Source organism: Mauremys mutica, chromosome 5 (genome assembly GCF_020497125.1).
Source record: "Mauremys mutica isolate MM-2020 ecotype Southern chromosome 5, ASM2049712v1, whole genome shotgun sequence".
NCBI classification, from domain to species: Eukaryota; Metazoa; Chordata; order Testudines; family Geoemydidae; genus Mauremys; species Mauremys mutica.
In genome coordinates, this window is record NC_059076.1 from 5,077,999 (window position 1) to 5,216,489 (window position 138,491).

A 138,491-nucleotide genomic window follows, 5' to 3' on the forward strand; every position below is an offset into this window, starting at 1 on the left:
CCTAATCATTTTTGTTGCATTTCGCTACACCTTTTCAGCTTCTAATGTATTTTTTTTTAGATGGGGCAACCAGAACTGCACATAGTATTCAAAGTGTGGGTGTACCATGGATTTATATAGTAGCTGTATGATATTTTCTGTTTTATTACCGTATTGTTCCGAGTATAGGCCGCTCCTGATTATAATCCGCACCCTTAAAGTTTGGTGCTATTTTAAAAAAATTAAATTTTTAACTTAAAATATGTGGCGGGAGCCGGACGCCCAGAGCCAGGTAGCTGGCCGGCCAGAGTAGGGCAGCCGGGAAGGGATGCGGGGCCGGGGCCGGAGCCGGGCGGCGGGGGACGGGCGATGCGGCGCCGGGCGGTGGGGGACGCGCGGCCAGGGCCGGCGCCGGGTGGCGCGAGGCCAGGCAGGGCCGCCCAGAGAATTCCGGGGGCCCGGGATCTTCGGCGGGGGGGGGCCCTTCCAATCTGGGACCTGCCGCCGAAGTGTCCCGAAGACCTGCCGCGGGGCGCCCCCGCCGCCAAATTACCGCCGAAGCGGGACCCGCCACTGAAGTGCAGCCCGGTCTTCAGCGGTAATTCGGCGGCGAGAGGCCCCGCCGCGGGTCTTCTGGGCAATTCGGTGGCGGGTCCTGGAATGGAAGGGCCCCCCGCCGCCAAATTACCGCCGAAGACTGGGCTGAACTTCGGCAGCGGGTCCTGCTTGGGCGGTAACTCGCCAGTGGGGGGTCCGTCCGCCCCCGCGCGGGCGGACCCCCCCCCCGCAGGTGAAGACCAGGAGCAGAAGAAGCTCCTGCGCCCGGCCCCGCAAGAGTTTTCCGGGCCCCCCGGAACGAGTGAAGGACACCGCTCCGGGGGCCCCAAAAAACTCTCGTGGGGGCCCCTGCTGGGCCCCGGGGGCAAATTGCCCCCTTTGCTCCCCCCCCCCCCCCCGCGGCCCTGAGGCCGGGGCCCGCGGAGGCGGGTACACGGGGCTGGAGCCGGGCGGCGGGGGAGGCGGGGACGCAGCCGGGGTGGAGCCGGGCGGCAGGGGAGGCGGGGACGTGGCCGGCGGAGGCAGGTACGTGGGCCTGGGGCCGGAGCGGGGCGGGGACGCGCCCGGGGCTGGAGCCGGGCGGCGCGAGGCCAGGGCCGGTGGAGGCGAGTACGCGGGGCCGGGGCCAGGTGAGGCGGGGACACTGCTAGGGCAGCCCAGAGCGCTCTGATTCCCAGCCACGGCTGGGATTGAAAGCGCTCTGGGCTCCCCGCCGCGACGAGCAGCCCAGAGCGCTCTGATTCCCCGCCGCGGCTGGGAGTGAAAGCGCTCTGGGCTCCCCGCCGTGGCGGGCAGCCCAGAGCGCTCTGATTCCCAGCCACGGCTGGGATTTGAAGTATTTTTATTGTTTTTTTTTTCAAGTTCCTGATTATAGGCCGCACCCGAAAAAAGTGCGGCCTATACTCAGGACAATACGGTATTTATCCCTTTCCTATAGTCGCTTTTTGGACTGCCGCTGCACATTGAGCAACGGTTTACAGAGAACTAGCTACTGACTCCAAGATCTTTCTTGAGTGGTAACAACTAATTTACACCCCATCATTTTGTATGTACAGTTGAGATTATGTTTCCCAATGTGCATTACTTTGAATTTATCAACACTGAATTTCATCTGCCATTCTGTCACCCAGTGCCTCAGTTTTGTGAGACTCCTTTGTAACTCTTCACAGTCTGTTTTGGACTTAACTATCATGAGTAATTCTCTATCATCTGCAAACTTGGCCACTTCACTTTTCATCTCCTTTTCCGGATCATTTATAGCACAGGTCCCAGGATAGATCCTTGGAGAACCCCATTATTGCTTTCTCTTTCCATTGTGAAAACTGATAATTTATTCCTACCTTTTGTTTCCTAGCTTTTAATCAGTTACTGATCCAAGAGAGGACCTTCTCTCTTATCCCATGAGAGCAGTGGTGAGCTGGAGCCGGTTCCCACAGGTTCTCAAGAACCGGTTGCTAAAATTAGACCTCTGTGGAGAACCGGTTGTTAAAGGGCCAGGGGGTGGGCAAAGAACTCCAGCCCGCAGGCCGAATCATCCTGTTGCTCCCAGGATTCCCAGCTGTGGAGGCTGAGGCTCCCGGGCCCCTCCCCTGCTTCCCCCCAGCTGCAGCATGGCCAGCCATCGGCACCAGCTGGGCAGCTCAGCTGAGCTTGGGAGTTGTGCTGCTGCTGCTGCTGCTGCTGCTGCTGCTTTTTTGAGTGGCCCGGCAAGCTTCTACCTGTACTTTATCAGCTTCTTTCCTATCCTCTTTATTAGTACCCCATTTAATAACTGCATTGCTAAGGGGTGCTAGTATCAATGGCTATTTGCCAGGATGGGCAGGGATGGGGTCCCTAGTCACTGTTTGCCAGAAGATGGGAACAGGTGACAGGGGATGGATCACTTGATGATTATCTGTTCTGTTCATTCCCATTGGGGCACCTGGCATTGGCCACTGTCGGAGGACAGGATACTGGGCTAGATGGACCTTCAGTCTGACCCGGTATGGCCATTCTTATGTTCCCTAAATATGTGCGCCTCCCCACCTATTGGCATTCCATATGGGATTTTGAGTCCATAAAGCAAAGAACAGATTACACTTGAGCATATACACATTGTCACGAACTCACAGAACGTGCCCGCTCATGGCCCTGTGCGGTCCGTGGAGGGGTGTCCCTTCCAGTGCAACAGCCCTTCTCGGGGGTCCACTCTCTCTTGGGGTCAGGCCCCTCCACCTCCTGGAGCCGCACCTCTCTGAGCATTAGCACGTCTGTCTCTCACCGTGGGCCCCCTCAGGGAGTCCACGCGCTCTGGACCCCCCGGGCCTCCTCACCCCCAAAGGGGTTGATGCCCCCTATTCTCTAGACCGGAGCAACTCTCAGCCAACGTAAAACAGGAGGGGTTATTGAGATTTGAACCCAGCACAGGAATCTCTCAGGGCCTCAGGCCTGGCCTCCCTCAGCCCAGCACATCCCAGTCCCCCTGCATCCAGGTGGGATCTGCCTGCTCCCCCTCTCCAGCTCCAAGCCCCCCTGCTTCCCAGCCGGGCCTCCGATATCCCCGGCCCCAAGCCCCGCCTCTGTCCATTGTCTTCTCTCCAGGGAAACAGGGTCGTAAACAGGAAGGCCTGGGTCTCCTCTCCTCTGGCCCCTCTGGCCCCTCTGGCTGGAACCAGCTGGTCAGGTCACCGGGGTCCTCTCTTCGCAGCCCATTGTCCTCCCACTGGCCAGAACCGGCTGTGACTCCTGAGCTGGATGTCCGGGTCCCCAGGTCACCGATCGCTGGGGTCTGCATCCTCCAGGCCATCGGCCGGGGTCCCAAGTTCCCTCTCCGGTCCTCTGTAACAACAAACTCCCTCGCCCCTCACCTCGTTAAACCTGTAACACCTGGGGACACTGAGTCCCCCTCCCTCTACATGCAACCCACTGGAAAACACAGAAAACCCAAGAAACCCCCCCCTCTTCATCACACCACATCCCTTTCATCTGTCACAGTAGCAATACATGAATAATATCCTTCATTTACAAAGTAATCCAAGTGTAAATCTATCCTAAGTATTATTTAACTGTTTCAGAAAAATATGAGAATAGAGCTGGTTGAATAACTGATTTTTTTCAGTTCAGTGGCCAAACTGAAAAAAACACAGAAAAATGTTTTGTTTTGGGTCAACCCAAAATGACAATTTTTCAATATTTCCTTACCCTAAAATAATTTTTTTTTGTTTTGGGTCAAACAAAACATTTAGTTCAACTCAAAATAGAAGATTTCATTTCATTTTGGGAGCTTTTTACACTTTGGGGGGAAATTAGCTAAATTTTTAAACAAATCATCATTTTGAAACAAAAAATCAAAATGTTTCACTTCAGCATTTTCTGATTATATTTTCCTTTTTTTCCAGTCAAAACTATTCACCGAGTTCGATCCAAATTTGCAAATAGTTTCAGTCAACCTGAAACTGCGTTTTTTGGTGAATAAACTATTTGCGAGAAAAAAATTCACCCCACTCTAACAGTGAATGGAAATCGCTTACGAAAAACATGAGCAAGGATTTCTGCATTGGACTGTAGGTGCCTCCTGGTGAGGCGAAAGGCATGTCTTTGCAGCCCATGGTGGTTCTGGGTCCACCCATGAAGATGAAACTAAAACATGTTATATAAGGGCAATGTGGCGTCTGATGAGCTACAGCACTCGTGGACGAACTCCTCCCACAGGGCGCCGCTCTGAAGCAAAGGAACTCAGGGCCTGGGGAGTGTGATCCAGCCCTAAGAGTGCAAAGAGATACTCTGAGGTTTTTTTTATTTTTGGACACATTTGTATTTGAGAACTTGGGTAGAGACACAGCGTATTTAAAAGCAGCCGCAGTTGAATCACTGCAGGGCTTTTGCCTGGATCGCCCACCTCTTCTTTATTCAAACTCCCCCAGATACAGTCTATCTACAACAGGGTCTCAAACTCCCGGCCCATGGCCATCTGCGGCCCGCGAGCCTCTCCAATGTGGCCTGCGGGGCTCCCAGCAGTTTTGGGGCCGGGTCTCTCCCTTGGCCCCACCTGCCGCCCCTGGGCGCTCCCCCCTCAGAGGCCTCAGCAGCGCAGTGGAGCTGAGAGGCCTCTGCCTGCTCGCTGCAGTGTCTGCCGGCCCCTCCCTGCGGCCCAGGGCCTGCACTCCCTTCCCCCTCCCCCCCCAGTCCCCAAACTCCCTCCCAGAGCCTGCACCTCATCCCCACCAGAGCCAGATTAACCTTTTGTGGGCCCCCCTGGGGGCAATGGCGCATGGTGCAGGGGGTTGGTCCCTGGCGTGAGCGGCTGGCCTGGGGCATAGCGTAGTGCCCAGTGTGAGGGCACTGTTTACAAACCCGCAGTTGCCAGACGCACAGTGGCCTGCCCAGCCCTTTGCTGCCACGCACAGACCCCCCCCCCCCCCGACCCCGACCCAACACTGGAAGAGCCCTCCAATTCCCTATGGCCAGAGCTTCCTCGGACCCACTGTGCCCAGCGCCCCTGCCCCCCAGACCCTGCCACAAATACACAGCGCCCTGCATAACACCACCCCTGTCAGCACCCCCACAACTGCACCGCACCCCACACAGAACCCCACTCCCTAGTACCCCAGCACACACAGATCCCCCCTCAGCCCAGCACCCCCACCCCAGTCCCTCCAGACACACCCTCTCCCATGCCCGGCCTCCCAGCAGCATTCACTGGCCCTGCTGGGAGTGCAGGTCCTGAGGCAGGGAATCGCTCCGGCCCCTCAGGAGTGGTGTGATCAGCCGGGACAGTGCCTGCCCCAGCCAGTCTCCCTCAGGACCCACTTGCCTGGAGGGGCCCAGCCAAGCCCCCCACACTGGTCCCCCCCAACTGGCTGAGACTGGCCAGGATTCTGCCCCGGTCCCAGGCAGCTCAGCCCCAGGGAGGCAGGTGGGACCCCGCAGGTGGTGGGAAGCAGAGACTGCCCGGAGCCGGAGGTTCCCTGGGATCTGGCCTGGGGGCAGAGAGAAGCCGGTGGGTGGGGCCAGGGGTGAAGAGGAGCCCTCGGCAGGCAGGGCAAGAGGAGCAAGTGGTGGGCAGGGTGGGGGGAGCCAGCAGGCTGGTGGGGTCTCGGGGCGCAGTGCAAGCAGAGCAGGCCGGGGCCCCTTCTGAGCCTGGGCCCAGCTCCATGGTGCTACTGGCACCATTGTAAACCTGGCTCTGATCCCCACACCCCCTCCCAGAGCCTGAGCCCCCACCCCCTCCCCACATACCCCTTCCTGCCCCCAAACTCCCTCCCAGAGCCTGTGCCCCATCCCCACACAACCTCTCAGCCCCCAAACTCCCTCCCAGAGCCTGAGCCCCATCCCCACACACCCTCTCAGCCCCCACACCCCCTCCCAGAGCCTGAGCCCCATCCCCACACATCCCCAGCCCTCAAACTCCCTCCAAGAGCCTGAGCCCCATCCCCACACACCCTCTCAGCCCCCAAACCCCCTCCCAGAGCCTGAGCCCCATCCCCACACAACCTCTCAGCCCCCACACCCCCTCCCAGAGCCTGAGCCCCATCCCCACACATCCCCAGCCCTCAAACTCCCTCCAAGAGCCTGAGCCACATCCCCACACACCCTCTCAGCCCCCAAACTCCCTCCCAGAGCCTGCACCCCCTTCCCACACACCCTCCTATCCCCACACATCCTCCCATCCCCACACCCCCTCCCAGAGCCTGAGCCCCATCCCCACACATCCCCAGCCCTCAAACTCCCTCCCAGAGCCTGAGCCCCATCCCCACACAACCTCTCAGCCCCCACACCCCCTCCCAGAGCCTGTGCCCCATCCCCACACAACCTCTCAGCCCCCACACCCCCTCCCAGAGCCTGTGCCCCATCCCCACACAACCTCTCAGCCCCCACACCCCCTCCCAGAGCCTGTGCCCCATCCCCACACAACCTCTCAGCCCCCACACCCCCTCCCAGAGCCTGTGCCCCATCCCCACACAACCTCTCAGCCCCCAAACCCCCTCCCAGAGCCTGCACCCTCTCCCCACACACTCGCAGCCCCCAAACTCTCTCCTAGAGCCTGCACTCCCTTCCTCTTCCCACCCCCAAACTCTCTCCCAGAGCCTGCGCCCCATTCCCACACACTCCCAGCCCCCAAACTCCCTCCCAGAGCCTGCACCAGTCCCCACTCACCCTCCTGCCCCAAATCCCCCCCCAGTGCCTGCACCCCCTTCCCACACACCCCCAGCCCCCAAACCCCCTCCCAGTGCCTGCACCCCCTTCCCACACACCGCCTCCCAGACCCCAAACTCCCTCCCAGAGCCTGCACCCTCTCCCCACACACCCTCCTGCCCCAAACCCCCCCCCAGTGCCTGCACCCCCTTCCCACACACCGCCTCCCAGACCCCAAACTCCCTCCCAGAGCCTGCACCCTCTCCCCACACACCCCCAGCCCCCAAACTCCCTCCCAGAGCCTGCACCCCATCCCCACTCTCCCCAGCTCCCAAACTCCCTCCCAGAGCCTTCACCCCTTTCCCACACCCTCCTGCCCCAAACCCCCTCCCAGTGCCTGCACCCCCTTCCCACACACAGCCTCCCAGACCCCAAACTCCCTCCCAGAGCCTGCACCCGGTCCCTAAACTCCCTCCCAGAGCCTGCACCCCATCCCCACTCTCCCCAGCTCCCAAACTCCCTCCCAGAGCCTTCACCCCTTTCCCACACACTCCCTGCCCCCAAACTCCATCCCAGAGCCTCCTCCTCCACCCAAACTCCCTCTCAGAGCCCAACCTCTCACCCCTTCTGCACTCAAACTCCCTCCCACAGCCTGTACCCCAATCCCCTACCCCAGACCTCCTCCCCCACCCAAACTCCGTCCCAGAGCCTTAGGCAGGTGGGAGGTGGAGTTTTGGGGGGGCGGGTTCTGGGTGGCATGGGTGACATTGGGCCATTGGGAGGATTTGAGGACGGGCACTGGACCTAATGTAAATTGAGTTTGAGACCCCGCTCTACAACATGTACCGGTAATCAAACACACTGGGGAGGGGGACAGCTGACAAGACAGCCATGAATTTTCTAAGGATTTAATGAACTTAAGAGCCAACAGGTTCAGCGCTCAATAGGGCATGCTAGTTTTTTAAGCCTGCTGGAGCAAACTGCCTTCTTAGCAGACTCCTTTACTAAAAAGGCATCTGGATCAAACTGAGCAAGGTTTGCAGTGAGCCTGAAACAGTGAAAACACAGAAGAAGAATGGGTTAGGAGTATGAATTGTGGCACAGTGATTTCTGAAGACTCCCTCAGTTTTAACAACTGGAGCCTAAGTTCTGAATCTACAGCTACTAACAATAAGAGCTTATGTTCTCAGGAGACCTTCAAACTGCACCCCTTACACTCTGCACAAATCACTGGTGACCTCTCCACCTCTCTCAGCCAAGATTTAATAGCAGGTGTCATTGAAAAGTCCCATAGTACTAAAATTTCATTATTTTTGCAAAATATATCACAGAACATTTTGTAATACGTGGTGATATATTGTCACAGATAATTAAGGTTGACACGCTGACAGGCCAGGTGCCAGCGCATGCCAGATTCTCAAGGCACCTTCCCTTGATTGTGAATATCAAAGATGTTGATTATATTGTTTTCATCTGTCTAAATCCCATATTTTGCTATTATGTTACTTCTACATTATGTATACCCTGTAATCAAAGGTGTGTTCATGTAAGATTGTAATCAGGTGTTAAAACTTCATAAAAACTAAATGTAGGATTTGTGATACAGCATGGCCAGAGGGCAGCAGGAGAGTGTTAGCAGGGAGCCTTATTCCCTGCAAGGGGAGGAAGGTTTGCTATAGGTTAACTAGAGCACCTGAAGCCAGTCACATGATATAAACCCCTGCTTCAGTCAGACAGTGTGGGTGTTGGAGCAAGAAGGTTTGGTTGGAACAGAGAGCGGTTTGAAGGAGTTGAAGCAGAGAACAGTTTTGAAGAGAGACAAAAGGAAAGTTTGGAGAAGTGCTGCGGTGGGCTGAGAAGTCCAAAAACCCTAGGTAAGGGGCACCTGGCTTGTGTAGAAGGAAGGCAAGAAGCCCCTCCACAAGCTGAAGGGCAGGAGAGGGAAGTAGCCCAGGGGAAGGAACCGCCAGTACAAGTGGTTCACCACTAACCTCAGGGCCCCTGGGTTGGGACCTGGAGAAGAGGGTGGGCCCAGGTCCCTCCCTCTCCACTCCTCATGGACACTAGTGGGGTGATTAAAATACCGGTTCAGAGGCAAGCAATGGCGCCCTGAACCTTCCCCAAAGAAGAGAAAGTGCAAGACCCAGCATAACAGTACTGGCAATTTGGCACAGATTGTTGTTTGCTATTATATTATCTTTTACATCGTGTATATCTCTGTGACTAAACTCATCAGACATAAATAGAACCTTGGAAATGCTGATGAAAGACTTAATGGCTATAACAGGAAATGCTCATTTCAAAGCCAGGGATCATGGAGGAATAAAGACAGATTACCTTTTGTGGGGGAAAGCTATAAATATGGGTTCATGGAATGATCCTGCATCTCTGGACTATCTGGATTCCAACAGGGTGGAAAAACTGAGCAAGTGGACAGAAAACCCCAGACTTCTCCTGTGTAACTAATTAATGATCTGGAGGATGGTGTGGACTGCACCCTAAGCAAGTTTGCAGATGACACTAAACTGGGAGGAGTGGTAGATACGCTGGAGGGTAGGGATAGGATACAGAGGGACCTAGACAAATTAGAGGATTGGGCCAAAAGAAATCTGATGAGGTTCAAAAAGGACAAATGCAGAGTCCTGCACTTAGGATGGAAGAATCCCATGCACTGCTAGAGACTAGGGACCAAATGGCTAGGAAGCAGTTCTGCAGAAAAGGACCTAGGGGTTACAATGGACAAGAAGCTGGATATGAGTCAACAGTGTGCCCTTGTTGCCAAGAAGGCTAACGGCATTTTGGGCTGTATAAGTAGGGGCATTGCCAGCAGATCGAGGGACATGATCATTCCCCTCTATTCGACATTGGTGAGGCCTCATCTGGAGTACTGTGTCCAGTTTTGGGCCCCACACTACAAGAAGGATGTGGAAAAATTGGAAAGAGTCCAGCGGAGGGCAACAAAAATGATTAGGGGGCTGGAGCACATGATTTATGAGGAGAGGCTGCAGGAACTGGGATTGTCTAATCTGTAGAAGAGAAGAATGAGGGATAGCTCAGTGGTTTGAGCATTGGCCTGCTAAACCCAGGGTTGGGAGTTCAATCCTTGAGGGGGCCACTTAGGGATCTGGGGCAAAAATTGGTCCTGCTAGTGAAGGCAGGGGGCTGGACTCGATGACCTTTCAAGGTCCCTTCCAGTTCTAGGAGATTGGTATATCTCCAATTATTACCTTACCTTTAATGAGGGAGGATTTGATAGCTGCTTTCAACTACCTGAAAGGGGGTTCCAAAGAGGATGGATCTAGACTGTTCTCAGTGGTACCAGATGACAGAACAAGGAGTGGGGGAGGTTTAGGTTGGATATTAGGAAAAACTTTTTCACTAGGAGGGTGGTGAAGCACTGGAATGGGTTACCTAGGGAGGTGGTGGAATCTCCTTCCTTAAAGTATGAAATTAATTCGAACTTATTCTATTCGAATTTTCAGAAGCTATTTGATACATTCGGTGTTGCGTGTCCCCAATAAAATGCATGAATTCGGCGGAATGCATCCACAGTACCGAGGGTAACATCGAATGTCAGAGCAGTGCACTGTGGGAAACTATCCCAGAATTCCCACTGTCTCCGCCACCCATTGGAATTGTGGGTTAAGCTCCCAGTGCATGATGGGGCAAAAACATTCTCACGGGTGTTTCTGGGTGTGTGCCGTCACTTCCTCCTCCCTCCGTGAAAGCTACGGTAGATGCTGTACTGCCAGCAGACGGTGCAGTATGGTGCACCACCACCGCCTGTCTCCTGGTACTATGAATCCACCTCGCATGTCCTCTCGTCTTTCTCCCACTCTTTTGTCTAACCATTTCCTGCCTTTTTTCGGCTACCGTGAACCGAGCAGCACAGCTTCCGCCGCAAACGCTGCTCACGCTTCCGCCGCAAACTCTGCTCTCCCGCTCTTGCAGCTCTAGCGAGCTTCCTGACTCCGTGAAAGCTACAGAAGACAACCATTTACCGCCTTTTATCGGCCATCTTGAACTGAACAGCTCTCCTACGTTTCGCACCCTTTTTCCAGGATTACCTGTGCAGGCGCCATAGCATGGAGCCCGCTCAGATCTTCACTGCAATTTTGACCATTGTAAATACCTCGCGTATTATCCAGACGTATGTGCAGTACCTGCAAAACCAGGTGAGGAAGCAACGACAGTGCGATTACTATACTGATGAGGACATGTACACAGACATTCCTGGAAGCACGGCATATGGCGATTGGGAGATCATGGTGGCATTGGGCCAGGTTCATGCTGTGGAACGCCGATTCTGGGCCCGGGAAACAAGCACAGACTGGTGGGACCACATAGTGTTGCACGTCTGGGATGATTCCCAGTGGCTGCAAAACTTTCGTATATGTATGGCCACTTTCATGGAACTTTGTGACTTGCTGTCCCCTGCCCTGATGCACAAAGACACCAAAATGAGAGCAGCCCTCACAGTAGAGAAGCGAGTGGCGATAGCCCTGTGGAAGCTTGCAACGCCAGACAGCTACCGGTCAGTCGGGAATCAGTTTGGAGTGGGAAAATCTACTGTGGGGGCTGCTGTGCTGCAAGAAGCCAGTGCAATCATTGACCAGCTGCTATCAAGGGTAGTGACTCTGGGAAATGTGCAGGCCATTGTGGTTGGCTGTAATGCGCTGGGGTTCCCTCACTGCGGTGGGGCGATAGACGGAACGCATGTCCCCATCTAGACCCCGGCACATCGTTGTGGCCACTACATAAACCCCAAGGGGTAATTTTCCATGGTGCTGCAAGCACGGGTAGATCACAAGGGAAGTTTCACCGACATCAACGTGGAATGGCCAGGAAAGGTGTATGACACTCGAATCTTCAGGACAAGCTGCAGGAAGGGACTTACTTCCCTGACCAGAAAATAACCATTGAGGATGTTGAAATGCCTATAGCTATCCTCGGGGATCCAGCCTACCCCTTAATGCCATGGCTCGTGAAGCTGTACACAGGCACCCTGGACAGTAGTAAAGAGCAGTTCAACTATAGGCTGAGCAAGTGAAGAATGGTGGTAGAATGTGCATTTGGACATTTGAAAGGGCGCTGGCGCAGTTTACTGACTCGGTTAGATCTCAGCACAACCAATATTCCAACTGTCATTGCTGCTTGCAGTGTGATCCACAATCTCTGTGAGAGTAAGGGAAAATGGATTCCCCACTTGCCGCCTGTGCCCTGTCCTCCTCCTCTTCATCCTCCAATGACTCTTCCTCCTCGCTCCGTGGCACTCCCCCCTTGCAGGTGTCCACGGACAGTGGTGGGGTAGTGGTGACGTCACCCCCCATAATTGCATGGAGCTCACGGTAGAAGGGGAATGTATGGGGCTGTGACCCACAGCGCCCGTTCACCTCCCTGGCTTTTTGGTACGCTAGCCTGAGCTCCTGGATTTTTGTACGACACTGCTCTGTGTCCCTGGAGTAGCCTCTTTCTGTCATGGCCCTGGAGACTTTTTAGCGTAGGTATTTCCGTTCCTTTTTTTGGAAAGTAGTTCTGCCATAACAGACTCATCTCCCCAGCATGCGATGAGATCCAGTACCTCCCGTTCGGACCATGCTGGGGCTCATCTGCGAATCCGGGACTACGTGATCTCCTGTGATGGTGGACTCTGCATGGTCACCTGTGATGGTGGACTGTGCTGATGGTCACCTGTGCTGATGGTGACCAAACAGGAAATGAAATTCAAAAGTTCCCGGGGCTTTTCCTGCCCACCTGGCTAGTGCATTGGAGTTGAGAGTGTTGTCCAGAGCGGTCACACGGGAGCATTCTGGGATAGCTCCTGGAGGCCAATAATGTTGTATTGCGTCCACAATACCTTTAACCCAGGATTGCGATCTCGATTTAAGCGCTCCTCCACTTGCCGAGGTGGAGTACAGAAATCAGATTAAAGAGCCCTTTAAATCAAAAAACCAGTTTGATCATGTGGACAGAATCATTTTTTTTTTCGAATTGGGGGTTGATCCTGCTTTGAGCAGGGGATTGGATTAGATACCTCCTGAGGTCCCTTTCAACCCTGATATTCTATGATGATTCTATGAACCCTGAAAGACTTTTGGAGATTGGCAGATTACTACATCTCTGCTAACATTTGGATTTACAAACTTTGACTCACCTGTTAATATGTTTTACCTACTTTAACCTCTCAATAACTCATTTATTTTTCTTAGCTAATAAACTTTTAGTTAATTTACTGGAGAACTGGCTACCAGGATTGTTTTTGGCATAAGATCCAGAGTACCACTTGGTTTGGGGTAAGTGACTTTGGGACAGGGGCGGCTCTAGACATTTGGCGTGCTGGGGTCTGGAGCCGCCCCTGCTTTGGGATTGGGAATAACCTAATGTGATGTGATGTTTGGTTTCTATAACTTTTTAATCACAACGTTAAGTTTGTCTGGGTGGCAAGACAGGCTCAAGGGTCTAAAGGGACTCCAGGTATAGTGATCCAGGCATGCAGCTTCTCATCCACTGTAACCCCCAGGTCCTTTTCTGCAGAACTGCTGCTTAGCCAGTCGGTCCCCAGCCTGTAACAGTGAATGGGATTCTTTCATCCTGCACTTGTCCTTCTTGAATCTCATCAGATTCCTTTTGGCCCAATCCTACAATTTGTTTAGGTCACTCTGGACTCTATCCCTACCCTTCAGCATATCTACCTCTCCCCACATCTTAGTGTCATCTGCAAACTTGCTGAGGGTGCAATTCATCCCATCATCCAGATCATTAATGAAGATGTTGAACAAAACCGGCCCCAGGACTGACCTCTGGGGCACTCTGCTTGATACCGGCTGACATTGAGCCGTTGATCATGAGCTGTTGAGCCTGACGATCTAGCCAGCTTTCTACCCACATTATAGTCCATTCATCCAGCCCACACTTCTTTAACTTGCTGGCAAGAATACTGTAGGAGACCGTATCAAAAGCTTTGCTAAAGTCATGACATATCACTGCCACTGCTTTCCCCACATCCACAGAGCCAGTTATCTCATCATAGAAGGCAATCAGATTGGTCAGGTTCTCCCACTGGTGTAGGTAATCCAGTTGCCTGAGAGGTAGTAGCTAGGTTGACAGAAGAAGTCTTTTGTTTACATAGCACGGTCTATGTGCAGACTTAAGTCTGCTGAGCTATGCTGCTCAGGGGTATGGATTGTCACACCCCAGAGGAAGTAGCTAGGTTGATCTCTCTAGAGTGACCAGCCCTTCGAGGGTAAGTTCTTTGAGGCAGGGACTGTCTCTCACTATGTGCTTGGGCAATGTTTAGCACAAGGAATGAACACTGCTCTCAAAGAAAACATACAGCACTGCTGAGAAGCAGAGAAGAATTCAACAGACTGAATCACAGAAGCCAGAGAAATCAAATGATCAGATAGGGAGTAGGGTGAGGGACTCCTATCTCCCTGCCAAACCAGGGAGTATATTTTGTAATGTATTGTCCAGACCAGCTATAAAATTCCCCTTGATGCTACTGACACATCTAATTCATCTCACGGTCATGGCATATCTCCTGATATTCCACCTATGTTTTATTTTCTCAGTTTCTTCCCATTACCCCAGCTATGTCCTGCACAGTCACACGCACAAATTCCTCTCCTTCCTTGGTGGTTACGCCCCTCAAATTTGCAAAGTATCACATCCTCACTTAGTCACTGCTTAGCCAAGTTAAGTATATTTAGCTCTTTTCTCACAAGTCAATCCTCCAGACTTGGATTCTATTTATTGCTGTTCTCTAAGCTCCCTTCAGCTTGCCAATGTCTTTCTGGTAACGCTTGGCCAGAATGGAGCAGGAATTTCCACCTACTGTCGCCTCAAACCCATCCCAGCTCTGTCACGATACTTTTGTCTGAGGCCTGAAATTGGATTGGCCTTTTTTGTACCATGGGCCACTGCCAACTCCTGTGAGGTGACAGACAGCATGTTACAGATCTTTCAGTATTGCTACTTACCAAGTGTCTCCTTCTGATTGAGCTGATGTTTCAGTTCATCTTTCTTAGCTATGTTAGCATGTGTGTGTGTGGGGGGGTGTTTCCAAGCTGAATTACACTTTATTTCTCTGCACATGCCATCTTTTCTCTAGTTTCCTGTCTTATTTCTCTGTCCTGGGTGGTGGTAGCAACTCCTCCTAACTCTTCAGTATCTGTTAATTTCATTAGTGTGTTTATTCCACCATCCAGATGATGATAGATTAGGATGTTAAATAAGATTAACCCTTGCAGATTCCTTCAGTAACCTGCCTTCCGCAACTAGCTACATTGCCCTTTACCATTATTCCTTCACATTTGTTACTGGCTTGGTAAAAATCGAATAATATAACACATCACCAGTTTGTGGTGTCTGCCCTTGTTTTCTGACTGTCTGCCCTGAGATAGGCACTCACAGTTGTGAGCCACTCCAGACAGCGTGACAAAAGCTACATGAATGAACAAAGACCATTGTATGATACATTAGCCTTATTTTTCTTATTGTATTTACTAACTAATGTGCTAAATTCAGTAATTCAGAGTGGTTTTCCCAGCTCTGGCATCTCAAAAAATTTAAAAGCACTTTTCAACTATATAAACAGTCCAATACACATTCACGAGTTGCTTCTTCCAATACTAACATGCAAACATCTCTGGGGTGGAATGGCAGCTGTTTAACAGCACAACTAGCTTTTGGGTTTCTACAAGAACTAATTATGCTTAATACATTTCCACGTTCTGTACGAAATGGCCATAGACCCAGCTGGTGAGACACAGGAACAATGACAAAGAAAAGTGCTCTCTGCACATCTGAGCAACCTCTCACCTCTCCTTTTAGCAAGCCCCTTTGGTGAGCACATACCTTTTGCATGGCTGGGACAGTTCCTCAATCCTAGGCGTAGTCACTGCATGCTTTGCTGCCTTTGTCACTGGCCGTTCAGTATCACAGGCAGGCAGATACTCAGGTGACACCACTTTTGCTTTAGCCAACTCTAGTGTCCGAACACTTGCTACTGCTTGCTGGGCAGACCTAGATACCTGTGAGAGGAACCACAGGAGGAGCTCCCCTTGAGGTCTGTCCTGAGAGTACAGCTGTTAGATTAAAGCCAAAGGAGCATTCTGCCGTGAAGTGCAGGGCTGAATGTTAGGAAGCCACTGGGCAGCCAGTGCCAATCTGCAGCCCAGTGCCATACTCTCCTGTCAGGAGACACCACTTCCCAAAGGGATTTAAGATGTACCCAGTGCAGCCCAGCATAGCAGCCTGGCATGGATCACAGTAGCAAAGTCCATGGCCAAGAGAAAAGGCTGGAGCCTCCTGCCCAGACACCGCCTGGCCACTGCTGTTATTTGATCCTAGGGAAGCAGCTGGGAGTCTACCAAGCCTACTGAGTTATACACCCAAGTGACAAATGCTACACCCACCCACAGTGTCTTTGCTAAACCCTGCAGCTGCTTCCCCCAGCCTGCCAGCATAGGCTCAGTCTCAGCAAGAATGCACCTCATGTCCAGCCCTGCCCAGACCTGGAGAGAAACACACCACCGGACTCTCTGGCCTGGGCTACGTGGCCCCGTTATCACGCTGGATGCATCAAGGCGACTCGTGGCAGGGACACAAAAGGGGGCACCAGCTAAAGGGAGGGCAGGTGAACTCCCCACGTGGCTCCTCCCCAGCCTAGGGCCCCTGCACACTCCCCATCCACCATTACCTGGGGCTCTATCCTCCCACTGTGCCAGCTCCCCCTGGCAGGTTCGACTGTTCTTGGCAGCCAGGATCCGGAGCCACTCCCAGACGCTGCCTGGGAGAGTGCCTGGCTGTGGCAGCAGCAGGCTCCCCCCTGCCCAGGTTCAGCTTCTGGGGACAGTGGCTGAGCGAGCCGGCGCGCCCCCAGGAGCTGAGCCAGGGCAAGGGGCAGCTGCTGCACTGCACGGAGCAGCATCCCAGGAAGGCAGCGTGTCTGGAGACAGTGCCATAGGTGTACATGGTGATGTGAGAAGAGAGGCCCCATTGGTCCAAAGAGCTACGTTAGATACCTCCAACAAGAGGAGCAGAGGGAGGGAAGGAGACAAGAGAAACGGAGGGAGGCAGCATTGTCCAGTGTCTAGGACCCAGGAGACACGGGATCTATTCCTGGAGCTGCTATTGACATGCTATGTGATCTTGGGCAAGTCACCTCCATTCTCTGTGCCTCAGTTTCTCCTCCCTCCCCTGACCACATAGACTAGTCTCATTGGAGAGGGGTCCTGAGTGCAGGATCTCAGCTAGCCAAGGTTTGCTAGAGACTGAAGTCTGAGTCTGTGGAATGGACCAGAACAAAGGGGCAGGGTCTGGAGTTGAGGGAATTCTTCTCCTTCATTTCCCTCTCACAGCTGGTTCTTTCTCATCACTAGCTCTGAAATCCGCCCTTTCCTCTCCATCCCAACCTCTAACACCCTGGCCCTGGACTTGATTCTCTTTTGCCCAAGCTCCTAGCCCCTTTGGTCTTATCTTTGGTATTATAGTGGTGCCCACAGCCATCAGGCCTTGCTGAGCAGGGCAAGGCCCACACACAGTGAGAGAACTTTTACAGTCTACATGGACAGGGGAGGGAGGAGAAACTGAGGCCAGAGAAGGCAGGTGACTTGTCAAAGATCACATATCACCCCGGCTTGTCAGGCTATCCTATGCCAAAGCACTTTCATTCCATGCATCACCTTCGCTGCCCTGCATGGTGCACTCTCCATCTTAACCACTGCATCTCCCTCTTCCCATAAACTGGACAAGCTTCAAATGGAGCTGTACTGCTGCAACATTTGCTCCTTTTTCTACTGGGGTAAGTCCAAAGTGCAGTGCCAGCCTGAGAACCACGTCAGGGGCCAGGCAAATGCATGGGTGGGAAAAAGAATCCTTGTCCCGGGCTACAGACTCGCTGCAGGACTGTTCTGCAGCAGCTACTTCAGCCTAATGGCTAGAGCAGCTTCTCTGGGCCCTTATGCATGGAGGAGAATGAGAGGATCGGTGCAGTGCTGGACCTTCCAGTCCCCGCTCTCCTCCAGCCTGTTCATCTCACCCACCTGCCATCTATCCGTCCGCCTCGTGTTCATGCCTTGCACATCTTCAGGGTGTCTGAGCACCATGTGCCAGGCATCCAGGATCCAGCCTGACCCATGGCACAGCCTGACCCGGGATTGCACCAGAACCATTGCCCAGAGGTTCTCTGCGGGCAGGGAGGAGGGTACTGGCTTGTGAAGCCCTAAGCTGTTTTTGATACACTGAATGCATAAGTATTGTCTGCTTAGTCATCTAAGGGAGACCAATGACAGCCCATCAATAGAGAGGAAGGCCCTCCACACCAAGGAGCTGCAGCCACATTGCCTTACTGGACAGATCATGGACTCGGGACTTCCCCGGTCGTAGCACAAAGTATTCTTCTGAATCTTCGGCTGGGCAAGACGCTGTGTTCTTGGAGGGGTGAGAGTCATCTTCGCAGTGTCTGTAATTTGTGTTTCAACCTACAGAGGGCAAATAAACCAGTACACAGGTCTGTTAGATGTTAGAGGCCAATATTATCACAGGCAGGTTTCTCACCTTAGGCACCTGTATAAGAGTTTGATTTTCAGAGGAGTTGAATATGTCCAGTTCCCACTGACATCAGTGGGAGCTGTCTGAAAATCAGGCCATTTTTAATGTGGGTGCCTAACCTGGGACGTAGGTCCCTAGCTTTAGGTGCCTAAGTTTGAAAAGTTTGATCTGTGACACATACCAGTAACCAAATCAGACTTAGACAGCAAGCCACAAAGCTTCATTGAAACATGGAGAACGAAACTTTTAAAAATCTCCTCTTAGGGTGGGAGTTTCAAAAGTGCCTAAGTGGTTGAGGAGCACCAATCCCATTGAACTCAAGGGGCCCTGGAAATGTCACCCTGGCTCCCCAAACCAACCCCTGCTGAATGTTGTTTGGAAGTTTGGGTGTTGGCCTTCTTTATGGGAGGAAACAACAGGTGTGCCAAGGATGTCATGGAACTGCTGCTACGCATCTGGTGGAGCCGCAGGCAATGGAAAGGAAGGACCTTAGATACTGTTTACAGTGGCGCGTTCACAATACTGTGCTCAAGGGTGGATAAACAGCAGCCATAGGAGGAGAATACAGGGATTATAAGTGAAGAGAGAAAAGAAGATGGCTTTCCAAAGTTTGTGTGTGTGAGTGTACCTGGCAGCCACCCAATGGAAAATCATCAGGGGTGCCCCAGGCACTCAAAGGCTAATCTATCAGAGGGGTAGCTGTGTTAGTCTGTATCCACAAAAACAACAAAGAGTCCGGTGGCACCTTAAAGACTAACAGATTTATTTGGACATAAGCTATTTTGGGCAAAGGCTGATCTGTAAGGCAAGAAAAGCAAGAGGCAGGAATAAAATGCCTCACACATATAGATGGCACAGAACTGCTTAGTCTCCAGGCCTGCAGCCAGGAGTTACTGGGCCTGGGAAAAATGCAGCAGCAGTCCCAATGGGCCCCAGGGGATCTCAGTACAGTAAAGCCATTTCTCACCAGATGTGCAAGGTACTTGTCCTGACATCAGCCCTTCCACTTGCCTCTCCACCACAATGTCAGGCTCTTTATGGTCCACCAACCACTGTACTGTATTACTTTCCCAGACCCTCACAGACTTCGATCGTGCTACTCTTCCCCCGGCTCCTACACTCGTCCTGAACTTCACTCTCAGCACCTAACCTTTCTGGCCATCTCTCCAGGCAGGTGCAGCAGGCTTCCTGCTCCTCTCCAGCTGTGAGCACTGCTCTGACCCCTCTTGCTGTGTGTGCAGCTTGGTCACATCCCTGCCAGCCCTGGGCCCTACAGTAAAGGACCTGGCAGTGTGGTGGAGGAGAGGATAGAAGGTCTGATGTCAGGCACCTACCTCGTACACCTGGTTTGAACCAAGGCCTATTGGACTTGAAGAGAGGGGGCTGACAGGACTCCCGGGAAGGTGAAGCCACCTGGCATTCACTGAGCTGTCACAGGCATACATGTGCTAGTATAACTGTAGACATTGATCCAGGGAGCTAGGACCGTGCTTCATTGACAATAAACCTGACCAAGTGCCTTCGCACCTGGATGGATCTTGTGGTCATTGAGTGGTTCACTCGAGGTCTGCTGTGCCAGCTACCTGCGCAGGGCTGGGATGGCATGTGGAGGAAACACATGCAGCCAAACATCTAACTACACTGGGGACCCCGACCGCTGATCTGTTAGGTAAACGAGCTGCCCTCTGTAGGAATCGCGATCTAACATGGCAGAACAATATGAGTTAGGGAACCCCCAATACCTACCCTGCAAATCCCCACAGAGCTTGATGAAATTTGGACCCGATGAATTGCCAGCAAGGGGGGACCCATATGAATTTTAAAAAAGAAAATGGGGAAATATGACAATAGGTGCTGGTGCACTTTTAACCATTACTGCTTCCAATTTGCCATTGCTTAATAACACTGTTTTCATCTTGATTCATTTTTTGCTGTTCTGCAGCTGGTTTTGCTGCAGCAGACCCTTGGGCAGTACCCAACCAGTGTTTAAGATTGTTTATCTAGATCGTTGTTGCCACTGCTTTTAGTTTCCCAATCTGGGGGGTATAGCAAGTTTTTCCAGACAGGCATGGGTCTTCCAAAGAGCACCTCAGAAAGGCTAAATCCTGTCATGCAATTTGGACGGCTCCAGATTCTCATATGAACCCATGGGAACACCATATCCCAATTTGTTCCCAGTTCATTGCACACTTTGGATAATTCAATTTTAAGAGACTTGTTCATACTTTCCACCTGCCCTCCAGCTTGAGGATGGTAGGGATGTGCAAGGGTAAGGGAATACCAGGCCATGTACCCATGTTCCGGAATACTTTCCCAATGAATGCAGGTCCATTATCAGAATCAGTACTGTGTGGTAGTCCTCATCTGGGGAATACTTCCATCATCAGCATTTTAGCAGCTGCAGGGCTATCTTCCTTCCTGGTGGGAAATGCCTCTACCCATTTACCGAAGGAATCCACCACAACAGATGAGCAATGGCCCCATAAAATCCACCTGCAAGCACAGCAGCCTGCAAGGAACTCTTTAAAGCCTGGTGTATTAGTTCTCCCCACCTTTTCATAGAATCATAGAATAGAATCATAGAATCTCAGGGTTAGAAGGGACCTCAGGAGGTCATCTAGTCCAACCCCCTGCTCAAAGCAGGACCAAACCCAACTAAATCATCCCAGCCAGGGCTTTGTCAAGCCTGACCTTAAAAACCTCAAAAAAAAAGGTTTCCTTCTAGCAGGGCTTATAGGGAATAATCATGTAATCCCTCATATATATCCATCTATACACTGGTACTACTCTATAAAGTATAAGCACAATACACAAATAATAGTGACCAAAGCCCTTCTCATCAATCACCAACTAAGTAGAAAGGCCTCCTCATGTCACCCAAAAGTTATCCCAAAACAACTCTAAACCCCACACATCAGTCATAGTCCCAGGCCTAACATTCCCAGGTCCACCATAAGGAACTAAAAACAATTAAAAAATAAAATCTGTCTATCAGTCGTACGAGGGAATGTGCAGATTACAGGACAGATGAGGCATGAATGTGTAAGGTGACTACGTAACACTTTTTAGTCCAATGGGTCATCTTCAGTTCATGCATTATGCTTTTCCAGGACAATGGGTGAACATCCTCTGCATAAAAAGACAAAAAGTGGAGGAATGTAGTAGAAAGAGAGCCTTGTATCAGAGGCCTGGAATAAGGCCTGAGGCCTGGGCTAAAGTAGTGATCAAAGTCAGGCTGTGAGCTAGGCAGGACCCGTTCACAGAATCTGGCAAGAACAGGGCTGATATTGCAAAAACACACATTCTGAAGAGTTGCTAGGCACAGAGCTCTCATGCAGACACATTCCAGTAGGGTGGTACCAGAATACCTCGATACCAGCGCATTCCCTAAAGAGAACAGAAACATGCTGACCCATACTAAAGATAAAGTCAGGACGACAGCATGATGGATAGAGATGTTTTGATCAAACCAACATGTAAAAGGTGATGGGTGGCACCTAACTACATCAGCGGGGCAATATGTAACTTGTTTGCATTGATATATAATGGAGTCTTGGAGGGAGTGTCTTTGGCCAGCAGAGAGGGGAATGGAAAGTCCCACCATTCACTGAACTGGTCCGTTGCCACAGGCATGCATGTGCTAGTGTATCTATAGACATTGATCTGGGGAGCTAGAACCGTGCTTCGTTGACAATAAACCCGACCAAATGCCTTTGCAGCTTGATAGATCTTGTGGTCATTGGGCAGTTCACTCGAGGTCTGCTGTGCCAGCTACCTGCGCAGAGCTAGGACGGCATACGGAGTAAACACACGCAGCCAAACACCTAACTACATTCATTACTCTACATTGCTGTAGCACCAAGGAGGCCCAGTCATGGACTAGGACCCCATTGTGCTAGGTACTGTACAAACACAGAACAAAAAGACTGAATCTAAGTGTAAGACAAGAGACAACAGATGGACACAGACAGACGGGGGAGTGCAAAGAAACAAAAAGACAATATGGGTCAGCGTGATGGACAGTGGGATAAGCATACCAGCAGCCTGACCGGTGTCAGGGGTTTTTTTGTATGCTTCTTGGAAAAGAAGGGTGGTGCAGGATGCCAGTGAGGTGGCTATTTAGGGAAGCTCCTCCCCAGGGGGAGGCACAAAGAAGCTTGTCTGACAATTTAGCAAGTGGAGTTTTGCAAGATCAGCTAGGGGACTGCAGTGCCTTTTGGGGACATGAGTATTGTACTCATCTTCTTTTGCTGGCCACATTGTATCTGAGATATAGAGAGAATCATAGAATATCAGGGTTGGAAAGGACTTCAGGAGGTCATCTAGTCCAACCCCCTGCTCAATGCAGGACCAATCCCCAATTTTTGCCCCAGATCCCTAAATGACCTCAAGGATTGAGCTCACAACCCTGGGTTTAGCAGGCCAATGCTCAAACCACTGAGCTATCCTCATATCCTGTCAGTTCAACCAAATGTTGTTCTTGGCATTCACAGCTGGCATGAAGTAGGCAAACACCTGCATCCAAAAATATAAACTGGCTATACATCATGTACCCTCCCGTACAGCCCTACTGTTACACAACAGAAGTCATTAAAGAGAGGGAGACGTTGCTTTCCTAGACTACATCTATTTTTCAGCTACACTGACAGGAAATACTGACCATAAACAGTCCAACTATTGCACAAAGCATCCAGAGAACAGTTACACAACGTCATTAGCATTACATATTTTTGTGGCTAATAGGATTCATGGTTATTATTGTTTTTTATTTTAGCCAGCTGATTGAAAGGAAATGAAATTACTGAACTACACCCAAATAGAATTCACAGAACAAGTTATATGAGCAAAATGCAGAAGCAGGTTTCTCCCTGTGTTGTAATAGTGCTGGATGTGGCAATGGCCTGCAATATCTCGGAAGACCTTACTGAATTAAGTTTCTTTGGGGTCCATTATATTAAATGCAAAGTTTAAGTATTATTGTGGGGCAGGATAGTATATAACCTCTCTGGGGGCGGGGCAGCTGTGATGTGAGGCGTGAATGATCAAAGGACTATACTGAACAATGTGCCAGACAAGAATGGACAATTGTGAAGGGGATTTCTGGGGAAATGCCCAGGGGGAGGTGAATATAAATTCCCTATCTCCAGTTATGCAATAACCAAGCTCTTTGAAGCTCCGCGCTGAGGAGTGAGCTTTTGTCTCTCTCATCTGTTACATGACGCCAAGATCAAAGGCCCAAGCTGTATACAGGAAAGACTGAGCTATTCATGATTGCTCTGGTTCTGTATCTGAGATGGTTATAAACTTGTAACCATGGCAATAACCCAGCAGTGGGTTTTAAAGGACTGACACCAACCAGAGCCTGAGGTTGGAGTGGGGGTAGCCTCTGGTAAGCTTTTGAGAAGGCATGTAGGTTCTTGTACTGTCATTAACACCTTTCTCTGTTATGCTTTCATCTTAAGAATAATTGTGCTTGCTTAGATAGAGCTGTGTGGTAATTACATTGTTCATAGCCTCCAGAGTGAAAGCAAAGTGCAGACACTGGCCTGTTAAGTAGACTGGCTTGCTGGAAATATCACAGTGTAGGCAGGAAACCATGCAGCCTGGAAAATCTCTGGGCAGGGGGGAGAAAGACAGGTCTCTGCCCAAGAGAGGTTATTGCTGAGGAGCTGTCAACCTAGAGTGGGTACCGTGGTAAGGATGGAGGGGGATACAGGTGCAGTTGCCCTGATCCATGACAATAATATTTCCCACAACAAAGCAATTTTCTAATCCTCCTTCCTGACAGTCATAACATTTATTTGTTAAATATAGATATTCATGTTCCATTAAAAAACACTTTAACAAAAAGGATGGTCTCTTAACTTGCAGCTTCAAAGGCGAGAGTAATTTATGTGCTGGAATGGGATTTTTAATTCTCTTTTTGCAATAGTCATAATTGGGGCCAGAAGAAACCACTATGATCACCTAGTCTGACCTCCTGCATACCACAGGTCACAGAACCTCACCCAGTGATTCCTGCAGTGTAAGCACTTCTGCTTCCCTACTATGTACATGAATGAATATGACTCATGTTATCTGAGATCCTGCCTGAACCTCTCACTCCATAATAGAGAGTGACCGACTGAGGAAGAGAGACTTCAGAGGTCACTCTCAATTTAGGTTTCCTGTACAATAGCATCAAAAAGGGGGGAGCTGCAGCTCCTGGCCCCTTCTTCTGTCCTTGTATGGGTGGGTAAGTATGTCTGATGTGAAGGTGGCTAATACATTCCAAATGTGGTTTGCATTATCTAGCAACAACAGGGGGTCAGAATTCTTAGCAGCCAATCAGCTCTTTCCATTTTCCCAACCCACTTTATCATGCACTATAGCCAAGAGTGTTATTTTGGCTTGTAGTTATTTTTGGCCACTTAGACTAGTCTGTTTTCAATCCCCCATCAGATGTCTTTTGGAATTGCTGTAACACATAAAGAGAACATGTAGATTCGTAGATTCTAATACCAGAAGGGACCACTGTGATCATCACAGGCCAGAGACTTTCCCTCAAATAATTCCTAGAGCAGGTCTTTATGAAAAGCATCCAATCTTCATTTAAAAATTGCCAGTGACGGAGAATCCACCATGACCGTTGGTAAATAGTTCCAATGGTTAATTACCCTCACTGTTAAAAATGTACAGCATACTTCCAGTCTGAATTTGTCTAGCTTCAACTTCCATCTGTTGGATTGCGTTAGACCTTTCTCTGCTAGACTGAAGAGCCCATTATTAAGTATCTGTTTCCCATATATGTACTTATAGACTGTAACCAAGTCACCCCTCATCCTTCCGTTGGTTAAGCTAAATAGCGTGAGCTCCTGGAGTCTATCACGAGGAGGCAGGTTTTCTAACCCTTTAATTGTTCTCGTGGCTCTTCTCTGAACCCTCTCCAATTTATCAACATCCATCTTAAATTGTGGGCACCGGAACTGGACACAGGATTCTAGCAGCAGTTGCTTCAGTGCCAGTTACAGAGGTGAAATAACCTCTCTGCTCCCAGCCAAGCTCCCCCTGTTTCTGCATCCCAGGATCACCGTATCTCTTTTGCCAATAGAGTCACACTGGGAGCTCATGTTCAGCTAATTATCCACCCCAACCCCCAAATCTTTTTTTGGAGTCACAGGTTCCCAGGATAGAGTCCCCCATCCTGCATTCTCTGTCCTCAGATGTATCCATTTACATTTACTATGAAAATGCTTGTGCCCAGTTTCCAAGCATTCTAGATCATTCTGTAACAGTGACCTGTTCTCTTCATTATTAACTACTCCCCCAATTTGTGTCTCATCTGCAAACTTGAACAGCGATAATTTTGTTTTCTTCCAGGTCATTGATAAAAATGTTAAACAGCATTGGGCCTAGAACCAATCCCTGCAAGACCCTGCTAGAAACAGACCCAATGACAGGTACAGTTAGACCTATCAGTTAGCCAGTTTTAATCCATTTAATGGGTGCCAGGTTAATTTTGTATCAGTCTCATTTTTTTAAAATCAAAATGTCATGCAGTACCAAGTCAAAACCCTTACAGAAGTTTAGGTGTATTCTGTCACCACTATTATCAACCAACCAAAGCAATAATAATAATTTTAAAAAAATCATGAAACGGGCTAACATTTAAGTCACCACTAAACTACAAGAAAAAAGACGATTTAAAAATGGCATCAGTTAGTGTGGCTGAGCAGCCATGGCAGGTCTGGCACAACTTTCTTAACCTAGTAATTAAAAAGCATATCAAGCAACTTGTGCCCCAACTCCTGAACTGGCAGAACCATCCAGCTGTTTCTGTAGTGCGAACAAGCCATTGTGTCTATTCCATGGCTAACCTCAGGCTGCAGCAACCAAAATGAAATTGTTGCTGAAAGCCAATACAGGGGGCAGCGACGGTTCCCCTTTCCCAGTTTGGTTGAACATCACCATCACCTTTCTGTCTAGCAGGAAGCCTGGATGCACGGATTTGGGACGTGCCAGTTCTAGAACCCGCTGGGAAGCCTCGCAGGTGAGTGCAGCTGTTGGCACGGGCCACTCTGGAGAACTACGAGGCCTAGAAAAAAACCACAAACATGCAGCATGGACACAGCTTCAGGGTGTTCCCAGAATAGGTTTGTTTATTTGTATAGCGAAGTTGTTGCAGAATTATTGTAGTTTGTCTACAAGGATTGTGGTGGTGATGCTGTAACAACCAGCCCTAAAAATGGTTTTCATTTAATGCCTGGTGTAACTAAAACCAAAGCCATAGAGATGGTGTAACTTAGGGAGTGCATGAAGTTATCTGGAGTAGGTGTGTGCTTGAGGGAGCCATCACCCTGCTAAGCAGTGAGCTGGGTGTGGAGTCCCCACTCCACATGGGCATGGGTCCAGTGTGAAAGGTCCAGTCCTACCCACCAGCCCTGATTGAACTGGGAGGCAGAGAGGGGAGCTGGCCCCAGAGCTCTGCTGGCTAAGGGATGGCTGGCTTGACTCCCTAAAGCCAGCATACCACCCCCCATTGGAGGAGGGGAATGCCACTCCGGAGCAGGAGCTCCGTCTGGCCCAAGGTGGGGCAAGTGATTGGCTGCAGCCCTGGAGGGCTCTGGGACGATCACCAGGCACAGGGGTGTGGCTGGAGAAGACTGTGGGGTTAGGTGGGGAGCACATGTTGCTGCGGGAGGGAGCAGGACCACATGCAGCCCGGATCTGCAGGCTAGGGGTCAGCCCAGGGAGCAGAATGGGGGCATGGGCATGGCAAGGTGGAAGGAGCAACCTGGACCCAGCGAGGAGCCCAGTGACACAGAGATGGATGCCAGGCAATGCAGCAGAGACCGGGATTCACCCTCCCAGCTCATACCCCACCCAGGCACCAGCCAGTGCTGCCAGGGGCAGGAGGTGCCGGTCCTGGGACTGGAGCTGGGGGTCGGATGGATTCTGATTTGGGCTAGTGAATGCGGGTGTGTATGTCTGGGCTCTGGGGACTCAGAACACCATGCTCTGGCTGGAGGGAGGATGTGAGACTCCCCATGGACCCACAAATGGTCTCTTGTGCCATTTGTGGGTTTGTCCAGCCCACATAAAGCCACTGGCCTGATAGCTGAGTGCAGCTTTTATTTCCTTGGTTAATTCCTGCCTCCCCGAGGGCTGTGGAGGGACCCAGAGGGGTGGGAGGCAAGCAGGGTTCTCGCAGGCATGAAGCTTGGGATCTGGGGTCCACATGATGAACCGGGGGTGCTCCACCCCGAGACTGAATTGCCCCAGATTATGGAACTGGGAAGCAAAGTGAGTTGTTGCTCTCTTTGTCACCTATGTTGCTAAACCCTCCATCACCGTGCGCCTCGCTATGATGCAAAACCATCAGCCCTGAACCAAAACATGGTCTAAGCCACTTTGTACATGAATATTTAGCTGCTCTGGTGCATAACTCCAGTGGTCAAATGAACAAAGGGAGCTAGGCGATTGTGTGAATGAGATCAAAAGAAAGAGCCAGGAAATTACGATGAGCTGCTTTGTGGCCGAGGGGAAATCCTGCCAGCTCACATCTCTCCCCATCACAAAGCAAGATAGAAAAACTGCCCGAGAAGATAGTGCCCATCCCCAAGCTCGTGTTTCAGATCAAAGACTGGGAACATTGTTTAACAAAATGGGGGAAGGGGAGCATTTTCACTTGGTGAAGAAGCAAAAGGCGGCAGCTGAAAATAAAGAATATGGGCATCCTAAGTAGATCTGCAGTGATGCCCAAATCCCATTGACTTTCACTAACTCCTCCAGTTCCCAGTTTAAAGGTGCACACAGTGCATGGCCTGGTGCTGCAAACTTGGGGATGGACAGTTGCTAGTTTTGATTGTCTGTTCCCCAAGCACATTCTGCCTCTGCTTCTCTTGGGAGACACCATAAACGGGGCCTTTCTTTTTCTACACTGCAAACAACTTGCCGCCTGGTTAGCCCATCTCTCTGGTGGAAAACAGATAAGCCATTCAGTACTGCACTTTGCAGGGGGAAGCTCTTAAGAATTCTATACCTGTCCCCTAGCTGCTACCCTAAATGGACCCAGAGCAGAGAATTCTTATGATCAGGTTCACCATTTCTGATGGTTTCTGTCTATCCAGAGCTTGATAGTGGGGCCATCACAGCAGAATCTGTCTCTCCCCAAGAGTTATAACCAAGCCCAGGGCTTAATTTGTTTCCCTACTTCCTCAGAGGAAGTCAGACAGTTTCCTTTCTTCTTTCCTTTTCATCTTTCTTCCTCCTCCTACCCACTCCACTATCTTTTCTCCCCTTAATCTCTTCACCTCATTTTCCTCCTCTTCCTCTTTGATGTTTTAGATGCAGCCGTGAGGACGTTATATTGAACAGGTGAGTTTCACATGTCCTTATGAAGGCAGCCAGATTAGTGGTCACTCATCTCCTCAGCCCTGCTCACACCCTGTCTCCCACTCTCACCAACATCACCCTGGAGCCTGACAGCTGCACAGATGCTGAGGAATGCAGCTGCTAAGGGAGGTTATGGTCACACAAGGTTTGTCTAGACCTGGAAAAGAGATGGACATTAGGCCGGGGAAGAGCTATTGGGGAAACAACCCCCTTTTTTCCCAATGCAAAGAACACTCATTTTCATCTAATTTTCCACAGAATAATCAGATTTTTTTTTGGCAGAAATTCAAATACCAAAAAATTTGTCCAAAACTGAAAAAATTCTATATGGAAATGTGGCCACGGTGCCTCATGGGAGTTGTAGTTCAGATGCCTCATGCTCCCTTTTCTCCTCTATAAATTGGGCTCCCTGGTTTCACCAAGTCTCCCCTTTTGGAGGTGGGAGGCAGTGTATCATGGAGTCCTTGGCAATAGTCCAACCGGAGAGCCTGGCAGATAGAGAAGAATGGAGACATGAGGGAACTGAACTACAACTCCCACAAGGCACCACTGCAACATTTCCAGATTGAAACACTTCTATTTCCACCATTCCACATTTGGCTAATCAAATTTTTCCATGGAAAGCAGAAGCTTTTTGCAAAAAAATTAATTTAGTCAAAAACCCATTTTCATGTCAAAAAAACATTTTGGACTGACTATTTTCAGCCAGCCCTACTCAGGGGCAGCTAATGTGTGTTAGCTAATCCAGACCCATCCTCACCATTTTTCCTAATCTAGCCAAACCCAGAGACAAAGGAACTCTCTCAGAGCCTATGGTCAATTCTATGGAGGGTTTGTTACATCCGGACTGCGCTCTGAATCTGATCCAGTGCTCCATTCTTTTCATCAGACGAATATGTGTTTATGGTAAATGTATCCTTCTCTCACATTTAAAGCCCTTGCCTATTCCAAGTATACCACCTGTTTTGCCCTTGAAGGGGTCCCTAACATAATGATGTGCTCTCTAGGATGGTTCTCAATCATTTTCATAGTGTGGAGTTTGTTGGCCACACAAATACAGAGCCTTTCAGCCCTCCCATTCACATTTATGCTGGCCACTTCTCTTCCTGTGCAGGGTATGGCAAGGTAAGAACTCCATGTATGATTATATGCTTAGCTTCTTTCAGCCCAGTGTGGCAGCTGGAATGAGGCGAGTCCACACAATGACAGCAGCCAGCTAGCTACAGATCATCAGCAAGTGCCACACAGAGCACAGCTACACAGCACCTCTGCTCTCCCCCCTTTTTCGGTCCTGTTCGGTTTGCTCCTACTCCAACCAGGCATACTGCTTTTGAATGCTAATTATGCTGAAAACTCACTTGAAACACCTGTAGCACAATACGAGCTGTGTCGTTTTTTACCTTTGTTTTAAGTACGCTGTTTGGTATTTTTTAGGTTCTGCCAACTTCAGTATTCGAGGAGATGGTAAAGCTAAATCCATCAATGGTGGGCGCTGCCAGATCTCTGACATCCGGCCACAGCTGTACAAGAAGAGGCACCTTTGGGAATGTCATGGAAGAAGTAATGAAGAGAGTCAGCCAGGACCATAATCTCATTAAAACAGTGACAAACAGGTATGCATGGCCAAACCAGGATAACTTAAATCCATACACAGACATTGCACATGCAAAAATCCACATTTCTGCACTCAAACTAGGTACACTGCCTAAACAAATGGGTATTACCCGACCTGGCCATGCAAATACCTGCTTGCTTGCATGAACAAAGGACTTTTTAAGCACAATGGGGGGCGTGTGTGGGGGGTGAAAATGTAGTCCTTTCTATTGGCAGTTTTGAGAAACTACTTTACAATATATATCCCACAATAGCTCTGTTGTTTATTTATGCAAATTAGAATCCTTCTAAGTATAACATTTAATCATATATTGCACTGTTATAGCTCCTTTCATGTCAGGGTCTCAGAAGCACAGAATTAACTTGGCTTCATAACAACCCCCTTGGCAGGTGGAGTCAGGATGATTATTCCCACTGTTATGGATGGGGAAAATGAAACACAGTGAGGTTTGTCCAAGGCCACACCGAATAAATCAGTGGTGGAGATGGGACTACAATGCGGTAGTCCAGATTCCCAACTGCTTCTCCCCGTCGCCTTGTTATCCTCACCCCACCTACAGTACCGACTTTACTGAACACTGGCATTTTGTTTTGTATATGTAAATCAATGTTTTGTATTAATTCTGAGTAGGACAGAGACAAGAAACTAGTGGCAATGGGAAGAGAGAAACAAATACAGTTGTACTGTCATGACATCCCCAATCCTTATTCTGGCTACTGAGCATCATATTCAACAGCACAAGAAATGCATAGACACATTCTCACAGGTGTTATGGCTCCTTAGGGGCTAGAAATCTGCTCTACACCCTGACAGAGCTCTGGCCTAGTCTCCTCACCAAAGCCACCCCCTCTCGTAATTATTTCAAAACAGGAATTGAGACTTATAAGCACTTAGCGAAACCTTCTGCTAAAAAATCTGCAGTTAGGCCCCTGGGGTCTACAAAGCATTGGGGACAGTGAACCTTTAGGAAGGGACTGGCGAATGATTTCCATGATTAGCACCTGATAAGCAAAAAATATTGTTTATTCTTTTGGGACTTTATTGAAACTGCTACCGGAGAACTGCAAACTTGGGCATTGTCCTCCTGGAACAACTTTGAACTACGTAGCCGTATGGCCAGTTTGTCCCCTGGCTTTGCCTTTTTCCAACAAATCTGTAAGTTATGAAAAACAATACTCATCTGAAGGAGGGGTAGCTCAGTGGTTTGAGCATTGGCCTGCTAAACCCAGGGTTGTGAGTTCAATCCTTGAGGGGACCATTTAGGGATCTGGGGCAAAATCAGTACTTGGTCCTGCTAGTGAAGGCAGCGGGCTGGACTCAATGACCCTTGAGGGTCCCTTCCAGCTCTAGGAGATATAGGTATATCTCCATATACACAGATTTTTATGATAAATACAATTGGCAGATGTTAATGAAACTGAAGATTCATTGCCACAATATAACCAATAGTGGTAATAATCATTCACCTATACCTCAAGATGGGCATTTTAAATATGAAAGAGGAACTAAATAACACTGCTCAGTAATAACACTGGTTAGGGCATGTTTTCTTCTTGAAAGCTGTTGGCAGTGGGTTGGTTAATTTGTTGCCTTACAGCCACATTCCTTGGACGATATTCTGCTCTCGTCTATATGCCCTCATTTGGTGTCCTGGCTCCTCTTCCATATCATCACAAGCAGGCTGGTAGGTTAACAAAATTCCATGCGACAAATTCAACCCTATTAATTCATATATCTTTCCATTCTCTTCATCAGCATGTGACACAGGGATGTTTGTTGAACACAGAGGGAATTTACACAATGTAGACCAGGGGTTGGCAACTTTTGAGAAGTGGTGTGCCAAGTCTTCATTTATTTACTGTAATTTAAGGTTTCGTGTGCCAGTCATACATTTTACTTTACAAGGGCCGGCGGGCAGAACCCCAGACTGGCAGCAGGCTGAGCTGCTCAGCCCACTGTCGGTCTGGGGTTCCATCAGCCAGCCCCTGCCAGCCAGGGTCCCGGCCACTGGCCCCGCTCAGCCCGCTGCTGGCCCGGGGTTCCGTCCATCCAGGCTGGCAGTGGGCTGAGCAGGGCTGGCAGCAGAGTGTCACTAAAAATCAGCTCACATGCCACCTTTGGCACATGTGCCTCAGGTTGCCGACCCCTGATGCAGACGATTTGCTGAAGGATGCATATCTTCTCTCCTTCTTCTCATGGAACAACAAGGTCATGAAGGAGAGAGGGCGACGGTCTGGGAGAGCACACAGGGCATTGCTCCCAAGGGTCTCAGCCCTGGGGCATCGGACAGTCTGTGCAAGACAGGACAGCTGTGGCTTGCTGAAGGCCTTTGGGTGCAGGGGCCTGCAGACCAGGGGAAATGGAGAGGTCAAAGACATCCCCAGCCCTGTGCAAGTTAGCAGATCACTGTAGAACCCTGTGCTCTTACAGTGGTGGGGAGGAGGGAGGTGGAGTGGACAGCAAGCCCAGAGCGTCTGACCAGGCAGTCTTCCCACCTGGCCCTGCACACCAGCTACCGAATTCTGGAGTGGGACTCTGCTCCTTCTACCCTCAAGCTGCTGGATCTTTATGCCTTTGAAGTGGCAGCACATGTGGGACAGGCAGTTGACTAAATGGGTGACCAGTGAAGGGGAGAGAGGTTGGGCAGGGGACAGTGCCACATAAATCCTGGTCTAATGCTGCATAGGACCCAGGGCTTTGCACCTGGGCCAGGGTATAACAATCCACACCCACACACATTACACAGACACAGACACCATCAGTCACGCGCCATACAACACCCAACGTTCCACTCCAAAGCCACACGCCACATGGAAACCAAGATCGAATGGGCACTAGGCTGAACCTGGTGTCACTGGAATTCTAATAAAACAAACTGTTGCTCCAGCAACAACAGCTTCCCATTATGCGAGTCATACCCTGCTCACAGCCCAGCAGCTGCTCCACCCTTCTACCTAATCCCTGTATTGCCTGCCAGGTTTTGGAGGAAGCCTGAATTAAAACTGAAGTACAACTTAACCTTTCCAATTTCCCTTTGAAAAATCAACCTGCTCCCACTTTTTTGGAACAAACATATATTTAGAAGGAGACTATATTATGAAGAACCAAGATTTTCTATTATGAAGAATTGGGATTTTCAAAAGTGACTAGTGATTTGCTGACTCAGTATTTGGGTGCTCAACCTGAGACACCTTAAAAGGACGGCTTGATTTTCAGAACGTGCTGAGTGCCTGCCCTCTGAAAAAATGAGACTCCTTCAAGTGTCTCAATTTAGCCACCTGAAAATGGCAGCACCCAGAATCATTAGTCCCATGTTGAAAATCTCAGCAACAACATTTACTGACCAAAACAACCACAAAGATGAATAGATGGGAAACACTGAAAAAACACTCTATTTAGAGACATTTATAATAAATGCTTTACACTTCTGCAGCCCCTTTTCATCCAGAAAATTGCAGAACTCAGCCAAACTTACAGGCACCTTAAGATGGCAAAACTGAACAATTGCCTTACTCGAAGAGAGCAGCTGTGCTGAGCTGATCTCAGAGGGAAGCTGTGCATGGTGGATTGGGCTACAGTGATGATGTGAAAGTGCAGAAACTTCTGCTTTCTTCTCCTTGCCCAATGGTCTGGATTCACCTCTGTACAGTTGTCATGCCTTTATTTGTATTAATTATTATCAATAAACCCTAAGCTGTTGCATTCATTAGTGAATGTTTTCCCACAGAAGGAAGAGTGCTCCTGAACACAACCAACCTGCGCTGAAGGTCACCATTGAAAATTTTCTTGGGTTTGGCCAGAAACATAATTCTTGGTGTTGGCCGAGCCGTCAAAGCACTCCGGGAGAGTGGCCAAATTGTCTCCTGATTTCCCCATTCTAACCTACTGTTAAAACAGGGAACAAAAGGGAAACAAAATTCCCGGTTAGATGATCACTAAACTAAGCTTGGCGCTGAGCCTCTGATGCTCTTCCAAACTTGCAAAACAACTGAGGAGCAACGTGCATGTTTATTGGTTGCAACCATTATTGTTGCACAATGTTAGCAGCCCTCTCAATGCCATTCCTGAGGAACAGCATGACCTGCTCCATCCCACCATCCCCAGGCATGTCCATTCTCAGGAGAGGCCATCTCCCAGCCTTTAAACACACTGGTAAGGGTGGGTGATAAGTCTCCCCCTTGCTCTCCTCCCAACTATCCAAAACGTGCAGGGGAACAAAAACTGGCCAGGCATGACAAGAACCGGCAAAATGCACAGCCACCCAAGTGGCAGGTGAAACTTGATGACTTCAGCAATTCTGACCACAACCAGTGCTAGATCAAGGTGTAAGCACTGCATGTTCATGTCTTAGCCTGACCCTGACCACAGCTTCTGTGGATGAATTTAGATTCTCTAGCACTGTAAATGAAAAGCCACATTCTCTTGTCTTTCCCAGATGTCAGATGGAGACAGCTCACCAGTGCAGGAGAAACGCTCCACCTTTTATTATCTGACTGTTGTCCACTGGGGCCCAAAGCCCATGCAGCATAAGCTTTGTATGTTTTCCACTCACCTACTATAGTTCTCCCAAGCTGCTTTAGGCTTCTTTGGCCTTGCTAGTTCCTGGATCCTAGTAAATGCAAATCAAGGTTACATGAGCAATTGAACGCAGAGACGGACAAAACAAGCATAGAGCAGGTGTTACAGTATTCTGAACCTTAAATAATTCTTGAGTCACTCAAAGACTTTCATCATGAAGCCAACGTGACAAAAGAACACTGATTCTTTTTTTAAGTAATGGGCCTGGCTAGTCATTGTCTCTATAACATTACCTATCTTTTGAGTACATCTATTGATGTAAGAATTCTCTCCCTCTCAGACCAGCTTCTCCTTTGCTCAGTTCTCTGATGAACTCATAATCCAGTTTTTTTTTCGGTTACAGTAGTCTACAGTAGTAGCCAGAATTGCATAGAAAAATTCAGGATTAAGACTTCATGGAGATGGGCCGATGTGGAAGCATTTTTTATTGTTTTAATAATGTGATATTAATACACAAGGACTAGGAGGTCAGAGATTCTCCCAGCCAACACAAAAATAAACAGAATAAGCACCACACAAAAGTGCATGCATCATTATCATCATCATGATTATTAAATAAAATCATTCACACAGTGCTTTACAAGTATAGATTAAGTCACATTCCCTGCACTAAACTGCTTACACTTAAGATCAATTTATTATATTACTATTATTATTAATGTTGTTTGCCTGTTTCCACTAGTACCCACAATGTGCAAGGCACTGCAGAAACACACAAAATGCACGGTCCATATCCCTAAAAGCTTCACTGTAAAGAAGGTAAGATGGTTACACTGAATGATCAAGAATTCCCAACAAAGTATTGCCTGTGTCTGTTTATACAGTGTCTGTGTCTGAAGCATGGGCAGGCACACTTGACTGGTGTTTACCCAGATGCAGTTGCAAGATTAAATATTCAGACTGCATATCCAATCAGGGAAGGGATACAAGCAATTGATTTAGCAGTTCAGTAGTATTTGCAAGGTCTTTGAATTAGAATCAGACTAAGTCCTCTGCCAACAACCTCTCTGCTTGCTGGAAGTTAGTGGCAAAAGAGTCCAATAAAATAGATGAAGTGCCATCAAATTCTTCCTCCTTCTCCATAAGTCCCATATTTCATATGTTGACATCCTTGGTGTCTATTCAACCCTTTCTCCAGGCAGGAAGAGGGCTGGTGGCTTCCCTTTACTTTGTGACGCTTCCCTTAGCAATTGAACAGAAGCAGGTGTACAAATTATGCACTATGGGCCTGATCCAATGCCCATTAAAGTCAATGGTGTCAGTAGGCTTTGGATCAGGTTCTCTATTAGCCTGGCAATGGGAACACAGCCTGGTGAGGGGGGGGCGGGGCTGGAGCAGTGTCAGAGATGTTGGTTAAGAATGCATGTACGATGTGATTATGCTATTGGGTTCTCTTAAGGGTATGGGGCCCGATTTGAAAGAGCTGAGAACTTGCAAGATGCTGAGCACAGTAAACTCTCCCTGAAGTCAGTGGGAATGGGGGAGATCAGCATCTCGCAGGAAGCTGGAAAGATGCCTGCAATAGCAGATTATCTTTTAGGCAGTCTATTGTTTACTTGATGCAAGAGGCAAGATAATGGACCATGCTCATTATACTTAAGCTCTACCATCCTCACATCATGTACAAACTCTGCTCTCAGAAAGATCAGCACAACTTTAGACAAGGGAAATGCGGTGGATCTAATATATCTTGATTTCAGTAAGGCGTTTGATACGGTACCGCATGAGGAATTACTGGTTAAATTGGAAAAGATGGGGATCGAAATGAAAATCCAGAGGTGGATAAGGAGCTGGTTAAAGGGGAGACTGCAGAGGGTTGTATTGAAGGGTGAACTGTCGGGTTGGAGGGGGGTTACCAGTGGAGTTCCTCAAGGTTCGGTTTTGGGTCCGATTTTATTTAATCTATTTATCGCTGACCTCGGAACCAAAAGTAGGAGTGGGCTGATAAAGTTTGCGGATGACACGAAGTTGGGAGGTATTGCAAATTCGGAAAAGGATCGGGATATCCTTCAGGGAGATTTGGATGACCTTGTAAACTGGAGTATTAGTAACAGGATGAAATTCAATAGTGAGAAGTGTAAGATTATGCATTTAGGGATGACTAACAAGAACTTTAGTTATAAGCTGGGGACGCACCAGTTGGAAGTAACGGAGGAGGAGAAGGACCTAGGAGTCCTGGTTGATCGTAGGATGACTATGAGTAGGCAATGTGATGTGGCCGTTAAAAAAGCTAATGCGGTCTTGGGATGCATTAGGCGAGGTATTTCTAGTAGAGATAAGGAGGTGCTAGGCCCGTTATATAAGGCGTTGGTGAGACCTCATTTGGAGTATTGTGTGCAGTTTTGGTCTCCCATGTTTAAGAAGGATGAACTCAAACTGGAATGGGTACAAAGAAGGGCCACTAGAATGATCCGAGGAATGGAAAGCCTGTCGTATGAAAGGAGACTTGAGGAGCTCGGTTTGTTTTCCTTAACCAAAAGAAGGATAAGAGGAGATATGATTGCACTCTTTAAATATATCAGAGGGATAAATACCAGGGAAGGAGAGGAATTATTTCAGCTCAGTGCTAATGTGGACACGAGGACAAACGGATACAAATTGTCAGTCAGGAAATTTAGGCTTGAAATTAGACAAAGGTTTCTAACCATCAGAGGAGTCCAATTCTGGAACGGCCTACGGAGGGATACAGTGGGGGCGAAGGACCTCCATGACTTTAAGATTAAGCTGGATACGTTTATGGAGGAGATGGTATGATAGGATAACGGGCTTAGTCAATAGGTCAAGTAAGTGCCACACTGGTAATTAGTACAATGGGTCAATGATAGGATATTGTTAGCCTTTTTCTAGAGGGTATAGCTGGAGAGTCTTGCCCGCATGCTCGGGGTTCAGCTGACCGCCATATTTGGGTTCGGGAAGGAATTTTCCTCCAGGGTAGATTGGCAGTGGCCCTGGAGGTTTTTCGCCTTCCTCCGAAGCATGGGGCAGGGGTCGCTTGCTTAAGGAGTGGGTGGATCGGCTTATGTGGCCTGCATCTTGCAGGAGGTCAGACAAGATGATCATAATGGTCCCTTCTGATCTTGAATTCTATGATTCTATGATTAGCTCCCATGAGCTTCAGAGGGATTTGCTCATGAAACTCTGGTCCTGTGCCTTCAGCTCATGGCAGAACATGTCCAGATATGGCCTTGTCATTTAAGGAGCCAAGCATCAGTTTCATTTTTTAACTCCAAGTCAAGTTGTTCTACAATGGTCTTCCCTGGAGAAGCAGCAACGGGCCAATTACAATTTCATCTAGAAGTATTTTTAGTTCCAGCCTTGTCACAGCATAAATTTAGCAATAGATAAACTAGTTTACTGAAAATGAGATTATTACTCAGCAGAAGAGGCTCATTAATATCTCTCTAACCTTTACTCAGCCACGTTGGCCTAGATTCGTTTTCTAACTATATCCAATGGATTAGAAGGAAAGTCTGACTGTAATGCTTTATGTTTTCCTAAGAATCAAACCACCTCACAAAATATGTTCTGTGCAACAGATTCCTCTCAAGAAGCACGAAAAACACCAAGACGACCTGCTGCTTGTATGCTGTTTTTTAAAAATGACAGGATGGCTGTAATTTACATCTCAAATGGAGACCTTCAGTTTGAAATGTTGTCACTTTACAGAAATAAGTTAAAAGTATTTTCATGTCCCACTCCTGCCCCTGAATTCCACCCACAATTTTTGTGTTTTTTTTAATCAATCACATTTTCCTGTTTTTAAAAAAATGTCATTCTCTCCTCTGCTGTCACGTGAAAGACTCCCACAAACAGGAGAAAACGACTCTCTGAGGTCCCAGCCCAGCAAATGATTTACATAACTCTGTAACTTCAAGCACGTGTGCAGTCCCATTGACAGGGGAAATGATGAAATTGTCTATACCGGTCTAGTATTTGGGGTTTTTTACAAATTAAAATAAATAAGCCCAAATCCTCTGCATACAATGAATGCATTTCTATTCTTTATGTGGGCAGTATAATCAAAACTAGCATGTCTCCAGTTTTGTATGCATGGGAATTTCTGGTGAGAGCTTCTTCTAGTTGGGACAGAATGGTCTTTTACATTAACCCACCTGCATTCACAGGCTGCTCTTTCACAAAGGCGGTCAGGATCAGCACCACACACCTGTACACTACTACAAACATCTAGATCATGGAATAGATTTTTTTTTTTGCAGGTGCTACATTGAAATAATGTGAATAATTCTTGTAATAACCAGTTGACACAGACCTCCAAAAGCACATCAGCATTGTAAGAAATGTAACTGATTTATTCATTCAAGTTCCCTCATCAGCAGGAGACATTGCCTCCTGATATTTATGACATTAGCCCCAGCCCGATGAATCCCCTTGGAGCCAGGCCTGCAGTCCACACTCAGGCAAAGCTCCCATTAAGTAAGCTGGGAGCTCTGTCTGAGTGTGGAAGAGGACTCTGAGCTATGCACTTGCATTTCCAGATGCCTGCTGGGTTGTTTTTTCTTACCTGTCACTTGAATATGAACAGAAGTAAGAAACTGTGAAGAAAACAAAAACAAAGTGGGTATTAAAAGGCTGGATAACACCTGGATTCTATGCTGGCATTCACTGTAAGTAGGTGACTATACTTTAATCTCTATAAAATAACTGGCAAGGGAAAAGAAGCGTGTCCAGCTACTTAAGCCTCAGTTATCTGACAGCTTTTTATATATTTTCCTAGTAGTTATCCTGAAGGTAACTACAGTGCAATGTACACATCATCTCTCACACGTCCCTGTGGTTAATGGTTGTAACAAAAAACGTTCAGGTCTCTCTTTGAACCATGTGAGTGTAAGCAGGGTCTGAATGAATGCTTTCCTGACAGCTAGCTGGGAGGAGGGGAGACTATGGGTGTATTTATGTAAATACAGTTTGCTCCTGCTCTGTTTACATATTCATCATTTACTGCGGTGTCAAAGGATCAACTTGGCTGGTGTTGGGTACAAATCACCTTAGTACTGAATGCAGGGGTAGTGAAATATGGTTCCCAATGATCGCTTCTTGGCTCTGTGAGCTAAGATGTGAAAAAATTATCTAAATTATTGTAGGAATACAGGAAAGCAGGCCTGTGCTTATCCCAGTGGTTCTCACACTTTTGTAGTGATGACCCCTTTCCCACAGCAAGCCTCTGAGAGCAACCCCCCTTATAAATTAAAAACACTTTTAAAAATATTTACCACTATTATAAATGCTGGAGGCAATGCGGGGTGGAGGCTGACAGCTCGCGACCCCCCAGGTAATAACCTTGCGACCCCCTGAGGGGTCACAACCCCGTTTGAGAACCCCTGGCTTAACCTGTCCCAAATGAGGGAGGGCACCCTCGGTTGAAAGAACCTCATTAAGCAGGGGCTCGAATGTCGGAGCCTTGTGAAAGTAAGAGGGGTGGGGACAACAACCCCACCCCCACTCTGGGTACTCTCTAGACTGGCTTAACCTGTTCTTCCCCACTGCTCAAAGAACAGAGCTAAATAAACTTCATTAGGAGCCTCTTTTGTTATTTTAAATGCTCAATTAGAGTTGAAACCAGCTGTGGTAGGACTGTGTTTCTGCCCTGCCTGCTAACAGCTGAAATCACTTGAGATGGGGCTAAGATCAACGTGTAGGGAAAGTATGCCCCCCGGCCAACATGGCGCCTGGGACCCCTGCAACGAGCGAGTGCTACGGACCTACGGGATTGGTCAATGCTACGCACAGCTCATGAGGCGCCTCATGGTCTCTGACACCATCCGATGGTGCAGGGACATCTACATCGAGCACATCACTGGCCACCGACAGTACCAGGAGGCATGAGCCAGAGTGACATCGTTCTTTGACTACGAGAAAGGGACCAAGACACTTTCTCTGTTGGATCATATGAACTGGAACCATAAACTCCCTGAACATTAAATCTCACCAATGAGGGTCAATCCATCCTCCTCATCATATCCACTCATTATACTCCACACCTGAACATAGCCACTTTATGAACTTCATACCCTCATATCTCAATGTCTGTACTTTGACCCATCAACCTTTTACCCCCAATTGGGGATATTACAGATTATATATTCCTTATGCCACCCGATCTTAAACCAAACTTTGCACCCTCGATAATGTGTATGTTATTCCCTGATAACCAGAAACTTCTATGTTTAAACTCTGTGCCATTCACTTTTTTAACATCTTAATAAAATTTTTAAATCTGTTCTTCTTATCTGTTCTTATCAGTTTAATATCTGCAAAAGAGCTGAAAATCACTGAGAGGCTGATGTGTAGAGGTCACAGCTGAGAGACAGAAGGCAGAAGCGAATGAGTGACCAGCAGGGTGGCGGCAGAGAGGCATCACAAGCGAACAGCAGGGTGGCGGCAGAGAGGCGTGATGACCGAACAGCAGGGTGGTGGCAGAGAGGCATCACAAGCGAACAGCAGGGTGGCGGCAGAGAGGTGTGATGACCGAACAGCAGGGTGGTGGCAGAGAGGCATCACAAGCGAACAGCAGGGTGGTGGCAGAGAGGCGTGATGACCGAACAGCAGGGTGGCGGCAGAGAGGCGTGATGACCGAACAGCAGGGTGGCGGCAGAGAGGCGTGATGACCGAACAGCAGGGTGGTGGCAGAGAGGCATCACAAGCGAACAGCAGGGTGGTGGCAGAGAGGCGTGATGACCGAACAGCAGAGTGGCGGCAGAGAGGCGTGATGACCGAACAGCAGGGTGGCGGCAGAGAGGCGTGATGACCGAACAGCAGGGTGGCGGCAGAGAGGTGTGATGACCGAACAGCAGGGTGGCGGCAGAGAGGCATCACAACCGAACAGCAGGGTGGCGGCACAGAGGCGTGATGACCGAACAGCAGGGTGGCGGCAGAGAGGCGTGATGACCGAACAGCAGGGTGGCGGCAGAGAGGCATCACAAGCGAACAGCAGGGTGGTGGCAGAGAGGCGTGATGACCGAACAGCAGGGTGGCGGCAGAGAGGCATCACAAGCGAACAGCAGGGTGGCGGCAGAGAGGCATCACAAGCGAACAGCAGGGTGGCGGCAGAGAGGCGTGATGACCGAACAGCAGGGTGGCGGCAGAGAGGCGTGACTAGCAGCCCGCAGGGGGCAGTGGAGAGGCATGATAAGTGGCCAGCAGGGTAGCTGGTGGAGGGGAGTGGTGAGCGGTGAGTAAGGTACCTCTTGTTGAACTCTGCAGATGACCGAACAGCAGGGTGGCGGCAGATAGGCGTGATGACCGAACAGCAGGGTGGCGGCAGATAGGCGTGATGACCGAACAGCAGGGTGGCGGCAGAGAGGCGTGATGACCGAACAGCAGGGTGGCGGCAGAGAGGCGTGATGACCGAACAGCAGGGTGGCGGCTGAGAGGCATCACAACCGAACAGCAGGGTGGCGGCAGAAAGGCGTGATGACCGAACAGCAGGGTGGCGACAGAGATGCGTGATGACCGAACAGCAGGGTGGCGGCAGAGAGGCATCACAAGCGAACAGCAGGGTGGTGGCGGAGAGGCGTGATGACCGAACAGCAGGGTGGCGGCGGAGAGGCGTGATGACCGAACAGCAGGGTGGCGGCAGAGAGGCGTGATGACCGAACAGCAGGGTGGCGGCAGAGAGGCGTGATGACCGAACAGCAGGGTGGCGGCAGAGAGGCGTGACTAGCAGCCCGCAGGGGGCAGTGGAGAGGCATGATAAGTGGCCAGCAGGGTAGCTGGTGGAGGGGTGTGGTGAGAGTGGTGAGCGGTGAGCGAAGCGAGTAAGGTACCTCTTTTTGAACTCTGCAGATGTACCTCTGAATTCTGGGTCTGCACTGACCAAGAACAGCAACTGTGAGTGGGGTGCAGAAAAGGGTTGGGCATGTGAAAGGGACTTTTGGATTGCTGGACTTAAGAACCTGAGGGGAAAATGGCACTGCCCAACCTACTTGGGGGTGGATCTTAGAATCATAGAATCTCAGGGTTGGAAGGGACCTCAGGAGGTATCTAGTCCAACCCCCTGCTCAAAGCAGGACCAATTCCCAACTAAATCATCCCAGCCAGGGCTTTGTCAAGCCTGACCGAGAGCTGGCTCCAGCTTTTTTGCCACCCCAAGCGGCGAAGCAAAAAGCAAAAAAACATAATAAGCCGATTGGCGGCAGCTCAATTGTGCGGCTTCGTCCCTCGCTCCCTCTCTTCCTCTTCGGCGGCACTTCAGCGGTAGCTCAAAGAGGAAGAGCAGGACTGAGGGACCCACTGCCGAATTGCCGCCAAAAACCCAGACGTGCCGCCCCTTTCCACTGGCCGCCCCAAGCACCTGCTTCCTTTGCTGGTGCCTGGAGCAGGCCTTGGCTGACCTTAAAAACCAATAAGGAAGGAGATTCCACCACCTCCCTAGGGAACCCATTCCAGTGCTTCACCACCCTACTAGTGAAAAAGTTTTTCCTAATATCCAACCTAAACCTCCCCCACTGCAACTTGAGACCATTACTCCTTGTTCTGTCATCTGCTCCCACAGAGAACAGTCTAGATCCATCCTCTTTGGAACCCCCTTTCAGGTAGCTGGAAACAGTTATCAAATCCCCCCTCATTCTTCTCTTCTGCAGACTAAACAATCCCAGTTCCCTCAGCCTCTCCTCATAAGTCATGTGCTCCAGTCCCCTAATCATTTTTGTTGCCCTCCGCTGGACTCTTTCCAATTTTTCCACTTTTTGTAGTGTGGGCCCCAAAACTGGACACAGAACTCCAGATGAGGCCTCACCAGTGTCGAATAGAGGGGAATGATCATGTCCCTTGATCTGCTGGCAATGCCCCTACTTATACAGCCCCAAATGCCGTTAGCCTTCTTGGCAACAAGGGCACATTGTGGACTCCTATCCAGCTTCTCGTCCACTGTAACCCCTAGGCTTTTTTCTGCAGAACTGCTGCCTAGCTATTCGGTCCCTAGTCTGTAGGGGTGCGTGGGATTCTTCCGTGCTAAGTGCAGGACTCTGCACTTGTCCTTGTTGAACCTCATCATATTTCTTTTGGCCCAATCCTCTAATTTATCTAGGTCCCTCTGTATCCTATCCCTACCCTCCAGCGTATCTACCACTCCTCCCAGTTTAGTGTCATCTGCAAACTTGCTGAGGGTGCAGTCCACACCATCCTCCAGATCATTAACGAAGATATTGAAAAAAACTGGCCCCAGGACCGACCCTTGGGGCACTCCGCTTGATACCTGCTGCCAACTAGACATGAAGCCATTGATTGCTATCTGTGGAGCCCGACGATCTAGCCAGCTTTCTATCCACCTAATAGTCCATTCATCCAGCCCATACTTCTTTAACTTGCTGGCAAGAATACTGTGGGAGACCATATCAAAAGCTTTGCTAAAGTCAAGGAATAACACATCCACTGCTTTCCCCTCATCCACAGACCCAGTTATCTCGTCATAGAAGACAATGCGGTTAGTCAGGCATGACTTGCCCTTGGTGAATCCATGCTGACTGTTCCTGATCACTTTCCTCTCCTCCAAGTGCTTCAGAATTGATTCCTTGAGGACCTGCTCCATGATTTTTCCAGGGACTGAGGTGAGGCTGACTGGCCTGTAGTTCCCCGGATCCTCCTCCTTCCCTTTTTAAAAGATGGGCACTATATTAGCCTTTTTCCAGTCATCCGGGACCTCCCCCTATTGCCATGTGTTTTCAAAGATAATGGCCAATGGCTCTGCAATCACATCCGCTGACTCCTTTAGCACCCTCGGATGCAGCGCATCCAGCCCCATGGACTTGTGCTTGTTCAGCTTTTCTAAATAGTCCTGGGCTACAGAGGGCTGGTCACCTCCTCCCCATACTGTGCTGCCCAGTGCAGTATTCTGGGAGCTGACCTTGTTCGTGAAGACAGAGGCAAAAAAAGCATTGAGTACATTAGCTTTTTCCACATTCTCTGTCACTAGGTTGCCTCTCCCATTCAATAAGGGGCCCACACTTTCCCTGACCTTCTTCTTGTTGTTAACATACCTGTAGAAACCCTTCTTGTTACTCTTAACATCCCTTGCTAGCTGCAACTCCAAGCGTGATTTGGCCTTCCTGATTTCACTCCTGCATGCCTGAGCAATATTTTTATACTCCTCTTTGGTCATTTGTCCAATCTTCCACTTCTTGTAAGCTTCTTTTTTGTGTTTAAGATCAGCAAGTATTTCACTAAAAGCAGCAAAGAATCCTGTGGCACCTTATAGACTAACAGACGTTTTGGAGCATGAGCTTTCGTGCCAACCTGAAGCATATTCTCACCAGTAACTGCACACCGCACCATAGTAACTCTAGCTCAGGAACCAATCCATGCAACAAACCTCGATGCCAACTCTGCCCACATATCTACACCAGCGACACCATCACAGGACCTAACCAGATCAGCCACACCATCACCGGTTCATTCACCTGCACATCCACCAATGTAATATATGCCATCATATGCCAGCAATGCCCCTCTGCTATGTACATCGGCTAAACTGGACAGTCTCTACACAAATCAGATTTTAGGAATGGCAATATACAAAAACCTGTAGGAGAACACTTCAACCTCCCTGGCCACACAATAGCAGATCTTAAGGTGGCCATCCTGCAGCAAAAAAACTTCAGGACCAGACTTCAAAGAGAAACTGCTGAGCTCCAGTTCATCTGCAAATTTGACACCATCAGTTCAGGATTAAACAAAGACTGTGAATGGCTTGCCCACTACAGAACCAGTTTCTCCTCCCTTGGTTTTCACACCTCAACTGCTAGAACAGGGTCTCATCCTTCCTGATTGAACTAACCTAGTTATCTCTAGCTTGCTTCTTGCTTGCATATATATACCTGCCCCTGGAAATTTCCACTACTTGCATCCAAAGGAGTGGGTATTCACTCACGAAAGCTCATGCTCCAAAACGTCTGTTAGTCACAGGATTCTTTGCTGCTTTTACAGATCCAGACTAACACGGCTACCCCTCAAGTATTTCACTGTTAAGCCAAGCTGGTCACCTGCCATATTTACTATTCTTTCTACACATCGGGATGGTTTGTTCCTGCAACCTCAATAAGGATTCTTTAAAATACAGCCAGCTCTCCTGGACTCCTTTCTCCCTCGTGTTATTCTCCCAGGGTATCCTGCCCATCAGTTCCCTGAGGGAGTCAGTCTGCTTTTCTGAAGTCCAGGGTCGGTATTCTGCTGCTCTCCTTTCTTCCTTGTGTCAGGATCCTGAACTCGACCATCTCATGGTCGCTGCCTCCCAGGTTCCCATCCACTTTTGCTTCCCCTACTAATTCTTCCCTGTTTGTGAGCAGCAGGTCAAGAAGAGCTTTGCCCCTAGTTGGTTCCTCCAGCACTTGCACCAGGAAATTGTCCCCTACACTTTCCAAAAATTTCCTGGATTGTCTGTGCACTGCTATATTGCTCTGCCAGCAGATATCGGGGTGATTAAAGTCCTGCTTGAGAACTAGGGCCTGTGATCTAGTAACTTCTGTTAGTTGCTGGAAGAAAGCCTCATCCACCTCATCCCCCTGGTCTGGTGGTCTATAGCAGACTCCCACCACGACATCACCCTTGTTGCTCACACGTCTAAATTTAATCCAGAGACTCTCAGGTTTTTCTGCAGTTTCATACCGGAGCTCTGAGCAGTCATACTGCTCTCTTACATACAATGCAACTCCCCCACCTTTTCTGCCCTGCCTGTCCTTCCTGAACAGTTTATATCCATCCATGCCAGTACTCCAGTCATGTGAGTTATCCCATCAAGTCTCTGTTATTCCAATCACATCTTAGTTCCTTGACTGTGCCAGGACTTCCAGTTCTCCCTGCTTGTTTCCCAGGCTTCTTGCATTTGTGTTTAGGCACTTAAGATAACTCGCTGATTGTCCTGCTTTCTCAGTATGAGGCAGGAGTCCTCCCCTCTTGCACTCTCCTGCTCATGCTTCCTCCCGGTATCCCATTTCCCCACTTACCTCAGGGCTTTGGTCTCCTTCCCCCAGTGAACTTAGTTTAAAGCCCTCCTCACTAGGTTAGCCAGCCTGGTTGCAAAGATTTGCAAGAGGGAAGTATTGCCTCTCAGAGGTGCCCAGGGGTGGTGTGTAAATTTCCCAGGTTACTGAGTGGGGGCTCAAGCCGGTTCTGTGTTGTATCAATGGAAAGGAACCCCGAGATATTGAACCCGGCCCTGGTTGCTGCTGGCTCCACCTGGCAGAAGGATGACATGAGCAAGAGTGGGAAATTACCATTGGTTGTAACAGGAATGTACAGGTCCCTCTTTGGCTAAGTCTAATAATCTATTATGTACTTTAACTGCAACTTCAAGGGAATTTTTCAGAGCCTTAGGTAAGTAGTATTATATAAACTGTACAAGACAAAGGAATAGTGCCATTTTTGGAACTGGGATGCTTGAGAAATAGGAAAAATCCAGGGGCAGTGATGTATGTTGTAAAGGCAGAAGTGAAGCAAATGATATCATACTTGTGTCATTATTGGGAAACAATGCACTATGAGGACCTCAACAAAAGCCAATCTGCAGATGGTGTGAGTTGTTATAATTAATTTCTTCAGACATTGTTATTTCAACACCACTACTTTATAGCCGAGGTTGTCATTTGTTCCACATCCTTTTAATCTGTTACCAAACACTACTTTTTACGGAGTGATAGAAATCAGCTTTAAATATTCATTCCGGGCAGTAGCCTGGCATGTAAGAGAGCAAAGCAGGAGAAAAGAGCAGTTATTGCAATGTGGGGATTTTTTTGCAATTCCTAGTTGATTTCTACATAATTTAAGTTGTACGTTAAAAGGAAGTTGCTAACCCTTTCTTGTGCAAAGACAACTTTCCGAATGCACTTTTGCACAATTAAGCCAGCCTTGCAGAAATCTGTGCCCAGCTAGACAATTGCAACAACAAAACATGTAAACTGTTCCCCCCCTTCACCCAAATGGGAGGTTTACTTAATTATTTTCCTGAGATCACTACAGTGCTGGAATCAGATTTTTTTTTAAACTTACCTTTCCTTTTGGGGACCAACAACCATGAATCACTGCTTGGGAGGCATGGGAGACAGAGTGCCATATCACTCTCCCTGCTCCTTCCATCTACACTTGTGAAATCGTATTATTCCCTGTAGCCCAGAGACTTGGAAAAGTGGTGCTTCGGTTATGACCACAGTATTAGCAGACTAGCTGGGGACAGAGTGTTGTGATGTCCAGTCTCACAGACTTGAGCTATGGCTACATTAGCGCTTCAAAGCGCTGCCGCGGCAGCGCTCCCGCGGCAGCGCTTTGAAGCGCTAAGTGTAGTCAAAGCGCCAGCGCTGGGAGAAAGCTCTCCCAGCGCTGTCCGTACTCCACCTCCCTGTGGGGAATAATGGACAGCGCTGGGAGCCGCGCTCCCAGCGCTGGGGCTTTGACTACACTGGCGCTTTGTAGCGCCGCAATTTGCAGCGCTGCAGAGGGTGTTTTTTCACACCCTGCTGCAGCACTGCAAATTTGCAAGTGTAGCCATACCCTTGGAGAGCAGAACTGTGTCAGGATTTCCTCCCACTTACATGAACAACGATGATTATTTCCATGGAGGTGGCACCTAAGGACCCCAGTTGATGATCAGGGCCCCGTTGTGCTAGGTGCTGTACAGGTGAATGACTGCATAAATGTTTCATGTGGCCCAAAGACAACTGATATGGACACAGCGGCAAAACGAGGACAGACACATGCATGGAATTAAATGGCAGGCTGTAACTTTTATTAAACAAGGGAGGGGCACTACCCACCCATCACCCACACTCTCCTATACCTGGCATTTAATTGGGGGTTACGATATAGCCCATAACGAGGGGTAGGCTCTCCTCAGCCCACTCCCGTGGACTCAGCTCTCTGAGCTGAGTCCTAGCACCCTCCCCTCCATGAGGGGGACAGATGGTGCAGCAGGATAGGGATCTTGGCCCATGAGGGTCACAAGCCCTGATCTCAGCCCACAAAGGCCACAAGGTCTCATCTTATCACATGAGCCAAGGCCCATTGCACAAGTCCCAGGTCTTTTACCTCTGGAAACCACACACTTTGTTCTCTTAATCGCACTGGAAACTAGTGGCAAGTTGCGATGAATAAACACCAGCACCTCTGTACTGCAGTTCGGTGCTAAGCGCGTTCCTACTCAGCCACTGTGGCTTGCAGGTGCTGCAAAGAAGGCCAAAAAATCCTCCCAGGTCCTCTGCCAATTGGCCTATGGGAGAAAAATTCATTCCAGACCTCCTAAACAGGCAATTGGCTACACCCGCAGCATCTGTCAGGCCGGGCTCCCCTCCTAGTTCGAGGGGTAGGGTGGGCTGCTGGAATGGAGCTCAAACAGGCGTCACATGGCCCCTGCACTGGGCTAAACCCCGGGAGTTGGGGAATACTGGCCCCTCTCCTCCAGCTGGCCAACAGACGCCAGAGACTCCTGGGGGATGAACTACCTATTGTCCCTTGGCCTTATCACGTCCCCCCACCCATTGCTGTGAGTGGTGGCATTTCAGACCATCACGGAAATCTCAAGTTCAGAGAGGAGACTCGTCCTTATTGCACCTTGTTATGCATACGTACATTGCAGAGGTCGTGACGTACGCATTATCCTAGGGAGACGGGGTGCCGAGACTTGCTTTTGTGGCATTCAGTAACACCCTTTAATGTGCCTTTTTAATTCATTTATATAAGCGGTTGAGCTTCCCTGCCTCGTGGTTGCTGAAGCAAGGTTCTGCTCTGGAACATGACCCTGCAGAAATGAGAGACTCGCTGTAGGGCTCACTCCCTGTTGATTATCTCTCTCTGATTTCCATAGCAATTGTCCTCAGTTTCTAGGTCAAACATATGGCTCTGGCTTCTCCCAGCTGCTCTGCAGAGAGGACAGGTTCTGGCTGGGAAGGGCTGTACGGGGATTCTCTGACGGGAGGGCTGAGGGAGGCAGAAGAACCGTTCCTGCACCAGCTGACCTTGTTAAGAACTTTACGCAAGGGCTGTAACACTCGAGCAAGCCCCAAGCGGCTACAGCTTCTGCTGGGGCTGGCTGGCACTGGGCTAAGATGCCACTCAGGCCCCATCCCCCCCGGCACCAAGCAAAGCTTATGGGCCGGGGGAGGGGAGAGAATCCCACCTATTGTTTTTCTAACAGCCAGCTCTGCACACTCCACTCGTATCTTAAAGCCAAAGTGGGCTCTTTCTGACTGCTGCGTGTCCTCAGTCAGCCTCTGTTGCAGGGAGCATGACCAGTGTGCAAGTAAAATCAGCCAGGTGCCCAATTCTGTGAGCAGGGTCATCCCTGGGGTCAGGGCCGGCTCCAGGCACCAGCCCAGCAAGCAGCTGCTTGGGGCGGCCAACGGTGAGGGGCGGCCGTCCGGGTCTTGGCGGCGCGTCCCTCACTCCCTCTTGGAGCAAAGGACCAGCCGCTGAATTGCCGCCGAAGACTGAAGTGGCGGCAGTAGAGCTGCAGATCGCGAGGGGTTTTTTTTGTTTGTTTGTTTGTTTGTTTTTTGCGCTGCTTGGAGCGGCAAAAACCCTGGAGCCGGCCCTGCCTGGGGTGGGGGTGAGGCTGGATGGTCCCGCATGGGTGGGGAATGAGTGGCAAGGTCACTTTGGACTGGGGAGTGTCCTGTGACTGAAGAGATGAGCATCGGTGACTGGAGTGGGTTGAGAGTCTGCGAATATGGAGGCTGAAAGAGGGGGCACGTGGCTCTCAGAGAGTGATCTGAGAACAGGGTCACATAATTGTGACCAGGCTAAGGCAGGTACTGGTGTGAAGACAGGCTTCCTCGTCACTGGAGGAGAGGGTTAGGAGTGGCTTTCTGGCTCTGACCAGCAATGAGCCAAGGCCCCTGCCCCTAAGCAGGAGCCAGCCCCTCTGGTGCCTGTTTTCACATGATGAGCACCCCAGTCCCACGTCTTTCAGGTACCCAGCTGAGACTGTAGCTTCCATGAGCTCTAGCCATCAACCTCCCAGAGCTCCCATCGTCCATCAGCCGAGTGTCTTAAGTTACACAAACCGTGGCTACGGCTCTCATGGAACCTGCAAACACTACAGCCGCTATACATATTACTCCGAATGGCCACAAGGCTGGATTCTCCTCATGCTTACACTGGTGTTACGCTGTCATAACTCCACTGACTGGACTGGGGTTCTCTTGACTTACACCCATGTGCAGGAAGAAAATTAGGCCCATAATCTCCACAGGGACCTTAGTACAAATCCCAGAAATAAAAAATGTGGGATTGCCTTGCATCTTGAGGAGTCCTTTACCCATGTGCAAAGTGTGTGTGCAAAGCACCACCAGTCTGAGCTGGGAGTACTTCACTCCAGTTCTGCACAGGAATAAATAACTCTGCAAGGTGAAACAATGGAGAGAATCAGACATTGATCTGTACTAGCTCTAACATTTTCAATGCAGCCTTAGTAAAAATAGCCCTAGGCTCGAAGTCTCAAAAGTACTAATAAATACATTGTTACATTTCAATCTTCTCTCAGTTATTATATTTTGTATCTATTAAGTAAACAAATGCATGCTGGAAGCGTTTACAAGAAAGGAAAGAACACTTTTTTAAAAAAATCCCTTACTGCAAAAATGATGAGCCTCCAGCTCCTCGGGTTAGAAACTGAACATGCAAAACGTGAGGAGGAAAGAAACATCTTTTGAAGAAGTTACACAGTTGTTTGCGTGCGCATGGAAAACTGGGCTTACAACCTTAGCTGTGGAGTAATGTAGCTCCACACCTCGGTGTCTAGTTACATGTGAAGTCAAAGCCTGCCCTCTGCTGGAACAAAAGACATAGTACAAAGAAACAGATTCATGCCAAGCTTGATCAAAAATCGTGATCAACGTAACATTGTACCGGACTTGTGATATAGGACAGAAATGAACACTGTTTACTGTCAAGGAGAAAAGGAGAGAGAGCCAAGACAACATTCAGGCTTTATGTCTTCCTCCATGTATGCTGCTCTCTCATCAAGCACTTCCTGTGTATCTCACCTAAAGGTTTACCATCCCCTGACGATAACCTAGGCAGGCCTAGTTTCTTCAGATACCCCAGCAAGTGCCTGGCCGCTAGCCTGGCTCCCAGCTCTCTTGAGAGACTGTTCCTTTTTAAACAGGTCAGGATCCTTTTGCTCTCCTGCATCCCTAGGCCATTCCCCATGCTGGCATTGTCTCCTGGCAACCCTCAAATGCTTGCTGAAAAGTGGCTTACTGTGAGCCATTCTTTTTCCTTCCTGACAACCCCTTAGTAAACTAAACCAGTATAGTCACACAGCAAACATCCCGCTACCCAGACCAAGACACAGCATCCATCGCTGCAGGCACCACCGATTTGGGAGACTTACCCTTTCTACACATAATACATCATTTGAAAGTTTATTATGTCTACTTTAACATGAGCTGTCAAGTGGTGCCATCACCACAGAAATGGGGATAAACAATCACACCATCAACATGTTAAAATATTTGCATTTGTTTTTGTTAGTTTAATGACTCTATGAATTATTTTCAAGAAATAAAATTAGATTTCTTTGTAACCTCAAAGCATCATAACAAGAAGGGTGAAACAAAATCTAATAATAAATGTGTACAGGGATCATTAAAATGTAATCACGCTTGTGACATTCCGCCCTGGTATACACTACGAGTTTAGGTCGAATTTAGCAGCGTTAGATTAGATCGATTTAACCCTGCACCTGTCCGCACAACGAAGCCATTTTTGTCGACTTAAAGGGCTCTTAAAATCGATTTCTGTACTCCTCCCTGATGAGGGGATTAGTGCTGAAATCGACATCGCTGGGTCGAATTTGGAGTAGTGTGAACGAAATTTGACGGTATTGGCCTCCAGGAGTTATCCCAGAGTGCTCCATTGTGACCGCTCTGGACAGCGCTCTCAACTCAGATGCACTGGCCAGGTAGACAGGAAAAATCCCCAGGAACTTTTGAATTTCATTTTCTGTTTGGCCAGTGTGGCGAGCTCATCAGCACAGGTGACCATGCAGTCCCAGAATTGCAAAAGAGCTCCAGCCTGGACCGAACGGGAGGTTCTGGATCTGATCGCTGTATGGGGAGAGGAATCCATGCTATCAGAACTCTGTTCCAAAAGATGAAATGCCAAAATATTTGAAAAAATCTCCAAGGGCATGATGGACAGAGGCTACAACAGGGACCCACAGCAGTGCTGTGTGAAAATTAAGGAGCTCAGGCAAGCCTACCAAAAAAACAAAGAGGCAAACGGCTGCTCCGGGTCAGAGCCCTGGACATGCTGCTTCTATGATGAGCTGCAGACAATTCTAGGGGCGGCCCTACCACTATCCCACCCCTGTGCGTGGACACAGGGATGAGGATTTTGGGGATAAGGAAGATGAGGAGATGGAGGAGGAGGAGGATAGCGCACAGCACGCAAGCGGAGAAACTGTTCTCCCCGACAGCCAGGAACTGTTTATCACCCTGGAAGCCAATACCCTCCCAACCCAGGCTCACAGACCATGAAGCTGGAGAAGGCCCCTCTGGTGAGTGTACCTTTGTAGCTATAATGCATGGTTTAAAAGCAGGCGTGTTTAATGATTAATTTGCCCTGAAGACTTGGGATGCATTCACGGCCAGGACAGCCCCTCCTTTTAAATGGCCAACCCAACAGGTGCTTGGTATGGGAAAGGAGGGTGCTGCTGTTGGAAACCATTCCCATGTGTTATGGAGGCTGAAGAAGCCGAAAGACTGTGGCTTACCATGGCTGCCTGCAAGCCGAATTCTGTTGCTCACCGGCCCTGCGTGTGTGATCTCTCACACCAAACCGGCAGGCCCTCAATATAAGAGGCAAAATGCGACCTTGTACTGAAAGCACATGTGCTATTTAATGTTAACAGCTTGGTTCACCATGAAAGAGTCTACCCATTGTTCTCTAAAATGTGTCTTTTTAAATACTACTCTCCCTTTTTTTCCTCCTGCAGCTGCAAATGTTTCAACGCTCCCTCTATGATGAAATGTTCTCTGAGCTCATGCAGTCCTCCTGCACTGAAAGAGCTCAGCAGAATGCGTGGAGGGAAACAATGTCAGAGTCCAGGAAAGCAGAAAATGAACACGAGGACAGGAGGGATGAACGAGATGAGAGGTGGCAGAAGCAAGATGAGAGATAGTGGCAGCACGATGAGTGGAGGCAGGATGCAATGCTGAGTCCACTGGGGGATCAAACTGATATGCCCCGGCGTCTGGTGGAGCTGCAGGAAAGGCAGCAGGAGCACAGACCGCTACTGCTGCCCCTGTGTAACCGCCAGCCCTCCTCCCCAAGTTCCATAGCCTCCTCACCCAGACGTCCAAGAACCCGGGGGGAGGGGGCTCTGGGCACCCAGCCACTCCACCCAGAGGGCTGCCCAAGCAGCAGAAGGCTGGCATTCAATACGTTTTGAAGTGCAGTGTGGCCTTGTCCTTCTCTCCTCCCACAGCGGAAGCGGTGGATGACGATGGATGCCACGAGAATAGATATTTATACTGAACGATGAGAGGACCTGCGAGGTGGATTCATGGCACCAAGAGAGCAGGAGAGCAGAGTTGCAGCAGAAGCGGTGGTTGGATGATGACGGTTAGCAGTCCTACTGCACTGTCTGCCGAAAGCAGTATGGCGTCTGCCCAGAAAAAAGGTGTGAAACGATTGTCTGCTTTTGCTTTCAAGGAGGGAGGGGTAGCTGATGACATGTACCCCCAGCCACCAGCGACGATGTTTTTGCCCCATCAGGCATTGGGAGCTCAACCCAGAATTCCAATGGGCAACGGAGACTGCGGGAACTGTGGGATAGCTACCCACAGTGCAATGCTCCGAAAGTTGATGCTAGCCGCGGTACTGTGGACGCACTCCGCCGACTTAATGAGCTTAGTGGGGACACACACTGTTGTATAAATTGTATAAAATTGCTTCCTAAAAATCAACTTCTATAAATTCGACCTAATTTTGTAGTGTAGACATACCCTTCCAGTCATCATCATGGTCTCCGTGGAGAGTGCATGGGACCTGAGAGTCTTCATTGCTTTGGCAGTGCACAGTTCTGTGAAGGGAAGATTGTGCTTGTACTGTAGTTAGAACAGATGATTGTGGAGCAACCTCTACTGGCAGAGGCACAAATAAGGTGCTGTAGAAGCTAAGCTGCCATTTAGCCCTTGAATACAGAAAGTAGTTCACTAGCCACATTTTCCCCATCCATGTTGCAAAGGTGTCCAAATCTTTGTTTGCCAACATGCTCTTTTGACTTGCTCTTCACAAGGTGGGAGTTTGGCCAGTGACCTGTCCTTTTTGATGGCTAGATTGAGGCACAAACAATGTAGGTCTCAGTCTCCTTTTTTTCCTTGCTCTGGTCTTACAGCACTGCTACCAACTTCCTTGCTGCAGAAATTGCAGCTTGTCTCTCACAATTTAACAAGATTCTGAAGCAGTAAGCTCCCTTTCTTTTGACAACATTAAACAGATTCCCCCCCCCCCCAATCAAACAGGGATGACACAAAGTCACAAGCTGTTAATGCATGTATAGCAGGAAATATGCTGCAGAAATCAAGAGTGAATGTGTCACAGATTGCATGCACAGGCATGAAGCAATGCTTGTCAGTTGTGCTGGTAATGGTGCCTGTTTCAATCCACACATTATCTCCGTGTTCCATTTTTTGAAAGACGTGAACAGCAATGACCAAAACATCTCTATCAGGTGACTTAATTACAATGGTTTCTTTGACAGCAAGAGACCCAAAAGACATATCGGTATCTATATGATGCAGAGGCAACCTTGTGTCCACTTCCTCTTGAGTACTGTACAAGTCTTGGGCTTCTTCAGCACCTCTCCTGGTGATGGACTTTGCTACTTTGCCACTGGAAAAGCCACCAGCAAGGAGGAGTGTTTGTGTTGGGGGGGCTCAGACACTCAGGTGTATTTTGAACCATACAGTCACAGGAATTTTACAAGTGACTGCTTGTTGGATGCCATGTTTAGAAATTTTTTCCAAGAAGATATAGGGCACCCACCAATCATCTGCTATTTCTTGCATCCAAACTTAGATCCTGTCTGGCATGGTCTTTCTGCAGTTTTCACAGAGTTACTTTTGTCACATCTGTCAAAGCCTTTGATTTCAGAATTAGCTTTGTCAAATCGTTTTAGGCCCTGCCTCAAGTATTCAGCAGTTAATTCATCAAATGTGTAGAATTTGTCTCCAGCCATCATTTGTGTGACAGACATGGCATCTCTGGTGTACACTGTAGTGTCTTCATGGCCTGCTCTTCGCTCATGGATTCTTTCAGCTTGAACTTCCAGCTGATTCCCTAATTCAGCTTTGTCTGATCTTCCCACTGTTCCATGGAAGAGTGACACAGGCACAGGTCCTACTGGGTGACTAAGAGCAGCTGCCATTGAAACATCATCTCTGCCTCCTGCTAAGGACAGGGCTCTGTGGAAAACTATTTCTGGACTAAAGCTGCTGTGATTGTCCCTCCCTTGCCAGACTTATATTTGGTCTTCTTGGCCATGTCAGCAAATGTTTTGATGTCAGGTCTCTTGACAGGGCTGAAGAAACTACATGTCCCATCAAAATCAAGTGCACCTCTCACAAAATCTCTTCATATTGTTACCTAGCAGCTCTGTGTTCGTGGGGAACCAGGGCGTAGTATCCAGCCTGTCTGACTCACAAAAGTCCTTCTCCTCCCCCACCCGCCGGCCCCCCAGCCTCTGCTTGAACCAATGGAGAACAGAGATTCCAAGGCAAGAACCGCATGGAACTCTGGGACCAGAAAAGCAGGGAAGCACAGCATCATTGGGGGTGGGCGAAATCTCTGCTCCAGATGTTAATGAATCCATGCCTGCACACACCCAGCTCAGTACTTATTAGACCAGTTCTAATAATAAATCCTTTATTGGTATCCAAAATAGTGAAGCTCCCTAACTGCATTGTGAGCTCCCTTCAAGGAACACCGCCCAAAGCCAGGAATGATCAGCTCCCGTGTTTAGCCTGAACAATACAACTTTGGTATACTCCCTGGAGCCATCAGTTTACATAGAAACAAATCTAGTGTTCTCCCTTGAACCACTGTTGTTCAACACCCATGGGTGTTTTTTGGTTTCCCCATTCGATCTGCAGCAACGCTTCCCGTACCTAAGCTAAAAGATCCCTGCAGCACCCCAAGATACTGTGGGGTTTGCTCATCAAGTGGGTTACTAGCAGAACAATTATGACATGAAAGTGGGGATAGGGACTGTGCGGGGAGACTTTGGCAAACCAGTAAAGTGCTTGAAACCACTCTGGCTTATTGTTAAAGGCGGCCTAGTCAGCAAGCTGTAAATTGGCCATTCAGCAGGCTCAGCTTGACCAAGGCAGGAGGGGAGGGGATTTGGGGTGCCACAGAAAGGGCAGCTTGACCCCTGTCCTTCCTGATAAGAATTGTGATGAAGTTGCTGATGCATTTTAAAAGAGCAGGATGTGCCCCAGGAATGTCTGTTGGGGTCTCAAGGCTGCAAACTCTGGAAAAACCCACACCTGGTTAATCAATAATCAGAAGGAGCCTCTTGCTTGCCCATTGGAACTGCTTGCTTAACAAGTTTTCTTTAAGGGACATGTCATCCTATTACTAATGTATAAATCAGGGAAAAGTTTGAGGTAGTTGGACTCTTTTTGGACTCTCCCTCTGGATACATCTTGCGATCCCCACCGGCACATGGAAGATTTGGCCACCGGAAGCCTGCCACTGTGTCACTCGAGAGCCACACTCAGCTTTGGTAATTATCAAGGGTTGGGGGTGTTTTATTAACCTGTTGTGGATGTGTGTAAGTGCTTGAGACTAAGTAAAGTTTATCTTTAAGTGAAAGCACTCTTGCGCTGTCCTGTCTGTGCCAGCCATCTACCAGTCGGCCGGCCGTGTCTCCCCTGATTTATTTCCTGACACCACCTCGCACAGAGTAAAAGTTACCCAGAGCTTTGGGTTGAAAGAACCCCGGGTAACAGGATGTGCTGAACCTGGGACATATGAGGGTGGCAGCTTGGAAGTGCTGCTCGACCCAGCCTGCTCAGGTGGGCTCTATTCCAGTGCAGTGCCCATGGCAGATGAGGGTGACAGCTTGGAGGTGCTGTTTGACCCAGCCTGCTGAGTCCAGGGACATGTAAGGGGTCAGCTTGGGAGTGCTGATTAACCCGGTCATCTCAGATGTGCTGTTAACGGGTGCGTGGGTGTGTGTGTGTGAGTGTGAGTGTGAGTGTGAGAGAGAGAGAGAGAGAGAGAGATTCTGGGGTTGGAAGAACCCAGCCCTGGGGAACCTAGCTCCTGCAGGATAGCTCCATTGGGAAGGAACTTGCAGCAAGGAGCAGTGGAGCTCTGTATGAGAACACAAGTGACACAAGCAGCACATTGACAGAATTACAGAACACCCCCCGCCCCTCAAAAAAAGGACATTCCTGCCATCCAGCAGCTGAGCGTGGATCGGATCTTCGCTTTGTACAACGACGAGGAACGGGTCCTGCGCTACGCCATCACCAACCAGATTGGCTCCAGAGAAGGTGAGCTCTGCCGAGTCATCCTCAACTCAGTCGGCCTGTTGAAACTAGGGGCCGAATTCCCTGCCGGTGCAACGCCCCTGCTTTCAATGTGGCCTAAAATAGCATGCGGCAAGGAGAGGGAAGATCAGTGTCAGTCTAATGTGACTACAGGCCTGGCTGTGAGTGGAGTGGTGAGCTGCACCACCAAGACTAGACCTGGGAGGCCTTGTGCCACTGAGTCACAACCCTCCCCTGCTTCCCATTGATCCCTGGGGGTTGCGATTTCCTGGCAGTATATTGCACCACCCCCTGCCGTGGCTCAGCTGGGCTGGGCAGGGGTCAAAGCTCTCCGTTCGTCTGCTCTAGGAGGGTGGTGAAGCACTGAAATGGGTTCCCTAGGGAGGTGGTGGAATCTCCATCCTTAGAGGTTTTTAAGGTCAGGCTTGACAAAGCCCTGGCTGGGATGATTAATTGGGGTTGGTCCTGCTTTGAGCAGGGGGTTGGACTAGATACCTCCTGAGGTCCCTTCCAACCCTGATATTCTATGATTCTATGAAATGAGCATACCCGAAAGTAACAGGCAAAGCTGGTAACAATATGTTCTCCACCAACATCTGTTATTTGCAACTGAGATTCTTGTACGTTGATGTTACATGCAGTCCAATAGACAAGTTGGTAAGCACCTCTGGATGTGATTGAGGGACAAATGAGTTTGTCATATTGTTGATGACATGGTTGGTAAGAGCTGCAACATGCTGGTCATCCCACTTCAGTGCAGAGGGAAGAACTTGTTTGTGGAGTTCTTCCTCATTGCTTCTTGCTAGGCCACTTTTCTCTTACAACTTTTCCATATTCACTCGGAATGTGTCTTGTGGGGGTCCCTCTGACAAGGGCTGGCTTCTTCCTTCTCAGTCCTATCAACCCCACTGCTGCCCTTTGAATCTTTGATGACAGTTTTCTCTGTTCCCATGTCACTCCACATTCCACTGAAAGAACCAGGAGTCTGACGCACAGCAAATTCCCCAGATTCAAAGGCACTGCTTACTTCTTCAGAGAGATTTAACATATCAGGAATGTAGATTGGTATCCACCTGGTATCGTTGGGCCTGTTTGCAATAAAATAGTATGGAAGCATGGCACACTGCATTTGTAGGTGAAATTTCCAATCACTCTCTTGCTCTTCATGGACATTTAGAAGTAATCTCTCCCAGAACTTGATGGGTATACCCCCATTTCAGAAATTCCTCCAGTACTTGTAGCACATGCTGAGTTATAGCATCATCACGCTCTTTCATGACATGTTGTAAGAACTCAATGTCTTCAGACTCAAACACCTGGAGTATCACCCAACATTTGCCAGAAAAATGCTGGAACTACATGGTTCCACTTCCCTGCTCACACCATTTAACAAATGAATAAAGTTTCAGAGCACTCAGAGTCAAGCCAGGTAGAGCCCGGCTGAAGTTGTTACCAGCAAGCATTTGATCTGCAGTACAAGCTACGTACACATCAGAATCAACAAGAAGATCTCACAATCCTGCATTTCCCCAGCATTTCCCAATACATGCAATAAACCAACACAGGGTGTGAAAACCTCCCAGGCAAATCATATTGGTACTAAGTTCATTTGGGAGAGTCCAGTTCACAAGCTGAGCAACAGCACACAGCTGCTGATCCACAGTTTGAATGGCATGCTGCTGTCCGAGAGCTGCTGACATTTCCTTACATTTCAGCATTGCAGTATAGACTGTGGCAGTGGCAGCTGGTTCGGCATCCACAGTAGGTCCCATATGCAACTGTTGTATAGGGGCTCTTCTTTGTTGCAAGCTTGTGGTTGAAACTAATCAAAAATGGAATTACCTGAGTGTGAAAATATCAACGTCATTTGGTATTGGTAGACCATCATGAGGTAGTCATCTTAAAAGACATCAGCAGAGATCTCAGACAGAATTAATTTTTAGGCAAACAGAGTTTATTTTCGCAAGTACTTTTTCCATAGCGATTCGGTTCAGGATGTGTTCTAGGTTTTCCAAATGCTGCACACTGCATAAGAAACTAACTGCCTATGGAGAGTAAGTGACTTTTTCCTTTCACACACTTTTAGTCCAGCATCAGAAGAAATATCACTATCAGCAGACTGCTCTTGAAATACCAATCTAGCCATTGAATGGAAGGTGTTCTTTCCATCAAGAGTCTCTATGCTGCATATCTATCTCAGCAGCAGCAGCAGCTCCTTCATGGATGAGATTTCTGCCAGCATTAAGTGATGAACTTAATTCATAGAATTCAATTCATCATAGAATTATGATGCCAGCTCATCATAATTAATGCAGAATCCAAGAAGATGTAGTATGTCAGTTAAGTTGTGAGACTGGGTCATTTGGTGTAGCTGTGCAGCAAGGTGTATGTGCAGTGATGTGATATTTAACAGTTCCAAAACTACTATATACTCCTCAAATGAGATGCACCTTCTATCACGCAGACTAGAAACTACATTGTAGATACAAAGCTTACAAATGGAGAAGCATTACATTAGGAATTCACAAAAATTTCTATCTACCCACTATGTAGTACAAACTATGGGCATGCAGCCTACTGCTACTGTTGCACGACCTTCATTGTGTTATCTTACAATGCTTAATTAACATCCCGACAGAGAGACAGGTGAACAAGCATCTTATGTCTGATAGAAAACCTTTTTCTCCACCTCTGTTGTGATGCAGATGCTATGAACACATTTCCAGTATATATACACATATGTAACCTCTTGCACAATAATTGCACATACATTTCACGCCAATATCAATGACCAGCATGCCCTTGGCTTTCATTTGAGACCTCACATGACATTCTTTTGTGAATGAGTCTGTACAGACCAAAATAAGGGTATTCTTGTATTCTGTTGGCATTAAGGGGTTCTTGGGTCACAACTCATTTATCCATTTTAGCTGTTTGAAGAGACTGTGGATAGGACAATGGGACCCCTCCCCAGCCGCTCCACCCAGCAACAATGGCACCCTGGCCCCGCAAATGCATGGCGGCAGACACCTGCTCCACTCCCTCCGACAGCTAAGAGAGTAGAGAAGTGCTAGCCGGTACCACAGAAGGGGCTCAAGCAGTCCATCACAAACCACGCTCCTTGGTGGTTTCCGCTGTTCAACAGAACCGCCAAAGGAAAAGACTCCAAGAGACTGGACTCACCTGGTCAGTGTCAGTACAGTTACACATCGTCAGCTACCCAGCCCCCTTCACTGAGTAAAATTACTTGACATGGACAGGGCCGGTGCTACCATTAAGGCGAACTAGGTGGTTGCCGAGGGCGCCAAGATTTGCGGGCGCCAAAAAGCGGTGCCCCCAATTTTTTTTTTATAGCAGTTCCTCCCCGAGCGCGCGGTCGCTGCTCCACCGGTCCCACCTCCCAGGCTTGCAGCGCCAATCAGCTGTTTGGTGCCACAAGCCTGGGAGAAGAATTAGATCGGGGGCAGCGTGCTCAGGGAGGACGCGGAGCGGAGGTGAAGAGGTGCCACACGGCTCCCTGGGCCGGGGTGGTGGAGAGCTGCCGCAGGGGTGCCTCAGGGCGGCCACAGGGCTCCCCACCCCAGCTCACCTCTGCTCTGCCTCCTCCCTGAGCACACCGCCCCCGCTCTAATTCTCCCACCTCCCAGGCTTGCGGCGTGCTCGGGGAGGATGCAGAGCAGAGGTGAGCTGGGGTGGGGAGGTGCTGCACAGCTCCCCGGGGGGGGGGGACTGCCATGCGGGGGTTCCTCAGGGTGGAGGGGAGGGCGGGGAGCTGCCGCAGAGCTGGGGGCGGGGGCAAGGTGGAAGTTTCGCCTAGGGCGCGAAACTTCCTTGCTCCGGCCCTGCACATGGAATAGAGAGTGTCCCTGTGTAACTTTAGCGCCCTCGTGGCCAAGATGGAGTCTGCTCTGCAGGCAGCTCCGGCCAAGAGACGGCGCGCGCAGGAACGCAGCAGGAGAAATCCCTTCCACCCCAGGGGCGCCTGTTCCAAACCCCCCCAGAGTGAACACACACCCCCACAGGAAAAGTACAAGGGACAGGGGCGGCTCTAGAAAATCCGCCGCCCCAAGCAGGGCGGTGCGCCGCGCCGCTCGCGTCACGCTTCCCCGGTCCCGCGGCTGGGGCAGAAGTGGCTGCGGACCGTCCCGTGGTCCTGCGGCTCCGGTGGAGCATCCGCAGTCATGCCTGCGGGAGCTCCATCCGAGCCGCGGGACCAGCGCACCCGCCGCAGGCATGCCTGCGGGAGGTCCACCGGAGCCAAATGCCGCCCTGCCGGTAAAATGCCGCCCCACGCGCCTGCTTGGCGCGCTGGGGTCTGGAGCCGGCCCTGACAATGGATATAACAAAGGGAGAGATTTATTTACAGAGGGCTGAGAGGAGAAAAACAACAAGGGGAAATATAGGGGGGCAGTAGAACAGGGCTGCATCCAAGCCAAGGCCCCACGGGCCCAGTGGGAGGACAGTCTGGAAGGGCAGACACTGAGCAATGTGTCTGCACACAGAGTTCAGGAGGCCTGAGCAAAGTTCCAGTCCGGTGGTGAGTCTTGGGGGCTCCTGGTCGTCTTCGGCGCCAGTGAACTCTCCCCAGCAAACCCCTCCGGTGCCCTCTCCTGCCGCTCTCTGCAAAGCCCCCCAGAGCGACCTCCCTCCTTGCTCCCAGTGCAGAGTCACCAGCCCCAGCACTCCCAGCCCCACACAGCTCTGGGCAGGCGTGATCCTGGGTCCAGCTCCGGCCTGTCCTTCTCGGGCGATTCCCCCCGGCACAGGGCTCCTCCGGGCTCCTGTCCTGGGCTGTCCCCGATCGGCGCCCTGCCCTTCCCAGGCCTCAGGCAGGTTCCCTCTGCTTCCTTCTCCCTGGGCCTGCAGACTGCCTCTCCCCTTCCTTAGAGCTCCAGACCCGCCCACTCTCCCCCTCCCCCCTGGGAAAAAGATTTAAAGGGGCCATGTTCTCTAAACCCCAAAGCGGTTACACCTGTTTATTTCCAAGCTTCCACAAGATGCCAGCGGGGAGCTGAAAGACATCACCACCGGGGCCAGCTGGTTTCCCTGCAAGCAGCCATAGATATCTTGGACACAGCATGGAGGGCTTTGCAGCTACAAGCCCCGGGCACCCCGAGAGGGGTGCAACATGCCATTGAGGACTTGCCCTTTGAGGGAACGGAATGGTTTGGCAAGTGCACCGATGATGTCTTGCACTCCCTCAAGGACTGTAGAGCTCCACTCCACCCATTGAGCATGTATACATCTGCCCCAAGTCACAAGGCCTTTACGTATCAAAGGCAGAGAGCACCTACCTACTCCCAAAATAGGCCCTCTGAATATCTACCTAGAAAGAAGACTAGACACTCCAGACAAAGGCCTCATCATTCTGGACCGTCAATCACTTCACACCACCTTCTAGGCAGCAGGCCTGAAGAGAGGATAGAGAGCCACAATCAAACCCCTCAGGAGCCCACCCCCTACCTTTGGAAGCTGCCAGGCCTTTTACCATTGGGATTGGTCTGCCCTAGCAATGGACAGAAGGGGGTTGGAAGAGGTTACCCACGGCTACCACATCCAGTTTCAGTCCTTCCCCACCTACTCTGATGCTTCTCTGTCCCTCTTCAGGGAGCCTTCTCATAAAAGCCAACTGAAGGGAGATGTGGTGTTTCTGCTTCATCTATGACCCATAGAGGAGGTAGCCCTGCAGTACAGGGGAAGAAGCTTCTACTCCAGATATTTCCCTAAGAAAAAAGGGAATCATCATCCTGTCCTTGACCTGCAAAGACTGAACAAATATATCTGCAGTCTTTGATTCAGGATGGTAACACAGGATGGTAACACATCAACCCTTCCCTGCAGGCTCATGACTGGTTTGTGGCTTGCAGGATGCATCCTGCAGGAAGTAACTGCAATTCACAGTGAGGCCCCAGCAGTACAAAGGTTTACCATTAGGTCTCTCTACAGTACGGAGAGTCTTTACAAAACACCTAGCAGTGGTGGTGGTGACAGACTAGAGGAGACAGCACATCAAACTCCATCTATACTTAGATATCAAACACAGATCTCATCAGGATGTCTCCTCAGCCCTGAGCCATGTTCTCCAGCAGTTCAACCAGCTGGGTCTTCTAGTAAGCCACAAAAAGTCGCCTCGTTCCATCACAGACAGAATTCATAGGGCCTTTGATCGACTCCAAAATCAATAAAGGCATGCATATCTTCCTGAAGATAGGTTTCAATCTCTACAGTCAATAACCACTGGCATCAGACTGAACCCATCAACTACAGTGCAGAGCTGTCTCAGACTGATGGACCACATGTCAGCCTGCATTTATGTGACGCCACTTCTCAGACTTCACCTACCTTTGTTACAAGTCTGGCTACAGTCAATCTGTTCTCCTACAAGGCTTTAAATGATCATGAGAGTCATGGTGCTGCTACAATTCGCATCAGCACTGGCCTAGTGACTAGATCCCAAAATCATTCAAAGGGGAGTACCCTTCTCTACCCTCCCCTGACAATGACACTGATCACGGACACATCAAGAACAGGTTGGGCACCCATCTGAATGTCTCCAGATAAAGGAATCTGGTCCCAAAAGAACACGACCCTTCACATAAACTGCCTGGAGCTGCAAGCGATAAAATGAGTTTGCATGGCATTCCAGCCTGCCCTACAGAATTCCACGGGCACATCTTACCAGACAGAACGTCTGCAATGTATTACACAGGGGCACGTGCTCATCACTGCATGTCAGGACAGACACGGTGTCACTGTCAAGCATTCTTCATCTTCCAGGAATCAGCAACAATCTAGAAGACTTCCTAAGCAGACAATCCATGACCAGCCACAAGAGGTGACTGCAAAGCTCCATCATCAAACCAGTATTTCACCAGAGGGGAAATCCCACAATAAATTTGTTTGACACCAAAGATAACAGGGGGAGGGGGTGCTGTGCATGACACATTCCTCATACCTTGGAATCAAGAGCTCATGTATGCTTTCCCACCAATTCTTGCGATAACCAGGTAATACACAAGATGAGATGGACTAATCCTGCTAGCTCCATACTGGCCAAAACAATTCTGACTAACAAACCTTCTCTGGATGTGTATTCAACTGTCTTTCCACTTCCAGACTGTCCAGAAATAATGTCATAGAACCAAGGTCAGATACTGCATCCACACCCAAATTCACTGCATTTAAATAAAATAAATAAATTTTACAGTGTAGATGTTGGCTGGTTGAGTGCTAATGATGGAAACTGCTCCCTACATATACAAGCAAGTGTTCTGCAAAGCAGGGAGCCTTTTGTGAGGATTTACTCCTTGAAATAGAAATTATTCTCAATCTGAGCAGCTCAGCACAATCTTGGCCAGGGAAGGCTTCTATACCAAAGTTGAAAGACAATTTATCTGAAAAGCTTCAAACTTCAGCCATTTTTGCTACTCCCAAGTCTAAAAAAAATAGTTAGGATGTTTTCTTCTTCACCTCTCTTGAACCTGAAAAAAGCTAAATTACATTTTTTTTCAACGACGACAACAACAACAACAAAAGTTAGTCACCTTTGGACTGAGACCAAGCACAGAAAATTTCAGCCCAAAGCAACATTGTTCAGAAAGTTATGAGCATCTGAAAGTAGGGGGTCATATTGTAATGGAAACTGTTTTGTGACTATCTGCACATCTGTCTGTTGGACAGAAGAGCTATGTATACACACCAATCCTGCTTTGATTTGGGACAGGGACTATTTTTGTTATATGTGACAGTGCCTACCACTTTGTTGCGGAGTTGCTGACTGCCCTTTAAACGTGTACTATTAAAGTGGCACATGTACAATCTGTGTATACCATTATGGCAGGATGGACTATGTCTGGAAGCCCCCCAGCTGGAGGCCCTGTGGCCCTGCGTCACTCTGCCCCAGAATAGAGCAGCGAGAAGTCAGGCAGCCTAGAATGGCTGCAGAGGAGCGGCCAATCAGAGGGGCAGCTGAAGCGACCAATAAAGGGCCAAAAGGACCAGATAAAAAGCAAGCAGCCTTCTTTTGCTGTGTGGAGCTTGAGGAGGGAGGACTGTGTACCTGGCTGCAGGGCCGGCTCCAGAGCCCAGCGGGGCAAGCACCCGCCTGGGGCGGCCCTTTCCCGGGGGGGCGGCAGGCTGGGCCGGCGGACCTGCCGCAGTCATGCCTGCGGGAGGTCCACCGGAGCCCCGGGAGGAGCGGACCTGCCGCAGGCATGACTGCGGAGGGGACGCTGGTCCCGCGGCTCGGCTGGACCTTCCGCAGGCATGACTGAGGCAGCTCAACCGGAGCCGCCGGACCAGCGAACCGCCCACAGCTGCGGGAGGTCCAGCCGAGCCGCGCGACCAGCGGATCCTCTGCAGTCATGCCCGCGGGAGGTCCGCTGCTCCCGCGGCTCGGGGGCGCCTCCCGGGCATGACTGCTTGGGGCGGCCGAATTTGTAGAGCCGCCCCTGCCTGGCTGGCTAGATAAACAGCAGGACCACAGACCGCTCACTGCAGAGAGCTCACCAGACAGAACTGAGCCCAGGGAAGGCTGCCAATGACCGGGTACCTGGCTAGCGGAACGAGCAGCAGGATCATCGAAAGGTCAGTGCAGGCAGGCTGAGCCCAGGGGACTGAGCACAGAACCTGGCCAGACCAGATGAGGGTACTGAGATGGGCCCTGCTGGTCTGGTTGCAAACTGACCCCAGGGAGGACTGCTGAAAAGGACACCAGCTGAGGGTATTGAGATGGACCCTGCCTAGGTGTCTGAAGAAAGCTCTTATGTTTCTTCCCAGAGGCATTGCCATGGCCCAATACCAGGGCTGTGATAAGAACTCAGGACTGTATACCCCGGAAGAGGGGACAGCATATGCAGCTCAGCTGGAGGGCTGAGTCACTGAAGACCTGCTGAGAGAACCAACGGCCTGGGGGTGCTTGCGCAAGGTGGGTGCCACCCTGTTGAAAGAACTAAAATCAAAGCAGGCTCACACCCAACCAACTAAAGGGGGCCGCCCATGAGAGGGGGTGCGGCCCTGTGAAAAAAAAAACCTGATTTTCTGGCTGATATGCTGCAAAGGGGGTGCTCGTGAGAGGCGGGTGCTGACCCCATTACAATCATTTAACTTACTGACATCAGAAATGAAAACAAATGCAAAAAATGTCAATAAAAATATCAAGAAATTATTACTTCTAGGAGTCACTAGGGGGACTCCCCCACCCACCCCTCATGGCTTCAGTGCACTGGGACCATCTACCCCATGGCTGGAGTGCACTGGGAGGACATCCACCTCCAAGATCCTGACTCCAAGCAAATTGCCTCACCAGACCCGGGGACTCTTTACTCCCATGGATTAGCAAGGACTCGGGGGGGAGGGGGATCACATGTCTGAGACACTCTCCCTCCTCGTAACTTCTCCAGCCCCTTCGCTCCTGCCCCCCCACCTTTTTTTAAGACCTTCCCTTCCTGCCTGATGATTTTACTTTGTTTTATCCCCATCAAATTTCCTAGATTCTGAGTTTACAGTACATCTGAAACTATTTGATCTATTTGCCTTAAGAGTACACTTATCAGAGATACCAGATCTAAACAATGCAATGAAGATTTCAGTTTGATGAATCTTTTCAATTCCCCAACTGATCTCCTAAAATCCTGTCCAAGAATAATTATTATTGTTGGTTATGATTCACCAACTTACTGAGAAAGTGTTTGTGATGGGTTGAATCACAGAAACCCCCTTGGGAACTGTCAACTGATGTGCCAAGACTACTTATGCCTCTGCTTTCCCTGCCAGCCTGGGAATCCAGCACCCTGTTTTGTCTGCTCCAACAGACCCAGGGTCTGAACCACGTGACCCAAAGCTGCAGACTTAACTGAAAGCAACTTACAGATGTGTTCTTATCTTTCACACTCCCAATGGGGTCCAAACCCCAAATAAATCCATTTTACCATTTAACTCATAAATTGTTCGCCCTTTATAAATACTGATAGAGATATGCACAGCTGATCCCCCCCCCGCCCCTCCCCCAGGTATTAATACATACTCTGGGTTAATTAATAAGTAAAAAGTGATTTTATTAAATACAGAAAGTAGGATTTAAGTGGTTCCAAGTAATAGCAGACAGAACAAAGTGAATTACCAAGTAAAATAAAATAGAACACACAAGTCTATGTCTAAGAAAACTGAATACAGATAAAACCTCACCAGTTCCAGTAAGCTTCCTTTTACAGACTAGTCTCCTTCTAGTCTGGGTCCAGCAATCACTCACACCCCCTGCAGTTACTGTCCTTTATTCCAGTCTCTTTCAGGTATCCTTGGGGGTGGAGAGGCTCTCTCTTTAACCAGCTGAAGACAAAATGGAGGGGTCTCCCAGGGGTTTAAATAGACTTTCTCTTGTGGGTGGAGACCCCCCTCCTCTCTCCTATGCAAAGATCAGCTCCAAGATGGAGTTTTGGAGTCACATGGGCAAGTCACATGTCCACGCATGACTGAAAACTTACAGGTAGCAGCCATGGTTCACATGTTGCCTTGAACGTCCTCAGGTAAACTTCTTATGTGGATTGAAGCCTTCCAAGATCCATTGTCCGTTAAGTGCTTCTTGATTGGGCACTTAACTTGCACATTCCTTTCTCAAGAAGCTGACCAAATGCTCTATTAGGCTAGTTAAAATCAAGCAAGTACACAACCAATATTCATAACTTCGAATACAAAAATGACACATGCATACAGATAGGAGGAACAGATTCAGTAGGTCATAACCTTTGCAGAGATGTGTTACATGGCATATGTAGCATAAAACATATTCCAGTTATGTCATATATATACATTCATAAGTTTATTCCCATGAAGTCTTATGGGGTATACCGTCACAGTGTTAGTATGAGACTGTCAGTTGTTTTTTCAATAATATTATTTCAGGTGCTCTCCTCTCCCCTCTCCTATTCAATCTGGCATTAGAACCACTTGCAATAGTAATTAGGGGACACCAAAGGATCCAATCAGGGAGTCAATAGACAAAAATCCTTCTAGATGCAGACCACATTCTCCTAGATATTACAAATCCAGATCAGTCTATTCCAAATCTCCTACAAACAATATATAACATTGGCAAATTCTCTGGCTATATAACATAAATTGGGATAAATCAGAAGCAATGAAGATCTCATTAGATTAAATTGGAAGTGGCTCCTAGAGAGACATTTAGCTGGCAACAGACCAGCCTCAGATCTCTTGGCATCCTGCTCCCTAGGGCAATTAAAAACATAGTCCAAGTTAGCCTAGCCCCATTAATCATGCAGTTAGCAAACCATTTCCATTGGTGGGAGGCACAACTTCTCTGCCTTTGGGGAACAATAAACGTTTTACCATGAATGCCCCTCCCAGGATCCTTATTATGCTGAATTCCCTCCCTAGTCAAATTCCTCCCTTTTATTTTACCAAACTCGACACCAGGTTCAGGTCCTTCTTGTGGGGTGCAGGTAACAAACTCAGAATCTCCATACACAGGTTACAGCTCCCCGGCAGAACAGGTGGATTTAAATTTCCCAACTCTACACTTTCCCATCCAGCAATAGTGCTTAGCCAAGCAGCACAGGGGCTCATTCCCTGGTGCGGTGGACCCCCAGATTGGCTCCTGCTGGAAGCAGAACTGGTTGCTCCTTTCCCCCTTTCCAATGCACTGCACTCAGATTACTACCGATCCCTAAAGCATGATCATCAACTATTGTGGCAGCCAGAAATATTTGAAGTACTCTGTTCACCAACTTTAAAAATCATCCCCTTCTACATAGCAAGGCCTCTCCCTGGGGGTAACTCAAAATGCTGTATAGCAGTGATAGGTGTTCACTCCACCCTTGCCCCAAAGGGTCAATGAAGACTAAGAAGGGGTCCAATTAACCCAAGAGAGAGGGCTGAGAGGAATCAGGTGGCCAAATAATCCCCTGATTGAATGAGGAAGTCCGAGCTGGGTTGGGGCTATAAAGGCAGGAAATTGGCAGCAGAAAAGGAAAGGCTGTAGTCTCTCCATAGTGAGAGAGAGGAGGGTTTGGAGCTGGTACACCTGGACAAAGGAGGGGAACTAGGATTTGTAGGCGTGAGTCCAGGGAAGGAGCAACAAGGGCTGTGGGAAAGCAGGCCACAGGTGTAGGATCCCTGGAGTGGAACCTGGAGTAGTAGGTAGGCTCAGGTTCACCTACTGGCCACTGAGGAAGTGGCACCATCCGTGCCTGGCCAGAGAAGACTGCCTGACACTGTTTGCGTAGAAGGACTTTGGGTAACCCCCAGAAGGGGAAACCACCTACTGACCTGGCCAGAGGGACTAGTCATGAAGAAGAGGCTCCTGGAGCGAGGGGGCTGCAGGGTGAGACAGGACTAGTACAGACACTGCTGGAGGAGGGCACAACACCTAGCCAAGCAAATCCCCAGCTCACACCAGTGGCGAGTGCACCCTGTAACAAGAAGGCAACCCCATCATTTGGCCAAATTGGCTTAGGAAAGGAATTTTGACCATCAGCCAATTTAGTTAGCATGACATTTTCCTCCCTTTTACAATATTAAAATTGAGGTCCAATCTAGAACCTAATTAGGAGTAGCAATATTCCCAAATTAGACACGCCCTTTCCCATCTGTTTGGCCCCGTGCCTGAGCTACCCTAGCTCACCTGAACTGCTTTCATTTCTCCAAATATTATCCAGATTGCCAAAATCTATGGCAACACTATATGCACACTGGGCCAGAAATTTTGAAATAAACATGAATCCCCCAAAAAGAAATGGGAGGAGGAACTAGGATTGAAACCAGCTGAAACAAATTTTAGCCAGTGCTCCAAACTGCTCCTTAGACCTCCATTTAAGATTAATCCAGCAGAAAATCATATGGAGGATGCACTGGACCCTCTCCAACTTATCGAAACAGGAGCCACTAAGTCAGACAAAGGTTGGTGCCGTGATTCAGTAGGTGCTAACTTAACCCATAGGCTTTGGGAAGGCTCCTACACCAGTAGGTTTTAGGCAGAAGTGAACGGCAGAGTTAATTTTTTCTGATGAAATAAAATTTGTTACAAGCTAAACAGGTAATTTAAAACCTAATGGATATTAATTGGGAGCTGGCTAAGCAGCGCGTTAATAATTGCTGAAAGACTAGCACTACAAACATGGAAATCCAAAAGGGGACCAAAGACTGGAGCACAGACATGGTAAGCTGAGCCTCCGTGGAAAGAATCGTACACACCTTAACAGCAATAGTCAAGAACAACTCTCCGCCATGTGGGATGCTGTCTTGCAAGTAGCTGGATGATCTTATTAATAGGGCTGTCGATTAATCGCAGTTAACTCACATGATTAACTCAAAAAAATTAATCACAATTAAAAAAATTAATTGTGATTAATCACAGTTTTAATTGCACTGTTAAACAAAGGGCTACCAATTGAAATTTATTAAATATTTTTGATGTTTTTCTACATTTTCATATATATCTTGTATTCTGTGTTGTAACTGAAATCAAAGTGTATATTTTGATGACAAATATTTGCACTGTAAAAATGATAGAAGAAATAGTATTTTTCAAGTCACCTCATACAAGTACTGTAGTGCAATCGCTTTGTCCTGAAAATGCAATTTATAAATGCAGATTAATGATCTGGAGGATGGCGTGGACTGCACTCTAAGCAAGTTTGCAGATGACACTAAACTGGGAGGAGTGGTAGATACGCTGGAGGGTAGGGATAGGATACAGAGGGACCTAGACAAATCAGAGGACAGGGCCAAAAGAAATCTGATGAGGCTGAACAAGGACAAGTGCAGAGTCCTGCACTGAGGACGGAAGAATCCCATTCGCTGCTACAGACTAGGGACCGAGTGGCTAGGCAGCAGTTCTGCAGAAAATGACCTAGGGTTACAGTTGACGAGAAATTGGATGAGTCAACAGTGTGCCCTACTTGCCAAGAAGGCTAATGGCATTTTGGGCTGTATAAGTAGGAGCATTGCCAGCAGATGGAGGGATGTGATCATTCCCCTCTATTTGACATTGGTGAGGCTTCATCTGGAGTACTATGTCCAGTTTTGGGCCCCACACTACAAGAAGGATGTGGAAAAATTGGAGAGAGTCCAGCGGAGGGCAACAAAAATGATTAGGGGGCTGGAGCATACGATTTATGAGGAGAGGCTGAGGGAACTGGGATTATTTAGTCTGTAGAAGGGAAGAATGAGGGGGGATTTGATAGCTGCTTTCAACTACCTGAAAGGGGGTTCCAAAGAGGATGGATCTAGACTGTTCTCAGTGGTACCAGATGACAGAACAAGGAGCAATGGTCTCAAATTACAGTGGGGGAGGTCTAGGTTGGATATTAGAAACACTGTTTCACTAGGAGGATGGTGAAGCACTGGAATGGGTTACCTAGAGAGGTGGTGGAATCTCCTTCCTTATTGGTTTTTAAGGTCAGGCTTGACAAAGCCCTGGCTGGGATGATATAGTTGAGGATTGGTCCTGCTTTGAGCAGGGGGTTGGACTAGATGACCTCCTGAGGTCCCTTCCAACATTGATATTCTATAGATTTTTTTTATTACATAACTTCACTCAAAAACAAAACAATGTAAAACTTCAGAGGATACAAGTCCACTCAGTCCTACTTCTTGTTCAGCTAATTGCTAAGACAAACAAGGTTGTTTACATTTACAGGAGATAATGCTGCCCTCTTCTTATTTACAATGTCACCAGAAACTGAGAACAGGCATTTGCATGGCACTTTTGTAGCTAGCATTGCAAGGTATTTATGTGATATATGCTAAACATATCAGCATAACAGATATGCTAAACATTCGTATGTCCCTTCATGCTTCGGCCACCATTCCAGAGGACATGCTTCCGTGCTGATGACGCTTGTTAAAAAAATAATGCATTAATTAAATTTGTGACTGAACTCCTTGGGGGAGATTGTACATCTCCTGCTCTGTTTTACCTGCATTCTGCCATATATTTCATGTTACCGCAGTCTCAGATGATGACTCAGCACATGTTGTTGTTTGTTTTAAGAACACTTTCACTGCAGATTTCACAAATGCGAAGAAGGTACCAATGTGAGATTTGTAAAGATAGCTACAGCACTTGACCCAAGGTTTAAGAATCTGAAGTGCCTTCCAAAATCTGAGAGGGATGTGGTGTGGAGCATGCTTTCAGAAGTCTTAAAAGAGCACCACTCTGATGTGGAAACTACAGAATCTGAAGCACCAAAAAAGAAAATCAACCTTCTGCTGGTGGCATCTGACTCAGATAATGAAAATGAACATGCGTCAGTCCACACTGCTTTGGATGGTTTTCAACTAAAACCTGTCATCAGCATGGACGCATGTCCCCTGGAATGGTGGCTGAAGCATGTGCATCTGGCATGTAAATATCTAACTACAACGGTGCCATGACAATGCCTGTTCTCACTTTCAGGAAGTGGGCAATGTTTTCTCCTGCAAATGTAAACAAACCTGTTTGTCTGAGTGACTGGCTGAACAAGAAGTAGGGCTTAGCGGACTTGCAAGCTCTAAAATTTGACACTTTTTTTGTTAATGCAGTACTTTTGTACATAAGTTCATGAGAGTGCATTACTGTACTTGTATTAGGTGAACTGAAAAATGCTATTTCTTTTGGCTTTATACATTGCAAACACTTGTAATCAAAAATAAATATACAGTGAACAGCCCGATTAATTGCAATTAATTTTTTAATTAATGTTTTTAATGGCTTGACAGCCCTGCTTGGGCATTAATGGTGTGTAAACGGAGCACGGCGGGGGGGGGGGGGAGGCTCTAGGCATTTCGCCGCCCCACGCGCGGCAGGCAGGCTGCCTGGAGCCGCCCCTGACGGCAGAGCCCTGCCCCAGAGCTCGCCACGCTCCGGGGGCCAGGCGAGCCCCGGCCCGGGCGGGGGGGGGTCAGGCCGGGCACGGCCAGGCGCACACGGAGCAGCAGCGCGGCCGCTCCCCAGCAGGGAGGCGGCAGGTCCCGGAACCGCCCGGCGCGGGGCCGCGCACCCACCTGGCTGCCGGGCCGCCATGCCGAGCGCCGGGCCCGCTCCCCGCCCGCGGGCCCTGGCAGCGACCGCCGCGCGCCCCGCCTGGCGCCGCTGTTTGTCCCGGTCGCCAGGGCAACCGCCGGCGCTCGCGCCGCGTTCCGGGCCACAAAAAGGGGGGGGGCGCGCGCCGCTGTAGGTGTGTGGCGCGAGGGCAGCCCGACTCCGGCCGCCGCGCGCTGCAGCGCTCCCTGCTGCTAGCAACCAGCGTGCAGCGCCCCCGCGGCCGGGGCTGGGGCCAGGGGCCCGGCCGGGCTCAGAGCCCCGCGGCCAGGGCTGGGGCCAGGGGCCCGGCCGGGTTCAGAGCCCCGCGGCCAGGGCTGGGGCCAGGGGCCCGGCCGGGTTCAGAGCCCCGCGGCCAGGGGCCCGGCCGGGTTCAGAGCCCCGCGGCCAGGGGCCCGGCCAGGTTCAGAGCCCCGCGGCCAGGGCTGGGGCCAGGGGCATGAGCCGGGTTCAGAGCCCCGCGGCCAGGGCTGGGGCGAGGGGCCCGGCCGGGTTCAGAGCCCCGCGGCCAGGGGCCCGGCCAGGTTCAGAGCCCCGCGGCCAGGGCTGGGGCCAGGGGCATGAGCCGGGTTCAGAGCCCCGCGGCCAGGGCTGGGGCCAGGGGCCCGGCCGGGTTCAGAGCCCCGCGGCCAGGTCTGGGGCCAGGCGCACGGCCGGGATCAGAGCCCCGCGGCCAGGGGCCCGGCCGGGTTCAGAACCCCGCGGCCAGGGCTGGGGCCAGGGGCATGAGCCGGGTTCAGAGCCCCGCGGCCAGGGCTGGGGCCAGGGGCCCGGCCGGGTTCGGAGCCCCGCGGCCAGGGCTGGGGCCAGGGGCCCGGCCGGGTTCAGAGCCCCGCGGCCAGGGCTGGGGCCAGGGGCCCGGCCGGGTTCAGAGCCCCGCGGCCAGGGCTGGGGCCAGGGGCACGGCCGGGATCAGAGCCCCGGGGCCAGGGCTGGGGTCAGGGTCACCGGCCGGGTTCAGAGCCCCGCGGCCAGGGCTGGGGCCAGGGGCCCGGCCGGGTTCAGAGCCCCGCGGCCAGGGCTGGGGCCAGGGGCCCGGCCGGGTTCAGAGCCCCGCGGCCAGGGCTGGGGCCAGGGGCCCGGCCGGGTTCAGAGCCCCGCGGCCAGGGCTGGGGCCAGGGGCACGGCCGGGATCAGAGCCCCGCGGCCAGGGCTGGGGCCAGGGGCACGGCCGGGTTCAGAGCCCCGCGGCCAGGGCTGGGGCCAGGGGCCCGGCCGGGTTCAGAGCCCCGCGGCCAGGGCTGGGGCCAGGGGCATGGCCGGGTTCAGAGCCCCGCGGCCAGGGCTGGGGCCAGAGGCCCGGCCGGGTTCAGAGCCCCGCGGCCAGGGCTGGGGCCAGGGGCATGGCCGGGTTCAGAGCCCAGCGACCAGGGCTGCGGCCAGGGGCCCGGCCGGGTTCAGAGCCCCGCGGCCAGGGCTGGGGCCAGGCGCACGGCCGGGATCAGAGCCCCGGGGCCAGGGCTGGGGTCAGGGTCACCGGCCGGGTTCAGAGCCCCGCGGCCAGGGCTGGGGCCAGGGGCCCGGCCGGGTTCAGAGCCCCGCGGCCAGGGCTGGGGCCAGGGGCATGAGCCGGGTTCAGAGCCCCGCGGCCAGGGCTGGGGCCAGGGGCCCGGCCGGGTTCAGAGCCCCGCGGCCAGGTCTGGGGCCAGGCGCACGGCCGGGATCAGAGCCCCGGGGCCAGGGCTGGGGTCAGGGTCACCGGCCGGGTTCAGAGCCCCGCGGCCAGGGCTGGGGCCAGGGGCCCGGCCGGGTTCAGAGCCCCGCGGCCAGGGCTGGGGCCAGGGGCCCGGCCGGGTTCAGAGCCCCGCGGCCAGGGCTGGGGCCAGGGGCCCGGCCGGGTTCAGAGCCCCGCGGCCAGGGCTGGGGCCAGGGGCCCGGCCGGGTTCAGAGCCCCGCGGCCAGGGCTGGGGCCAGGGGCATGGCCGGGTTCAGAGCCCCGCGGCCAGGGCTGGGGCCAGGGGCCCGGCCGGGTTCAGAGCCCCGCGGCCAGGGCTGGGGCCAGGGGCATGGCCGGGTTCAGAGCCCCGCGGCCAGGGCTGGGGCCAGAGGCCCGGCCGGGTTCAGAGCCCCGCGGCCAGGGCTGGGGCCAGGCGCACGGCCGGGATCAGAGCCCCGGGGCCAGGGCTGGGGTCAGGGTCACCGGCCGGGTTCAGAGCCCCGCGGCCAGGGCTGGGGCCAGGGGCCCGGCCGGGTTCAGAGCCCCGCGGCCAGGGCTGGGGCCAGGGGCCCGGCCGGGTTCAGAGCCCCGCGGCCAGGGCTGGGGCCAGGGGCCCGGCCGGGTTCAGAGCCCCGCGGCCAGGGCTGGGGCCAGAGGCCCGGCCGGGTTCAGAGCCCCGCGGCCAAGGCTGGGGCCAGGGGCACGGCCGGGTTCAGAGCCCCGGGGCCAGAGCTGGGGTCAGGGGCATAAGCCAGGTTCAGAGCCCCGCGGCCAGGGCTGGGGCCAAGGGCCCGGCCGGGTTCAGAGCCCCGCGGCCAGGGCTGGGGCCAGGGGCCCGGCCGGGTTCAGAGCCCCGCGGCCAGGGCTGGGGCCAGGGGCCCGGCCGGGTTCAGAGCCCCGCGGCCAGGGCTGGGGCCAGAGGCCCGGCCGGGTTCAGAGCCCCGCGGCCAGGGCTGGGGCCAGGGGCATGGCCGGGTTCAGAGCCCCGCGGCCAGGGCTGGGGCCAGGGGCCCGGCCGGGTTCAGAGCCCTGCGGCCAGGGCTGGGGCCAGGGGCATGGCCGGGTTCAGAGCCCAGCGGCCAGGGCTGCGGCCAGGGGCCCGGCCGGGTTCAGAGCCCCGCGGCCAGGGCTGGGGCCAGGGGCATGGCCGGGTTCAGAGCCCCGCGGCCAGGGCTGGGGCCAGGGGCCCGGCCGGGTTCAGAGCCCCGCGGCCAGGGCTGGGGCCAGGGGCATGGCCGGGTTCAGAGCCCAGCGGCCAGGGCTGCGGCCAGGGGCCCGGCCGGGTTCAGAGCCCCGCGGCCAGGGCTGGGGCCAGGGGCATGGCCGGGTTCAGAGCCCCGCGGCCAGGGGCACAGCCGGGATCAGAGCCCCGCGGCCAGGGCTGGGGTCAGGGTCACCGGCCGGGATCAGAGCCCCGGGGCCAGGGCTGGGGTCAGGGGCCCGGCCGGGTTCAGAGCCCCGTGGCCAGGGCTGGGGCCAGGGGCCCGGCCGGGTTCAGAGCCCTGGGGCCAGGGGCATGAGCTGGGTTCAGAGCCCAGTGGCCAGGGCGGGTGTCAAGGTTTCCTCCCCCACTCTGATCTTTAGGGTACAGATGTGGGGACCTGCATGGACCCTTCTAAGCTTAATTTCTAGCTTAGATCTGGTAACACTGCCACCAGCCACAAAACAGTGTCTGGCACTTTCTGTCCCCCCAAAACCTTCCCTGGGGAACACAGATCCAAACCTCTTGGATCTTAACACAAGGAGAATTTAACCATCCCCCCTTCTTTCCCCCACCAACTCCTGGTGAGTCCAGACCCAATTCCCTGGATCTTAAAACAAAGAAAAATCAATCAGGTTCTTAAAAAAGAAAGCTTTTAATAAAAAAGAAAGGTAAAAATCATCTCTAAAATCAGGATGGAAAATACTTTACAGGGTACTTAGGTTTATATAGCCCAGAGGAACCCCCTCTAGCCTCAGGTTCAAAGTTACAGCAAACAGAGGTAAAATCCTCTCAGCAAAAAGGAACATTTACAGGTTGAGAAAACAAACATAAGACTAACACGCCTTGCCTGTGCTACTTACAAGTTTGAAACATGAGAGACTGATTCAGAAAGATTTGGGGAGCCTGGATTGATGTCTGGTCCCTCTCAGTCCCGAGAACAAACAACCCCCAAAACAAAGAGCACAAAAAAACCCCTCCTTCCACCAAGATTTGAAAGTATCTTGTCCCACTATTGGTCCTCTGGTCAGGAGTCAGCCAGGTTTACTGAGCTTCTTAACCCTTTACAGGTAAAAGAGACATTAACCCTTAACGATCTGTTTATGACAGCTGGGGTCAGGGTCACCGGCCGGGTTCAGAGCCCTGGGGCCAGGGGCATTAGCGGGTTCAGAGCCCCGTGGCCAGGGCTGGGGCCAGGGGCACGGCCGGGTTCAGAGCCCCGTGGCCAGGGCTCGGGCCAGGGGCACGGCCGGGTTCAGAGCCCGGTGGTCAGGGCTGGGGCCAGAGGCCCGGCCGGGTTCAGAGCCCCGCGGCCAAGGCTGGGGCCAGGGGCACGGCCGGGTTCAGAGCCCCGGGGCCAGAGCTGGGGCCAGGGGCCCGGCCGGGTTCAGAGCCCCGCGGCCAGGGCTGGGGCCAGGCGCATGGCCGGGATCAGAGCCCCGGGGCCAGGGCTGGGGTCAGGGTCACCGGCCGGGTTCAGAGCCCCGCGGCCAGGGCTGGGGCCAGGGGCCCGGCCGGGTTCAGAGCCCCGCGGCCAGGGCTGGGGCCAGGGGCCCGGCCGGGATCAGAGCCCCGCGGCCAGGGCTGGGGCCAGGCGCATGGCCGGGATCAGAGCCCCGGGGCCAGGGCTGGGGTCAGGGTCACCGGCCGGGTTCAGAGCCCCGCGGCCAGGGCTGGGGCCAGGGGCCCGGCCGGGTTCAGAGCCCCGCGGCCAGGGCTGGGGCCAGGGGCCCGGCCGGGTTCAGAGCCCCGCGGCCAGGGCTGGGGCCAGGGGCCCGGCCGGGTTCAGAGCCCCGCGGCCAGGGCTGGGGCCAGGGGCCCGGCCGGGTTCAGAGCCCCGCGGCCAGGGCTGGGGCCAGGGGCCCGGCCGGGTTCAGAGCCCCGCGGCCAGGGCTGGGGCCAGGGGCCCGGCCGGGTTCAGAGCCCTGCGGCCAGGGCTGGGGCCAGGGGCATGGCCGGGTTCAGAGCCCCGCGGCCAGGGGCACAGCCGGGATCAGAGCCCCGCGGCCAGGGCTGGGGTCAGAGTCACCGGCCGGGATCAGAGCCCCGGGGCCAGGGCTGGGGTCAGGGGCCCGGCCGGGTTCAGAGCCCCGTGGCCAGGGCTGGGGCCAGGGGCCCGGCCGGGTTCAGAGCCCTGGGGCCAGGGCTGGGGCCAGGGTCACCGGCCGGGATCAGAGCCCTGGGGCCAGGGCTGGGGTCAGGGTCACCGGCCGGGTTCAGAGCCCCACGGCCAGGGGCCCGGTCAGGTTCAGAGCCCCGCGGCCAGGGCTGGGGCCAGGGGCACGGCCGGGTTCAGAGCCCCGTGGTCAGGGCTGGGGCAGGAGGCCCGGCCGGGTTCAGAGCCCCGCGGCCAAGGCTGGGGCCAGGGGCACGGCCGGGTTCAGAGCCCCGGGGCCAGAGCTGGGGTCAGGGGCATAAGCCAGGTTCAGAGCCCCGTGGTCAGGGCTGGGGCCAGGGGCCCGGCCGGGTTCAGAGCCCCACGGCCAGGGCTGGGGCCAGGGGCCCGGCCGGGTTCAGAGCCCCGCGGCCAGGGCTGGGGCCAGGGGCATGGCCGGGTTCAGAGCCCCACGGCCAGGGCTGGGGCCAGGGGCATGGCCGGGTTCAGAGCCCCGCGGCCAGGGCTGGGGCCAGGGGCACGGCCGGGTTCAGAGCCCCGCGGCCAGGGCTGGGGTCAGGGTCACCGGCCGGGATCAGAGCCCCGCGGCCAGGGCTGGGGCCAGGGGCCCGGCCGGGTTCAGAGCCCCGCGGCCAGGGCTGGGGCCAGGGGCATGGCCGGGTTCAGAGCCCTGCGGCCAGGGCTGGGGCCAGAGGCCCGGCCGGGTTCAGAGCCCCGCGGCCAGGGCTGGGGCCAGGCGCACGGCCGGGATCAGAGCCCCGGGGCCAGGGCTGGGGTCAGGGTCACCGGCCGGGTTCAGAGCCCCGCGGCCAGGGCTGGGGCCAGGGGCCCGGCCGGGTTCAGAGCCCCGCGGCCAGGGCTGGGGCCAGAGGCCCGGCCGGGTTCAGAGCCCCGCGGCCAGGGGCCCGGCCGGGTTCAGAGCCCCGCGGCCAGGGCTGGGGCCAGGGGCACGGCCGGGTTCAGAGCCCCGGGGCCAGAGCTGGGGTCAGGGGCATAAGCCAGGTTCAGAGCCCCGTGGTCAGGGCTGGGGCCAGGGGCACGGCCGGGTTCAGAGCCCCGCGGCCAGGGCTGGGGCCAGGGGCCCGGCCGGGTTCAGAGCCCCGCGGCCAGGGCTGGGGCCAGGGGCCCGGCCGGGTTCAGAGCCCCGCGGCCAGGGCTGGGGCCAGGGGCCCGGCCGGGTTCAGAGCCCTGCGGCCAGGGCTGGGGCCAGGGGCATGGCCGGGTTCAGAGCCCAGCGGCCAGGGCTGCGGCCAGGGGCCCGGCCGGGTTCAGAGCCCCGCGGCCAGGGCTGGGGCCAGGGGCATGGCCGGGTTCAGAGCCCCGCGGCCAGGGCTGGGGCCAGGGGCCTGGCCGGGTTCAGAGCCCCGCGGCCAGGGCTGGGGCCAGGGGCCTGGCCGGGTTCAGAGCCCCGCGGCCAGGGCTGGGGTCAGGGTCACCGGCCGGGTTCAGAGCCCCACGGCCAGGGGCCCGGTCAGGTTCAGAGCCCCGCGGCCAGGGCTGGGGCCAGAGGCCCGGCCGGGTTCAGAGCCCCGCGGCCAAGGCTGGGGCCAGGGGCCCGGCCGGGTTCAGAGCCCCGGGGCCAGAGCTGGGGTCAGGGGCATAAGCCAGGTTCAGAGCCCTGCGGCCAGGGCTGGGGCCAGGGGCCCGGCCGGGTTCAGAGCCCCGCGGCCAGGGCTGGGGCCAGGGGCATGGCCGGGTTCAGAGCCCCGCGGCCAGTGCTGGGGCCAGGGGCCCGGCCGGGTTCAGAGCCCCGCGGCCAGGGCTGGGGCCAGGGGCCCGGCCGGGTTCAGAGCCCCGCGGCCAGGGCTGGGGCCAGGGGCCCGGCCGGGTTCAGAGCCCCGCGGCCAGGGCTGGGGCCAGGGGCATGGCCGGGTTCAGAGCCCAGCGGCCAGGGCTGGGGCCAGGGGCCCGGCCGGGTTCAGAGCCCTGCGGCCAGGGCTGGGGCCAGGGGCATGGCCGGGTTTAGAGCCCAGCGGCCAGGGCTGGGGCCAGGGGCCCGGCCGGGTTCAGAGCCCCGCGGCCAGGGCTGGGGCCAGGGGCATGGCCGGGTTCAGAGCCCCGCGGCGAGGGGCACAGCCGGGATCAGAGCCCCGCGGCCAGGGCTGGGGTCAGGGTCACCGGCCGGGATCAGAGCCCCGGGGCCCGGGCTGGGGTCAGGGGTCCGGCCGGGTTCAGAGCCCCGTGGCCAGGGCTGGGGCCAGGGCCCCGGCCGGGTTCAGAGCCCTGGGGCCAGGGCTGGGGCCAGGGTCACCGGCCGGGATCAGAGCCCTGGGGCCAGGGCTGGGGTCAGGGTCACCGGCCGGGTTCAGAGCCCCGCGGCCAGGGCTGAGGCCAGGGCCATGGCCGGGTTCAGAGCCCCGCGGCCAGGGCTGGGGCCAGGGGCATGAACCGGGTTCAGAGCCCCGCGGCCAAGGCTCGGGCTAGGGGCACGGCCGGGTTCAGAGCCCCGCGGCCAGGGCTGGGGCCAGGGGCCCGGCCGGGTTCAGAGCCCCGCGGCCAGGGCTGGGGCCAGGGGCCCGGCCGGGTTCAGAGTCCCGCGGCCAGGGCTGGGGCCAGGGGCCCGGCCGGGTTCAGAGCCCCGGGGCCAGGGCTGGGGCCAGGGGCACGGCCGGGTTCAGAGCCCCGCGGCCAGGGCTGGGGCCAGGGGCCCGGCCGGGTTCAGAGTCCCGCGGCCAGGGCTGGGGCCAGGGGCCCGGCCGGGTTCAGAGCCCCGGGGCCAGGGCTGGGGCCAGGGGCACGGCCGGGTTCAGAGCCCCGCGGCCAGGGCTGGGGCCAGGGGCCCGGCCGGGTTCAGAGTCCCGCGGCCAGGGCTGGGGCCAGGGGCACGGCCGGGTTCAGAGTCCCGCGGCCAGGGCTGGGGCCAGGGGCACGGCCGGGTTCAGAGCCCCGCGGCCAGGGCTGGGGCCAGGGGTACGGCCGGGTTCAGAGTCCCGCGGCCAGGGCTGGGGCCAGGGGCCCGGCTGGGTTCAGAGCCCTGGGGCCAGGGCTGGGGCCAGGGGCACGGCCGGGTTCAGAGTCCCGCGGCCAGGGCTGGGGCCAGGGGCACGGCCGGGTTCAGAGCCCCGGGGCCAGGGCTGGGGCCAGGGGCCCGGCCGGGTTCAGAGCCCCGCGGCCAGGGCTGGGGCCAGGGGCCCGGCCGGGTTCAGAGCCCCGCGGCCAGGGCTGGGGCCAGGGGCATGGCCGGGTTCAGAGCCCAGCGGCCAGGGCTGGGGCCAGGGGCCCGGCCGGGTTCAGAGCCCTGCGGCCAGGGCTGGGGCCAGGGGCATGGCCGGGTTTAGAGCCCAGCGGCCAGGGCTGGGGCCAGGGGCCCGGCCGGGTTCAGAGCCCCGCGGCCAGGGCTGGGGCCAGGGGCATGGCCGGGTTCAGAGCCCCGCGGCGAGGGGCACAGCCGGGATCAGAGCCCCGCGGCCAGGGCTGGGGTCAGGGGTCCGGCCGGGTTCAGAGCCCCGTGGCCAGGGCTGGGGCCAGGGGCCCGGCCGGGTTCAGAGCCCTGGGGCCAGGGCTGGGGCCAGGGTCACCGGCCGGGATCAGAGCCCTGGGGCCAGGGCTGGGGTCAGGGTCACCGGCCGGGTTCAGAGCCCCGCGGCCAGGGCTGAGGCCAGGGCCATGGCCGGGTTCAGAGCCCCGCGGCCAGGGCTGGGGCCAGGGGCATGAACCGGGTTCAGAGCCCCGCGGCCAAGGCTCGGGCCAGGGGCCCGGCCGGGTTCAGAGCCCCGCGGCCAGGGCTGGGGCCAGGGGCCCGGCCGGGTTCAGAGTCCCGCGGCCAGGGCTGGGGCCAGGGGCCCGGCCGGGTTCAGAGCCCCGCGGCCAGGGCTGGGGCCAGGGGCCCGGCCGGGTTCAGAGTCCCGCGGCCAGGGCTGGGGCCAGGGGCATAAGCCAGGTTCAGAGCCCCGCGGCCAGGGCTGGGGCCAGGGGCACGGCCGGGTTCAGAGCCCCGCGGCCAGGGCTGGGGCCAGGGGCACGGCCGGGTTCAGAGTCCCGCGGCCAGGGCTGGGGCCAGGGGTACGGCCGGGTTCAGAGTCCCGCGGCCAGGGCTGGGGCCAGGGGCCCGGCTGGGTTCAGAGCCCTGGGGCCAGGGCTGGGGCCAGGGGCACGGCCGGATTCAGAGTCCCGCGGCCAGGGCTGGGGCCAGGGGCACGGCCGGGTTCAGAGCCCCGGGGCCAGGGCTGGGGCCAGGGGCACGGCCGGGTTCAGAGCCCCGCGGCCAGGGCTGGGGCCAGGGGCATGAGCCGGGTTCAGAACCCCACGGCCAGGGCTGGGGCCAGGGGCACGGCCGGGTTTAGAGCCCCGCGGCCAGGGCTGGGGCCACGGGCCCGGCCGGGTTCAGAGCCCCGCGGCCAGGGCTGGTGCCAGGGGCCCGGCCGTGTTCAGAGCCCCGCGGCCAGGACTGGGGCCAGGGGCACGGCCGGGTTCAGAGTCCCGCGGCCAAGGCTCGGGCCAGGGGCACGGCCGGGTTCAGAGCCCCGCGGCCAGGGCTGGGGCCAGGGGCACGGCCGGGTTCAGAGCCCCGTGGCCAGGGCTGGGGCCAGGGGCACGGCCGGGTTCAGAGCCCCACGGCCAGGGCTGGGGCCAGGGGCCCGGCCGGGTTCAGAGCCCTGGGGCCAGGGCTGGGGCCAGGGGCATGAGCCGGGTTCAGAGCCCCGCGGCCAGGGCTGGGGCCAGGGGCATGAGCCGGGTTCAGAGCCCAGCGGCCAGGGCTAGGACCAGGGGCACGGCCGGGTTCAGAGCCCCGCGGCCAGGGCTGGGGCCAGGGGCATGAACCGGGTTCAGAGCCCCACGGCCAGGGCTGGGGCCAGGGGCATGAGCCGGGTTCAGAGCCCCGCGGCCAGGGCTGGGGCCAGGGGCATGAGCTGGGTTCAGAGCCCCCAGGGGTAGGGATGGGGGCACTGGTCCAGTTCAGAGCCCCACGGCCAGGGCTGGGACAGGGACCGGGGCAGCGGCTGGTCCAGAGCCCGACGGCCGAGGTTGGAGACAGTGGCACCAACTGGGTCCAGCGCCCCCGCAGCCAGGGCTGGGCTGGAGGCACTGACTCTGGACAGGGGCTCCTAGGAGGACTCACCACCTATAGGCGTGGACTAGAAATGCCACTGGGCCTGCTGCATAGGTAGCTGCTTCTGTGACACTGCCCTGGGCCGGGCCGTCCTTCGGCATACGCAGCATACACGGCTGCGTAGGGCACCTGAAAATTTGGGGCACCCCCAGGTCTTGGTGTCCACCCTCCCGCCTCTTCTTATCCCTGTTCTGACCCTTCCTGCAGGCTCCCACAGCCAGCTGCTGCAGCCCGGTGAGTCTTCCTCCGGAGAGGAGCTAGTAACTTAAAAGTGAAAAAGCCTCCAGCCTGCCAGACCTATTAGCACAACATTGAAACTGTTAAAGAGCCATTCAAGGGGCAATGAAGCCATTTCACAGGCATTTCCCAACCCCCAGGTATATACTGTCAGTTTCTGAATTTACTGACAAAACCAGTTGTGCATCACGGTCATAGTTACTCAGAACAGGTTAGTCTACAGGACCTGAGTTTAAAATTTGCTTTAAAAATATTTCATTAGTGTGTTGCTGAAGATTTTAAAATCGCATCTCTAAAAAATCCTTGCATAGATTTTTAGATGCACAATCTGAGTATTGATCTTTAGCCTTAAATGCTTGGATCTTCAGACATAGTTTTTTTAAATAAATCCTTCAAAAGGCCACCACCCATTTTAATTGTAATTACTATAGTAGAAAAAACTTGCTTCCAAAGTCTTCCTGTCCTTCCTGTCCATCCCTTTCTCCCCTCACCCCCCTGTTGAAGGGAGCCCTTAAAGAGACAACACCCCTTTCCTGCCAGATAGCTGGACAAACGAGTTTCCCTTTCTTTACTTCTATCTGATGAAGTAGTTTTAAGGGAACCCACTAGCAAAATCAGTACCTTAGTAAGATGTAAAATCCTTTGTTATGCCTAAAATCTTTGGAAAATGTCTGTTGTTATGGAGCTCACACAGTAAATTAGTGCTCCCTTTTTCTAAAAGCAGTGAACATAGTTATGAACACACTAAACCTCTGTGCCTGAGTAATTTAAAAGACTGTCTTTGTTTCAGTGAGTTACATATGTAGTAATCTGGACTAAGTACTTTATGAAGACTTGAGTACATTTAAAATATAAAATCAGTTTAGAAATACTGATTAAGAAAAAGTAAACCAGAGAAGAGCTGCATCATGTATTCCATAATATTGAATGTTGTATTCAGCAGGACAGCTGACTTGCCCTTACTACAAAGTCTTTGCAAATAAATCTCTGACAAACTTCAGGGTACATCAAAAAACCCATTCCTGACATATTTTATTCCCAAGTTTAGTGCTTTTAATTAGGTATCTTCTGCATGTCCAGTCTTCAACTTCTGGCATGCAGTGGAAAACATGCTCCATTTTCTTTAGAAAGAAATTGCAGAAGAATGGTTTTTTTTCAAATGTCATTTGCTTCAATTGGGTTCAGGGATTTGGCTGGAAGGGGGTGATCAGGGAGGGGGAGGGAAGAGAGGAGGGGGACCGTGGGGAGAGGGCGGGGCCTGGGCAGAGTGGGGCGGGGCCTGGAGCAGAGGAGGGGTGGAGTATACGCGGAGCCACAGGCAGAAGAGGTGGGCTGGGGAGCTGGCTTCCCCAAGTGGCAGCTTCACCCACCGCCCATGACAGCAGGTGAGAGTGGGTTGGCTCCTGCACACCCAGTTCATGCTGCAGTCTCCTTAGGCAGGGGCCGTATTCACAGAGCCGACTGCGCCAGCACCGCACATTCTGCGTGAGGGAGAGGGTACGGGGGTCTCTGCGGGGAGCTGTGACTCTCCGCTGCCGTGAGGCAGGCTGGGCGGCTCGGTATCCTTCGCTGCCTTGTCTCTCCCCGCCCCCAGGCTGAGAGCCTGGGCTGCCATCGGGCATAGGGGCACAAGTTTAATAATACTGCATAGGGCCCCCTAAATCCCAAGGATGGCCCTGGCCTTGGGTGTGGGTGGCACATCCAGCAGGGTTCAGAGGTGCCCACCCGCATACAATGCAAGCCCATAGCCTGAGGCCATGACCAGAGGGGGAGGCAGTTCCAACAACTTATTTGTCCAACACTTATTTCTTCTTTTCCAGCTCTCTGTAGCCAGGCCCAGTGCAGGCTGCTGGATCCTGCTGTGTGCACTGCCCCAGTTTAAACCAGTCCGCAGCACAGGTAGGTCTTGTCTGCACTGGCCAGGGAAACTGTACTTAAACCTGAATAGCTAGAGAAGCATTAACATGGGGCCTGATCTTACCAAGGGCTGAACATCTCCTGCAGAGTGCTGCTCAGCTCCTGGGAAACAAAGATACTCAGCACCTCACAGAATCAGACCCCCAGTTTCCCTGACTATGTAGACTGGGCCTATGGGTGAATGAGTCCAGGAAGTGCAGCTCTGTGCTGTTAAACATTTTGGGCCGATTCTCCACCCTTACAACATCAGTTGTTAAGGAAGGGTAAAGCACCTGTAGTGCTGAAAGTCTTAAAATCCTGATTTGAGGACCTTAGTAACACAGCCAGAGGCATGGACCTATTACAGGATTGGCGGCGGGGCGGGGGGTGAGATTCTGTGGAGTGCAGTGTGCAGGAGGTCAGACTAGATGATTGTGATGGTCCCTTCTGGCCTTAAAAGTCTAGTCTATTACCCTACTAACAGGGAGAGAATTTGAAAACCACGGTTACTGACAATGAATTAAGATCAAGCATAGCATCAGCTTGCTATCAGTTATGCACCCTTGTCATAAACAGATAGTTAAGGGTTAATGTCTCTTTTACCTGTAAAGGGTTAAGAAGCTCAGTAAACCTGGCTGACACCTGACCAGAAGACCAATAAGGGGACAAGATACTTTCAAATCTTGGTGGAGGGAAGTCTTTTGTTTGTGCTCTTTGTTTGGGGGTTGTTCGCTCTTGGGACTAAGAGGGACCAGACATCAATCCAGGCTCTCCAAATCTTTCTGAATCAGTCTCTCATGTTTCAAACTTGTAAGTAACAGCCAGGCAAGGCGTGTTAGTCTTATGTTTGTTTTCTCAACCTTCAATTGTTCCTTTTTGCTGAGAGGATTTTACCTCTGTTTGCTGTAACTTTGAACCTAAGGCTAGAGGGGGGCCCTCTGGGCTATATGAATCTGATTACCCTGTAAAGTATTTTCCATCCTGATTTTACAGAGATAATTTTTACCTTTCTTTAATTAAAAGCTTTCTTTTTAAGAACCTGATTGATTTTTTCCTTGTGTTAAGATCCAAGGGGATTGGATCTGGACTCACCAGGAATTGGTGGGGGAAGGGACGGGGGATGGTTAAATTCTCCTTGTGTTAAGATCCAAGGGGTTGGATCGGTGTTCACCAGGAACTTGGTGAAAAAGCCTCTCAAGGCTACCCAGGGAGGGGAAGGTTTTGGGGGGATAGAAAGTGATCCAGACACTGAAATTTCTGGATGGTGGCAGTGTTACCAGATCTAAGCTAGTAATTAAGCTTAGAAGTGTCCATGCAGACTCTGTCTATAGATCAGTGGTTCTCAATCTTTTGTACTGGTGACCCCTTTCACATAGCAAGCCTCTGAGTGTGACCCCCCCTTATAAATTAAAAACACTTTTTAGATATTTAACACCATTATAAATGCTGGAGGCGAAGCGGGGTTTGGGGTGGAGGCTGGCAGCTCACGACCCCCCATGTAATAACCTCGCAACCCCCTAAGGGGTCCCAACCCCCAGTTTGAGAACCCCTGCTATAGATCATAAACTGTTTTTACAGAGAAGGAATTCTTTGCACTGGCATTTTTTCCCTACTCTCCCATCTCTGATCATATATTAAAATAATGTCAAATATTCTTTTAAATTAGCAGATGGCTTCAGGGCTCTGCCCTGTCTGTTAGGAATGGCATATTTTTTTCTTCTAACAGTATTCCAGTCCCAGTGTTGCCATCTCTCACAACTTCATCACGAGTCTCATGATATTCAATGCTTTCTTTAAAAACCCAGCTTCTGGAGTTGTGATTACTCTGAGAATCTCAGCATTCACTTTAAAAATACGTTTCTAGCCCTCGTGGATATGAAGAAAGGCTTTAAAACGTGGCCCCTAAAGCCTATGACACCAGAAGGCAAAGAAAAGGAACCCAAAAGTTATTTTTAAAATCTTGTAATTTTGGGGGCCTAACATGAATTCTGAGTGCTTGAGATTGATAATACTGCATCCCCAGGGTCTTCTCTTTCAACTGCTTCCAATTTAAGCATGTTTTTTTAAAGATTTTAAAAAATTCTCTTGGAGTTGTCTATGAATTTGTCATGGCTATGGCTGCTGTAGTGTTTGTCCCTTGTTTCTGTCCCTTGTGCCTGTCCTAGCTGGAAGAAAACGAAGTCTCCGATTCATAGATTGGGTATGTCTACCCTACGTAATTAGGTCGAATTTATAGAAATCGATCTTTAGAAAGCGATTTTATACAGTCAATCGTGTATGTCCCCACTCAGCGCAGTAGGTCGGCGGAGTGCATCCTCACTACCGTGGCTAGCATCAACTCACGGAGTGGTGCACCGTGGGTAACTATCCCATAGTTCCCGCAGTCTCCGCCGCCCATTGGAATTCTGGGTTAAGCTCCCAATGCCTGATGGGGCAAAAACACTGTTGTGGGTGGTTTTGGGTACATGTCGTCAGTCGCCCCTCCTTCCGTGAAAGCAACGGAAATCGTTTCATGCCTTTTTTCCGTGCAGACGCCATACCACAGCAAGCATGGAGCCCGCTCAGCTCAGCTCACCGTCACTGCTGCTGTTGTGTACTGGGTGCTGCTGGCAGCAGACGGTGCAGTAGGTCTGCAAACCATTGTCATCCACCACTTCCGCTGCAACTCTGCTCTCCTGGTGCCATGAATCCACCTCGCAGGTCCTCTCGTCGATTGGTATAAATATCTATTCTTGTGGCATCCGTCGTCTCCACCGCTTCTGCTGCAACTCTGCTCTCCTGCTGTCCTGCAGACGCCATACCACGGCAAGCATGGAGCCCGCTCAGCTCACCGCTGCTGTTGTGAGCATTGTAAACACCTTGTGCATTATCCTGCAGTATAACCAGAACCTGTAAAAGCAGGCGAGGAGGCGACAACACTGCGATCACAATAGTGATGAGGACATGGACACAGACTTCTCTCAAAGCACGGGCGCTGGCAATTTAACATCCCTGTGACGGGGAAAATACCACAGCAGCCCAATATGGTAGCACTTAATTTCAGAAAGGGGGATTACATAACATAAAAATGAAGAAGTTAGTTAAACTGAAATTAAAAAGTACAGCGCAAAAAGTGAAATCTCTGCAAGCTGCATGGAAACTTTTTAAAAACACCATAATAGAGGCTCAACTTAAATGTATACCCCAAATTAAAAAACATAGTAAGAGAACCAAAGAAGTGTCACTGTGGATAAACAACAAAGTAAAAGAAGCAGTGAGAGGCAAAAAGGCATCCTTTAAAAGTGGAAGTTAAATCTTAGTGAGGAAAATAGAAAAGAGCGTAAAGTGTAGCAAATTAAGTGTAAAAATATAATTAGGAAGGCCAAAAAAGAATTTGAACAGCTAGCCAAAGACTCAAAAAGTAATAGCAAAAAAAATGTTTAAGTACATCAGAAGCACGAAGCCTGCTGAACAACCAGTGGAGCCACTGGACGATCAAGATGCTAAAGGAGCACTCAAGGATGATAAGGCCATTGCGGAGAAACTAAATGAATTATTTGCATTGGTCTTCATGGCTGAGGATGTGAGGGAGATTCCCAAACCCGAGCCATTCTTTTTAGGTGACAGATCTGAAGAACTGTCCCAGATTATTGCAGAACTACTAACTGTAGTCTGTAACCTATCATTTGAATCAGCTTCTGTACCAAATGACTGGAGAATAGCTAATGTGACACCAATTTTTAAAAAGGGCTCCAGAGATGATCCCGGCAATAACAGGCCGGTAAGCCTGACTTCAGTACCGGGCTAGCTGATTGAAACTATAGTAAAGAACAGACTTGTCAGGCACATAGATGAACATAATTTGTAGGGGAAAAGTCAATATGGTATTTGTAAAGGAAATCATGCCTCACCAATCTACTAGAATCTTTAAGGGGGTCAACAAGCATGTGGACAGGGGGGATCCAGGGGATAGAGTGTACTTAGATTTTCAGAAAGCATTTGACAAGATCCCTCACCAAAGGCTCTTAAGCAAAGTAAGCTGCCATGGGATAAGAGGGAAGGTCCTTTTATGGACTGGTAACTGGTTAAAAGATAGGAAACAAATGTTAGGAATAAATTGTCAGTTTTCAGAATGGAGAGAGGTAAGTAAGAGGTGTCCCCCAGACGTCTGTACTAAGCCTAGTCCTATTTAACATATTCATAAATGATCTAGAAAAAGGGGTAAACAGTGAGGTGGCAAAATTTGCTGATGATATAAAACTACTCAAGACAGTTAGGTTCCAGGCAGACTGCGAAGAGCTACAGAAGGATGTCTCAAAACTGGGTGACTGGGCAACAAAATGGCAGATGAAATTCAATGTTGATAAATGCAAAGTAATGCACACTGGAAAACATAATCCCAACTATACATATAAAATGATGGGGTCTAAATTAGCTGTTACCACTCAAGAAAGATCTTGGAGTCATTGTGGCTAGTTCTCTGAAAATATCCACTCAATATGCAGCAGCAGTCAAAAAAGCGAACAGAGTGTTGGGAATCATTAAGAAAGGGATAGATAATAAGATAGAAAAGTACGCCCACATCTTGAATACTGCATGCAGATGTGATCACCCCATCTCAAAAAAAAGATATATTGGAATTGGAAAAGGTTCAGAAAAGGGCAACAAAAATGATGAAGGGTATGGAACAGCTTCCTTATGAGGAGAGATTAATAAGACTGGGACTTTTCAGCTTGGAAAGGAGATGACTAAGGGGGGATATGATAGAGGTCTATAAAATGATGACTGGTGTGGAGAAAGTAAATAAGGAAGTGTTATTTACTCCTTCTCAAGAACTAGGGGTCACCAAACTAAGTTAGTAGGCAGAAGATTTAAAACAAACCAAAGGAAGTATTTTTTCACACAACGCACAGTCAACCTGTCCAACTCCTTGCCAGAGGATGTTGTGAAGGCCAAGACTATACCAGGGTTCAAAAAAGAACTAGATATGTTCATGGAGGATAGGTCCATCAATGGCTATTAGCCAGGATGGACAGGGATGTCCTTAGCCTCTGTTTGCCAGAAGCTGGGAATGGGCAATGGGATGGATCACTTGATCATTACCTGTTCTGTTCATTCGCTCTGGGGCACCTGGCATTGGCCACTGTCGGCAGACAGGATACTGGGCTAGATGGACCTTTGGTCTGATCCAGTATGGCCGTTCTTCTGTTCTAAGGCCAGAAGATACCATTATGATCAGTCAATCTGACCTTCTGCATAGCTCACAGGCCAAAGAATTTTACCCAGTAATTTCTGTATTAGGGCTAGTCTACACTTACCGCGCGGGTCGACACGGTGAGTTCGACTTTCCGGAGTTCGAACTATCGCGTCTGATCTAGACGCGATAGTTCGAACTCCGGAAGCGCTAGTTCGAACTCCGGTACTCCACCTCGGCAGCTGGAGTTAGCAGAGTCGACCTTGGAGCCGCGGAGTTCGGTTCCGCGGCGTCTGGACGGGTACGTAGTTCGAACTAGGGTAGTTCGAATTCAGCTACGCTATTCACGTAGCTGAATTTGCGTACCCTAGTTCGACCCCCATTCTTAGTGTAGACCAGGCCTTAAGTCCATAACCTCTGTTTTGAGCTATCATCACCTCTTGCTCAGTTTAGGGCAAAGGGCAGGTTAACAAAGCAGTACTGGTGTCACCGAATGTGGCTCAAGTTCTGCTCCAGTAGTCTATCTGGCAGAAAAATCAGTGTTGGTCTGTTCTTTAAGTCAGTAAAGACCAATATTTTGGGTCAGTTCTGCTCCTGGAGCTAGGGGTTCAGCACTATACAGGCGGAATGGTGAGGTTGGAAAGTGGACAGAGACTGAGGTTTGAAATGAACACGCTTACCCTCCCCAACAAGCAGCATTAGAGAGAGTTTGAACCCCCTTCCTTTCCCCAGCCAATCAACTAACAGGAGTGGCCCAAGGAATGGTTGCAGGCAGTCACTGTTCACCAGGGGGAGAGTGCTAGCTGCCTGAGCTGAGTCCAGGAGGTGGGAGGTGAAGCAGCAGCCTAGAACAGGAGATGTGTGCAAAGCAGAGGAAAAGAGGCCTTTGGAGAAGGAGTGTGGGAAGGCTGGGACCAGGATTTTGACATTAACAATACCAGAGTGTAATACAACTGAAAACTAACTCTACCAGACCACTGGGATGTTCTGGAATATCAGCTGAGCAGTCTGGTCAGAAAAATGAACTCAGACATGTGACTACGATAAAATGTTCTGCTTTATATAACTGTTTCAGTGGACAAATGGAAAGGCTGCTGCTACAAAACCTTTGTACAGTATCTGCTGTTACAAAACCTTTGTTTGGTATTTACAGTATTTTCTAAATATTCTTATTAAGGAGGTACAGTCTTTAAATTAAAGAGACAATGGCAAGATGAACATAATGAACACATTGTTTTCCTTATCTGTAAATAACCAAAATAATTTTTAAAATGTGATTTATTTTTCATCTTTGATATTGTTTGTTTACTTTTGGCATTTGACTTAGTTTAGGGCTTGTCAACTTGCCCTGAAATAACTTTAATTGTCTTTGAAACCAATAGAGTTAAACTACCACAAGAGGGGTGTCTGGACAGCTTTAGCTGCTATAAGAATGGCTAATTTCAGTTTAGCTTAAACAGGTTCCTAGTTGAATTAAACTAAACCAAAATAAGCCACTCTTAAACTAAAGTAAGAGCCGTTTGCATCACTAACTAAACAGGTTTAAATTCACACCGTAAGTTATACTGTTGAAACTATCTTCTATAGGCAAAGAAACCCTTAGACAGTGGTTCCTACCTTCTCAGTCTCACTTCCTGGTTTTCACACACTAACAAAAGGCTGCAAGCCAAGATTTTCAAAGGGGATTAGTGATTTTGGGTGCCCAACTCAAGGCACCTTAAAAGGGCCCGATTTCCAGAAAGTGACGAATGGCCCCCCTCTGAGAAACAGCCCTTCTCAAAGGTGTCAAGCGGGACACTCAGAAACTGAGGCATCCACTTCTGAACAATCTGAACCTTCCCAACACCGTGGAGGAATGTTTTCATATTTTTAAGTGCAGAAATCATGTTGTTAGGATTTTGTAAAACATAAAAACAAACAATTTCAGGCTCAGCTGGTATAAATCAGTGACATGTAATTGAAGTTAATTGAATAAGGTTGATTTATACCAGCTGAGGATCTGGCTCAGTGTTTCTAAACTGCATCTCCCATTAAATCTGACTTATTGAAACTTCCCCCACCCTACAAATATTTAAAAAAAAATACACTGCTTTTCAAAGATATTTTAAACTGCAAACCGTAAATAAAACAGATGTCCGTAACAAACTGACATCATTTTCATATAAACTCCATGCGTTAGGAAAAATAATGCCACATATTTGATTTGAAAGTGAAACTACTGTGGCTGCAAGCTGGCAATACAATAACACAGTATCCCATTACTGCTCCCAGGAGAACAGTTGTCATTGAGTTTCTGAAACCAGCTGCGTGATCAGTTCCTTGGCATCCTTCATGCTGGAAGGGATCTCGGAGCCATCCTCTGCAACGTGGGTTCCAATCAGGAACACTTTTCTCTCATCTCCCATTTCAGACAATGCCAGAGCATCATGAATGTCTGTGATGCAATAGGCACCTTTGAGATCCTGACCAACAAAGACAAAACAACTCGGTTACTTGCATCCCTTATAAACACCAATTATGCCATTCAGTCTCTGAGGCAAAGACCAGTACATTTGGATAATTGAGAGTGAATACTGTGAATTGAGGGGAAGATTTTCAAAAGTGCCTAATGGATTTCAGAGCATAAATTCCTATTGTCTCTGTGATTTGTGCTCCCAAAACCCTTTGGTCTTTTGAAAATCTGGCTAGCTCCATTCTAATTTTTCTCTGGCATGAAAGCATACACTCCAAGGGCATGATCCTGTTTTATGCTGTTCCAATGTCTCTGACACCAAGGCCCATCCCTGCACTTGAGAGTCCCCGCTGGTAACGTGACCCAATGGATTTGTGGAAGTGCACACCCATCAGACAGATGCATGGCCCAAGTAAAAGTCAAGTTGTTAGAAAATCTGAGGCAAAGCAGAAGAAACAAACAGGGTTTTAGTAAGATAAAAGTATCTTGTTTTAGAAAAAAACAGGCATTTTCTTTGTCATATTGATATAATATGGGTGTGATTCAATTCAGGGTGCAGAGTAGCCAAAGAATTCAAAGTTATCTTCTGTATTTTCGTGCATTAAGTAGGAGAAAATGTGTCTAGCTGAGAGAAAGCATATTGCAGTTTCCACGTTCCTTCAGCTATGCACCCATTCTATGAAACACAAAGTGCCTAATATAAAAAATAATTTGGGATCCACTAAATGGACCCTAGTAGGTAACGTGAAACATATAGATAAATGCCCTCCAGCCCCTAAATTAAATAATATTTTCCCATGACACTGTACAGACACATTGCTGAGCCTTCAGGTCCAAACTGTCAACCAGGGTTAGCCAGTTCTCCATTTTTGCACCTGCAAATTGCACACACAATTTCACATGTGAAATTATTTACACGCCCACTTAGGTCATATGGATATCTAAGCACCTGACCTAAACTGTGAGTGCAAAACCAAGCCTGAGATTGTTTTCATCTGCAATTGGGAAGCACAAAACTGAAGACTAGCTTCTGAAATACCTGGCCTTGAAAGATTCAAATGTGTTTGGAGAGGGTTAAGTTTCCCTTTTACCTGTTTATTGGCTAGGATCACCACGGGCAGAGTGGAGTCATTTTGGATCAACTGATGAAGAAGCTGTTTAGCCAAAGGGAAGCGCTCATGATCTGCTGAATCCACAACGTATATCAGCACCAGAACCCTAGGCAGGTACATCTTCCAATAGGAACGCAAAGATTCGCTGCCCCCAACTGAAAGAGAACAGTATGGCCGAGCACTCTGTTAGTAACCCAAGCAATGCAGCTACAAGATATGCAATGTGAACACAAGATATTCAGATTAGAGAATATTTGATTTTATGTACTTTTGTTATCACTTAACAGTTCCTAAATATAAAGGCACCTAATCAAAATACCATCCTCTTATTTTTCAAATGTTAAGCTGTCCTCAGTCTCTCTCTCTCTGTTTGTTGGGGAAAAGGGAGTAACGGAAGCTAGACAGAATAGCAGATTCTCTCCCTGAAAACATTCCTACAAAAGACTACATCCAAGTGCTTGCTCTTTATTAAGGCCTAACATTTTCAAACATTTCCTCTAGTTCTGGGGGTCTCTCGGTTTGGGGATCTGACTTGAGATATCCCGGACCTGTTTTTTTCAGAAGTGCTGAGCTCTCCCTACTACAGTCAAGATGCACAGCCATAGGTGCTTAAGAAGAAAATCCCAGTGAACTCACAGAACTATTCCTGTACAAGAGGTGAAGATCATTGCTTCAGATACATTTTACCGACCCTAATATCTTCTGGATCCTGAGTTAAGCTGTCTCCAGTATAAGGGCTGCAACACTATACCTCCCAACTACTCAGCTGAGTCACCCACCAGTAACATAACTGAGCTCAGCCTGCTCCAGTCTGCAGAGGACTTTTGCATTGCCTGTGGATTTCAGTAGGAGCAGTCCCCGAGTACAAAGGGTCTGTCACAGGTGTGATCGTGCACTGCTACTCTGTGCAGCTTGCCTGATCCACTCTTTTAAGAGACCACAGGATCAGAATGTACAAGCTTCCTCTTAGGCAAACTTCAAAGTCAGTGCAATGCTCAAGTGGAGGCTGATGTATATTAAGGAACAATTAGAACATCTAGTCTGATCTCCTGTTTAACACAGGCCATAGAATTTCAACTAATTACTAACAGAGTGCTGAACACCAGAACGCCTCTGTGGATTATTACGACTATAAATATGTTGCATTTGTAGCATGCTTTGCAAACATGGGGGCCAAACATTTCACAAATGGTCACTGAGTTGGGCCCCGTCCTTCCAACATAAGACATCTGGGGCTTGATTTTCAGAGGTGCAAAACTCGAACTGATTAGAATGGAGGCTGTGGGTGCTCCGCACCTCTGGAAATCAGGCCCCTCTGTGCGTCATGGTGGCTATCTAAAGTGAGCATGCACATTTGCAAACCTCGGCCTGACTGATCCTCACAATCACACTCAGAGGTAATACACAGACAGGGAGATTGACGCACAGAGGGGAAGAGGGTTTTTCAGAGCCATAAAGGGGAAAGAATCAATGTCAGAGCCAGCAATAGTTCTGTCCTGTGTTCACACCCAACCTTTCTACTCTGCTTGACACTTCCCAGCCCCAGGTGCCTGGTGCAGCACCAGCGCCTCCTGGCTCAGAGAAGCTGTTCTCCTGGGGGAGCCCAGCTGAATGGCAAGAGGCACTGCTTCGGGGATAGTCTACACTACCACACTATATCAGCACAACTGCACCGCTGCAGAATGCCTGAAGATGTGCTATGCCAACAGGAGAGCGCTTTCATGTCGGCATAATTACTCCACCACAACGGTGTGGACACCGCTTTAAGTCAACGTAACTTGCGTCACTCGGGGTGGCTTTTTCACACCCCTGAGCGACACAAGTTACATCAACTGAAGTGGTAGTGTAGACAAGTCCTAGGTCTGGACGCATGGCTTCCAAAGTCCCTCCTGTATCTGCTCCGCAGGGTAGTGTGACAACAGAGCTAGGAATAAGATCTGGGTTCTCCCGCATGGCAGGGCACAGCAGTATATGCACTGAGGAAGCACAATCCTGCACCTACTGTGCATCCAGATTCCCACAGACTTCAACTGGGATACACGGTTAGGCTATTATACATACTGTATTACTACACAGGTACACCTGGACTATACGGCTAAACACACAGTCACCCGACCGGCTTCTGACTGCATGTGTGGGGTTCATGTGGATTGTGGGATGCCCCTGGCACCTCGGCAGTGGTTTTGCTGCATTGTATTTGTATATCTGAACTCACAGGGCATTCACACAATTGTGGAACAAGGGTCGGTTCCCCTTACACACGAGATCAGCCATCTTGGGTACTACTGTGGAGTAACTGAGGCCTGGAAAACAGTAGCTTGTTTTTAGATGTTTTCACCAGACCTTTGTACCTCAAGTTAACTGACTGTCCATTAACTCAAGGTACTTTAACACACTGAATGTTTGTAGTTTGGCAGAGCCATTTTCCAGGGACAACTGACAATCGTTTGTAGTCTAGAACAAACGAGCCTTTCAAAGGGGTGCCTTCACTAGGACAAAAGGTGTGTTCTTAACTCAAGTGAGCTCAGGCCTGGGCTACACTTACAGGTTCTGCCAGTTGAACGCACCTTCTGCTGTGGGCACGGCTATATTAGTATAGAAGTGCTTCTACTGGTATAGCTTATGCCAGTTCAGAGCAGTGGCATGGCTAGGAGTGGAAATTTGGGTGGGCCCTGACTTTTGGGTGGACGGGCAATGACAGACGGTGGTACCTCAGCTTTTTCCCAAAAAACGCCACAACTATGCCCCTGGTTCAGAGAACGAACACAAGCTACTCCAGCATAAACTGGAGCCTGGGTTCTCGCCCAGGCTCCAAACCCAACTCAGCTGCTTTTCTGTGTGGCTGGTAGGGATTTGGGCTAACACCCACGTAAGAGCCCAGGTTAACTGTGCAGTGAAGACAGACCAAAAGTTAGCTTATTCAAGTTAAGAACACACCATTTCTCCTACTGAACACCAGGCCAAGATGTTCACAATCTTGAGTTAATTGGCAATTAATTAACTCAAGGTAGAAAAACCTCCAGTGCAGACCAGGCCTGTGATGTCAGCATACAACTGACTTCAAATCCTTTGCATAATGCTTCATATTGGTCAAAGGGGTGTGGAATTCTTCACCAGCTGGCTGCTTGTTTGGGGGGAGGAAGGTCACATCTGCTTAAATGCAGGGCCCTGTCTGTTTATTGGGCACCAAGCTGGATCTAAAATCTGCAGCAAGGGCCAAGGTCCAGTGCAGGCTAGAAATTTTGGAGCAGCTTCAGGTACATTCGATAAAGGAGGATTCCTTGAATGAAACACAAACACAGATAACACCAGCCATGATGATATCTTTGATTTATATTGATTTGAAAGTCAATCTGTTTTATGCAGCTTCTAGATTTTCAGCAAGCCCTGGAATTTTCTTCTGAAAACACAGACCTGGCCACAGAAATTGTGGAGGGAAGCTGGAAGGTTTGGGAACTGCACAAAAAACAGCTGGGATTGGGGCACCCAGGAAGCAGTGGAGACTTTTTGCCCCAGGGAGGAGACTGTGGGGTTACATTATCCCTATGCTGCCTTGGTGGAAAGTTAAGGCAGCGGACATCAAGGACAGTGGGGTGAGATAAAGTTGTTGTGAGAAAGTAGGGAACTGCCAGAGGGAGGCAGACGCCAGGTGGCCTAGCTGGGATCGGTTTCAAGGTGATGGTTTTTTTTAGTGTTTATAAGCAGAAGTTAAAAGTAAAGAGCAAGTCAAAAGCATTTGTATTAATGTTCCCCTGTTTTGCCTAAAATTAACAAGGGTATTTGTATATTTTAAGTAATGATTAATTGCCCAAAAGGGGTAGACCTGTTTTTGTTTTTTAGATAATTAAAGAAAATTAATGCCAGCTGCATAGCATTTAATATACCATGCATTTATTAATAGAGTAAAAATTAAGTGTGGTGTTTTATGTTCTGTTTTGTGGTGTTTGTTTTGTGGCCAAAATAGTTGTGTTTAATATTTTTATGAAATGGTCTGATTTGAGATTAAGCTAAAGAGTTAGACTGAAATGCAGATACTGGTTCTGTTAATTTAGAATACAAAGTGTTTGGATACATCAGAAGAAAAATGTGATATGCTAAAGTTTAATGCATTTCCTTAAGTAAGAGAGAAATTTTATTGGCCAATTCTTTTGTTTTAGAATGGTTATTAAAATTTGCATACCAATAGTCTTGGAAAGCAAGAATATGGTTGTAAGAATTTTGAAGGTATGTGTTGTATAAATTTATTTGATTATTTGCATTTTATGTATGCGTTGCTTTAGCAATTGCAGGATAATATGTATAAGCTTACGCGTGATTATAATCCTTTGTGGGATTGGCTTAATGGCCTTGGCTGGCCCACTTGGGTTATTTTTTTTCTCCATATGGGAATTTGCGTTGGGAGTTGTTTTTGTTTTTTTATTTGCTTGCCCTGTTTTGTACGCCTTTTGCAATGTAGTTTGGAGAGGTTTATTGGATGTTTTTATTAAGAAAAGAGGGGGAGATGTGGGGTTACATTATCCCTATGCTGCCTTGGTGGAAAGTTACGGCAGCGGACATCAAGGACAGTGGGGTGAGATAAAGTTGTTGTGAGAAAGTAGGGAACTGCCAGAGGGAGGCAGACGCCAGGTGGCCTAGCTGGGATCGGTTTCAAGGTGATAAACAAGTCCATAAATCAGATGAGTTGCATGGGAAATGGGAAATCAGTAAGCAAAGGGCCATGCGTGTGAAAAGCGTGTGTATCGGACAAAGAACCAATCAGCAGCAATGTAATGTTGGTGGGTCTGACGTTTGCTAATATGGAGAAGTCTATATAATATGATGCATTGTATATAATAAACGATTCTGCTTGCAATCATATTGGTTGTTGTGCTTTATCCGGCCCGCTTGTAATGCAACAGGAGACTTCCCTGTTTTAAGGAGGGGACAGAGATCCCTTGCTCCCCAGCCCAGAAGCTTTTCACCAGGAATCACACAACCCCCAAATTCCTCACTGGAGTTCCACCAGACTAGAGTGGCAAACCAGGCCCTTGATCTTAATAGGTTTTATTTTCACTAGGAGAACCATTGCACATGCTGCAAGGTTTTTGCCGTTAGAAGCTTCTTTTTAGTTCCCAGCAGCCTCTTCTGAGAACAGAGACCTCAGAAGGAGAGTCTCCCTAGCCATTTTCAGAGCTCCAAAGGGAAAACTTAAAAGATTTATTCTAATTGCGTCACTAAAAATGATAGGTTTCAGAGTAGCAGCCATGTTAGTCTGTATCAGCAAAAAGAACAGGAGTACTTGTGGCACCTTAGAGACTAACAAATGTATTTGAGCATAAGCTTTCGTGGGCTGCAGCTCACTTCATCAGATGCATAAAATGGAACAGAAGGTAAGAAGATATATATACATACAGAGAACATGAAAAGGTGGAAGTACCCATACCAGCTGTAAGAGGCTAATTAATTAAGAGAAGCTATTATCAGCAGGGGAGAAAAACTTTAGAAGTGATAATCAAGATCAGGGGCGGCTCTACAAATTTGGCCGCCCCAAGCAGTCATGCCCGGGAGGCGCCCCCGAGCTGCGGGAGCAGCGGACCTCCCGCGGGCACGACTGCGGAGGGTCCGCTGGTCGCGCGGCTCGGCTGAACCTCCCGCAGCTGCGGGCGGTTCGCTGGTCCGGCGGCTCTGGTTGAGCTGCCGCAGGCATGCCTGCGGGAGGTCCAGCCGAGCCGCGGGACCGGCGAACCGTCCGCAGTCATGCCTGCGGGAGGTCCACTGGAGCCGCCGGCCGAGCGTCCCCTCCGCAGTCATGCCTGCGGCAGGTCCGCTGCTCCCGGGGCTCCGGTGGACCTCCCGCAGGCATGACTGCGGCAGGTCCGCCGGCCCAGCCTGCCGCCCCCCGGGAAAGGGCCGCCCCAGGCGGGTGCTTGCCCCGCTGGGCTCTGGAGTCGGCCCTGATCAAGATGGCCCATTTCGGACAGTTGACACAAAGGTGTGAGGATACTTTAACATGGGGAAAAAAATTCAATTAGTGTAATGACCGAGCCATTCCCAGTCTCTGTTCAAACCTAAGTTAATGGTATTGTCATAAACAGATAGTTAAGGGTTAATGCCTCTTTTACCTGCAAAGAGTTAAGAAGTTCACCTAGCCTAGCTGACACCTGACCAGAGGAACCAATGGGGAAACAAAATGTTTCAAAAGGAAGGAGGGAAGTTTCCTTTGTTAGAGTCAGTTTCAGTTGGAGTGAAAAAGATCAAGGAACCAGCCTCTTATCAGAGTAGTAAGTTTTAGAAAGGAATAAATAGGTTTATGTTTATTTTCTTTTCTAACTTGTCTTTGTGCAATTAGGGGAGTAATCAAATTTGGGTATTCTTGTGTGTACTAAGGTTTTTGCCCAGGGGAACATCCTGTGTTTTAAATCTGTTGTCTGTGAGATCAGCTTGTCTGATGTCTCCCAGAGGTTTTTTCTTTTACCTTTCTTTTCTTTAGTTAAAAGCCTTCTTTTTAAGAACCTGATTGATTTTTTCCCTGTTTTTTAGATCCAAGGGAATTGGATCTGGACTCACCAGGGAATTGGTGGAGGAGTCTTTCAAGGCTACCCAGGGAGGGGAAGGTTTTGGGGGGGAAGACAGTATCCTCCAGATAACTCAGACACCTGGATGGTGGCAGCGAGACCAGATCTAAGCTGGTAGTTAAGCTTAGAGGTGTTCATGCAGGTCCCCACATCTGTACCCTAAAATTCAGAGTGGGGGTGAGACCTATGACAGGTATCTAGTTTGCATATTAACTCAAGTTCAGCAGCTTCTCGCTGAAGTCTGTTTCTGAAGCTTTTCTGTTGCAAAATTGTCACCTTAACGTCTGTCACTGAGTGATTAGAGAGGCTGAAGTGCTCTCCTACTGGTTTTTGAATGTTATGATTCCTGATGTCAGATTTGTGTCCGTTTATTCTTTTGCATAAAAAATGATGCGTCTTATACAGGATATGTAATCAGTTATGAAGCTGTTATCTGAGAGTCCGATAATGTACTTCTGGACCCAGAGGATGCAGACGCATTAGCCTGCATGGGAAAGCAAAATTATTACAAGGGAAGTTCCATTTTTTTTTCCAATTTATGGTACTTACTTGGCCCCAATTAGCACAGTACCTGAGCACCTCTCCCCTCCATCAGGTAAGGAAGTGCTATTGGTCCAACTTTTTATAGGCTGCAAGGCCAGAAGGGACCACTGTGGTCATCTAGTCTGACCTCCTGTATAACACAGGCCAGAGAACTTTCCCCAAATAATTCCCATTTTACAGATGGGGAGCCTAAGTGTTACACACACAGAGCCTAAGTGGTCTGCCCAAAGTCGCACAGAGTCTGTATCAGAGCAAGGAATTTACGCAGATCGCTCAAGTCCTAGGCTTGCCCTAGCTACTGGGCCATCCTTCCTCTCTCTAACTCCCTTCTTCCTCATGAATGCTAAGGATTGCTGCGTCCTTTAAATCCTACTCTACCACTAGGAGTCAGGTGCTCCCAGTCTGGAACTAGTACAGTGGCCTCTCCCACAGACACATCATTAATTGCTATGGAGATAGTGACACAGTGGCACACAGATTTTAAAGGTATTTAAGCTCCTAGTGGTATTTTTGAAAGTACCTAAATGCCTAAAAAGCCAGCTGGATAACGAGATTTTTAAAAAAATATCAATTTTTTTATTGAAGGTAATTTTTTTTAAAAGAAACAAAGTATATCTGTTCAAACAAATCTCATATAATGACAATTTCGGTTAAGGCATAAACTTTACTATAAACTATTTAAATTATTTTCATTACATAAAAAAATAATATTCAAGCAATACCTGTTTGCTGCCAAGTTTTAAAGAAAGTCAGACCACTGAACTGGTGTAAGTCTCTGGCTAAGCAGAGTTTGCTGAAGTGCTAAACAGCAATAGTGCGAGACAGCAGTAGCCTCTTCTGCAGGTGCAGAGAGAATATTTTCTTTATTTCAGTTTATTCAATTAGTTCAGTTAAATGACTAGCTCATTCAAAGTTAAAAAAACAACTAGGAGCTGAAAAAAAGGAGGAAAGTTGTTTTACCTATCTATGAATAAAACTGAAGCATGAGAGGTTGAGATCTGCTAGTTCTAAAATCTTGAAGGACATGGTGACCAGAATCAATCAGTTCAATGCACTAGCTATAGATCATTCTTTCTTTGTTTATTAAATCAGTTTTAGAAACAAAACATGTTTTGATCAACTTAATTTTTTCCCCTCATGAATCTAGCAAGGTAGTTTTATTTAGCTAACAGAAAATTTTAAAATGCTGATTTTGTGCATTTAATTAAATTCCACTTTCCATCCAAATGCAGCCTGACATAGATCACAAGTAAACAAATAATTATAATCTAGTAAAGGAGAAATGTGTCCATATTTTCTAACATAATAAAAAGAAGTAAAAATTAAGAATCTGAGTAAATGTAAGCAAAGCTATATAATTGCTTAAATAATTATGTATAGCTATGATATATTCTCCTGGTTAGCAAAACAGTAGTACCAAAATATACTTCAGCCTTTCTTTAGGAATATAACTAAAAAGTACAAATACAAACAAAATTAAAATTGCTTCCTGCTTGCTAATTTAAATCACTGATTTAAAAATCAACCGACCTTGCACAGACACTTTTGAAAATCCCACTAGGCAACTGAATACCTTTAAAATCTGGCCCTATATTTTCTAAATACTGGATTTCTGTTTGCTTGGTTCCTTTTAGTTCTCATAAAAGATGCTGGCCTGACAGACTAGGAAATTTCTATTTATCCACCAACGAGGTAAACAGGTAATACCATAACCTATACACTGCCCTGCCAACACGCCCCACCCGTTCTAGAGAACAGAACCCCGTCTCTATGTACATTCAGTTATTATTATAGGTGGAGCATGAGCAAAGTTACGTAAGGGTTTTCATTCTGTTGCTTACAATTTGTTAATCTTTTCTGTTCTGGCTGAATATAGGCAGGGTTGTTCTTCATCTGGGAGTGACATTGTTCTGCTTAAATTTTAGTCAAAACAGATCAGTAGTTTCCAGAATAAAGAAAAAGAAAGTGTAAACTTTCTCTAACAGCTCTAGCACATCCACTGTCCATAGTAAGAACTAGACATTTGGGGTAGAGATAATCCCGTAGTTACAGCTGGGCCTGCCTTTTGGTGGTTATGATCTGTTAAAAGTTATAAGTATTTTTAAAATGTGCTTGGAACATGTGTGCTGGATTTGGTAATGCGGTTTTAACGTTTGCCAACATTCTCCTGGTTCAGCATGTGTGCATAACATAGAAAATACCACAGACCACATAAGTAAATAGATTAGATAGGGAGGTACAGATTTGACTGACAGAAACTGAACGAAGTCATCTCATTTCACAGAGGTCACTAAAGAGCCACCAGTTAGCACCAAACTTCAGTTACTACCAGCCGGGTCTGGATAGGAAAGGGCACCTCTGAAATGAAAGGTTCTGTCAAGTATTGCCAGTCACCTGAACCAAGCAGTTCCACTCTACAAAACTGCTTTGGATATTAATATAATGCATGCATTGGGCTCAGCCAGAGCATCCTCCACTTCCTTCCAAGTCAATGGAAGGTGCATGTGCTAAATACCTCTCAGTGGATGCTTTGAGGATCAGGACCCTATTAAGTAACTGTTTCAGTCGGATATTATAAATAACCTGAATGTACTATAGCCAGAAACAAAGTTGCTTGACTGTTTTCATACACTGAACTATTGTATATTTTTCCCAGTGAAAATTAAGTTTTTAAAACCTCCGAAGTGGTCACAGCAGTTTTTTGTTTGTAGACTCAGTCTGCATGCAGAGTCCACCCTGTCTGGAGGAAGGAAAGGATTAGCCAGAGTTCAAAGGAGCTCCATCATAATGGTAATTAAGAATTAGAACAGTTAGAGTTCCTGTGGTTTTTAAACTTTACGAACATCAGAGATTCCTTATTCTGCCTAGCCTTAGAGTGATTGCCTAGCCCTCGTCCCAACTCTGTACTTAGCTAGACACGTTCTCTAGTGAAAAACACTAATTCACAGCTGTAAAACACAACTTTCTTCAACAGTGTCATTACCTGGAGTTACATTAGCATTCTCTCACACTCAGCCAAAGTCATCCCTAGTGTAACTTCACTGGAGCTACGCCAGAAATGAATTTGGCTCCATATTTCCATTTAGCGTATGTGCACACACACATGCACTTTGATGCCAAGGTATTTTCTTAAGCAAGGAACAATGTAGAAAGATGTAATCCATTAATAAGCACTGTAGCCGTAGTGTCTTCACAGTGTCCCAGAGGACAGTGTGATAGCACATCTCTGAAATTGGAAGGATTAAAAATGGAGGGTTTATAGAGGGATGGTTAGAAAAAGGGGAGGTTGTGGTTATGAAAAAAATAATACACCGACTATGTACTCAACAATATAGAAAGAGGACAGACCGCTATTTGGTTACCTTTTATTTTATACTCAGAAAAACTACTGCAAAAAAACCAGCACCCCCATCCATTTTTTTGAATAGTACCATTTGATAGACATGTTTGGTCTGTTAAATAGGTGTATAGAGATTTCACTCCATTTAATAAAATCACTAGAAATGACATGTTGTAGGTGTTGTAATGACGCTCACTCACCCTGTTAAACAGAAAGATCTGATGACTGTATTCCTGTATAATGTGTCTTTAGACAAAAAACTCGCTGCTGTAATGATTATTTTGTTTCTAATACTTATGTGGCAAGGATCTGTAAACTTGTTAAAACTTCCTAAATAAATCATTAAAAAAATGAAGAGTCTAAGAGTTCTTCCTAAAGCAAAGTTCCCATTAAATATAATGGGAGTTTTCCTTATGTTACTTATTAAAATGCATGCACTTACTTTCTAAGAATTCCATCTTGGCTTCTTCGGTGTTGATGCAGACCGCGTTGATGCCCTCTGTGGGAGCTGTACTTCGCTTCACATGATTTGTGGCCAGTGAGTGGAGAACACTGGTTTTCCCCGCTCCATCCAGGCCCAGTACTAGTATCTGTTTGCTTTGGGGTTTTCCCTGTGAAATAAGAAGGAGCATGTTCACTAGTGCAGCAGGAAGAGGGTGAGTAGGCTGTTCAGCATACACGTCTGCAGAGAATCACCCTATGAAGCATTAAACGTTTTGCAGGGCTAGCATACAAGGAACCAAGAGAATAAGGTCCTTTCATGGATTGAGAACTGGTTAAAGGACAGGGAACAAAGGGTAGGAATTAATGGTAAATTCTCAGAATGGAGAGGGGTAACTAGTGGTGTTCCCCAAGGGTCAGTCCTAGGACCAATCCTATTCAATTTATTCATAAATGATCTGGAGAAAGGGGTAAACAGTGAGGTGGCAAAGTTTGCAGATGATACTAAACTACTCAAGATAGTTAAGACCAAAGCAGATTGTGAAGAACTTCAAAAAGATCTCACAAAACTAAGTGATTGGGCAACAAAATGGCAAATGAAATTTAATGTGGATAAATGTAAAGTAATGCACATTGGAAAAAATAACCTCAACTATACATACAACATGATGGGGGCTAATTTAGCTACAATGAGTCAGGAAAAAGATCTTGGAGTTATCGTGGCTAGTTCTCTGAAGATGTCCACGCAGTGTGCAGAGGCGGTCAAAAAAGCAAACAGGATGTTAGGAATCATTAAAAAGGGGATAGAGAATAAGACTGAGAATATATTATTGCCCTTATATAAATCCATGGTACGCCCACATCTCGAATACTGTGTACAGATGTGGTCTCCTCACCTCAAAAAAGATATTCTAGCACTAGAAAAGGTTCAGAAAAGAGCAACTAAAATGATTAGGGGTTTAGAGAGGGTCCCATATGAGGAAAGATTAAAGAGGCTAGGACTCTTCAGTTTGGAAAAGAGAAGACTAAGGGGGGACATGATAGAGGTATATAAAATCATGAGTGATGTTGAGAAAGTGGATAAGGAAAAGTTATTTACTTATTCCCATAATACAAGAACTAGGGGTCACCAAATGAAATTAATAGGCAGCAGGTTTAAAACAAATAAAAGGAAGTTCTTCTTCACGCAGCGCACAGTCAACTTGTGGAACTCCTTACCTGAGGAGGTTGTGAAGGCTAGGACTATAACAATGTTTAAAAGGAGACTGGATAAATTCATGGTGGCTAAGTCCATAAATGGCTATTAGCCAGGATGGGTAAGAATGGTGTCCCTAGTCTCTGTTCGTCAGAGGATGGAGATGGATGGCAGGAGAGAGATCACTTGATCATTGCCTGTTAGGTTCACTCCCTCTGGGGCACCTGGCATTGGCCACTGTCGGTAGACAGATACTGGGCTAGATGGACCTTTGGTCTGATCCGGTATGGCCTTTCTTATGTTCTTATGTTAATCTGTCTGTGTGCGGCTATAAGAGAAACCCCCCAAATATTAGTCAAACTCTAGCAAGGTGAATGGAGTAGGGGCCTATGCCAGCACTAGGACTAGAAAGGCTCAGAAATGCAGGGCCGTCCTTCAGCATAGGCAGCATACACAACTGCGTAGGGCACCTGAAAATTTGGGGCACCCCCGGGTCTTGGTGTCCACCCTCCCGCCTCTTCTTATCCCTGTTCTGACCCTTCCTGCAGGCTCCCACAGCCAGCTGCTGCAGCCTGGTGAGTCTTCCTCCGGAGAGGAGCTAGTAACTTAAAAGTGAAAAAGCCTCCAGCCTGCCAGACCTATTGGCACAACATTGAAACTGTTAAAGAGCCATTCAAGGGGCAATGAAGCCATTTCACAGGCATTTCCCAACTCCCAGGTATATACTGTCAATTTCTGAATTTACTGACAAAACCAGTTGTGCGTCACGGTCATAGTTACTCAGAACAGGTTAGTCTACAGGACCTTAGTTTAAAATTTGCTTTAAAAATATTTCATTAGTGTGTTGCTGAACATTTTAAAATCACATCTCTAAAAAATCCTTGCATTGATTTTTAGATGCACAATCTGAGTATTGATCTTTAGCCTTAAATGCTTGGATCTTCAGACATAGTTTTTTTAAATAACTCCTTCAAAAGGCCACCACCCATTTTAATTGTAATTACTATAGTAGAAAAAACTTGCTTCCAAAGTCTTCCTGTCCTTCCTGTCCATCCCTTTCTCCCCTCACCCCCCTGTTGAAGGGAGCCCTTAAAGAGACAACACCCCTTTCCTGCCAGATAGCTGGACAAACAAGTTTCCCTTTCTTTACTTCTATCTGATGAACTAGTTTTAAGAGAACCCACTAGCAAAATCAGTACCTTAGTAAGATATAAAATCCTTTGTTATGCCTAAAATCTTTGGAAACATATTTTTTAAAGTTGGTGAAATTTCATAAACATGTCTGTTGTTATGGAGCTCACACAGTAAACTAGTGCTCCCTTTTTCTAAAAGCAGTGAACATTGTTATGAACACACTAAACCTCTGTGCCTGAGTAATTTAAAAGACTGTCTTTGTTTCAGTGAGTTACATATGTAGTAATCTGGAATGAGTACTTTATGAAGACTTGAGTACATTTAAAATATAAAATCAGTTTAGAAATACTGGTTAAGAAAATGTAAACCAGAGAAGAGCTGCATCATGTATTCCATAATATTGAATGTTGTATTCAGCAGGACAGCTGACTTGCCCTTACTACAAAGTCTTTGCAAATAAATCTCTGGTTTTGGCTACACTTGCATTTCAAAGCGCTGCCACGGCAGCGCTTTGAAGCGCTAAGTGTAGTCAAAGCGCCAGCGCTGGGAGAAAACTCTGAATTTCTGGGAGCTGGGAGCGCTGGGAGCGCGGCTCCCAGCGCTGGGGCTTTGACTACACTGGCGCTTTGTAGCGCCGCAATTTGCAGCGCTGCAGAGGGTGTGTTTTCACACCCTGCTGCAGCGCTGCAAATTTGTAAGTGTAGCCAAGCCCTCTGACAAACTTCAGGGTACATCAAAAAACCCATTACTGACATATTTTATTCCCAAGTTTAGTGCTTTTAATTAGGTATCTTCTGCATGTCCAGTCTTCAACTTCTGGCATGCAGTGGAAAACATGCTCCATTTTCTTTAGAAAGAAATTGCAGAAGAATGGTTTTTTTTCAAATGTCATTTGCTTCAATTGGGTTCAGGGATTTGGCTGGAAGGGGGTGATCAGGGAGGGGGAGGGAAGAGAGGAGGGGGACCGTGGGGAGAGGGCGGGGCCTGGGCAGAGTGGGGCGGGGCCTGGAGCAGAGCGGGGTGGAGTATACGCGGGGCCACAGGCAGAAGAGGTGGGCTGGGGAGCTGGCTTCCCCAAGTGGCAGCTTCACCCACCGCCCATGACAGCAGGTGAGAGTGGGTTGGCTCCTGCACACCCAGTTCATGCTGCAGTCTCCTTAGGCAGGGGCCTTATTCACAGAGCCGAATGCGCCAGCACCGCACATTCTGCGTGAGGGAGAGGGTACGGGGGTCTCTGCGGGGAGCTGTGACTCTCCGCTGCCGTGAGGCAGGCTGGGCGGCTCGGTATCCTTCGCTGCCTTGTCTCTCCCCCCAGGCTGAGAGCCCTGGCTGCCGTCGGGCATAGGGGCACAATACTGCATAGGGCCCCATAAATCCTAAAGACGGCCCTGCAGAAATGTATCAAATTAGACCCTGATCCTGCAAATAGCTATGCATACACTTTCTTTATACACTGAGTAACCCCACTGCCTTCAATGTGACTACTCAAAGTGTGTGAAGTTAGCTCATTGCAGGGACCTTATAGAGACATCGTCCGTTTGTTTGGAACTCTTTCCGTTTTCCAACATCACAGTCCTTCTGTAAAAGAGAAGGAACACTCCCTGCTTGCAAGGTGAGTACGACACATTGGTGCGCCTGCAGTTTTCCCAGCCCGCATTAACAGAATACTGCCATGGCTTTCAAAACAAAACATCGTAGTCTCCTTTATTTAAAGGCACCCTTTTAGAAGCCTGAAAATAAGTGTTTCTCTACCAATATCAATGTGTTCTCCTTGGCAAAGGCCTGTGTCTTCTGAGCTTTGAATGTATCTGGATTAATATATTCCCATCCATTTAAGTAGGGATAGCTCAGTGGTTTGAGCATTGGCCTACTAAACCCAGGGTTGTGAGTTCAATCCTTGAGGGGGCCACTTGGGGATCTAGGGCAAAAATCTGTCTGGGGATTAGCCCTGCTCTGAGCAGGGGGTTCGATTAGATGACCTCCTGAGGTCCCTTCTAGGCCTGGTATTCTATGACCTTCAACGCACACTTAATATCATCAAGCCAAGACTCTGTTTGTGGACCAGCATCATCAGTTAGCCCACCACAGCTATTGGAATATTGTTTGTCACTGCAGAAAGAACAAAGGTACATTATGTTCTTGTAGAATCTGATTAATTTGACTTGGCACTTAGCTTGTTTTCACTAGCTATTCAGAACTGGACAGGGCTTTCCCTAGCTACTCACCCCCGCCCCCCCCTTTTTTTTTTTAAAAAAGGGGGACATGAGCATTTTTCTTCCACTGCAATGCAAGTGAGAGCCTCACAAACTGTTTACATGCTGTGAAACCCTGGTGTGTGTTATCCCAAGGGGGTCACCACCAGTGATGGGATGGGGCGGAGGGACATATGATCCTGATCCTTACACTAGATGGCAAGGATGGCACGCAGAGGCATGGGCAAGAGCCCTGTGCACTGCTTAGGGCTATTGCTACAGGGTTATTTTTAGAAGGGGAGGCCATACCCATTCCCCCTGCTGCTCTCCCGCTGGTGCGTTTGCTCAGCTGGTCCTCAGACTAGGATCCCCAAATAAGTCGATGCCTCCCCCAGCAGCTCCCGAGAGGCTCGGCCAGAGCAAGGACCACTGCCCAGGATTCTGGGGGCCAGCCGCACCAGGCTACCCAGGATGGTTTGATCTCCATGAGCCTCCTAGTTCCAGCCCCGAGCTGCTCCCCACGACCCCTCTCACCTCCTGTGCTGGTAGGGCACCGGGCACCCAGCCACCTGCCCCCAGCTGCGCCATGCGGCCTGGGGATAGAGGGTTGAACTAGAGAGGCAGCTTGGTCACCCACCATTCCTCTGCAGCGCAACCCTTGCTGGCCCGGAGGAGCAGCTGCAGGAGGCTCCGTGCCACCCCACCGCCCGGGGCCTGTCGAGCAGGGATGAGGGGCCACTGGGTGCATGAGCATCACCTGGGATGAGCAGCGCTGGATGTGGGAGTCACACCATCGCAGAGGTGTAGGCACACGGTTGCGTATTACGGCCAGCACTGCAAAGCCCAGCGTGCTGTACGCCCCGCCATGCTCATTCTCTGGTGCTGCAGCAGCTGGCTAGCTTTGTTCTGAAATGACGGGTCTCTACGGCATGCGGGTGTCAAAGATCCCATGGTGATTTTGGTCAAAGTGGGGGTTTGAGCCACTGTCCTTGGCCACAACGGTACCTCCCTGCACTGCTCTCAGCATGCTGCCTGCACAACAGTATGTTGAAGACCTCCCCTGCAGAAGTAGGTCCTATTTATATAGTTTCTTAAGGGCCTTGGACTCTATCTGGGTGTAATTTGTTTTTTTTGCAGATGGGCTCAATGCTAGATTGTAGCCCAATGAAATCTGTTCTGGTGTCAGCTTTCTGAGCTCTCTGTGCCACTCACACAGCTTTTAGCTCTAAAATCATCCTTGTGTAGCAAGACTTGTCTTTACCACCTGAACTTCTGTCACTAGATCTTCCGTCACTATTTAAACCAATGATCGCTAGCACTGTTTTGTTGCTAAGGCAGATGTTTTGCACCCACAGTTGGCTTTTGGGTACCCATAGAACTCTCTGTATATCCCATAGCAAATAACACAGAAGAGAATAGAAAATTTGTACCAGCTATCCCAAAGCACAAGAACATAACAATGACACCTCTGAGGATCTGGATCTAAGTATTAGACACCTAACTCCCATTGCTTTATCATTTATCTGGACCTTAGCTCTTTTCATTCACAGATCTCAAAGGAAGGGACATATCCTTATCCCTGTTCTGTACAGACAAGAGAAATGAATGATTCATATGGTAACACAGTTGGTCTGGCAAAGCTGAGTCTAGAAGCCAGGTCTCCTCACTCCCAGTTCACTGCCCTGCCCATTTAGGGTGACCAGATATCCCAATACTATCGGGACCTCCGGATATTCAGGGCTTCATCTTATATAGGACCCCATTACCACCACCACCCCGATTTTTACACTTGCTAGGTGGTCGGCCTATGCCCACTATACCGTGCTGCTTTCCCACCTTGTAAATAGTAGGATACTTAATAACATTGATGAAAACATTGAAAATATAGGACTGTATCAGCTCTAATGGAGACAGCCACAGCTCCTATTTATTGCAATGGGAGTTGAGCCCACCTATCCAGTGCCAATGTGACTCGTAGCCTTCAGAGCGTTAGATGCATGGGAGTAAATAACAGACCCTGACATTACCCTGCTCTTTGATTCCACCAGCACATCAGCCTTGAGTTCACTGCTGCCAGCAGAGGCACCGATTGCCTGGATGACTGGTTACTTCAGTAAGTGCTAAACACCTGATTTATCTATTTAATTGCTACATGGCACAGAAAGCCATTTTGGGAAATCTGAGCTTAAAAGGATCATGGCCTAATAAAAATGCAAGGGAGTTAGGAGCTGGAAAGATCAGCCTGGTATTTTGGTCCTGTCATATAAACAAAGGCTTGGAAGGGAGCTCAAGAGGGCATCTAGTTCTTCTCCCCACGCTGAGGCAGGAGTGAGTATTCCTGGACAGGCGTTTGTCTAACCTCTTCGTAACAGCGTCCAGTGCAGGGATCCCACACCTCGATTTTTACACTTGCTAGGTGGTTGGCCTATGCCGACTCCTGTTCCAGTGCTTAACCATCCTTAGAGTGAGAATGTTTTTCCTAGTGTCTAACCTAAATCTGCCTCGCGACAAACTAAGCTGAGTACTTCTTGTCTTACCCTCGGTGAACACACAGAACAATTCAAGCCATGTAAACTGCCTTCTAGATTCCCAGTGTGACAAGGGCCTTACAAATGCGTGTAGCAAGAGAATAACCTCTGCCAGCCAGTGGCGTTAGCCATCCGTATAATTCAGAAAAAGCATACTTGGGCTACTGAAATAAAGAACTGCACACTAATTGCATATGAATCATCCCCCAGCCAGCAGCTGAAGTCATCAGCTATCCTGGAGATTTGTGTGTATATTTTGCTGCCACGACCCACAACATACAGGAGAACTAGGGCCTACGTGGGTATAAGTTGTGGTTCCCTAATTTAGAAAAGTTAATTGCTTGTGATATAGAGATATACTGTACATTAGCCACTTAATTGCTCTCCAGCCTCATATTAAAATTGATGGTGACTCAGTTACACAGCCCAGTCCATAGACAGCTGCAGTGGCACAGGAGCCAGCAAACAGAGCTGTAAACAGGGGAGTTTCAGTGAGAGTTTACAGGGGGAGTTTGCGGGGGAGACTTAGAGACCTAGGCAGAGGAATTGACAGGCCAGTGAAGGGAGTGGGTGGTGTTCTGCCGGTGGTCTGGTGCCTGCTGGGGGTTTGTTTTGGTTTGTGTTTCCTGGACTAACAGGTTTTAGATGGGAAGGCTATGACTGATACAGAGGCAGCAGTGAAAGACACAATGAGGCATGTACATGATCCTGGAGGGGGTACCTGAAAAGAGTTTTGTCTGCATGAAGTGCCGCCTGACAGAGCTGATGGAAGAAAAGATCCGAGGACTGGAGATGCAGGTGGAAACTGTGGTGGAATGTAGAAGGGGGTCCAAGCAGATGATGGAGCAAAGTTATGAGGAGGATGAAGGGATAAGCTCAGACTTGCAGATGGAACAAAATTGCCTTCTATGATGAGATAACCGGCTCTGTGGATGAGGGGAAAGCAGTGGATGTGCTATTTCTGGACTTTAGCAAAGCTTTTGATACAGTCTCCCACAGTATTCTTGCCAGCAAGTTAAAGAAGTATGGGCTGGATGAATGGACGGTAAGGTGGATAGAAAACTGGCTAGATGGTCGGGCTCAACGGGTAGTGATCAATGGTTCCATGTCTAGTTGGCAGCCGGTATCAAGTGGAGTGCCCCAAGGGTCGGTGCTGGGGCCGGTTTTATTCAATATCTTCATTAACGATCTGGAGGATGGTGTGGACTGCACCCTTAGCAAGTTTGCAGACGACACTAAACTGAGAGGAGTGGTTGATACGCTGGAGGGTAGGGATAGGATACAGAGGGACCTAGACACATTAGAGGATTGGGCCAAAAGAAATATGATGAGGTTCAACAAGGACAAGTGCAGAGTCCTGCACTTAGGACGGAAGAATCCCATGCACTGCTACAGACTAGGGACCGAATGGCTGGGCAGCAGTTCTGCAGAAAAGGACCTAGAGGTTACGGTGGACGAAAAGCTGAATATGAGTCAACAGTGTGCCCTTGTTGCCAAGAAGGCTAATGGCATTTTGGGTTGTATAAGTAGGGGCATTTCCAGCAGATCGAGGGATGTGATCATTCCCCTCTACTCAGCACTGGTGAGGCCTCATTTGGAGTACTGTGTCCAGTTTTGGGCCCCACACTACAAGAAGGATGTGGATAAATTGGAGAGAGTCCAGCGGAGGGCAACAAAAATGATTAGGGGGCTGGAGCACATGACTTATGAGGAGAGGCTGAGGGAACTGGGATTGTTTAGCCTGCAGAAGAGAAGAATGAGGGGGGATTTGATAGCTGCTTTCAACTATCTGAAAGGGGGTTCCAAAGAGGATGGATCTAGACTGTTCTCAGTGGTAGAAGATGATAGAACAAGGAGTAATGGTCTCAAGTTGCAGAGGGGGAGGTTTAGGCTGGATATTAGGAAAAACTTTTTCACTAGTAGGGTGGTGAAGAACTGGAATGGGTTACCTAGGGAGGTAGTGGAATCTCCTTCCTTAGAGGTTTTTAAGGTCAGGCTTGACAAAGCCCTGGCTGGGATGATTTAGTTGGGTTTGGTCCTGCTTTGAGCAGGGGGTTGGACTAGATGACCTCCTGAGGTCCCTTCCAACCCTGAGATTCTATGATTCTATGAATCAGGACCAAAGAATTCTGAGGGGAGACTGCTGGGTGAGGAAAGTGGACGGTGGAAGCATGTGACTAAGAGAACCAGGCACAGGAAAAGACGGGCCAGTGAAGGAGAAACAGAGCTCAGGAACAGGTTTGCAGAGTTGGAAAATGAAGAAGGGGCACAGCAGGTGGTCGCTGAAGGTGAGAGGGCAAGGAAGAAGAGAAGAGCAGCTAGTCCTATAGGAAGAGGGGAAGAGGCAATGGAGACCACACCAAATATGAGCCCCAGGAGGATACGGGATGGGTTGCGGAGGATTGCAAGGGACAATAGCAATCGAGATGACTTGCAGCCAGAGGGAACAGGGGATAGACCGGAGAATCGCACCGTCACCAGGAAAAGGCAGGTCTACGTGATTGGGGACTCCTTACTGAGAAGAATAGACAGGCCTGTAACTAGAGCTGATCCAGAGAACAGAAGGGTGTGCTGTCTGCCGAGTGCTAAGATATGGGATGTGGACTTGAGGCTGAAAAGGATCCTAACGGAAGCAGGAAAAAATCTGCTGATTGTCCTTCATGTGGGAACAAATGATACGGCTAGATTCTCACTGGAACATATCAAGGGAGACTATGCCAGACTGGGGAAGACGCTTAAGGAAATCGAGGCTCAGGTGATCTTCAGTGGGATTCTGCCGGTTCCTAGAGAAGGGCAACAGAGGGGTGACAAGATTATGGCGATCAACAGATGGCTCAGGCAGTGGTGCTATAAGGAGGGCTTTGGGATGTACAGCCACTGGGAAGCATTCATGGACAGAGGACTGTTCTCTCAGGACAGACTTCACCTGAGTAAGGAGGGAAATAGACTTCTAGGATGGAGACTGGCACAACTGATTAAGAGAGCTTTAAACTAGGAATTTGGGGGAGATGGTTGGGAGATGTCCAGGTAATGGAATTCAACACTGAGAGGGAAGAAAACAAACTAAGAGAGGATGCAACTGTGGGCAGGAGAATGGACGTAAGGAGGACTGGGGTTTTTTATTTCAAAAGGGCTAACTTTAAAGAATTAAGGAAATTAGTTAGGGAAGTGGATTGGACTGAAGAACTTGTGGATCTAAAGGCAGAGGAGGCCTGGAATTACTTCAAGTCAAAGTTGCAGAAACTATCAGAAGTCTGCATCCCAAGAAAGGGGAAAAAAATCATAGGCAGGAGTTGTAGACCAAGCTGGATGAGCAAGCATCTCAGAGAGGTGATTAAGAAAAAGCAGAAATACAAGGAGTGGAAGATGGGAGGGATTAGCAAGGAAAGCTACCTTATTGAGGTCAGAACATGTAGGGATGAAGTGAGAAAGGCCAAAAGCCATGTAGAGTTGGACCTTGCAAAGGGAATTAAAACCAATAGTAAAAGGTTCTAAAGCCAGATAAATAAGAAGAAAACAAACAAGAAGTGGGACCACTAAACACTGAGGATGGAGTGGAGGTTAAGGATAATCTAGGCATGGCCCAATATCTAAACAAATACTTTGCCTCAGTCTTTAATGAGGCTAATGAGGATCTTGGGGATAATGGTAGGATAACAAATGGGAATGAGGATATGGAGGTAGATATTACCACACCGGAGGTAGAAGCCAAACTTGAACAGCTTAATGGGACGAAATCAGAGGGCCCAGATAATCTTCATCCAAGAACATTAAAAGGAACTGGCACATGAAATTGCAAGCCCATTAGCAAGATTTTTTTAATGAATCAGTAAACTCAGGGGTTGTACCATACGACTGGAGAATTGCTAACATTTTTCCCCTTTCTTAAAAATAGGAACTAAGTGATCCGAGTAACTATAGGCCTGTTAGTTTGACATCTGTAGTATGTAAGGTCTTGGAAAAAAATTTTGAAGGAGAAAGTAGTTAAGGACATTGAGGTCAATGGTAATTGGGACAAAATACGACATGGTTTTATAAAAGGTAGATCGTGCCAAACCAACCTGATCTCCTTCTTTGAGAAGGTAACAGATTTTTTAGACAAAGGAAATGCAGTGGATCTAATTTACCTCGATTTCAGTAAGGCATTTGATACGGTTCCACATGGGGAATGATTAGCTACATTGGAAAAGATGGGGATCAATATGAAAATTGAAAGGTGGATAAGGAACTGGTTAAAGGGGAGACTACAATGGGTCATACTGAAAGGTGAACTGTCAGGCTGGAAGGAGGTTACTAGTGGAGTTCCTCAGGGATCAGTTTTGGGACCAATCTTATTTAATCTTTTTATTACTGACCTTGGCACAAAAAGTGGGAATGTGCTAATAAAGTTTGCGGATGACACAAAGCTGGGAGGTATTGCTAACACTGAGAAGGACCGGGATTTCATACAGGAAGATCTGGATGACCTTGTAAACTGAAGTAATAGTAATAGGATGAAATTTAATAGTGAAAAGTGCAAGGTCATGCATTTAGGGAGTAATAACAAGAATCTTGGTTATAAATTGGGGACACATCAGTTGGAAGTAACAGAGGAGGAGAAGGACCTCAGAGTATTGGTTGATCACAGGATGACTATGAGCTGCCAATGTGATATGGCTGTTAAAAAAGCTAATGCGGTTTTAGGATGCATCAGGCGAGGTATTTCCAGCAAAGATAAGGAGGTGTTAGTACCATTATACAAGGCACTGGTGAGACCTCATCTGGAATAGTGTGTGCAGTTCTGGTCTCCCATGTTTAAGAAGGATGAATTCAAACTGGAACAGGTACAGAGAAGGGCTACTAGGATGATCCGAGAAATGGAAAACCTGTCTTATGAAAGGAGACTCAAAGAGCTAGGCTTGTTTAGCCTAACCAAAAGAAGGTTGAGGGGGGATATGATTGCTCTTTATAAATATATCAGAGGGATAAATATTAGGGAGGGAGAGGAATTATTTAAGCTTAGTACCAATGTGGACACAAGAACAAATGGATATAAACTGGACACTAGGAAGTTTAGACTTGAAATTAGACGAAGGTTTCTAACCATTAGAGGAGTGAAGTTCTGGAACAGCCTTCCAAGGGGAGTAGTGAGGGAAAAAGACATATCTGGCTTTAGGACTAAGCTTGATAAGTTTACGGAGGGGATGGTATGATGGGATAGCCTAATTTTGGCAATTTAATTTGACAACTGATCTTTGATTATCAGCAGGTGAGTATGCCCAGTGGTCTGTGATGGGATGTTAGATGGGGTGGGATCTGAGTTACTACAGAGAATTCTTTCCTGGGTGCTGGCTGGTGAGTCTTGCCCACATGCTCAGGGTTTAACTGATCGTCATATTTGGGGTCGGGAAGGAATTTTCCTCCAGGGCAGATTGGCAGAGGCTTTTTCACCTTCCTCTGCAGCATGGGTCACAGGTCACTTGCTGGAGGATTCTCTGCAGCTTGAGGTCTTCAAACCACAATTTGGGGACTTCAATAACTCAGACATAGGTTAGGGGTTTGTTATAGAAGTGGATGGGTGAGATTCTGTGGCCTGCATTGTGTCAGACTAGATGATCATAATGGTCCCTTCTGACCTTAAAGTCTATGAGTCTATAAGGGCCACATTTTTAAAAGTATTTAGATGCCTGAAGATGCAAATGGGCACCTAAATACCTTTAAAAATCTGACCCTAAGGGCATGCTAAAATTCAGCCCTGAAGAAGCTTAAGGTGACCTGCCATGAAGGGGATGTGGGGGGTGGGAACTGTGGCTGCATCTTCTTGGATTTGTGCTCTTTCTTGCTTCTTAATGATGGGGGAAGGAGGCTTTGAGGGTGTTGTCAAACAAAAATTGTTTTTCCCGTGCCTGAGCGAGCTTGTCAAGCTGGTCTTGTCTGGTTTTGTTGGAGAACTCGCTTGAGGTCTCAGCGTGAAGGGGTTGGGTGTGCAAGACTTCAGCAAGTTTCTGGGCCGTGGTTAAAAGGTAGGTCAGGTCCCACCTGCACTACAGAATGGAGCTGGTGTTGTAACTGAGTGCCCTGTTGTGACCGAAGCCATAGGGCAGACAGGCTCAGGGGGTTGAGTGTCAGCTAAAACAAGAGATTGATCATCTGGAAACACAGCAGGAGGCACCAGCTCACAGCAGCATGTACGACGGATTAAATATACCAGAAATGCCACTCAGAGTTTGCAGTAAGTAGGAGGGGAGTTTTCAGAGCTGATGCGGCGTTCTCTAGTTAAAACCAGAGTACCTCAAGCCAGGTTATCCAAAGGGCTCAGCTCCCCTTTAGGCCCCTACACACAGTGGTCAGACTTTCACAAGGGCCTGGACCCCAGCAGCTCTCAGAGAGCAATGGCGGACCCTGCCCCTCCAGCCCCACTGAGAACAAGGGGGCTGCTGAGCTCTTTGGAAAACGTGACTATTTATTTAAGTGCCTGAGAGCTGTTGGGGGCTGAGCTCTTAAAATCCAGCTCTGGGCTTTTTCATTCCTTGTCTCCACTGTCGGTGACACAAGCAGGTCCCAGTGGGGACCCAGCTCCATTGCAGGCTCTGTAATCGCCACCAGGTACAGAAGCGGCAGAGTTCACTGCTGATGAACAAGTCCCCAACAGAGCCCAGAACTCAACTACAATAAGCTGGTGCCATGAGTTGTGGGCTTAGTGCTGCTAAGTATCAGCTCAATCTCTCTCTCTCCTCTTTTAACGGGGACCTCATTCAGAATCTCCGTCACTTCTAAGGAAGGAGCCAGCTTTTCACCAGAGAGTTAGCATTCTTAACAGATCACCGACTCAATTCAGGGGAGGCCTGACAGTGGGGAGGAACAAGCCGACTCACTGAATCCCTTGTTTAGCTCAGGTCAGCCATGAGCATTTGGACTTGTACTCCCGTTACACTGTGAGAAAAAAAAGTCAATACAGCAGCTAGATACGTTCATGGGGGATAGGTCCATCAATGGCTATTCAGCAGGATAGCGAGGGACGCACTCCCCTGCTCTGAGTGTCCCTAGCCTGTGTTTGCCGGAAGCTGGGAATGGGTGACAGAGGATGGATCACTCAATCATTGCCCTTTTCTGTTCATTCCCTGTGAAGCACCTGGCATTGGCCGTTGTAAGAAGACAGGATACTGGGCTAGACGGACCATTGGTCTGACCCAGAGTGGCCGTTCTGATGTTCAGCTATTGCATTCACAGGAGGCTGACTGGGACAGGATGTGATGTCGAGGAGGCAGAAGAAACCTGAACTAAAGCACCAGCTTGGTGTGGGTTACTTCTATAAACCACTTCTACCCAACACTGGCCAGACCAAACCACCTTGACAGCTGTTAAGCTCTGCTGTCTGGGGTAGTAAGAGGAGCTCACAGAACTCTGCCTGCTTGTGATAGTGCTGAAGACAGCAGTACAAAGCATTCCATGGAGGAACACCAGAGGGTCACTGCCTTCACTTCAGTGACCATTACTGCTCCTGGAAGTGATGGCAAGAGCTCGGCTCTATCCCAGCTCCCCCACAGCAGGTCTGTCTGAACTAGGAGGTGGGTTTTAGGCAGCGTATGTTAACTCAGCCCTATCTTTCCCCTAGCAGAGATGCAGGTTAACTAACACCTTCCACCTCCATCTAGCAGGTCCAGGTTGATCCCTGGGGCTAGCCAGGCATCTCAGAGGCACCATCTCAATCCTGAGCCCCTCCTAAATGTGCTGCCAACCAAGCCAAGCTGTGTGGTGACAAAGATACATTCACAAGAGACCACTGGTTGAGCTCACAGGAGCCATCTGGCTGGGAATCATGGTCAGATTATGGCCCAGAACTGCACAGTAGAACAATTACTACTGTATGAGCTGCGTGCATTAACCCACAGTGCCACCTATACGCCAGCCGCTGGACAATCTTCAGAGCTGCAGCCTCACCTCTGCCTTCATTCACGAACCCTGCCCTTCCCGGAATGGCTGCTGGCCTTATTCTTGAGGCATTAGCCAAGGTGTTTCTGTGCACACCCAGATGAGGCCCCTATGCAGGCAGGTCTCCCATTGGCTTCACTGCGAGTTTTGCCCAAGATCTAAACAAGGGCAGGCCTTGTGGGGTTTCTGTGGCTGGATTGCCTGCGGCTTTCAATGACGTGTGAACCAGTGTTCCACTATGTATCCAACTAGACAAGGACTGAAAAAACTCTTTGGACAGGAGAGTTCGGCCTTATTACATCGCTGTATCTAGAAAACAAGAAATAGCAATTGCCACTTGACTAGCCACTATGCATCTGTCCAGAGATCTTAATGTGGATGGAGCCTGGGGCACTAGCCCCCTGGCCAGCTAACTACATAGGACAGCAAACCAGCCCCCAGCAGTAACACCACTGCGATGGAATCCATATAAACACATTCAGTTCATGCACAGTATGAAACCAGCAGTAACTCTATGAGTGCTAGTGGGCCAGTTTTGATCTCTATTACACAAGTATAAGACTTGACTAACATCAATGACTTAAAAAACAAAACACAAAACCAACCCCCTATTGACTCCCCTGGAATTCCTGTAGTTTAAGAGAAGTTAGAATTGCGCCTGGGATGTCAGGGTGAGCCAAAGCTGTGGTGCTAGAGTTACAGGTAATCCCGTGAAAATGTAAAGAGTGCTTTCTTGAATTATGTTCAGTTTCTTTTGTCATTGCAGTCATTAGACAGAGGCATGGGCAGTTCATACATTTAGAAGGATTTTTATTTTGGGTATGTTTTGGGAAGCCTGGCAAACAATCAGTGAGCAATCGAGATGCTAAAGGAGCACTCAAGAAAGAAAAGGCTGTTGTGCAGAAATTTTAATGAATCCCTTGCATCAGTCTTCACTGTAGAGAATGGGAGGGAGATCCCCACACCTGAGCCATTCTTTGTAGGTGGCAAACCTGAGGAACTGACCCAGACTGAGGTGTCAATAGAGGAGGTTTTGGAACAAACTGATAAATTAAACAGTAACAAGTCACCAGGACCAGATGGTATCACACAAGTGTTCTGAAGGAACTCAGATATAAAACTGCAGCACTACCAACAGTGGTATGCAACGGATAGTGATCAATGGCTCCATATCTGGGTATAGTGAGGCAGTGTGGCTCCCCTCTGCCCCGGAGGAGGAAGAGCCCACTCGGAGGCCAGAGTGGGCGGAGCTAGGGAGCTCTGAGCCCGCCCCTCAAAGGGTCAGGCGGCGACCCGGAACTATAAAGGCCGGCCCTCAGAGCTCAGTAGGAGCCCAGCCGCTGGAGAGAGCAGATGTCCCTCGGGGAGCCCGAGACTGGGAAGCTTCTGCGGCCCAAGGCGGGCAGCCCAGACTGGCCCAATCTGATAATTTCCCAGGACCCATCTGTCCATAGTGATGGCTTCCCAATTGGCAAGGAATGGGTGCAGACGGTGTCCAAAGAAATGGATGGTTGAAATCGATGCTGAAGAGGGTGGAAGGTTTTCTATACCCTTGACCAAGGCTTCAAATTTGTTTGAGGCAGGAGGGTGGGTCACCATTGTTTATGGAGGGTGACGTTAGGTCCTGGGTCTATGGCGTTGTTGTTGCTGCATATCATATTGTCTGAAATGTTGATTTTGTGCAAACGCATGGTAGCGTGGCCACTGGTATGGCTGATATCTGTACTGCCTCTTTTTTGTGGCAGGTGGCTGGATGCCTAAAGATCTTGAGCGTAGCATGTGATTCTTTCATGGAATGGAAGACCTCCGTTGGTTGCAGAGGTGAAGAGCTTGTCCCCATCGAAGGGAAGATCTTCGACAGGTGAATGGTGGTGGTCAGGGACTCTCTCCTGAGGGGAATGAGTCATCTATCTGCCGTCCCGACTGGGAAAACCGAGAAGTGTGCTGCTTGCCAGGGGCTAGGATTCACGATGTGATGGAGAGACTGCCGAGACTCATCAAGCCCTCAGATCGCTACCCCTTCCTGCTTCTCCACGTGGGCACCAATGATACTGCCTTAAGCGGATCACTGCAGACCACGTGGCTCTTGGAAGCAGGATAAAGGAGTTTGAGATGCAAGTGGTGTTCTCATCCACCCTCCCTGTGGAAGGAAAAGGCCCAGGTAGAGACTGTTGAATCGTGGAAGTCAATGAGTGGCTACGCAGGTGGTGTCGGAGAGAAGGCTTTGGATTCTTTGACCATGGGATGGTGTTCCAAGAAGGAGGAGTGCTAGGCAGAGACGGGCTCCACCTATCGAAGAGAGGGAAGAGCATCTTCGCAAGCAGGCTGGCTAACCTAGTGAGGAGGGCTTTAAACTAGGTTCACCAGGGGAAGGAGACCGAAACCCTGAGGTAAGTGGGAAAATGGGATACCGGGAGGAAGCATGAACAGGAGAGTGCAAGAGGGGAGGACTCCTGTCTCATACTGAGAAAGCAGGACTATCAGCAAGTTATCTTAAGTGCCTAAACACAAATGCAAGAAGCCTGGGAAACAAGCAGGGAGAACTGGAAGTCCTGGCATGGTCAAGGAACTATGATGTGATTGGAATAACAGAGACTTGGTGGGATAACTCACATGACTGGAGTACTGTCATGGACGGATATAAACTGTTCAGGAAGGACAGGCAGGGCAGAAAAGGTGGGGGAGTTGCATTGTATGTAAGAGAGCAGTATGACTGCTCAGAGCTCCAGTATGAAACTGCAGAAAAACCTGAGAGTCTCTGGATTAAGTTTAGAAGGCGATGTCGTGGTGGGAGCCTGCTATAGACCATCAGACCAGGGGGATGAGGTGGACGAGGCTTTCTTCCGGCAACTAACAGAAGTTACTGGATCACAGGCCCTGGTTCTCATGGGAGACTTCAATCTCCCCTATATCTGCTGAGAGAGCAATACAGCGGTGCACAGACAATCCAGGAAGTTTTTGGAAAGTGTAGGGGACAATTTCCTGGTGCAAGTGCTGGAGGAACCAACTAAGGGCAAAGCTCTTCTTGACCTGCTGCTCACAAACAGGGAAGAATTAGTAGGGGAAGCAAAAGTGGATGGGAACCTGGGAGGCAGTGACCATGAGATGGTCGAGTTCAGGATCCTGACACAAGGAAGAAAGGAGAGCAGCAGAATACAGACCCTGACTTCAGAGAAGCAGACTTTGACTCCCTCAGGGAACTGATGGGCAGGATCCCCTGGGAGAATAACATGAAGTGGAAAGGAGTCCAGGAGAGCTGGCTGTATTTTAAAGAATCCTTACTGAGGTTGCAGGAACAAACCATCCCGATGTGTAGAAAGAATAATAAATATGGCAGGTGACCAGCTTGGCTTAACAGTGAAATCCTTGCTGATCTTAAACAAAAAAACTGACAAGAAGTGGAAGATTGGACAAATGACCAGGGAGGAGTATAAAAATATTGTTCAGGCATGCAGGAGTGAAATCAGGAAGGCCAAATCACACTTGGAGTTGCAGCTAGCAAGAGATGTTAAGAGTAACAAGAAGGGTTTCTTCAGCTATGTTAGCAACAAGAAGGTGGTCAAGGAAAGTGTGGGCCCCTTACTGAATGAGGGAGGCAACTTAGTGACAGAGGATGTGGAAAAAGCTAATGTACTCAATGCTTTTCTTGCCTCTGTCTTCACGAACAAGGTCAGGTCCCAGACTGCTGCACTGGGCAGCACAGCCTGGGGAGGAGGTGACCAGCCCTCTGTGGAGAAAGAAGTGGTTCAGGATTATTTAGAAAAGCGGGATGAGCACAAGTCCATGAGGCCGGATGCGCTGCATCCGAGGGTGCTAAAGGAGTTGGCCGATGAGATTGCAGAGTCATTGGCCATTATCTTTGAAAACTCATGGAGATCGGGGGAGGTCCCGGATGACTGGAAAAAGGCTAATGTAGTGCCCATCTTTTAAAAAGGGAAGGAGGAGCCGGGGAACTACAGGCCAGTCAGCCTCACCTCAGTCCCTGGAAAAATCATGGAGGAGGTCTTTATGGATCTAATTCTGATGCACTGAGAGGAGAGGAAAGTGACCAGGAACAGTCAGCATGGATTCACCAAGGGCAAGTCATGCCTGACTAACCTCATTGCCTTCTATGTGGAGATAACTGGGTCTGTGGATGAGGGGAAAGCAGTGGACGTGTTATTCCTTGACTTTAGCAAAGCTTTTGATACAGTCTCCCACAGTATTCTTGCTGGAAAGTTAAAGAAGTATGGGCTGGATGAATAGACTATAAGGTGGATTGAAAGATGGCTAGATCGTCGGGCTCAACGGGTAGTGATCAATGGTCAGGCTTGACAAAGCCCTGGCTGGGATGATTTAGTTAGGAATTGGTCCTGCTTTGAGCAGGGGGTTGGACTAGATGACCTCCTGAGGTCCCTTCCAACCCTGATCAGTACTGGATTTACCATGGCGCCGGGCCCACGATCCAAAGGGGCCGCTTAGTGCTGCTGGCTCCTGGAGCTCCTGCTGCAGCAGGGCAGGCTCTGCCGGCAGCCACACTCCTCCCCCTCACAAACCCCTGCCCTGACTCCTGCCCCCCCCCCACATCTCCACCCCCATCCTGAGCACCAAACATGAGGGGGACGGACAGCTCAGTGGTTTGAGCATTGGCCTGCTAAACCCAGGGTTGTGAGTTCAATCCTTGAGGAGGCCACTTAGGGATCTGGGGCAAAAATTGGTCCTGCTAGTGAAGGCAGGGGGCTGGACTCAATGACCTTTCAAGGTCCCTTCTAGTTCTAGGAGATTGGTATATCTCCAATTATTTTTTTTCCCTGCACCCCCCCCCACATTCCCACCTGCACCCCTCACACCAAACAGGAGCTGCCCCAGGTAAGCACACAACACCCCAACCTCCTGCCCCGACCCTGAGCCCCCTCCCTCACCTTAGCTCCTGGCCAGACCCTGCACCCCAATGTTTTGGGTTTTTTTACAATATCTGGAAAGATCATTAAGTGGTCTGTCAAGACCTTCCGTGATTTTCAAGTGGTCTGTGGAAAAATAAGTTAGACTCAAGAACAATCAAGGTACCTCACTTTATTTTCATTTACTTGCTATTACTTACAGGAGGAGGATGAAGAAAAAAAGAAGGAAAAAACCGGGGTGGGGGGGAGAAAAGAGAGAATGTTCTTTTTCTTGGCTGGGTCCCAAGGAGGGGCCCCAAAAATGAAGCTGAGCACAGGGCCGGGGGGCCCCACTAACTCTAAATCCACCACTGGCCGTCACGTCACCTGGGCTGGGGATACTGTGTCAGCTGATCCCCACAGTCTCCAACCTACCTGGGCAGTACAGCAGACGTGACCCTGCCCACTAGCTCCTCTCCACTCCCCAGCCCACCCACCCCTTGCTTCCCACAGCTTAAGGCTTAGCCCGCTCACTTTTACAAATGAGTGCTTGCCCCTCCCCCCCCCCAGGCTTTTCTGGCAGCCCTCTTGCCAGGTATCCAGTTTTAGACTGGAAACTCCAGTAGAAAATGGGACCTGGGTGTCCGGTTAGCAGTGCTGAGTGGAAACCAGAAGTCCGGTTATAGGAGTAACCACATTATCCTCTGCTCCTCTCACTCCCAACACCCACCCCCGAGGGCTGGAAGAGAACCTGTCCTGCTGCTGGATGTCAGAGGTGGACGAAAAGCTGAATATGAGTCAGCAGTGTGCCCTTGTTGCCAAGAAGGCTAATGGCATTTTGGGTTGTATAAGTAGGGGCATTTCCAGCAGATCAAGGGACGTGATCATTCCCCTCTATTCAGCACTGGTGAGGCCTCATTTGGAGTACTGTGTCCAGTTTTGGGCCCCACGCTACAAGAAGGATGTGGATAAATTGGAGAGAGTCCAGCGGAGGGCAACAAAAATGATTAGGGGGCTGGAGCACATGACTTATGAGGAGAGGCTGAGGGAACTGGGATTGTTTAGCCTGCAGAATGAGGGGGGATTTGATAGCTGCTTTCAACTACCTGAAAGGGGGTTCCAAAGAGGATGGATCTAGACTGTTCTCAGTGGTGGCAGATGACAGAACAAGGAGTAATGGTCTCAAGTTGCAGTGGGGGAGGTTTAGGTTGGATATTAGGAAAAACTTTTTCACTAGGAGGGTGGTGAAGCACTGAAATTGGTTACCTAGGGAGGTGGTGGAATCTCCTTCCTTAGAGGTTTTTAAGGTCAGGCTTGATAAAGCCCTGGCTGGGATGATTTAGTTGGGTTTGGTCCTGCTTTGAGCAGGGGGTTGGACTAGATGACCTCCTGAGGTCCCTTCCAACCCTGAGATTCTATGAGAGTGTGGGGGAGTCAGGGTCCTGCACCCGCCACTTCCTGCGATTCACCGAGACTCTCAGCCAGCCAGTAAAACAGAAGGTTTATTAGACAACAGGAACACAGTCAAAGCAGAGCTTGTAGGTATGGAAAACAGGACCCTGCAGCCAGATTCATCTTGTGGGGTAGGGAGCCCAGACACCAATGCTCGGCCTCCCTCCGTTTCCCCAGCCAGCTCCAAACTGCAACCTCCTCCAGCCCTTCCTCTGGCCTGTGTCTCTCTCCCCAGGGCCAGGAGGTCACCTGATCTCTTTGTTCTCCAACATCTTCCGTTAGGACCTTGCAGGGGAGGGGCCCAGGCCATCAGTTGCCAGGAGACAGGGTGTCGGCCATTCTCTGTGCAGACGGCATCACACCTGCCCTCTAAGGCTCTGCAACAATCACACATCCTGATCCCACCACCTAGATACTTAAGAAATGTATTGGGGAAACGGCGGCACCCACACAGTATCCAGAGAAAACATTAAGAACATTCCCACTTTGTCACACTGGAGGAGGGGCAGCTCAGTGCAGAGAGAGAGGAAGAGAATGGGCTAGAACCAGGGAGAAGGTAGGTACCCGCTCTATGTGAGCAGGGGCAGGGGGATCCTGTTTACCCCCTCCCCAGCCCTGCTGTGCTTGCAGTTTGCCCCGGCCACTCCCTTGCCCCAGGGACCAACCCTAGCTCCTGCCCCACGGTGCTTTTGCCCCCAGCCCCTTTTACAATCATTCCCCGAGGGGGCCACAAATATGTTTGGAGCCGGGCCCACAAAAAGTTAAACCGGCCCTGACCCTGATATTCTATGATCTCCTTGGGAAAGACGGAAGAAGTAAACCATGAGGCATGCCACATGCTGATGGCCGTGGCTGTGGATCTGGCGGCTGCATCTGCAGCATCGAGGGTGGCCTGAAGAGCTGTGCAGGAGATCAACTGGCCCTCAGACACTACCGCTTTGAATTGTCGTTGTTTGTCTTCCGACACAGAATCAATAAATTGCATTACTTTAGCATAATTCTTGTGGTCATATTTTGCTAAGAGCGCCGTGTAATTTGTTACTCAAAATTGCAAAGTGGAAGATGAATGCACTTTGCGCCCAAAGGAGTCCAGTCTCGTTCTCCTTGTCAGATGGGGTAAATCGGAAAAGGCTGGTGTTTATTTTTCTGGTTGGCCGCCTTGACCACTAACTAACTAACTCCGAACCCTGCGATGGGACAAAATATTTGCAGTCCAGTCTCTTGCTAGTGGGGGTTATCATGGCCAGGGTCTGCCAGATAATTTTAAATTTTAGCTGGTTCCATGATGGCCCCATTAATTAGTAGGGCTATTTTGGATGAGGTGGTAGCCTGTAATATGTCGGTGAGTTCATGGCGGGTGTCTGGTACCTCCTCCAGGGTAATCTTGAGTTCATCGGCTACGCTTTTAAATAATTCCTGAAAGTGGATGAGCACATCAGCAGTGGGAGCACCGTGGCCTCCTGCGGTGGTATCACTATAGGATGGGGAGTGATGTCCTGTGCAGGCAGAGTGGCTACTTCAGGTCTTATCTGCCTATCCATGTAAGAAAGCATCAGGGAGCGCCTGACAGCTTTTCTGTGAGTGGCACAGGGAACGCTCGATTGTGCCATGGTGTAGTTGCATGGACCCAGTGTGGCCATTGCCCAGGAAAGGGGGCAGGTGGTCCCATCCAGGGGTTGCCATACCAGTGTGGGTAGCCACTAGGATTGGAGGAGCGTCTCCCACTTGTAGGTAAGTGAACCTGGGAGGAATATTGTGAGGAAAACATGATCATTGTCCTCTTCCTCCACGTCTCCACTTGAGAGGCTTGGAGCAGTAGGGGACTACTGCAGATCGGGTGCTGAGCATCCCGGTGATAGATCAGTGCTGAGTAGTGGAGACTGGGGGTATGTGACACTCTTAAGGCCCCTGGATGTAGAAACTGAGGTGGTGCAGTGACTCCAGGTGCCGAATGATAAGGCAGGAGAGGCGTGAGGGTTAACGGAAGTGGAGCTGGTGCCGCTGCTGTTGGTGCTGGCAGAGTCTGCAGAGGCATCTGCTGCACCGAAGGTTGCACTGGGGATGCATATTGTGCCACAGGAGTAGGTGCCCCAGACATGGGCACTGTCGGGCAGGCAGGTGACATGAGGCAGCTCGGTGCCAGGAGCGTCGGACGAGGAAGCGGTGCCACAAGATCGAAGGGCAGTGCTGCGATCTCTGCTTGTGCTCTCAGCACCGTGACAGCTCTCGGCACTGTGCTGTCAAAGGTTGCCGAGGGAGACCTGTAGGAGGCGGGCAGCTGAAAGCCCTGAGCCTCGGCACCAGGATGCTGAGCAGCCGACTGACAGTCGGTGCCTGCAGAGTTAAAAGTGCTGAGCCGTGGAACGGCGGGCACTGGTGAAGGGGAAGTCATTTGAGACTATTTCGCTGAGGAATGGCTCCTGATGGGGAAGGATGCTGGCCGGCCATTTCTCCCTTGAGGGTTTTAAAGAGCTTTGCTGGCCAGAGTCAGATGTGGGTCTGAGGCAGTTTTCTAAGAGGAGCAGTTTCAGTCTTAGCTCCCTGTCCTTGCGGGTTTGTGCTTTAAGCTTATTACAGAGGATGCATTTTGGGGGTACATGAGACTCCCCCAAACAGCGTACACACTGTGAATGACCATCCGAGATAGGGATGGTCTCACTGCAGGAGGCACATCTCTTGAAGATTGGCATGTCCATAGCCGAGGTTTATGTTTTTTAAATAACTCTAAAAACTAAACTATTTTTCTTAAATAGTAACTCTATGACTAAACTATCTAAATTAAACAGAAACACAGAACTATCTCTGAGTACATCTGAGAACACTGCTGCACTCCATCTCTAGCCGGGGACGGTACAGGAGGAACTGAGAAGCCTGGGGCCTGCACGCGCTATTCAAACACTGACAGCTCGAGAGGCAGGCACAGCGCATGCACGGCCTGTAGGGGTACTGCTGTAGAAATCGCCGATTGAAGGCACTGGGATGCACCCTGACCTGAAGTGGAGCACCCACAGGGACATCTCTTGAAGAAGCACTAGTGGAGCAGTAGGATTATGAAATCCTACTGCACCAATGAAGAGCAGAGCCCAGTGCTTTTTCTACATGTAAGTCACATTTACAAGTCCAACTGAAAAATCACAGTGGCCAGTTAACTCCAGAGCTGTCTCTCCCCTGAGACCACCAGGGGCTCCACTAACATGAACCCACAGAAGCACACAGAGTCTTCCCAGTGGGCTTGGATCAGGCCTTCCCTGGCTTTACACAACCACACGGGTCTGCACTTACAGATCCCGCTGTCCCAAATTACTCTAGTGTTTGCTCAGTGCAGGATTTGATCAAAGGGGGGAGGGGGAAACTTTCAGAAAAGAAAGAACTTTACAATGATGGGCTTTTCCATTTCCTAGCCCCCAACCAGTGCTGGGGAAAGCAAAGTTCAACTCCACTGACTTCAGCAGGGTGGTGCGATTTTATGCCAGCGATAAAGAAGGTTATTGGGCCCAATTTATTTTTTAAAGGCTTTTCAAGCACCACTGTGGGCAAGTGGGAAGAAGAGCCTGAGATCACCACCCAGTCAGACTCAAACCATGCTAATCCTTCACCTCTTAAGAACGCTCTCCAGCTCTCTGTGAAAGTCAGCCCTGCCTCTTCCTAGACAGGCAATGCTGGGTTACCCTGCAAGAAATAAGTAGATACAGGATGGAGACAGCCTATTGCTTATGGGTGAGATTTTCAAAAGCACCCAGGGAGTCAGGCACACAGCTGTCCGCAGTGATCAACAGGAATTACATGCCTAAATCACACAGGCCCCTCTCACACGTCCAGTCTGCATTTCTGTGTGAAGAGTTTGCTCTTGTACCAGAAATCAAGAGTGTAAGAGGCGTGTCTGTGGTTTTAACAGGGGCGCAAGAGTGAGGCTGCAGCCACCTCGGCATGGAAGGGTTCGTAGCTGACTAGTTCTGAAGCTGTGAACGGTGGGTCTTAGGCAGATAAAGCCCCTGTGGCTCAGTTACTAAATTAAACGTTTCCCAGGTTGCCCGTTCATGACAGCAGGGCAGCGCCTCAGTGCAGTAACCCAGGGCACCCCTGGCTGCCCCAGCAAGAGACCAGACAAAGAACGTGGAGTCCGCTCAGGTGCGGGACACTCTGCGGAGCGGCGCGGTGCGGTGCGGTGCGGCGGGGTCCCCGGGCAGCCCCCGCAGCCGGGAGCGGCGCCCCAGGCAGGGTCTGTTCTGATCGCTCCTTCCGCCCGGCGCTGACAAGATTCCCCCAAGGCCGCTCCGGCTAATCCCGCCTTAGCCCCGATTATAGCCCGGGGCCGGCAGGGGGAGCGCAGGGAGGCCGGGCCCGAGAGCGGCTGGCGGACCAGCCCCTGCCTGAACCCCTGCGGCCGGGCAGGTCCCGCGGCTCCGGCCGGTGATCTCCCAGCGCGGCCGTACGGACCGGACCGGACCGGACCGGACCGGGACCCCCCCCCGGCAGAGCCCCGCTCCCGGCTCCGCGCCCCGTACCTGCTCCCCGGCCGCTCCGCAGGCTCCGCCCGCCCGCGGCTCCGGCTCCGGCGGCAGCGCTCGGCCCCCGGCCAGGTAGCGCCAGGCGGCGAAGGCCCCGCCCGCGCCGAGCGCCAGGGCCGCGCCCGCCAGCCCGGCCCGCCGCAGGCTGCTGCCCATCGCGGCTCTGCCCCGGCAGCGCGGCCCCCGGCCCGGCCCCAGCCCCGGAGCCCGGCGGGAGGGGGCGGAACCTCCGCCGGGCCCGCCCCCGCCTCGCACCGCCTCCCCTGCCGCCATGAGCCGGCACCAGGTCCCCGCCTGCCTCGCCGCGCCCTTCGCCTCCCCCTCCCGGCCGCTGCTTGGACCGTGACTCCGTCTCCCCCGGCGTGAAGCCTGCGCTCGTGTCCCCAGGGACGGGGGGTCCTGAGAGCCACGGAGCCAAACTCAACCCCGTGTGTGAGGGACGCCGCGTCAAGCCCGGGGTGCTGCTGCCGCAGCCCCAGCACCCCTAGTCCCAGGGCCTAGGACCAGGCCTGGGTTAAGGCAGGGGCTTTAGGGGCTGCAGCCCGGGCCCCAGCTCAAGGGGGGCCCTCAAACCTAAACCACAGGCAGCCATGGCACCGCGGGGCACTCAGGGGGCCTGCCTGCCATAGCCCCACTCTGCTCCCAGAATCGGCCCCTGCTACACTGTCTCTGTGGCCCCTGGTGGGGGGAGGTGGCTCCGCAAGCTCCCCCCACCCCCAGCACCGGCCCCGCAGCTCCCATTGGCGGGACCTACAGGGGCAGCGCTTGCAGCCTCAGAGATGTGCTAGCCTCTGGCTGCTGCTGGGAGCAGGGTGGGGTTATGGCAGGCAGCCTGCCTGGGAGTGGTCTGTGGTAAACACCTCCCAGCCACAGCCTGCACCTTGCACCCCCCCTGCACCAAACTCCCTCCCAGGAAAATAATAGGGCCGGGCCCACAGAATAATTCATCTGGCCCTGCCTATGACCATGGACAGCAATTTAACCTGGCAGACAGAATCAAACATGGCTGATACTGTAATAAGAACATTGTGGGCCTGATTTTCAACAGCTGCTCTCCTGTAGGCACTTAATGATAATGAATTGGCCAAATTGTCAGGTGCCTACATGGGAGCGGTGGAGGTAGGGGTAGGGATAGGGCCAGGGCCTGGATTTTCAAATTCCACAGTTAAAAAAATCATTTTGAGGAATGAAACCAAAATTCAAAATCTCCCCCCTCCCCCCCCAAAAAAACCATTTTGGGTTAATTGAAACATTGTTACAATTTCATCCTTTTAAACTTTAAAAAAATATTTTTATACATAATTTTCTTTCAAAAAGTAATTTCAAAACAAAAATGTTCCATTTTAAAAATGGGAAGTTTTAACACAAGGGGGAGGGATAGCTCAGTGGATTGAGTATTGGCCTGCTAAACCCAGGGTTGTAAATTCAATCCTTGAAGGGGCCACTTAGGGATCTGGGGCAAAAATCTGTTTGAGGATTAGCCCTACTCTGAGCAGGGGATTGGACTAGATGACTTCCTGAGGTCCCTTCCAACCCTGATAGTCTATGAACATTAAAACACATTTTTTTTACCCCTTAAATGAAATTTCATCAGACACCATTTTTCCAAAACATTTCACCTGACAAAAATGGCATTTTTTGGTCAAACTATTATCACCAAAAAAAATCTGACCACCTCTGCATACATAAAAAAATGGGAAATGACTGCCTAGGAAGGAGTACTGCGAAAGGGATCTGGGGGTCATAGTGAATTACAAGCTAAATATGAGTCAACAGTGTAACACTGTTGCAAAAAAGCAAACATAATTCTGGGATGAATTAGCAGGAGTGTTGTAAGCAAGACATGAGACAATTCTTCCACTCTACTCCATGCTGATGAGGCCTCAGCTGGAGTAGTGTGTCTCATTCTGGGCACCACATGTCAGGAAAGATGTGGACATATTGGAGGATGTCAAGAGAAGAGCAACAATGATTAAAAGTCTAGAGCAGTGGCTCTCAACCAGGGGTACACGTACCTCAGGGAGTACACAGGGGTCTTCCATCAACTCATCTAGATATTTGCCTAGTTTTACATCAGGCTACATAAAAGGCACCACTAGCGAAGTCAGTACAAACTAACATTTCATACAGACAATGACTTGTTTATACTGCTCTACATACCATACACTAAAATAGAAGTACAATAGTTAATTGTTATAATTATCTGATAAAAATGAGAATGTAAGCAACTTTTCAGTAATGTGCTGTGACGCTTTTATTTTTATGTCTGATTTTGTAAGCAAGTAGTTTTTAGGGGAGGTGAAATTTGGGGGTGTGTAAGACAAAACAGACTCCTGAAAGGGGTACAGTAGTGTGGAAAGGTTGAGAGCCACTGGTCTAGAAAACATGACCTATGAGGGAAGAGTAAAAAAGTGGGTTTGTTTAGTCTGGAGAAGAGAAGAATGAGGGGGGAACATAACCGTTTTCAAGTACATAAAAGGTTGTTACAAGGAGGAGGGAGAAAAATTGTTCTCTTTAACTTCTGAGGCAAGGACAAGCAATGGGCTTAAATTGCAGCAAGGACGATTTAGGTTGGTTTGGTCCTTGGGAAACACTTCCTAACTGTCAGGGTGGTTATGCACTGTAATAAATTGCCTAGAGAGGTTGTGGAATCTCCATCACTGGGGATTTTTAAGAGCAGATTGGACAAACACCTTTCAGGGATGTGCTAGATAATACTTATTCCTGCCATGAGGCAGGGGACTGGACTAGATGACCTCTCGATGTCCCTTCCAGTCCTAAGATTCTATGATTCTAGAGCTGTTCTTTTGAATATCTGGTTCTAGCGATATAACAGACGTCGTCTATCAAATTAAATGCCATTTTAAAAATTATCAACATTTCCTTTCTCAAGTTATTAATGCCATCATTGATCATACACAGAGAATTTTAAACTTTAATAGATTAGACATTTATTATTGGTGTTTTAATTTATTTTGGCTTGGACACAGTGAAAAGAAATTAGTCAGTTTCTCTTTCTGCCTCTCATTCATTAGCAAATCACTGGACTGCTCAAGCTAATAGCACACACAAAGCTATCCTAGTTAAAATAGTAAAACATTTCTAATATTACATGTTATTACATTTATATTTTTGGCCCAGTCTCCATTTATATCCTATGTATTTGCATATAACTAAGACGGCTGTTGTTTTTTCATTTCACATTTAAAAAATGCAGGTGGTTAGCCCAAAATTATGGCCCAGTCTTTATGTTAACACATATAAACATATTGTAACTTTACTCGTATGGGTAATTCCACTGATTTCAGCAGCACCGCTCTGGTAAGTAGCTAAGCATGCACCTAAGTGTCTACAGGATTAAGTCTTTAGCCTTCTTTCTTTCTGATCTAGGTCTAATGTAAGGTGTGGTCCTGCACAAAGTTTTTAATCTGTTTCTTTGAAACTAGTTCAGTGCTGCAACCCTTAGCGTGGTAGCAGATAAACTGGTATTAAGGTATCTTAGAGCAGTCTAGCTTATTTCCATAAATTTGTTACATACAGCTGGGGAAAAGAAGGGTGAACTGTAGCGTGTTTTAATATAGCAATCCGACAATTGATTGGGGGACACGTAAAATGATTTGCACTGTTTCCTGGTCAGTTACTCATGTCGAAATGCCTTAGTTCAGCCACGAGGTGGCATTTAGTACATAAAACTGCCTACAATCAGTAGGGCTGGTCAGCTGATAGCCTGGTCACAGTGTGTGTTGTGGCACCAGGCTAGGGCACTTGTTTCACATTGGTTCAGGACAGTCACATGAAGTCTCAGTGCACGGGGCCTGCTCTCTGTTCTGTATGTGGGGGCAAGGTTCCTCTCTGGCCACAGGGAGCAGGGAAAGCCAGGGCCTGTCTCTCTCTCAGCCCCATGACTGCTGGGGAGCAGGGCCTATTCACCGCTTTCCCCTCAGCCCCTGCCCAGAGAGAGGAGATGGAAGGAGGGGAGGGAATGCTCAGCATGTCTCTGACGCCCAGACAACAAAAAGATCGCGTTCAGAGGCTGCTCCCCCTCAGAAAACTGCTAGGCCAAAGCAGACACGAGCAGACTAGGCCGTGTTTTAGGGCGAGAAGAAGAAAAGACCAGCTTCCGAGGCTGGGCCTTGCTGAGCGGAGGAGCTGCTGTGGAAGCTCTGCATCACGAACCCCAGGAAGCGAATCAGATTGCCATGGGGCGCAGGAGGCAGCAGAATCCACGTCAGTGAAGGTGATCGCGTGTGTGCATGGAACCTAATCGGGAGCCTTGGGAAGATGTGAGCTCACCTGTACTGTTACTGTAACCTACCCCCAAAGCACAAGAAGTTATAGATAGCAGTTCCCAGTTGTTGTTTTAGAAAAGTTAGAAATAAAACACATTGGTTTCAAATGAGAAATTGACTGTAGAATTCTTCAGGTTGTCTTTAGGAGGCTAACAACCTCCTTCATTGCTCTTTTAAGTTTTTGTCATGGTTATTTTTAGTAAAAGTCAGAGACGGGTCACGGGCAACAAACAAAAAAAGTCCCTGACTTTTACTAAAAATAAGCATGACAAAATGGGGCTGATGGGTGGATGAGAGCCCGAGCCCTGATTGCAGGGGCTGTCCAGCACTGGGTGCCAGGCAGTTCCAGGGTCCCCCTGCCATCTGCAGCGTCTCAGAGCTCCAGCCCCAACCCCCCTCCCCCAGTGGCTCAGAGCACCAGGGCCAGCAGCTGGGAAGTGCGGGAGGCCCCTGCCAGCTCCAGCCCTGCCACCCCAGGCGGAAGCAGGGAATGTCCCAGAGGGCTCTGGAAGTCACAGAATCCATGACCTCCAAGCCATAATCTTAGCCTTAGTGATGACCACAGTGAGCCCCATGCACCCCAAAAGCAGGAGATGCTAAGTGAAGCATAGCTGCTACACTGTGGATGCGAGCAACATAACACATGCAAGTGATGCTAGGTGCAGTGTGGAGACAGTATCAGCAATACACAGCTTCAGGGAGCAGCAAGGAGACCCAGGCAGACTATAGAGAGCCACACGGCGCCAGTGGTGTGCGCCAGGCCCACTGCAGGTAGGGCCTGCGTCAGGAGGTACAGGGCTGGAGAGCCAGCCCAATGCTACAGTGGATTTTAGGTTGCTGCCAGCTCTGGAATGGGTCCTTTGGTGCCCTCCTGCAGAGGTGGCACCATAGGTCACTGTCTCAGATTCCCTCCCCCTGCCCACGGGGGAGCTCCCTTCTCCACAGTCCTGGCAGGCAGTCCCTTACTTGCTACCCTACACCCCTGAAAAATGCTCCCAAATCCTGCAGCACCACCTCCTGGCCAAATGAGGGGGAGTATCTGCCCCTTACTGCATCCTAGGCCCTCTTGGGAATTATTTTATTTGCACGTGTTGGTCCTCCTACCTCCGCCCTTCCACCCTGCTGCGCTGAAACCTGAATTCAAAATGGCCACTCTTGGATTTCCTGGTTCCGGTGAAAACCTCCTGCTTTGATAATCTCTGAGTCAGAACATTTCATTTCAATAAATATTTGAAGGTTTCAGCATCTCATCTCAGTATCAAAATATCGCAATTTCCCACAGGATGGAAAAGCTGTTATCTGATTAGTTCTGGTAAATTGGTATTTGCAAAGCAGCCCACTTCCGCACACAGCCCCCCGCCCCAACCAGGTCTTTCCAGGGGTGAGGATTGGCACAGATGTCATCATCATGATGACATGATAAACACTCACTGACTCCATCAGGATTAGTTCAAGCACAGGAGAATTCATTTTCTCAGTGGGTGGTTTAAGTTCATTGTGCCCAACGAGATGGCAGTTTTGGAGTCCATCTTCTGAAAGTCCCTGTAAGCACTCAGCACCCACTGAGAACAATGGAGAACTCTGCAGCCATCGAGGACAATGGGAGCTGCTGGGTGCTAAGCACTTTGGAAAATCTGGCCCTGAATGTTAAACAGATTTTCTAAAAAGTTAGGCTGACTTGAAGTTCAGAGTCTGAGGGTATTTTAGGTGCACTATGCGCTGGAATTTAAAAGGAACACAAACAGTTTTTCAACCCATGATCTTGTTTATTAGCTAAAGTTAGTGGAAGAGGATTAAAACAAAGATTTTTAAAAATCAAATTTAATTTTCTTGGGTTATGCTGTTTACTCTTCACATTTATGGTCACTGGGATGATGAAACAGACTAGCGTGTTTAGTCAGTTTCAAGTTCTCGTGCCAGGTAGTGCATAAAGCAGTGGTTCTCAACCTATTTACCATCGTGGGCCGCATCTGCAGCTTTCTCTGTGTTATGCAGGCCGCAGCCACACCTTATACTACACCTGTATGGCTCTGAGGATGTCAAATGGGCCACAGCTGTGTGCTGACTGGGCCACAAGTGGCCCACGGGTTGAGAACCACTGCTGTAATGTCTGGGAAGCAGATGCTGCAGAACAATGGTTGTTTTCATTGGCAGAAGTGCGTTTAGTCTTAGATTTTTCTAAAAAACTGATTTTACAAAGCCTGTAGTTTGTGCCAAACTTTGTCCACCTACCCTCTACTAGTGCAATTTACACCCACGTTCGGATTGCCTCACTCCTACACTGTATGAACACCAGCATTTTCTGAAAGGCTTTTCAGTTAAAGGAGAACAACT

General features: G+C 50.1%; 2 protein-coding genes across 7 annotated transcripts; both read right to left on the minus strand.

The window, feature by feature from the left end:
* Positions 1-7,385: 7,385 nt before the first annotated feature.
* THEGL (theg spermatid protein like) lies at positions 7,386-74,402 on the minus strand. Of its 6 annotated transcripts, none has more exons than XM_045018114.1 (9): positions 41,329-41,855; positions 39,294-39,324; positions 34,746-34,802; positions 33,950-34,078; positions 29,979-30,116; positions 26,158-26,278; positions 18,003-18,134; positions 15,508-15,683; positions 7,386-7,699 (listed from the first exon to the last, which is right to left on the minus strand). In XM_045018114.1, the coding sequence occupies exons 1-9, from the start codon at positions 41,705-41,707 to the stop codon at positions 7,585-7,587; spliced, it is 1,278 nt and encodes a 425-aa protein (XP_044874049.1). In that variant the 5' UTR covers positions 41,708-41,855; the 3' UTR covers positions 7,386-7,584. The 6 variants fall into 6 exon arrangements, with proteins under 6 accessions (XP_044874049.1, XP_044874054.1, XP_044874052.1 ...); XM_045018119.1 differs by lacking the exon at positions 41,329-41,855 and adding an exon at positions 74,281-74,402 and having other exon boundaries at positions 7,388-7,699; positions 33,950-34,075; XM_045018117.1 differs by lacking the exon at positions 41,329-41,855 and adding an exon at positions 51,006-51,070 and having other exon boundaries at positions 7,388-7,699; positions 33,950-34,075.
* Positions 74,403-92,686: 18,284 nt separating this feature from the next.
* Positions 92,687-111,258, minus strand: ARL9 (ADP ribosylation factor like GTPase 9). The gene is made up of 4 exons (XM_045019904.1): positions 111,145-111,258; positions 106,091-106,259; positions 95,191-95,366; positions 92,687-94,109 (listed from the first exon to the last, which is right to left on the minus strand). Exons 1-4 carry the CDS (start codon positions 111,196-111,198, stop codon positions 93,930-93,932), a joined length of 579 nt encoding a protein of 192 aa, XP_044875839.1. The 5' UTR covers positions 111,199-111,258; the 3' UTR covers positions 92,687-93,929.
* Positions 111,259-138,491: the final 27,233 nt, after the last annotated feature.

Coding starts and splice junctions, on each gene's coding strand:
- ARL9 (XM_045019904.1), bottom strand. CDS start 111,198: ATGGCGCAGCTGGGGGCAGGTGGCTGGGTGCCCGGTGCCCTACCAGCA. Junction 95,367..106,090: donor CAAGATGGAATTCTTAGAAA/GTAAGTGCATGC, acceptor GTTCTCTTTCAG/TTGGGGGCAGCGAATCTTTG. Junction 94,110..95,190: donor TGATCCTAGCCAATAAACAG/GTAAAAGGGAAA, acceptor TTTGTTGGTCAG/GATCTCAAAGGTGCCTATTG.
- THEGL (XM_045018114.1), bottom strand. CDS start 41,707: ATGCCTCTCTGCCGCCACCCTGCTGTTCGGTCATCACGCCTCTCTGCC. Junction 18,135..26,157: donor GCTTCCTGCTAGACAGAAAG/GTGATGGTGATG, acceptor TGCCCTCTGTAG/GTTGAAACACAAATTACAGA. Junction 7,700..15,507: donor CTGTCCCAGCCATGCAAAAG/GTATGTGCTCAC, acceptor TCACTGTTTCAG/GCTCACTGCAAACCTTGCTC.